At 37.9% G+C, this 112,283-nt stretch overlaps 5 protein-coding genes, 3 long non-coding RNA genes, 1 other non-coding gene and 2 pseudogenes across 10 annotated transcripts; 5 read left to right on the top strand and 6 right to left on the bottom strand.

Annotated features, from left to right (window-relative positions):
* Nucleotides 1-3,698: 3,698 nt before the first annotated feature.
* LOC112201883 (probable WRKY transcription factor 14) lies at nucleotides 3,699-7,167 on the bottom strand. The gene is made up of 3 exons (XM_024342809.2): nucleotides 6,120-7,167; nucleotides 5,264-5,404; nucleotides 3,699-4,626 (listed from the first exon to the last, which is right to left on the bottom strand). Exons 1-3 carry the CDS (start codon nucleotides 6,782-6,784, stop codon nucleotides 3,942-3,944), a joined length of 1,491 nt encoding a protein of 496 aa, XP_024198577.1. The 5' UTR covers nucleotides 6,785-7,167; the 3' UTR covers nucleotides 3,699-3,941.
* Nucleotides 7,168-19,766: 12,599 nt separating this feature from the next.
* LOC112165057 (serine/threonine-protein kinase tricornered) lies at nucleotides 19,767-24,974 on the bottom strand. 2 transcript variants are annotated; one of them, XM_024301450.2, is made up of 14 exons: nucleotides 24,857-24,974; nucleotides 24,469-24,718; nucleotides 24,184-24,358; nucleotides 23,988-24,071; nucleotides 23,521-23,762; nucleotides 22,785-23,031; nucleotides 22,359-22,438; nucleotides 22,196-22,280; nucleotides 21,859-21,990; nucleotides 21,659-21,772; nucleotides 21,011-21,058; nucleotides 20,810-20,894; nucleotides 20,605-20,661; nucleotides 19,767-20,502 (listed from the first exon to the last, which is right to left on the bottom strand). In XM_024301450.2, the coding sequence occupies exons 2-14, from the start codon at nucleotides 24,672-24,674 to the stop codon at nucleotides 20,360-20,362; spliced, it is 1,698 nt and encodes a 565-aa protein (XP_024157218.1). In that variant the 5' UTR covers nucleotides 24,675-24,718; nucleotides 24,857-24,974; the 3' UTR covers nucleotides 19,767-20,359. The 2 variants fall into 2 exon arrangements, with proteins under 2 accessions (XP_024157218.1, XP_024157219.1); XM_024301451.2 differs by having other exon boundaries at nucleotides 24,827-24,969.
* Nucleotides 24,975-25,454: 480 nt separating this feature from the next.
* On the bottom strand, nucleotides 25,455-25,525 carry TRNAG-GCC. The gene has a single exon. It is a non-coding gene; the product is annotated as a tRNA-Gly (tRNA).
* A 9,946-nt stretch (nucleotides 25,526-35,471) lies between these two features.
* LOC112168259 (protein LIGHT-DEPENDENT SHORT HYPOCOTYLS 4) lies at nucleotides 35,472-36,589 on the bottom strand. The gene has a single exon (XM_024305383.2). It carries the CDS (start codon nucleotides 36,372-36,374, stop codon nucleotides 35,631-35,633), a length of 744 nt encoding a protein of 247 aa, XP_024161151.1. The 5' UTR covers nucleotides 36,375-36,589; the 3' UTR covers nucleotides 35,472-35,630.
* Nucleotides 36,590-45,291: 8,702 nt separating this feature from the next.
* LOC112202127 lies at nucleotides 45,292-47,649 on the top strand. Its single transcript, XR_002937127.2, has 3 exons — nucleotides 45,292-45,462; nucleotides 45,599-45,770; nucleotides 47,422-47,649. It is a non-coding gene; the product is annotated as an uncharacterized LOC112202127 (long non-coding RNA).
* A 512-nt stretch (nucleotides 47,650-48,161) lies between these two features.
* LOC112202126 (protein CHUP1, chloroplastic) lies at nucleotides 48,162-51,828 on the bottom strand. Its single transcript, XM_024343044.2, has 7 exons — nucleotides 50,830-51,828; nucleotides 49,821-50,729; nucleotides 49,419-49,550; nucleotides 48,985-49,166; nucleotides 48,789-48,900; nucleotides 48,565-48,708; nucleotides 48,162-48,460 (listed from the first exon to the last, which is right to left on the bottom strand). Exons 1-7 carry the CDS (start codon nucleotides 51,610-51,612, stop codon nucleotides 48,380-48,382), a joined length of 2,343 nt encoding a protein of 780 aa, XP_024198812.1. The 5' UTR covers nucleotides 51,613-51,828; the 3' UTR covers nucleotides 48,162-48,379.
* Nucleotides 51,829-57,620: 5,792 nt separating this feature from the next.
* On the top strand, nucleotides 57,621-59,469 carry LOC112165825 (berberine bridge enzyme-like 17). Its single transcript, XM_024302495.2, has one exon. It carries the CDS (start codon nucleotides 57,675-57,677, stop codon nucleotides 59,271-59,273), a length of 1,599 nt encoding a protein of 532 aa, XP_024158263.1. The 5' UTR covers nucleotides 57,621-57,674; the 3' UTR covers nucleotides 59,274-59,469.
* Nucleotides 59,470-63,161: 3,692 nt separating this feature from the next.
* LOC112165826 lies at nucleotides 63,162-64,806 on the bottom strand. The gene is made up of 5 exons (XR_002922981.2): nucleotides 64,594-64,806; nucleotides 64,428-64,473; nucleotides 63,646-63,988; nucleotides 63,498-63,559; nucleotides 63,162-63,350 (listed from the first exon to the last, which is right to left on the bottom strand). It is a non-coding gene; the product is annotated as an uncharacterized LOC112165826 (long non-coding RNA).
* A 14,661-nt stretch (nucleotides 64,807-79,467) lies between these two features.
* Nucleotides 79,468-103,125, top strand: LOC121049148 (annotated as a pseudogene).
* LOC112166739 lies at nucleotides 85,966-97,636 on the top strand. The gene is made up of 7 exons (XR_002923393.2): nucleotides 85,966-86,038; nucleotides 93,571-93,692; nucleotides 93,814-93,948; nucleotides 95,626-95,677; nucleotides 96,527-96,802; nucleotides 97,411-97,488; nucleotides 97,568-97,636. It is a non-coding gene; the product is annotated as an uncharacterized LOC112166739 (long non-coding RNA).
* Nucleotides 103,126-107,835: 4,710 nt separating the features above from the next.
* Nucleotides 107,836-109,766, top strand: LOC112166183 (annotated as a pseudogene).
* The last annotated feature ends 2,517 nt before the right edge of the window (nucleotides 109,767-112,283 follow it).

Below are 112,283 nucleotides of genomic sequence, written 5' to 3'. Positions count from 1 at the left end.
AAATTTAGACTTTTGATTATATTCATTTTCTTCAATTTTATGTGTCAAATGCGAGAAAAAAACTAAGAATATTACTTGATTCAAGTATTACAAAGCATCCATATTTTTTTTAAAGAGAGCAAAGAAATGTGAACATTGTACATAGTTTTACTAATTTGATTATGAGAGATTATATTTTATCATGGGGAATTTTAAATTCTTCAACGAATTATTTGTTATTGCGAATAGGACTTAACCAAACATTTATGAAAACATCGAATGGTCTGTCATGTAAATATGATTGAGTTCAGGATTTTCCAGATTGAAAAGCTCTCAAAGTGCATTCAAGAGTTACCAAACATTTCGATGAAGAGGAGTAAAATGGTCATATGAAACTTTATGTATGCCCCATCAATTACAACTCCAATTCTTTCTTTTCAAAATCATGATCACAGTCACTCCCATTAACCCAATTGCATCCAATTTTATTGCTTCACATACATAATGCCACTTAACCCATCCATCAAGACCGTGAAACCATTCAAGTTCAAGAACTTTTTGGACTGTTGTTCTTTTGTATTAAAGTTGATGGATTTGACGGAACTTGGTGTCACTATTTCTCAATAAGTTGGGTGAATAAGGTTTGCTTCCATTACCAATGGGGACACAATTAATGCTTTTAGATGCATGCAAGGGTAAATCATGACATGTGTTAAAACTTCAAAAAAAACAAAGCATATGCTTATATTAAGATAAGATAAATAGATAATGTTATAGGAAACTTAAGCATAACATTATATCGCAATTTTGAGAAATACTAGCAATCTTCCCCACCAACTTATTCATTTCTACATTTCTCATTCATTATATGTCATGTATATTCCACTTTTTAAAAAATTCAAATAATTAATACAATTAAAAGACAAGTTTTCACTTCCCCTCTTTACCCTTATTTAATTTCACATGCATTTAATTAAGTAATTAATTTTAGCTTTTCAACTTTTTTTTTCTTTTGTGAATCCTTTTTATTTGCAATTTATATTCTCTTGTGGGCTTACACACGTAAATACGTACATATTGCAAATATGTACATATATATTTAAGAACATACTTCAAATTTTTTCCTAAAAAGAAAAAAGACAGAATTGAAACAAAAAAAATAGCCAAACGTTTGCTTTACTTATATACATATATCAAAGAGAATCTTTAAAAAAAAAATTGCAGCTGCCATGTCAGTGAGCTTTATCATCTTATTTTTTGTTTTTTTCTTTTTCTTTTTGGCTTTTGTGGGTTTTATATAAAAAAAAATATGTTAAAAAAGTCTCAGTATTATGGAACATGACCAAATAAATAAAAGAAAAATTTTCATTGAAGAATTTACGAAATATAAGAAATGAAAAAAATGTTAGAAAAACAAAAGGGTCAAGAGCTTTTTATTTTTTATTTTTTTATTATTCATATTATTAGAGAGCATTTAATAAGGTCACACATAAATAAGGGTAAAACATGGAATGAAATTAGTTGTTTTTTCAAGGTAGTAAATACATAGATTGTAATCATAAATGAATCCACATGGCATGCAGTGAATGGGGAAGGTAGAAAGGAAAAGGTTGGAGGGGAAGGTTGCTAGCATTCCTCCGCAATTTTTATGCAATGTACGCTGCATTTGGATAGGTTTGTTGTTTTCATTGACAAATCCATTCATTCTCAAACCCCATTTTTTTGTTTTCACTTGGTTAGTAAGATGTCAACAATATAGTCATTGCCTACTTAAGGGAAGAAAACAAAAATAAAATGCATTGTTCGTTATGATATGTGTCAGCGCTTAAATATAAGATCAAAGGATATTACAACCCTATTGAGGTCTTCCTATGCCTAAATAATATGATTATATTTCGTACTATATTTTCCAATTCAATGTGATATATTTAAATTTCAAATAAGTGGTGGAACAAAGCCATACAATGCAATGGTTTAAAGTAAAGATAGACCCATATGGAGGAGCCACATTTTCTCGATATCATGTAATCATCATTATAATTTAAAATAAATCCTAAAATAATTGCGTTACAAAAATAAGAAGTATAAACACAATAAGAAGATTGATTGAATAGTCTTAACAAAAGCAACCCTTCACTTTTTCAACAAGATGATCATTATATACGTGGCTTTTATCTTCAATACACCACATGTTGAACATCCGACTACAAAATAACGTACTTATAATCCAATTCTAGTTGCAACCCGCTAAACAAAATTCTAACAATACGATCGGAATACCAATTTGGTTGGTAAATATCAAGCATTCAAGGCATGACACCCTAGTTCACTTCTTTTCTTCTTATTTTTTCCGGCAATCAAGCCTAGCTAGTTTATATCAAACTCAAAAAATAAAAGGAAAGCTCTTGTGAAAACTTGGTATAACTTAGATATCACCTGCTTCTTTCTTCGTTTGATTTAGAGACTACCTGCTGGCCTATTCTTTGACCCCAAAAAAAAATGACAAAAAAATAAGAAGAAGATGTACTGTACTACCTGCCTATATATGATACTTTCGTTACTATTCTAAAATCACTGGCACACAAGCAGTCGGGATAACTATTAACTCTTTTTATTTTTATTTTTTAACGTGCATGCTTGATGCCAACAAGACCGGAAGTACTAGGGTAGTTAAATGACTATTTGACATGCAAAATGATAAATTTCTAAGCTCGATCTGCTGGACCTTATGCAATATATAAAAGTGCCCTATTTATTTTATGCATGATCGATATGATAAGACTCACCCATAGTAATTTGTAGCTTTCTGAAAAGAGAATCTTGCGTGGGGCAGCCGCACAGACATGTGGTGGGTGGACCAATCACTGCTTAACAGGGAGATGTTTTGTGTATTGCACTTTAGAGAGCAGGGGCAGTTTCAGAAAAGATGAAAATTTTCATTTCTTCTAATTAGATGGTCCTAAAACCACATGATGGGGAAACCCCTACCTAAGAATTTCTCAACAATCTATTCAAAAAGTAATACACTTTTGAGTAAACATCCTAAGTTCCTAACACAACAACTTGGATCGATGGATAATACACGAAAAAAAGTAAGGAAAACAAAGCATACGTTTTATTTTCTTTTTAAAAACCCTCTCAAATTACACATCAGACTAGACTGATAAGATAGGTCAAGCTTTTCATGCGGTAATTCTTTCGTTCCTAGATTCTTTTGTCATCTTTCATTGTTTTCTGGCTTTTGTCCTCCAAATCTCACCAGCAAAGCAAAGCAGTCAAGAGGGTTTTACTTAAAAGCTTCTTTTTTTTTTTTTTTAAACACCCACCCACATGACCGAAGGTTGCGGTTGAATTATTTTTCCCACTTTGAAAGATGAAGCCCAAGTCCCATCTTCTTCTCATCAATCTCATCCTCTCACTATTGAGAGTACTGAGCTCTACCTGTCAATGTCTCTGATGGATGATACTTGTTTTTACTGTAGAAACCTTCTGTTCCTAAGCTTTCTGTCCCATCCTCTAAAAATTCCAAAAGGAATGTGGGACTCTTAGGTCTGCTCCCAATCAACCAGCACTCTCTCTCTTCTTTACGTGATCTCGCATTCTCGCTTCCCTAATCCCTGACTAATTCTGGTAGATAACTAGAAAGTAATAAAAAGGTAAATATAGAAATCTCCCCGTAAAATTCAACAATAATATTAAAATTTAAAGTAACTACATTTTTAGACCACATTAGTAAATTACATTATATATCAAATAATGTGTCGCATAATAATTAATGTAACAATTCATTTATCGTAACAAAATTATCTAATGTGGTTTTAAAATGTGGTTTATCTCGCCTTACTCAATACACACCAGAAGATCCATATCAAAACATTACCACAAAAACTAACTTAAAAAAAGGTTGTCTTAACTCTTGTTTTAGTCGGGGGAATGTTAAGTTGTTTCCAGGGTTGCCCTTGTTATAAATGCCTCTTGGCTTCATGACCAAATGAAGGATTGTTGTTGGGGGTGTTGGTGTTTTGATCTCCAGACCAATCAAAGAGATTGAATGGATCCAAGGCAGCCTTGTTTCCACCCTTTTGCTGTTCATCTGCTGTGAAACACTGTGAGAACAAGAGGTTTAGTGGGTCAGCTTCAATTTCTCCTAAATCAGCGAAGAAATCCTCTGATTGGTTGTTGGACTGTTCAGGCATTGATGGTCTATAAGGAAAAACTTGATCATGATTACTGAACTGGTGATGATCACTATCATGCTGATGATGGGGATCATGATGATCAAGCTCCAATTGCAGCTTCTCAATGTCCTCAAACTCTTCTTTAACTGTTGAACTACTTCCAACAGTTGCATTAACTGGAGACAGTACATGATTATTCTCGTTCATGCTGTCAGCTGCAGCCTTTTGTTCTTCCTTTGCTGGGCTATCTGGTTTTTGGTGATGAGCAGTATTAGGAGAGGTCTTTGAACCGGCACCGGCTTTTGATGGCTGGGATCGGGTTGAGCCGGCGAGAGCATTTCTCTGGGTTGGCCAGGGATGGTTGTGCTCGGAAGTGTAGGTGATGACCAACATGTTTGGATCAGTCCGGCTACGCTCTACTTGTTTCCTTGCTGAGCAACCCTTTGAGCTGCTGCATCTATAGTAACCTCTGCACATATTTGTTAATTAATCAGCTCAAAAATCAAAACCCTTATTGTCTTTTCTTTCATCATATCCCACTTGTAACAGTTTAATAAATGAATTGAGTTTCAGAAATGCTAGGGCTAACTATTTTTGTGTATTAAATGATGTAGCATGCAAATCACTAATTATCTAAGTTACACCATCGGTCATTCTATTCAAATATTGCTATAACAGTAACGATTTTGGAAGAGAAAAAGATCTAAGTTATGAACTCCAAATCTTATGTCACCATTTATTTTGTTTAATACATGTAATCATTTGAATAAAATAATACACATGGATAATATGTATGAGATATGCATACGAAATCAGTTTTTAAATTTCTACAAAATCCCATTAATTTGAAGTAAATACTATACCCGTACTAATTTTGATAAAAATAACATCATTAATTGCACCTATATTAACCGATTTGTATCAATATTGCATTCAATGCTGAAAGTATAATATATGATTAAGCAAAAGGGACACAACATGCACTTCCATGTTTGTCAGTGAAATATGCAAATGGCAGCCTTAGCCTTAGTTCTAGGAACTTTCTGTATATCATTGAAAATGACGATGACAAGAGCGTAGTAAGTAAGAGACTGACTGAAACTAACCTTGGATAAGGTGAACCTTTGATGGGTTTCTGACCGTACTTTCTCCATGCCCACAGATCAGATGGAACTACTTCTCCAGTTGGCCTACTGTTTGCTGCTGCTGGCGCTGGAATACATACCACCTTCTTCGCCTGGCTCTTCCTGCTCATATAATATAATCATTACTATTCATTACTTGATTAATTAATGATGATTATTAGCGTGCTTATGGTTCGAACTAATTAACTCGATATTAGATTAGTGGAGGGAAGGAAATGTCTTGATTCCTCACCACTTTCTGTTACAAATGAAATATTTGGATTGGTACGTTGCTTGGTTCAGTATATTCATGAAAACAGCGATGTTTCGATGATCAGGTGGCTTTGGAAAGAAAAGATAAAGGATGAAAGCTAAGTGTGTGATTGCTATTGTGACACAAACAATGCCCCCCTTACCTTTTGCAACTCGCAAAGATATACGTACATCATGTGTTTTGGGTAGTACTAATGTTGACAGTACTTAACAATGAATCTCACCTGAAAAACAATCCCAGCTCTGCTAGCTTAGACCTCTTCAAGAATCAAGAAGACCCTACAATCAACCTATGGGAGATGATAACAACTCAAAAGATCTATACTTTATGAGAGTCTATAACAAACCCTATTCTTAGATTGAACCAAAACCCAAGTTGCAGAAAAGGTCCGTAAGGTTGCTAATCTATGCTAACTATAGCTACTAATCTTGGGTTAATTAATAAGTATGAATAATTGAGTCCTATAGTTGTTAACAAGGGTTTAATTAATTCATGGAATCATGCATCGATCAAGAAATATTAAATGTTCTCTCTCTATTTCTTAAATCTCTACTCTCTCTTTACCTTCGCTTGATACCCGGATTCCGTGGAGATGAGATCTGCACCCCAACTCCGGTGTTCTCGAGCAAGCAACCTTTTGAGCTGTTTGCATTAATCATGTCGCTTCCAACCATAACACCACCAGGCCCAGCCTTGATTCCTCCTCCTCCTCCTCCCCCCCTCGGTGACCCCAACACCGCCACCGAATCACACCCCGCCACGTCGCCGCCTAGCTTCCCGGGGGAGATCTGAAGCATACGAGAGAATATGTTGTTGCAAGGCCTCTTAGTAACCTCACCTTGATGATGGTGACCAGGTACATGAGCACCAAACGGCGCAGCACGAGCTTCCATATCTACACTGATGTTCATTTCTGGAGTCGAATTTGGGCTGCTGAAAAAGCCGCCGGTGGATGTGGACGACAGCTCGTGAAGAAGTGGATCGCGTATGTACGATGAAAACGGATCGCCGAAATTGTCCCTTGCGTCTTCTACTTCTTCCATGGCCATTGATGTCGAGAATTTCATAGAATAGTTATCATCGGATGAAAACTGCCAGCTGTCGGAATTCATTGTTTCGGAATGATAAGCCGATGATGAGGATGATCCTGTAGCAGCACCAGCTCGAAGTATGTCAGTTAAATCGCCTTGATAATTCTCCATCCCAATTGGCATAGACAAGCTGCACATGATACTACTAACTAGTATAGGAGATCAGCAAGAATAACTGTCATTTGAATCAACAACCCTAGCTGACGTAGAACAGCATATACACTATTAATTTTGGGTTTTGGGTTGAGTCTGATCAATCACTCTGATTCAGCAGAGATGGATAGGTAGCTGTGGAGCTGAAGAAAAGAGAGAGCGCAAAGGAAACGAGTTTTGGAGGTGATCGATGATGATGATGTTGTGGATTGTTATATGGTTATGTGCTTCTCAAAAACAAACAAAGTCATGAAAAAGAGAATGGTTTTGAAGAAAGAAAAGAGATCAGAGAGAGGTGGAGATCGGGAGCTGACTTTTCATACAAAACAGCTCTTCTCCATACGCAACAAAAAGAGAGAGAAAGAAGAGAGAAGAGAGGCTGAGATTTAATTAATGTCTGAAATTTGCCGAATTGCTAATAAACAATTTGTCATCTAACTGTAGCGCTTGTTTTTTTTTATTTTTATCTCTCTTCACTGTCAAAAAATTTGTATAGAAAGACCTTTATAATACAAAGTCATTTCTAGCTCTCTTTTTTTTTTTCTTTCTTTTTTGTTGGGCAAACAAGTGATAGGAAAGTAAAGAGGCGGCAAGTAGCCGCATTTCTCGGAGAAACGTTTAGAAAATGAGCGAGGCCACAAGGGTACCATTCCTTGTTTCTTTTTCAAAGCTTGCCACATTCAATGTTCATATATTATTTACCAGAACGTTTGGAATGAGGAATCAATATCTTTGTACGTAGTTTGCAGGCCAACCAAATAAAAGGGAAAAAATATCTGTGTTGTCTAAGATATATGAGGTGAAAATGAGTCCGAACCAAATCTATCTTATTAAGAAATAATGACTTCACAACGCAGTTATGATTAATGACTATACGTCTGTCTCTACCCAACTTGTATAACCGTGAATTGGAGTATTAATGTATGGGTGCATATGCAGTAAAATTGTGATCGAGACCCACAACCTGGGCTTGTTAGATAATCGCACTCCTTTTTCATGGGATTTATAGCTTGACAGTCTACGTAACCTAACTGGTGAGTTTATTCATCCTTCCACATTAGGTATTGGGAGAGAACTAAAGAGGCAAAATGGACATTTAATTTATTAATTTACCTACCCATTTTGGAAGTGTGAAAAGTGAATAAAGTCACCCTTCATTCACGTATGTCTAGTCACTCTAGTGCATGGCCCCTGGGACAATGGGTCTATGACAAGAGGTTGAATCTTGTTCTTACCTTGCCCCAAATCGAAAAGGGAAAGAGAAAACTATGCATGCCAATTTAATTCATAAAATAAGTCAGAACTATAATTGATCTAGTGTACGCACGTACTTGTCATAACGTACATAAACTCTTGATTAAAAGGGCATATAATTCAAGGGTTAGTCGGATCCTCTGTGAAATCCTAGGTTGCGGACAAAAATATATTAGGAGTTATATGGTTATATAGAACTATAGTTCACTTAGTGATTATTAGGGTCCGAATTTCTTACCCCTATCAGATCTCTAACATAAATTCTGAAGTAGACCAAGAGGTCCAATACTGAGTTCAATCTCCGTAGATTAATTAATGGGGAGTAGGGAAAAACTCACTAAGCTAGTTAGGGAGAGTTATATATGGAAGTGTTCATTTCATGTTAGATAACTACGATACTTTAAAACCCTAGCTAACATTTTAAGAAATAAAATGTATAACAAATTATATATAAGTTATTGACAAAAAATGACTTAACAAATACATCATTTAAAGATTGAATTAAACATATAAGGACTAAATCTTACTAAATAAGGACAATTTGCTCTCCACTTACCACATGTCATGAGTCAATTTACTTTTTTACCCTTAATTATTTCTTTTGTCTTTGAATCCCTTTATAAAGATTAAATCTTACAAATAATGACAATCTGCTCTCTACTTGCCACATGTCATGAGTTAATTTACTTTTTTACCCTTAACTACTTCTTTTGATTTCTAATCCCTTTATGTTACTTTTTTCTTCTTCTGATAATAATCTCTTTATGTTACTTTGTTGTCATGTGTCAATAAGACATTTACAATTTTAACATTGATGCATGGATAACTAAATCTTAATTATTTTCTTTAATCTAAACTCTTTTTTTTGTCATCGCCTAATCTTGCTACTGCACTCGTCCAATCCTGCTACAGCACTCGTACTCGTCCAGTTCTGCTACTACAATTGTACTCGTGTTCTGCTACTGCACTCGTCATCGCCTAATCTTGCTATTGCACTCGTCTAATCTTGCTACTGCACTCGTCCAATCCTGCTACTACACTTGATGTACTCATACTCAGTCCAGTTATACTACTGCACTCGTCATCTCCTAATCCTTCTATTGCACTCGCTGCACTCATACTCAGTCCAGTTCTGCCATTTGTACTCATGTTCTACTACTGCACTAGTGGAACCAGTTTTACTACTGCATATATACCCAAGTCTAAGCAGATTAAGTTTTCCCATCTATTTGAAGCTTTGCCAAACTAATATTCACATTTAGGTAAGATAGCTCAACATCTCCATATATCATTAAATCCGGCATGCAAGATGTATAAAATCAGCCAGTTTCATACCATGTTGGTGCACTTTCAATATGATCAACTTACTACACATGCATTTACATAATGAATACATAATCATGATTTCCTTCCCTATTACTGTGGACTAAAACCAACTGCATATATTAATTTAAAAATAAATAATTCATCACAATTACAATGTCATTTGTCTTTTTCTCTGTCATAATTACATACAGCTCTACAAAGTTAGTTGATCAATTTGAAAGTTGGTTGTCCAATTTAGTATTTAGCTGCTCATTTTAGCTTCTACTACCCTGAGAGTTAAGCAGAGAGAATAGAGAGCTACCTGATACGCAACACGAAGATGAGAACCCTCAGCAACTGAATTGGAGGCAAAAGTCGAAGACAAAGGTCCTTAATCAACAAATCCGAATAAAAAATGAACTCAATTTTCAATAAAATTACAGAAACAAGGATCTGAATCGGAGCAAAAGATTAGGTACTTGGAAGAGTGTGCAGGTCTTTGGATGCGTCGTCAATTCAAAGCTTCAGTGTGGTCACAACCACCACCACAAGCTAAGCAAATCAAATCTTCCAGTATCCGAATTCCAATACACAGAGAGAAAACAAAAACGAAACCACTAGTACTAGTACTACTACTTACGCGAACCCAAGAGTAGTGGAAATCGGTCTCCACCTCTTTATGTTCTCGCTCGCTCGATCCGAAGCAATTGGCGAATCCCCTTGATTTTGGGCCGGGCGGCGCTTGAAGGTCAATCGGAATGACGTCGGATTTGAAGTAGAGGTCGAAGTCGGAGAGCATGATGTGGTCGTCCTCGCGGAGGAGGACGTTCTCAGGTTTGAGGTCGGGGTAGACGTACTATCCCAAGCGTGGAGGATTACGTATTGGATATTGGGTCAGTGGATGACCGTAAATTGTGATGAAACTCGAGCATTTTGGTCATTTTTCATTAAAGTTGAGAGTCAGGCTTGCATCATTTAACTTTTGGGCTCAGGCTCATGTCCTTATTTGTATAAATATTTTTGAAAGCGAGTTTTCTGTGTTTACATCTTTGGTCATATGCTACTATGTAATTTTCAATAAAATGTATTTCTAGCAATACGTTTGATGCTTACATTAAAATTACAAATAACACCTTTTACTATATGGCACGGGACAATAAGGACAATTAAGGCAAGGCCAAATGAAATATCCACTTGGTCTAAAAGTATAAACAATTATAAGACTCCTTACCTAGTTTGGATCACTTATTAATTAAACTTATTTCTTTTCACTTAAAAATTGTCTCCCTTGTATTCTGCAATTTCATTAGTCAAGATTTGAGGGCAGCCGCACCAACCTCCTTTCAAAAAAAAAAAAGGTGAAACAAGAATTAGCTCATTCTAAAAAATTCAGACTGCTCTTTTGGTCTAGGGTTTGAGAAAGTTCTCTCATCTGGCGGTGCTTAGGGTCGGTGCTAATTTTCGCCTCGCCGATGATGGGCTACTGTCGGACTAGTTATGAGTGGTCTATTGCCTTTTGAACTATGAGATTGTTGGCCTGAGGTGTTGATGGTTTGGTTGGCATAGTTTTTCCAGATCGAAGCTCTAAGGCGGGGCAACCATGGACACTGGTTCAAGGGACGAGTTGGCGGAGCAGGGTGGGGACTACATCATGATCCAAATCTTCTCCAGGCTGCAGTGATGATGATATCGAGATTTGCTGCTGGCTGGGGGCGCTAGGGCTCTAATCTCGTTTGGAGTCGGGTCTGACTGGCACACTCATGTTCAGATGGTGTCTTTTCGGTGTGGCATCATGGTGGTGAAATAGGTCCTTGAGTCATGGCGGTGGTGGTGTGCTTACGGCGAGTTGTGGCGGTGGCAGTCGCTCGAGAGTGTGGACGGTCCTACACAAGAAGGTGATGGGGTGGGCTTGGCCAGTTGTTTGGGCCTAGGGTTGTAGTTGTCCTTTGGGCTGCTAATTAGTTATAATTTTCTAATTTTTTTAAGGAGCTGTACAATTTTTTTGAGTTTCTAGTGAATATTATAAAGTAGTACCAAATGAGGATTCAAGCTATTGTAATCTGTGAGCAATGTTCTATGAATGTCCTATTTCTATGTACCACTTGTGGTACTACCACATTTTCTTGTTCTATCGGTAGAATACAACGGAAAAGTATATAACAGCCATGCATGCTTGAGATGAATGAAAATTAGAGACTTTTTGATCTCTTAATTAAAAAAACTGGCGAAACTGAAAAAAAAAAAAAAAAACCGCCCTTAATCTCCAAAAAACAATATAAGCTAAATAAATAAATAAAAAGGAAGAGATGAATAAGAAAATTAATATTGAAATTTGCAGGAAGATACCTTGACGTTTCAAAACTTTCTTTTTTGGTACTTATCATTCTCATCTTCACTATCATCATCATCATGCGTTACCATTACTGATACTATTATTATTACAAAAATACTTGTCTTTCACCTCCGCACAGGGGCGGAGGGAGGCAGGGGCCTACTGGGTCCCGTGCCCCATTTTTGATTGTTAAAATGATATATACTATATTAAGTGAGCAAATACGATTTAGGTTGCCTAGCCTAGTTGGTAGCAAGCAAGACTTCCCACTATGGTGTTATGGGTTCGATCCCCACATGACTCTTTATAGATTCTTTTTTCACTCACAGATTTTCATTAAAAATATATACAATATTATATTATAGTATCTCTAATTTCCTTAATGATTTCTATTTCCTTTGTACTTACAGTTTTCAAGTCTAATACAAATCATTAAAAAAAATTATATTAGCACCAATAACAATTCTCAGCAAATTATTTTGTCAATTATATACATTTTTTTTAAATAGCTTATTGAAGTAATTTAAAGGTTTTTTATATAGACATAGAAATTTGATATTACGTTTTCGTTAGGACTCTATGAACTATTTTGTGCCCCAGTAAACTTAAATTTCTGGCTCCGCCACTGCCTCCGCATGTGGACTTCAAAAGGCACTTATATACTAGAACTAGAACTAGAACCGACGACTGTTTATTGCAATCTGCTCCTTTCTCTATTTTTCGTTTCAAATCATGAAATAAGAGTTATATATAAGCTGCATCAGAAGCTGATATCCGCACAGATGCAAAAGTACGGACGTCCATCCTCAGACCTTGATCAGGCGTCGTTGGCGGCACTATTGTTACCTGACGAAGACTCTGGACATCCCGGACGGTGTCGCCATCAAGGTGAAGGCTCAGGCGATCGGAGTCGAAGGTATGCGCGGCGAGCTCGCCTGAAACCATGGAAACACCATAAAGGTCGACTTCGAACTCTTCATTGACGAGTCCAGCAGCAAGAAGAGCCTCGATATCGAGACTTGATTCGGTGCCGGCAACAGCAGCGCCGCCAACGACCCCTGATCAAGGCCTGAGGATGGCTTCTGAACGGCTCCGTGTATACACACACATATATATGTATGACTCTCACGAATTGGGCCTGTGGCCCTACGTTTGTTAGACCTTTACTGAGAAATAACCTAATCCCTTATTTTACTTGAAACAAATTGATAAGAAGAAGGCGATTGTTTGATACTTTATCTCCTGCGATTACTTTATCAGCCACCAACCAACAATACGGTGAAGGAATGTTCCATATACATATATATTAGCATTATTTAGGAGTTGCGCTAGGTAGCAGCCAGTACAATATTAAGATGCTATATATTTTCTGGTGGTCGATGCTTATATGAGAGATGTTTAATTTCCTTAATGCTCTGGTATGATGTTGAAACATTTTGTTCAAAGTCAACATGCACCGGTAGACTTTGGCCATCACCATGTGGAACATCGATCGATCTCTGGCCATGCATACGATGTCTAATTGCTGTTCTAGTAATTGTTTGTGGGTTCCTTTGCATTTTTCAACTATTTCAGAAGCCATTCTAATTTTCCCGAAGTATTGAATTGTTTATGGTAACAACTTTTCTATCAGACTAATAAGAATATTTTTTGGGTGAACCACAAATTAATAATTAAAGATAATGCCGAGGCTTTCAATAGTTCAGCAGATGAACTTATCAAGGAATTTTTTAGTATGATTAATTAACTAATTAAGATTTTTTTTTTTTCAAGATAAAAAGGTTATAATTTATGAGTACGGAGTTAGAAGGGGGATTATGATTGTAACAAAAATAAAAGGTGATTGTGATGAAAGTGAGGCTTATAAACTGGGGTGAGATGCCACATGTTGGGATGATGGACAAGGGTTGGAGTTAGATTAATCTGAGTTCGTGATGGAGTATGTTACATAAGGTTTAATTAATTAGTTGGTAATTGTGTTTTTAGAGGTCAGATAAAATGCCTTCTGCTTTGGTCTAAAAGTTGGGTTCCTTTTTGGAGTCTAATGTTCAGTCATGACTAGTTCAAAGATCAGAGATGGTGCTAAACAAGTAACATCATCATCAACATAGATCATAATAATTAACATCATGTAATTTGATAGGACAATTTATGGCTTTCATATCTAAGTCGGGGAATTCTTTGATTTTAAGAAACAAATTCTCCAGACGTCTCTCTCTATCGTTGTGTATACATAATTTTGAAATAGAAAATTAAGTAGTGTTTTGAGGATGATACTGTGGGGAAGAGAAGGTGGCTTTTGATTAGAATTTTGAAAGTATATGTATAATGGGCCAATAATGATTGAGGGAATCACCGTCCTCATACATTATAGTTTGATGAGACATATTGAGAATCTCTACCACTAGTCTCTCTCATTCCCTCTCCAAGGGCACTTCAAGACTTCAAGAGTTTTGGCTTTGAAGTTTCTTCAGAAGACCAGTGTTTCCATCGATCCTTGTCTCCTCACTAGCTATTTTCTTATTATTTTCTATCTATTTGTGAAGCACATGCTCATACTGTATCACTCACTAAACAATAGGTGAAAAATGAGAACTTGAAAATTACCAGCTATATTTTTAGTCCGAGAAATTCTAATTAATTTTTTGAAAAGAAAATTCTATTAATTTGCACAAACAAGATTCAAAATGATTAAATGAACGATAGTCTACTAATAGAGTATATGTTTAGACTCCAATCAATCATCGACATCTATATGCAAAATTGTACGAGTGCAACTAACTACTAACATGATGAAAACCATTTAGGCGACGGTCAAAGGTCATTTATGCATGCATGAATTAAACTTGCATTGCACAATTAAATTTACAGAACTCTACATGAAATAGGAATTAATTGAAAAATCAAGGTGCTGATAAGTAATGATTAAGAGCAACTCCAACAGCTTCCCTATAATTTTTATATTATAGAGAAGCAAAAGTCAAATCTTTAGCCTATTTTTCTTCTCCAACTCCAACAGATTCTCTAGTTTACAGTAATCTATAAAATTTCCATATTATTCTTTAAAATTTTAGAGTTTGCTGTAAATATAGGGAATTTAGTTTTCTCTCTCCTCACTTTCCCTAAAATAAAGATAATTATAGGGAATCTGTTGGAGCAAAAGAGGCTTATTTTTCCCTAAAGTAGAGAAAAATCAAAATATATGGAATCAGTTAGAGTTGCTCTAAGTGCTACTAGCAATAGTGCTGTAATTTTATACAAACAAACAGCTAGCTAGATAGCTATAGATAATGACCCAATTTACATTTTAGACAAGTTGCTCATGTGGTATTTAGTTTCTTCTGTTTTAACATCTTTAAAAAACCAGATAATTATATAACATCTTCACTGACTTCTCCGGAGTTTGGACCAGTTCTATAATATTGGGGGACTTCTTAACAAGAAGGTCCTAAGCTTTTGAGTGGTCCCTTCCCTAAAACAAAAAATTCATTTTATAGTTTAGTTTGCTAGATCGACCATTATTGATGGACTGGCTTTGATGAGATCAGACTATCAGAGCTAGATATATAGACAAACACTTGCCCCACGTTGTTGCATGACAAGCTTAATTAGTCTCTCTCACTCCAAAACAAAATTGAACTGGGATTCTCTGTGCAGTTCTCTCCAGGCCTTTTGTCTTCCCACAAGAATCCCTAGCTACCATCCTGCCATGTGAATTAGCAGACACATTATTATTATAACACCACCCCAATTATTAATTAACAGAAAATTAAAAACTAAATTAACTATAAGTCCATGACTCATCGGGGGTCTTTAAAATTCCAACTTTCCAACCCTTGGTAGATGCTTACGAATGCTCGTCGAATTAAACTATGAGGAAATGAGGTGTCTGTAGTATTAATTCGCTTTAATTTTATAAACTCTTCCAGTCCTGGTTATGATAAAAGGCTGTTGATTTGCACGCATGACGGTATGACACTTCGCTTATAAACTTGCCACACCTCTCAACGTCACCACTCGATCCTCCAACCGGCGACGTTACCGGTAAGCCTGACCTGAATCTGACTGACTGGGTGGTTTTGTTCACACATAGATAATGCCCAACCATTATCGTCTACTTGGACGGCTATGATTCACTCGCCATGCACCAGCTGTCTTTTGTCACTTGCCCTAGTTTGCTAGCTTCCTATGAGGTATTATATTCCAATGTCTCTGCAGGCCCCATATTAGCTAGGTCAAAGTAGGGGTCCACATTAAGCTGCCATTAGCCCTAACCCTAGCATTTCTTCTCTTCGATAATGATCTTAATTTCGAGGTTTTGAGTTTAATCATGAAAACTTCGAATATATTTTCAACCCAATTCACGACATGTACTCCATTTTCTAGTAGTAATGAATTAGTAATAAATTTACAAAGATAGTGTGAAAATCACACATATTTTCATTTACTTCAACAGAAGCATGTATATAAGTATTATAAATTTACCGTTCTTTTGATTATTCGTTTTTAAACTAGGTATACATGTAGAAATAACTATAATCAGATATACAGAATTATGATACAGAACTAAAAACTAGGTATACATGTAGAAATAGCCATAATCGGATATATGGATCCTTAGTCTTGACGTAGTGCCTAAACTGATATAGTATTCATGAATTTGCATTAAATTAAGTAAATAACTTTGGCAAACCAATAACAAAATGACAAGTTAAATTCCACTTTCAAGGTTAGCTAGTAATCTCATTGCTTGGCAATTAAGCAATGAGTACATGGTTTCTAAGAATTTTGGAGGGCCTATCACGGAGGTGGCGACGTTCACCACCAACCACAATGCCGATTGTTTAGGCTTTAGCTATCCGTGAAAAATAGAAAGGAAAAAGGGAAAATGATAAGTGGTTTACTCTTGTAGACTATAGCTATGTATTTTGTGTTTTGATTTCAACAAAGGTTGGTCCATAATATATGAGGAAGTGCACCTTAATAATGTATGAAACAAGGGAGCTAGGCTAGTTTCTTCCATTGGTAATCCAAAACTTCTCTTTTTTGGGGGAACCATGAAAACATGAGAATGATATTGTAATCTAACATATCCCATACGTGGGGAACTGCAACACTGTCATCTTAATTTAATGTACAAGATTAAACTAATTAAAGGGTAGCTAAGGATAATAATTAATCCCTTGAATTGAGTACCACGTGGCCCTTTCCCATGTGAATAGGTGATGATAAAGACTCTACTTCCAGCGAGAAGAAGTTAAGAAAAGCATTTGGTCTTCTATTCTGGGGATAATCTAGAGTGGGAGGCTGAAAGCAGTGTAACCCCTTTAAGTGAATTTCAAGTTGAAGCGGAAAACCGCGGTGATCTTGCTTAGATGCCTTGAACAGTCACCTTCTTTCTCACATGGAAAATATAATCAATCAAGCTAAGATATCTCTAATCATTAAATGGGTTTGAGCAAACAAACAAAGGGCATGGCCGCATTGCACTAATGCAGCACTTTGCAGTTGTTATGAGACTGCATTTACAGCAGTAAATTAATAAGATGCTTTCCTCACTGTTGTTCTTGTTGTTGTTTAATCAGTGTAGTGTTGCAATTTTATGGGGTTTTTACAAAATGGGAATGAGATTAATAATGAGTCGGAGAGAGAGAGAAGCAATGTTAGCTACGAAAATGTTCACTTGATCAGTTATTGACCAAGAAAATAATGCTCAACCACCATTGGATGTAAATCCAATGACAGAGAGAATTATTATTAAGTTGAAGTGTTTTATTTTCCACCCTTAGATGTAAATCTAAGGGTTATTGAGCATAAATTCTTTGGTCAGTAACTGACCAGGTGAACACTACTGATGTCCGCTATTAGTTCATGAATTTGTAAAAGAGAGATTACCCCACAAATTAAGGCCATGTTTGGTTCATGGATTTGAGGCATCAGGAAAGGAAAGTCTTTCATTTCTTTTGTTTGGTAACCACAAACTCTGGAAGTACTTTCCTAACAGAGGGGAAAATAGGGGGAAAAGTCATTCCACTCAAGACCCATGGGATTGATTTTCCCCTCTTCTTTCCCAGCATTTATGACGAAAATTTTGAACAATAATAACCCTGCTCAAATATATAATTGCCAAATTTACCCATTGAATCTCCTCGCAATCTATGCCTCTATCATCAGTTCCAAAGTCATGCCACATGCATTCACGCGTCTATTTGGCGCATTTTTCATCACTTACAAAGTCACACAGACACATTCCAAAAGACTAGATATTTTGAACTTTTATAAAAGACTAGTCTATTTTGAACTTCTTATCAATGTAAGGCTATTATCTATTTTGAACTTTATACCATGGTATTGACTAGATATGGATGAAGTTTTGAATCAAGGTTTTATGACTCGCTAATGTTTTTGAAAAGAGGATTATTGTAGACACGATGGTAAAAAACAAGTACACCAGATGAGTATGTATGCTAATGCCTTGCCAAGTGCTTGTGTGTGTACGAAGGCTTCACTCTATGATCAAAGAGCAGGTACACCAGATGAATATGTATCTGTGAGGTTCGAATTTGAGATTAGTGACAAAACGTCTCATTCTGCTGAAGTATCATGGATGATTGATTATGCATAAAAAAATTGGTGTGCTTTTAAATTTATATGATGTTGTTTTTATTTCAAAATACAAGGGTATTATTGAAACTTAGATATTTTTTTACTTTCCTTTCCTTTATCAACCAAACACATGAAAGGAAATCAAATGGTATTTCCTGCATACTTTTCCTACTTTACCAAACACAGGAAATGAAACCTGACAGGAATTTTGATTTCCCACCCCCATAGGAAAGACAAATGAATTGATTTCCCTTCCGTGAACCAAATGAGACCTAATAGTAATCTTCCTTCTATTGATTCTCGAGAAACACATACGCATTATTAAAGAGGACAGTGAAGGTACTGCGAATAAAAAGTCATTCTCGAGCAAGTCTTCTTCTTCCTTGGGCAAATCTCCCTCGAACTAGCTTCCCCCTAGTTTCGTTGAATGAAAACTTGGATATTGCAACAATTGATATGGAGACGGGAGGAGGTACCTGCAAAAAATTCTATGATGCCTACGTCAGTGTTTGCAGTAGTCGAGTGTAATTAACTTCAAACTAATGCCTTGCCTCGTCGACATTGGGTCTCCTGTTTATACTTGAGCTTACTTGGAAATGTTGGTGGTTAAGCCTGGGCCACAAGTTATTTGCCAAAAGATTTGGAGCCAGCCGCTCAAGGCCGTTACTTGAAACGCATAACTCAGGGAATTGGTTACCCCCTCGAGGCTACATTTGCTCAAGGTTATGTCTCCTCGAGGCTACATCTGCTAAATATAAGTTTTATAAAATAACCTAAAATAAATATTATATAACAAGATGAATGTATTCCAATTAAATTTTTATTATTATTTCATTAATTTTCTTATTTCTTTTATAATTAAGAACCAACGTAATTAAGGTTTGAAGGACAGCAGCACCAACCTCAAACTATGTAAAACCCAATATAGAAAGTCAAATTCATAAGGTACATAACAATAGAACTATCTCTAAAAAATAAGTACAATATCAACTATTAAATAAGAGAAGAGCATTGAAAAATTGGGGTCGAATTTAGGAATTTCAATTCTTCTCTTCCGTTTATGATAAGTTTTCTTCTTTAGAGGGCTTTTCAAATGGGTTTCGTCGGTCAAGTTGTGTTTGGTTTTACAGAAGGCTTTCGCCTAATTGATTGGCATAAGTGTATCCCTTACATGCGAAGTTTTAATCACTCGGGCAAAAATATATCCAGTTTTATTTTAATTATATGCATGGGGGCTGTGGCTTGTGAATAATTAATAGAGTGGAACTAAATTAGGAGTTTTCCAATCTCGCATTAGTAATAGCTTTTCGACTTGAATATACGGACGGCTGATAGTTTTGTTGTTCTGACCTCAGAAAGGTTAATGTTTTGGGGGTCCGTGCCTCTCGTCCCCTAAAAATACAGAAATAGAAAAGAACATTACATTTTGGACATTGATTCACAGCACATTCATGTATCTCGTCGTTGAAATTTTTCAAATTCTACATTTGGATCCTAAACATGGATTTCCACAACTCATCTCCAATGATGAAAACTCTTTACAACAAGTGAAAAGAAGTGGCTCTACAAGCCATATATGATCGTAGCCTCCATACATGAAATGCTCCTGTTTGCACACAGCTTATAATAACAATTATAATGAAATAATTAAAAGAATTTACATGCCTCCTTCGGTAGGGAGAAAAAAGTACGTAGCACTTCACTCACTTCATCACTAAATCTCTATATGAACAGAACATCGAGGCAAAGCTCACTACAAGTTTGGAAGTTGACAAGAATTTTGATGGAATTTACTATATCACCTACGAACCTATGAATAAATCATCTAAATCATTGATCAGACCCTAAAATATGAAGCTCGGCCTCTTTTTGACTAATCTAGGTGATTATATGGTGAATGAACATCACTACTGTAATACACTAGAGGATTACAAATGAACGCATTTAAAACTAAGACTTACAGTATTTAGATACCAATTTCCTATCTTTCCCTTCACCGTTTTGTGAACTTCTCTTTAAATTTCCTTCAGCTGGATAACAACTTGTAAACTTAACTTTGCTTGCTATCTTCTTGGAGGTTTGTGTGGATATTGTGGGGGTCTAGTAGATTGCCTAGATGGCTCAGAGCCTTCCGAGACAGTAGGCAGAGTGGACATTTGGTTGAGAGAAGTTCCATGTGTTGGGGGGTCTGGAGGATCAGGTGTGTCTGGAAAGAAACAACCAAGTGGAGTTTAGAGACTGAATAATGCAAATAAAATCTAGAGTGACCACATGATATTTAGGAACACTGAATGCAAGGAGCGCATACCGAATAAGGCCTTAACAGAAGGTCTCTTTGGCTTATTAGTCTTTTTCTTCAACTCAGCTGCATTAAAGTTTCCATGCATGGGTCAAAAAGGAAAGGAAGGAAACCTTAATTTGATGGAGATTCAAAAATAATCATGCTACTAATTCAGATACATTGATATTGTCAACCTTTGCGCTATAGTCTATGAATACTGGTTAATACTTACCAATGCCAGGCATATGATGCTCATTGACAATTTCATAATTCTTGTATGTATAACCAACAAAATTTGTATCCATGGACGAAAGCATCTGAAATAAATGAAAGTACATGATTCATCAGTGAACAGACTATACCAAAAAAGGCCACATGCAAACAAAAAAACAAACAAATTTTTTTTTTTGTTGTAATTTATTTAGTTACTTGCCTTTCTCCATGGACCGGATTTTGATGGAGTTTCTACCTGAGGCCCCAACTGCAACCATGGAAAAGAGAACATAAGCACAAATGCCATATGAAAGCATCAACAAACAAGGGGAGAAAACAAAGATAGCACATATGCTTGAACTAGATTGGAGAGAAAAGTTTTATACAAGCACAAAACAAAATAATGTTTTTATTCAACTATCCAGAATATCTAATCTTTCTTTAAAAAACCACAATGACAAAATTGAAAACCAGGGATAACAGTTTCTATTATCATCTTATTAACGACTTGCTAGGAATATGAGCAAGTATTCATTGTATTGTTTGAGTGGAATGCATGCAGTTTATCCGAAGCAGGAAAGGGGAGAAGATTTCAGCTCCTTTAATACATCTAAAATGCCCAGGACACTTTATAATAGATGTATATTCAAAACAGAAAGCAAATTTTTTCTTTATTCCAGATCGGCCCTTTCTAAACAGAGATGAGGGTTACCCAATTCAAGCAGCTATAGATAATAGTTCAGAAAGTTTAATATTTGCTACCTTCCAAGCATAATCAAAGTTATATAACTGAATAATGCCAGGTGTGATAACAAAAGGATGGAAAAGAGTATTACAGCAACCACATCGAAAAGATATAACTCCTCACCTCTTCAAACTTCTCAAAATTTTGAGTATCCAACTCGTTGTTAACCTCTGGTAGAAAGGCAGCTTCCATCTGATATAATCTATCCCATTGTAACCCTTTAAACCATGGGTGTGCCTAAATAAGAGGACAAGTATCAACTAATAAGTATCAACTAATATATAAAATTGTGGAGAGAGAGAGAGAGAGAGAGAGAGACGAACTTTTATTTCACAAGCTCCTTTCGTCCCAAGCCTTTGCTCAACATTGCAGAGGAGCTTGCAAATGAGATCTTTAGCCTCGGCAGAGAGTTTTGCTTCCTCTGGGAATTTCAGATGAGTTTTCCAGTTTACAATCTGCAGGGAAAAACTAATCGTTTATTTGATATCATCATAAAAACAATACATCAGCAGGAGATTCCTTGATTAACAATGATTAATATATTAAGTACTTAATAAGGATTTATGATGATTCAATTTCTAAAATTTGTGTGGCAAAACCCAATCAGAATTATGAATAGACATTAGAAATTGTAAGGCAGGAAGTCAACACTCTATGTACCTTTCTACATGTGGACATGGGTTCTTCGGAATAGAAAGGTGGAAAGCCCACAAGCATCTCGTACATGATTGCACCAAGAGACCACCTGACAGAAATATCTTGTAAGAAACATATCACTATCTCATGCAATTAGGTGATACATGTGCAGACAAGTTCAACTAACCAGTCGCATTCCATTCCATATCCTTTCTTCAGCAGTACTTCTGGAGCAATGTAGTCTGGAGTCCCAACCGTTGAATAAGCCTAAATGGCATATGACAGGTATATTTATATGTAAAGAAACAAAAGCATATCCTAATTAATGCACAGAAGGAATTTAGGAGAAAGTCCATTTGTATTATAAATACAAACAGCACTTAAATACTTTTTCCCTGAAGGTAACATATTATGATCTTGATGGCATGTATATGATATATCTATGGCTTTAAACACCAATAACCATTCTATGCTGGCATGTACTTGTTCCTCAAAGCTCAGCAGCAATATATAGAGTTCATCTGCCATAGTTATAGCAACAACCCGACCAAAGTTCTGATACATGTCCCATACCAAGCAAAGATTCCCAAAGTCGAAAACAACAAAAACATACCAACATTCGTCTGTTCTTTTGCCAGTGCAATAACTGTTCCTGCTGGGTTCTTTTTGGTGTAGGAGGGTTAGAATGCTGGTTAGAATGTTGGTTACTCTGCGAAGGGGATTTTAAATTCCTTCCGACTGCTGAGTCATTCTCACTAAGATCCGGAAAGCTATTAGTGCCTAAAGGCTTACACAACCCAAAATCTGAAAGCTTCATGTGGCCATAGCGGTCGAGCAGTAAATTATCAGGCTTAATATCCCTATCAAACAATACCAAAAAGAACAAAAAATCATGACCACATGACACTTGGAAGTAAAAATCTCAGAAGTAAATAACACACACAGGTACACAATAAACTAAAGCGAACAGATTGAAACCCTACTTATAATTTCTAATGACAGGACTGCATGGATACTTGGCCAAAGGTTTGCATCTTATAATCAAAGAATTGACAGGATTTATAGTAAGTTAATTACTTTCGTCACTTCCGTAACCAGTATTAAAACAATGAGATCATGCTAAATTTAGAATAAAAGTAATTGGGAAATCTATTGGGCATAACTAAAGACAGGTCTAAATACTTTGAAGGCAAAATATTTGAAATTGGTATTTCTTTTTGGATAATAGTAAAGGGCTCCTATAAAGTGCTGCCTACAGTAGTATTGTGGGGACAGCATAATTGTATTCCTAGTCCAATCAATGGTATTTGTGATCCAACTCAGCAATGAACAAAGAATTGAGGTAAAACCTGTGAATGTAGTTGTGCTTGTGAATAGACTCAATGGCAAGGACAGTCTCTCCTACATAAAACCTTGCTTCATCTTCAGTCAAGATATCTTTGCGCATTAGTAATGTCATCATGTCACCTCCCGGAAGATATTCCATTATAAGATACAAAAATTCATCATCTTGAAAGGAGCAATAGAGCTTGACAATGTAAGCACTATCAACCTCAGCAAGAAGATTTCTTTCCGCTTTAACATGCTCCACCTTCCAGAGAGAAATGGAAAAAGTATTAAGTATTAAGAATCATGAACAAGACGAAACTCACACTGCATTACTGATGCGCAGAGCAAAGAAACAAGTGCACTTAACACAATTACGATGAAAATCATAGTTCTTCAGTAAGATTTTACAGACATAAGACATAGTTCTTCATATGAGAGTATGAAATAGCATTTTGTGCTTATAAAAGGTACACTGGTCATGCAGTACCTGGCCTCTTCGGAGCATCTCCGATTTCTTGAGCTTTTTCATGGCATACACCTGGCCAGTAGACTTCTCCCTGCAAATTCTCACCTGCATTTTCACACACACACACACACACCATAAAGGCAATGCATTTGATATAAATAACAACTCCATTGACAACAACATAACGAAATTGCGAAACAAGGCAAGAAGATCACACCTCTCCAAATGCACCCCTTCCTATAATCGTCAAAAGCTGAAAGTCATCAACCCCCATTTTATGCCTCTGAAGATGCATATACTCCGTCTCCTTCTGCTCCAAATACTTCAGCACATTCATCTGATCCTCCTGCGAAACTTCGGCATCCGCCAGCCGCCTCTCCAGCATCCACCGCCTGCAATTAGGGCACACACAAAAAAAAAAAAAAAAAAATCAATCGCCAAACACAGCCTTATCCTTATCTCCAATCCAAATACAAAATCAACAGAGTTCACTTCACTCTACCTCTCCTTCCTATCCTGCAAGCACTTCATTTGCGCCTTGTAGTGATTCTCGATATACTGCTTCGCCGCCTCAACCTTCTGCTTGGTCGCATCCGACGGCGCCTCGTCGTCCAAAGAACCCGCCGGCCTTTCATCTCTAGCATTTTCCGTGCCCTTCTTCTTCGCTCTCGGCTGAAACTTCTGAAACCAACTCCGAGCAGAATCCATAGCCGGAACAACAAACCGAGAGAGCTTCTCAGTCAATTGCGGCTCTGCGATTTTCCGGTCCAATCCAAGTCAAATTTTTCAATCGGTGATATTATATTCAACGAAATCTCAACCGAAAAAAAAAATGGAGGATCAGAAACGATAAGGATTACAAGCGAAAGGAGATCGCATCGGAAGCTCACGTGGAAACTGTGGCGACTGTATCAAACCAGAGCAGGGGAAGCAGTTTCCTCTACTCCTTCCTTTTTTCTTTTTTTTTTACTTCACGGAGACTCAAGGAAAGAAGGAAAGGATAATAAATTTCATTTAATTTAATTTCGTTAAAATTGACAGGCTTGTTGAACTGACGTATTTGCCCTTCAGACTTGTCTAGTTTGGGGGAGGTGGTGGGGCGTAGTCTGGGGAAAGTGGTGCGTTTGACGGTGATTTTTAGGCGTGCCGTCGCGGGAAGGGGGTTTGTTTGGGTGACCGGTGCTGAGGGGAGGAGATGACCGGAAGTTGGGGGAGTTTAGGGACCGACACGTGGCGGCGAACGTGATTGCACGAAAAAAGGGGGAAGGTGCGGCCACGTCGGATGGGCGTAAAGGCGCGCAAACTTGGAAGTAACGTGTAACTGAATCGTGGCCGTGAATTTTGGGTAACCGGGGTTGTGGGATGCTTGCGTTTGAAAACGCGTGGGAAGCTTAACCATGGTTAGGGAAAAGGCGAAGTTTCAAAGGGTAGGTGAGAGAGGCGGTGTGACTTGGAGAAAAAGAGCAGGCAATAATATGAAAAAAGAAATGCACCAGCCGGGAATCGAACCCGGGTCTGTACCGTGGCAGGGTACTATTCTACCACTAGACCACTGGTGCCATGTTGTGACATGTTCCTCTCAGAATCATTATCTTTACCTTACAGTAAGCCTTTTATAGTTTTATTCCTTGAAACAAAAAGGATCCTGGGAATGTGGTGCAATAAGGAAAATGTGAATTTAAGCTCATTCTTATTATATTTAACATTCTGTACGTGTAATTATACTGAAGGAAATCAGACTTTAATTTTGGTCCAATCGAATATGCATGGTCTAAATCGGTGTTAACAAGTTCAAAATGTATTTCATAACATTGCCAATAAACATAATTAATCTCGCCATTAGTTTAAATTTCCTTTAAATTACTACGCAAAATAGTGGAGCGATCAAAGAAGTGAATAAGGAAAAATAAATTGAAGAATAGAGCGAAGAGTTCCAAACATCAGAGATTGGATGATTGCCTCTTGATTACTACATTACTAGTTTACAGTTTACTACCTTTTTTTTTTTTTTTTTTTTTTTTCTGAATAAAGGGCTGGTGCGGCTGCCCTCAAGCCTTGATTGATGAAACTGTCGAATATAAGGGGAGGATATTGAGCCTAAACCCCTGATTACAATAATAAGCATCTAGAGAACATCCTGAAATACTATCATAAGTCTCTACCAAATAATTGTATTCAACATTGCACCAACTAGCAAAGTGCGCTCTACTGGCGACTCTATTTGCTTTGAAATAGAGGTGACATAATGGAAAAATAACGGGTTACATATCGAGATTACAACGTAGCATAATTACCATACGCACAGCTTTCCCACTATGATGCCGCCAGAGGATAAATCCGACGACACTTAGTCTCACTCTGCCACTAGGAGATAGCGACCATTTGACAAAGCAATGAACTCGCCGCCTACCTAGAGCAGACAAGGCACTTTGAGTGCACACACAGGCAAAAGGCCCGACTAGCCCTACACAACATATGCAGGGACTTATTACTCACAAAACGCGCAATAAAACTAAAAAACATAAAATAATAAAAACTATAAAGAAAATAGTAACCTGGTTTAAGCCCAAGTAGTGGGCCCAAGCCCAAGCCCTAGAAGCAAGGAGAGCCCAGCCAACGTGCCAGGCCCAACCCAGCTCTGGTACATCCCTACCGACAAGCCGCATAACCTGTCGCAGCGTCACCTGCAAAGTCGCCACCTGCCGCCGTGTGTCAACCCGGTCACCACCAGCCTAGCCATCCTCCATCTCTAGATCGGATCTAGAAACAACGATAATGCCAACCCAGATCCGCCAAGCACCCTTCGACACCGCCCTCGCAGCAACCTAAAACACGACCCAATCGGTGACAAAACCCAGCGACGGCGTCCTCAGCAACCAACCACTCCGACCAGAACTGGATCTTCGCCCAACAGTGACCATGATCTCCTCCTCCACCTTTCTCAATTCGCGGCGACCCAGGTCGAACCCCTTGCAATTGAGGACACCACCACCTCCATCGACATAGGCGGAACAACATAGCCCGTCCGAAGACAGAGCCCCTAGGGCACGCCGCCGGACTGAGAAGGGGGACTTTTTATGGAAACCCTAGAGAGAGACAAGAGAAACGAACACCCTACGATTTATTTACTACCACATTATGTTGAAATATATTTTGATGATCTTCAGCAAAATTTTGTTTATTTCTATTTTTTATATCAAAACATTCAATATGCATTAATAAATACACTAAATCCCCGATCTGTTACAATGGACATGTTAAAATTGACTTGCTCCAAATGAAGCTAAAATTTGTTAGTACATATATACTGACTAATTATATGTACAATATTCATTGGCCATAGGGAACATAAAAAGATTGCCCATTTTTCAATCTCCCTAAAATTGATGTTGGAGTTAAGTTGGATGTTATCTAATTTCTCTTCTAATTTTAAATTCTATTGTCGATAAGCTGCACTCACTCTAATATCCTAATCTCGCACCAACAATGATCTAATTACAATATTATAAAATTTTAATTTACACCAATATCTTAAAAAATATAAATCAAATAATATTTTGTTAGGAATGATACAAAATCCCACCATATTGCTCATATCCGCAAGTGGCTTTTAAGATGTTGCAAGGTCAAGATATAGCGGGATTATGATCAATACTATTTGCAGCTCCATCAATCAACATGTGAGAACGATGAGACTAGAAGATCGTGATTTAGTTAGGTGACTGAAAAACGTGCGGGTAAAAACTAAAATACATTCTACTTCTTTGTTACAAGCACTGAGCGTGGCAACAAGTGCAAGTAATGACTCTGCAGGAATCCGACATGCACGTGTACATCCTAACAAACAAATTATCATTTTTAGAGAGAGAAAATATTTCAAACAGTACCCGAACTTAGGCCGACTCTTAACTTCAGTACCCGACTATGCAAAACTATCACTTTAGTACCTGAAGTTTGAAGCACGACCCAATAATGGTACACGCCGACATGGATGACGTTAACTAACAATCCATGTGCTATATTTAGAGGGGTATTTTAGTCATTTCGTTACCCAAACTTTCTCTTCTGCAGATCCCTCATTCTCCTCCTCGTCTCCTTCTTCTGGGTTCTGCAGATCCCTCCTTCTACTCACTTACTCACCTATCCTCCAATTTCTTCACCTCCGATTAATTTGAAACAATTTGGATTGAAGAGGCTTAGCTCTACTTGAACTTGAACAGTGAACCACGGTGGTTCAGTAACTCCAAAATTCCAATTTCTGCTAACCACGGTGAGTTCTAACCAAACATCGCCGGAAAACATGAAAATTCACCGCAAAACCAAACATCTTCTCCTCTTTGATTATCTCTCCCAAGTTGACAGATGGACAAGAAGGTACAATAGGCTTCTTCACCTTGCCAAGACGGAGCTATCGCCACCGATCTCGCTTGTAGCAGTGACTGGTGTCGAAAAATATGCAGGAAAACCAGAGAAGCTTTCGGGCTTCGTCCTGCCATCGTCGCTGCTAGTTCGAAGAAGGGAGGACTGGGCTTTGCTTATTGCAGCCTCGAGGAAGCTAATGGCGCCGGTGATCGGAGAGTGAAGAAATCGTCGATTCCCCATCGGAACGAAAACGGGTCGATGTCAGAGTCGGTTTGGGTTTGCAATTTGATGCATCTCGAGCTAATCCAATACCTATTAACCAATTCAACATTCAATCTTCCTCTCCCTGCTTCCTTCAATATGATCACACAAACAAGAAGCAATTATGGGGGAGAGGATATCTCACCTGTTGCACAGGGAAGGGGGGAGAGAGAGAGAGAGAACAATGAGGGAGAGAAATCAAGTTGGTATGAATAAAAAAAAAAATATATGGGTTAACACATCGAATGACCAAAATACCCCTCATGGTTTGCCACGTGGCTTGAGACTTAACACCGTTATTGACGGTGGGTACCATTCTTGGGTCGGGCTTCAAACTTGGGGTACCAAAATGATAGTTTTACATAGTCGGGTACTAAAGTTAAGAGTCGGCCTAAGTTCGGGTACTGTTTGAAATATTTTCTCTTTTAGAGAACACATCTTCTCGTGTAAAAAATAAAATAATGTACTAAGGTACCCTTTAAATATTTAAAAATTTTCAAAACGGTTAGAAATTAGGGTTCATAATGTAAAATTAAAATTATATGTATACAAAGAAATAAATAATTCACACATTGGTTAACGTACTGTCCACTATTCTCATATTTCAACCAACTACTAACATCTATCGGCTATCTATCATGTCAAGTTTATAATAACAACATGTTTTTTTACATAGTAATATCATTTTTTTATTACATTAACAAGTGAAAATTACAGTAACTAGTATTTCGTGAGTCAAACTCATCACGATCTCTTATTTACGAGTGTGAGACTTATATTACAAAATGATACTGACATCAGCTAATAGATTTTGTTTTTGTAGGAACTTGTAAAAAAAATTGTAAACTTTTTTTATATGTTCTCTGAAGTTTCATGTTCAATGCAAACAACAAAAACTCCACCTCCATTGTCACCACACTCATACCAGCTTTCGAACCTCTCCAACATGCGGAGAAGCCAAAGACCTTAACCACGTACAGCGCTCAGAGAAAGCTGGTTGTAAAATGACATATGACTTACATGCCCCCGACTTTATGTAGTAAACTAATTACTTGAGGAAACGAGCCTCTTACATCACTTGCCGTTGATTGCAAATTTGCAAGCAATGATTTCATCACATGCTAGAACAAAATTGATTGACCATCTTGCAAGAAATATACAAAAAAATGATACTGAATCCACATGCTTGATAAAGTGTCTCAGCACTGTCCCAAAAATGAGGAGAAAATCGAAATGATTTTTACCCAAATATGTAGTTACAAGTCTCTTCCACGTACCTCATGGTATTAAATCATGAGCCATTTTTGTGCGGGAAACATTCACCAGTGCTCATGGTTTTCATTCAATGTGTTCTAAACAAACCGTAATTAACAAAATGGGAGAGGCAGCTAGCTAGCTGATATCTTCGATTAAACATTACAACATAAAGAGAATAATAGTCCATACCTCGATCTAGCATTTGATTGGCTCTGGGTCAATAGTATGATTAGTTCTGGAGACCTTAGCCTAAGGCAGTAGGTAGCTAGCTAAGAACTTTCTAAACCCACCACCTTCTGTTGCTTAAAGTTGGGACAACACCCATTTATCCATATAATTCCCTGGACCTAATCTCCTTATCCTACCGGAACCATTTGTAACTTTGGGTCCTAATCAGAATCATTGCCTTTAGCTAGGGTTTGCCATATCCATTAATAATATATTATCTGCATGGAACACAGCAAATTAGAGAAGTATTATAAATTCTTTAGTCTGGAACACCGTTATCCCTATAATATTTACTTTTGATTGATTCTAATAATATAGACAGTTTAAGTTCTTGATCGCACTTATCGATTATCTTGTAAAGTATGTGTTTGAACCCAAAAGCATGAATGTGGGGGAGCATTCAATCTAACCATCATGATTTCATTAGTGTTTCATGATTTCATTAGTGCTCCATCATTATTTGTTTAAAGCCAACCATTTTGGCTCGGCAGCCTATATATAGAGGCTACGACGAAATAACAAGACACACACAATTCATCAATTAATCTCTACGATTATCCAAGCCTCTCCAGAGCAACCCCTCTCTTTCTCTTACCGGTGACCACACTCCAGTCCTAGAAACCTCAGGAGTCGACTGTCAGTGCCACCAAACCCTCTGTCAACGTGCTTCGGTCCTAGTCTCTTCGGGAGCCGACTGTACGTAGTACCGCGATCAATTAATCTCTACGATTATCCAAGCCTCTCCAGAGCAACCTCTCTCTTTCTCTTACCGGTGACCACACTCCAGTCCCAGAATCCTCAGGAGCCGACTGTTAGTGCCACCAAACCCTCTGTCAACGTGCTTCGGTTCTAGTCTCCTCGAGAGCCGACTGTAGTATCGCGACCACAACGATTACGGAACCAACCAAGCAAGGGTAACGCCCTCGCAAACCAGCCAAGCTAAAGTCATGCTTTAGCAGGTTCTCCTCACTTCCCAGTGATTTTCGCTCTGCTCAATCTACGACGTCGAGTATCGATTGTGTGATTTTGAAGAAACTTAGCAAAAGTCCTCACCACGAGGCACAAAGAATCCCGCGATGAGGTTGGTGCTCTCCTCGTCCACAATCGCTCGAAAGAAGTCAGGTCAAGGGAATGTTTGGCTCCAGTTTTGTTGCAGCTGGTCAACAATCTCTTTTCTGCGCGGGCGTGCCAGCACTGTTCTGGTGCGGTCGTCGGGGGTGTCATTTGACCTGACTTCTTTCGAGCGATTGTGGACGAGGAGAGCACCAACCTCGTCGCAAGATTCTTTGTGCCTCGTGGTGAGGACTTTTGCTAAGCTTCTTCAAAATCACACAATCAATACTCAACGTCGTAGATCGAGCAGAGCGAAAATCACTGGGAAGTTGGGAGAACTTATTAAAGCGTGACTTTGGCTTGGCTGGTTTGCGAGGGCGTTACCCTTGTTTGGCTGGTTCCGTTACCGTCGTGGTCGCGGTACTACAGTCGGCTCTCGAGGAGACTAGGACCGATGCACTTTGACAGAGGGTTTGGTGGCACTGACAGTCTGCTCCTGAGGATTCTAGGACTGGAGTGTGGTCACCGGTAAGAGAAAGAGAGGGGTTGCTCTGGAGAGGCTTGGATAATCGTAGAGATTAATTGATGAATTGTGTGTGTCTTGTTACTTCGTCGTAGCCTCTATATATAGGCTGCCGGGCCAAAGTGGTTGGCCTTAAACAAATCATGATGGAGCACTAATAGAATTATGGAGCACTAATGGAATCATGATGGTTAGATTGAATGCTTCCCCACGTTCATGCTTTTAGGTTTAAACATTCATGAGGGGCAATAAAGTTGGCAAAGAAAGCGTCAGTTCATGACAAAGGCAATTCAGATTGTGGCATTCAAGTTTTATGGCCTATTTAGAGGCCTATATGGAATCAATCAAGAAATTTCAGTCCAGCCAATAAAAGTGGCTTTGGAGCAACAACATTATAAGAACAGCGCTGATTCAAGACCTCTTCAGTCAAGATGAAGACCTTTGACTTCGAGGTTTGGGGGGCAATGTTTGAACCCAAAAACATGAACGTGGGGAAGCATTCATTCTAACCATCATGATTCCATTAGTGCTCCATCATGATTTGTTTAAGGCCAACCACTTTGGCCCGGCAGCCTATATATAGAGGCTATGACGAAGTAACAAGACACACACAATGCATCAATTAATCTCTATGATTATCCAAGCATCTCCAGAGCAACCCCTCTATTTCTCTTACCGGTGACTACACTCCAGTCCCATAATCCTCAGGAGCCGACTGTCAGTGCCACCAAACCCTCTATCAACGTGCTTCGATCCTAGTCTCCTCTGGAGCCGATTGTAGTACCGCAACCACAACGGTTACGGAACCAGCCAAGCAAGGGTAATTTCCTCGCAAACCAGCTAAGCTAAAGTCACGCTTTAGCAAGTTCTCCCCACTTCCCAGTGATTTTCGCTCTGCTCGATCTACGACGTCGAGTATCGATTGTGTGATTTTAAAGAAGCTTAGCAAAAGTCCTCACTACGAGGCACAAAGAATCCCCCGACAAGGTTGGTGCTCTCCTCGTCCATAATTGCTCGAAAGAAGTCAGGTCAAGGGACACCCTCGACGACCGCACCAGAACGGTGCTGGCATGCTCGTGCAGAAAAGAGACTGTTGACCAGCTGCAACAAAATTGGAGCCAAACAGTATGCATATGTACAGAGGTTTCACGTTCATAGTTCATAAGCTAAATTTTCAAACCTAAATTTCAAGCTAAATTAATCCCTAATCCCTAGAACCATAAACTATATAGAATTATGGGTTTAAATCTTTTTTTTTTTAAATGATTATGGGTTTAAATCAAATGGCAGCATAAATTTAAAATCAACGTGATCTCAGTCTCCACTTACAGATCCTTGGTGTTGTGATTTGCAAGCTCCGGTAACAGAAAGACAACGAGAAAGACATGAAAAAGCAATGCTACTGATGATGAAATCGCATAACACTGTTGACTCGTAATTCATTTTGTAATATGACTAGAGTTGGTACATGGAATAATATTCCTTTGGAAAAAGAATGTGCAACACACGTGAATTAGGTAGCCTTTCTCGACCACTAGCAACAATTTCTGAAGATAGGAAATGAGAGGTCAGAGGTGTCGAGATGAGATCTTAATCTTTCCTAATGAGAGTAGTAATGTAATAGTATGCGTTAGGAACACCGTGAGGGAAAAAAAAAATCTAATTGCGACTAGATCAATCCACTCCAGGCACCACTAATGCAAAATCCATATGAATCACAACCACTGTCACTAACGAAGCCGATGTATATTAGTATTGGTGTCTCAATTTTCTCCATTCTCCACATTTAGTAGGTGTGCGGATTCAAGAAAATTGTTTGTATTTAATCCCTTAAATTATTATTTTTATAATTTTTATGAAAAATAATTGAGATGCTCAATGTTGATGTATATTGTGACTCGATATTTTTATTTGAGTAGTCTCATTTAGTAGAGTGTTATACAGTATATATTTTTCACATCCTAATAATTGAAGTCTTGCTCATTGTCGTCCTTGTTAATTTCATTGCATTGCCGAAGTTAGAAAACTACTCAGTAATTTTTAAGATGAAAAATTATGATTCAAGTCTCAGAGCTTTGAAGAAATAATACCTATTTCAATTTTTAAGGGAGGTCTACTTCAGGAGAGAAGAAAAAGTACTGAAAAACAATAATGATTTTGTCCCGACTCATAACACCCTAATGCCCCGGGGATTGATTAATTTATTATCATTTTTTTTAAACCAAATTCGATCATTCATTGTGACCGCTTGAAGAACTATTTGGCTATCATGTGCCACAACATTGAATTCGGTTCTAGTCAATTTGTCCTTGTCTTATTGTTTAACTATACCTTTCAGAGACTAGTCTTGTTTTTTTCATGGTCTGTCACTAAAGTCTCTTATGTGCGCCAAAAATTAGAATTCTCATTCAGTTGATTTTTCCTCGTCTAATTTCTAAACATTTTCAGTATGTTTGTCTTTAACCCAGAAGTTCACTTATTGTTGATCTGTAACACATTTTGTTCCATTAGTTATGACTTATGAACTTGTGATTTCAATTCGAGAGGAAATGCTAGCTAGTCAAGTAGAGTCTTCATTTAATTTATATATGATTTATTTTTCATGTATTATTAGATGATTTCTAAAGCTGCCGGCGCTAGTATCTTAGATTTATGGGTACAATTCTTGCCAAGTAAATTTATGAGTGAAGATGCGAGCCTACCCTTCTCGAGCTATGTACTTTAAAAACCTGTATAGCGTTTGTATATAGCGTAAAACTCAAAAACGTGTACAAGCTCATCTCCTACAAATAAACAACACCGAATTATTCAACTCTCTAAAAGATTTACAGAGGAAGCCTCCCAGTCTATAGGCAGGGTTTAGAACACTCCACCTCAAAGCCCAAACTTTATAGGCAACTCCATCACGATTAAAAGACGACTAAATCAATCGATAACTTTAAAATGTGACAACTTTTAATTCAAAAGTTTATTAATAAGAAATAAAAAGTTTATTAATAATATTCTTTAAAAAAAAAAGTTTATTAATAAGAAATAAAAATAAAATGTGATAACTTTTACCATATTTCAGATGCTTTAGATTTTTTCAATTATTAATTATATATATTATTCATCTCATCTGATATGATCCGCCGCTCACAATAAATTCTCGTTGTAATATAATGATTCGTTCTTATGTAAAATTATAATGGTCAGGATCATTTTTATAGGGTTTCGAATGCCCCGTGCAAATAATATTGGCTTGCACTTTGGTTTGGTTTTAGGATCATACAGTTCATACTCGTGCACATACTTTCTCCAGGAAGAAACTTTTCTTCGGTTTCCATAGCTTAAGCTTTCGATACATGGTAGGTTAAACTGAATGTTGATAGTTTGTACGCCAACAATGGAACACCTGGAATTTCGGTATTGTTTTCTGTGATTCGGATGGTTGCTTCATTTCCAGCCATGTTGTCTAGATCCGTGCCGCCGATTTCATCTCCAAAGCATGCCAGTTCCATGCCCTGCAGGAGACTTCTCTTGGCCATGACCATGGCCTAGTGCCTTTCTCTTCTTAATTTCTGGTGACGGACATTGTAAGGCAAAAGGCTTCTCTATTTTGCCAGACAGGCTTCATCCCTTTTGCTAAAGAGGTAGCTCATTTACTTGCTCGGAAAGGCTACTGCTACAATGCATCAGAATTTGGTCCCTTTCGAGTTTCAACTAGCTAGCTCTCTCCACTGTTCAACAAGTTCTATTTTCTTGGAACAAATTAATTATCTACTTCTTAGAAATAAGAATTGCTTGGAGATTAAATAGAGCTTCTGCATACATATTAGCGATGACAATGCTTTTCACGTTCAACTGATCATTAAGAGTCGGTTAAGAAAAAACTACATGGACACGAGCTAATTAAAGATCTAATATTAATTCTCTGCGAAGAATTTAAAGGCTAACAACAATATATCAAGGTCTCGCATTCATACATATTACTAAGCAGCTTAGCAGTTCAACACTGATAGCGGCATCATGGATCCTCTCGCAGCAGTAGACGAAGCTCCACCGAGCATAACCCCATTTGGCTGAGCTGAGCCACCACCAACTCCAACCCCAGCACCACCGTAACCAGAAACAAAATTGCCATGTTGCCCTTGCTCCTCGTGCTGCTGCAGCAGTTGTGTCGTCCTTTGTGGTGGCGTTGGCTTCTTTCGCTTCTTCTTCTCATAAGCAATCCCTCTAGCTTTGGCCTGCGTGTCCCTCACTTCCCTCAGGTACAGCCTCACGGCGCGTGCGCCGAAAGGGTTTGTCTCTGGCAGCCCGCCATTCTCCTCGAACGCTGCCCTCAGCCGCCCAATGAGCGCGTCCAGGCTGCCCCAGGCCTGCCGCAGCGGGCAGGGACACGGCGCTGGCGGGTGGGGGTGGCCGTAGAAAGGGCAGGCACTCCCGTGGACCTTGGTCTTCCCGAACTGGTCCAAGTACCTCAGAAACTCCAGCACATGGGCTCCGCTGCACCGTGACAGAGTCAGCGGCGGGCGATGGTTCTTCAGATACTGACCAAAAGTGATCCAGTCCCTCCTCTTCTGCGACTCGTAACGGCTGAGCTGAGGCGCCACAGGCAGCGACGGTGCCATGAACGATTGGTGATGGTGGAGGTGGTGGTAGGTCTCCGCGCTCGAGCTGCTGTTGCTGGAGCTCGAACGGCTCACCGCCACTGCAGCAGCTGCCGCGGCCGCCGCTGCTGACATGTTAAAAGAAAAACTAGGTATGTAGGATCGCCGGTGTTATACCAAGTGTTGGATGAAATATCTCGGAGAAGGAAATGGCTTTGATTTTGGAGATTGGGGTTTTGGATTAGCTAGCCAGATATGAAGAGAACGATGAGTTACTGATGGAGGAGAGATATATAGACGTGTAAGAATATATAAAGTAGGGGCCGAGCAAGGAGAAAAGGAGACATTATTTCAGAGAGAGAGGAATGAAGGAGGACGGTAGAGAGGGCCATGAAGGAAGGAGACAGGGGAAGGGAGGGCCCGACGCAAGGTGATGACAGTTTGAATCTCATCACTTCCCAAAACGTCAAATCTCTCATGTACGAAACCAGGACCTTTAATTTTTGCTTCTTTTGTGAATAGTAAGCACTAGAGGAAACTTGATCATAATATCTGTAAGTCTGATTACGCTGGACGTGACTTGGTGGTGTAGACTTTTGTGACCTAATTTTGCCATTTTGGTGTGGCAATTTGAAGCTTTTCGGCCTTCTCCACCTCCCTAGACTATTGCACAGTACATTCTTTGTTCCAAAGAAAAGAGTTTTGACTGTTTAAGGTTTTATTAGGCAGATGTTTTATTAGGCAGATGAGATAGGAGTCAAGAAACAGTTTAGCAGAGTGTGGATATATATGTTTATAAAGAACCAATTAAACGAATACAGCCGAAGTTAATGATGCTAGATGAATATACGTACAGGGTAAGATGATGATTCCAAATGTTACTCAGGGGCATGCCCAAGTCCTGTGAAGTCAGTAATTTGAGTTATATGTATCCGTAAAATTGTCTTTTAAAGTGAAAATTTCAAGTTATAATAATTTTAAACGTATGATTTTTGTATATCTAGGTGTTTAAATCGGTAGATTATTTCTTATAAGTAGCCAACATTAATAGTTTTTACAGCTTAGTATGGAACCTTCTTGTATTAAAAAAATGTTCAATTGTTTAAGGTTTACTAAGCAAAATTGTGCAAAAAAAAATGGTGAAGAGTTTCTATTGTGGTTTAAATCTTAAATGTGTTCCCGTTAATCTTATGTGCATGTTTTTCTAGGTTTTTGATTATTTGAGCTACCAAATTTATATATTTTAAACTTTTTGTATATTTAAGTATTTGTATCGGTATATCATTATTTTAAGAGACAACATTGACCATTATATGTAGGTTTACATGATCTTACAAGATTTTTAAAATAAAATGATATCATAAAGTTATAACTTTACAGTTGCGTATTGTTAAAATCTCTTTTATTTCGCCATCACTTGATGGAATTTTGATTTTGAAACACTATCAATAATATGGTGCTCATCATTCGAGTGGAATTATCAACTTTTACGACTTTTATTATCAAATAAGTAACATTATGAATCACTCCACAGTAGAAAGATTTTGTACCTTTTAGCTAGAACAAAGTAAAGAAAGGGTAGAAGGAAAAAAATGGGCACGTAGAGAATCCTCAAAAGAAGCATTTGTGGAGGTAAAGGTAATCAAAACCCCAACATGATTAGAGTACACGGATCACTCATATTGATTGACAGTGCAGTGGCAACCCCTGCCCAAAGACTTTTGTTGCTTCCTGCTTTGCATCTTATTTATTGTAGAGCACTGAAAATGAATGAGTTGGGTAGAATAGAGTTGAGGAGGAGAAGGTGGGGGCAATGTTCCATCTTGTCAAACCTGTCAAATCCGATGAGACTAGGGTACTTGATTTTTCGTCCTCTTTTTCTTTTCTCCCTCTCTTATTTTCTTTCTGTCCACTGGTTCTGGTTTTTCCGATTGAATGAATCAATCACAGATCAGAAAAGACTCTAACCGTAGTCCCACTTTTCATTGTTGCTTGCCAGATTTGGCTACCCAGCACTGGACTTTTTCACGTGGGTCACCAAGATCTCAGCTGCAAATCCCTTATTTTGGTCTAGGGTTTTGCTTCTATTTCAAAAGCCGGAACAGTGAACAGTAAATAGTAAATAGTGCACAGTAAACAGTCTTGGTGTATGCCTAGAAGGGTTTCATCCTCATGTGCTTTTGAGACCTGTAAACGATGGATGTGGTTTAAAGAAACGGCCCTGGATGAGTGATTGTTCTTTGCACAAAGGTTTTCAATTTGGTGCAAGAACTATAGGGGTAGATAGCTAGACAAATTAAGCTGTCTCTGTCACACCCAATTAATTAAGAAGACGCATTTTGTTGTGACACTCACGTCAATCATAACTTTTGAATTTTGAAACGGATTAAAATGAACTGGAAAAATATGATATCGTAACATTAATCATTAATGACTTGCAAAAAAAAAAAAACATTAAGAGCAAGTTCACTCGTAGTCAAAAAATGTTAAGGTCGAAAAGTCAAAAAATCGACCAGTCAAGTAACTATTCACTACCACTGGACATGAGTTTCCACCCGTTTTTTTCTTGACCGGTCAAGACTGTTCATTGATTTTTTTCATTGTTTCACTGTTCAATTTTTTACTGTTACCTATATAATCATACATATTAATTATATACCATTAGATATTCACATCAATTGCAACCAACGGCCAAGATTAATTGACCGTTAGTTTTAAAATTCCAAAAGCCCAACAGATGACTGCCACGTCCTTGCATCTGTCCCTCCCGCGCTAGGCGACAAAAAAAGGCTCCTTCACGCGCGTCTGCACCATTCAGCCTCTCCCCTCCTTCGGCTGACATCACCCATGTTCACACTTGGGCCAAGCTGGCAGCTTCTTCGACTGGGCAAGAATTATGTCAACCCATTGCCCTTTTTCTTGAACTGGATCAAGAAAAGCTAAATCTTGGCTGGTCAAGGACAAACCGGTGGAAGCCACAATTTCAACTTTGATGACTGCCACCTCACCAAATTCATGTTTTGCCCAGTCAAAGAAGAACCGCTGAACTTGCTCTAATTACACATACGTTGTATCCCTGTGTGTACACATGTATGAAAACTACTTAATGTGACCTGACCTTGCCACACCAAAATGATGTCCGATAGAAGAGGTAATGTGTTGGTAACTGATTCCGAGTTTCAGACCGAGCAATATTTTAGCAGGAACGGATATGAATGATTGTAATTGGGAAGGATTAAGAAACAAGGCTCAGAAACAAATATCTTAAACCCTAACACAGATTATCATTACAGAGCTATTTTGGTGAGAAACAGTCGAGATGTTGAATTAGGACAACAATTTCTGGTACATGGATAAAGTTGTTTGGGGATTATAACAAGATCATGCAAAACATCGTCATCACTAAACTTGTCTACTTTAGTGACATTTTGATGTAGTACGTTTTAAACTTTTCATATAGGACTGCTATTTATTCTAAAAAAAAAGTATCATTGTATATGAAAAGTTTTATATTATTAATTTTCTTTAATATTTCATTTCGATTGCAATACAAATTGTGAACCAAATTTTTTTTAGGTGATAGTCAGGTTAATTGGGACTTATAGAGTCAGTAACAACTATATTAGTGCAGTTGTCTAATTTTTTCAGTAATGCAAAAAGATATTAGGTTCAATTTGGACCGAGTGATTTCAAATTTAGAGATTTTATTCAAGTATGTAAGGTCCATTGCTTGAGTATAATTGTATACTGTTGCGATCTACCGTTATCAAGGTATGAGTTGGAAGATGAATAAGAATACATATAGATTTCAAGGTCTGAGTTGGAGCCTTGGGGAGATTAGGGAGTCGTGGGCGATAAGAGAGAGCACCAACAAAACGGAAGAGGACTAGGGTTGGAGAGAGTAATGGGAATTCTTTAGCTTATCCAGCGGCTCCCCTGCATCGACCGTGGCTCTCTACCTCACCGAAGAGAGGCGGGTGCTGCCGAACGGGATCTTGAGGTCACAAGGGTCCTGCTCTGTGATTGGTTTTGTTGGTTTAGGCTGAGTATGATTCTTCGCTTCTATCAGGCGGCGGTGTCGGTGTGGAAGATAGATGTTGGGCGATTGGCATGGAGGAAGGAGCTAGAGGCCAGATCATGGCAGCGGTATGCCTTGGATCATATGGTGCTAACTTCTACTCTACAATGGGTTGTTAGACGAAGGCGGCAACTGTGGTGGATTTGGGTTCTCAAGCTGGTGGGCATGGCGGTGGCAAGGTACAATATTTTTTTCACCAGTTTCTCGGTGATAGAATTGGTGTGGTTTGCTGCATGGTATCATCGACTTGGGGAGGCATGGATTTGAGGTGGTGGCCTGTCAGTTGGGTACCTGATGGCAAGGAAGAGGAGTACTGTGGCAACGTCTCTTTATTTTTGGTTAGTCTTGTTTTTAGTTAGGTAGGTTAGAGTCTTGTTTTTGTTGGCTAGGTTCTTTTGGTCAATAGTTGGTCCCTACTTTGTTGAGGTAAGGTTGGGTCAAATTGATATGCCATAGAGGTGGTATCTTTCCTGGGGACGAGTTGTTTTATTTTTGATTTTATCTTATGGTCAATGTGCTGACAAGTTATCCTTGTACGTGGTCTGGCTTCATTGGGATGCGGTGTGGAAGAGGGCGTTGGTTTTTCTAGCAGTTGTGTGTCGTCCCGAACCCGAATTCACCGGGTTACTAGTCATTTGGACGGTAAACAACTTTTACTTTCACTTTTACTGTCGTTTCAATGCTTTTAGGGGGCCCTAAAAGTTGACTTTTTGTTCGGGTCAAAATTTGAGAAAATTTCCTTCATGAAAGTTGTAGAGGACGTTAAACCGAGCGCGTGCATATGTGGTGCGTAAAAATTGGACTTAGTATGTGAGAGTTATGGCCAAAAATGTAGAATTTACTGTTCATGGTAAGTTGTATATATATGGAAATTACTGTTGGTAGATTTCCATTTTTGGAAAATCTACCTAGCCCCCGGTAACTTTCTCTTCTCTCTCCCCGACCCTTCCTCCCTTTCGGCCCGATCTCTTCCCCCTCCGATTTCTTCCTCCTCCGGCCGACCCAGAAAGTAATCCGGCCACCCCCAAGCTCGGTTTCTTCCCCTTATCACATCTGTGGAGGTATATTACGGTGATTTGGCCGGAGAAGCTCGATTTGGAGCGGAGGAAGCTTCGGTGGCAGTTAGCCATTTTTGCCGATTTCCGGCGATTCCGGCCACCTCTGGTCACCATTTTGCCGTCGAAGGTTTGGTTTTCCACGGAGATCATTTCGCCCCTAGCCTCGAATCAAGATTTGAAGTGTAGAGGCAGAATTGAAAATCTAGGGTTCTTGATTTTCTGGGTTTTCTTCACCGGTTGAATTCGACTGTTTAAAGGTAAAATTGGGATGTGTTGTAGTTGAGAAAATTGATCAGTGTGTTGTGTAGGTGCTGCTGTCAAAATATGGTGGCCATCGGAGGTGGTTGCCGCCTGCGCGTGGGTCCCACGCGCCGCCACTGTGGGTGGCGCGTGGAGGCGTGTTGGGCTGTGTTTTAATTCCAGTTTTTAGCCCATTAAATCCTATAAATATTGTAGAGCTTATATATGAAATTTGGTGAATTTTGGAGAAGCTTGGAATTAATTATGAATTTTTGAAGTTTAGGGTTTCGATTATCGAATTACGAGAATCCGGCCGTCGGATATCTCTCGGTTCTGCCTTGGAACCTTTAAATTAACGAAATGGTATTAGTGGTATAATTTGGGTTGCATCCGAGGAGAAGTGGAGATGTAATTATGAGGATTTGATTTTGAGAATCGTATTTAATTGTTGAATAGTTATTCATGGAATATAATTGTGTACAGGGCGATGTACCGAGCTATTGCTCGACGAAGGAACTCGTATGCATGGTCGCCTAAATAGTACTGTGAGTGGACATTTGTTTTTAAATTAATTCCGCATGCAGTATTATTATTATTTTCTTCCAATTGAGATTTAATTATGTTTTGAATATTTGAGATTTAGTTTATCGAGATTGATTTATGGATTACGAGATTAGTATTGAAATTCCTTCCCGAGGGCTTTTAGTAGATTTTTGAGATAGTCATTCATGAGTTATTGAATTGAGGAATGATTTTCGGGAAGTGACTGATTCAGAAAATATTATGAGAATTTTGGATTTCGAATATCGGTTTTTATGAGGATTCACGAGTACGAATGTTTCATCGAATATTTGAGCATGATTGATTTATCGAGATTTATTGAGCTTTGAGCTCCGTACTTATCAGCTTTGAAGTTAGATTGAGTTTTCTTCCGAAAGCATTTATTGATTTACAGAGTATTTGATTTTATGCTTTCGAGGATTTATTGAGATATTGAGGTTTGATTTAGTGAGTTAATCCTGAGTTATGCTTTCGGTGAATTATTATTGATTTATTGAAGTAATACCGAGTTTCTTTCCGAAAGCAAGTAATTGAAAGAGGTTATTTTCAGTTTCTTGAGGAGGCTATTCAGTTTATTAAGGAGGCCAGTTTTGGCGCATGCGTATCTTACCTAGTTGGCAGTCCCTTCTAGGTAATGGTCTGGTTGGCAGTCCCTTCCAGACTACAGCTCGGTTGGCAGTCCCATCCGATGCGTCACCTGGTTGGCAGTTCCTTCCAGATGACATGAGGTAGTTGGTCGGCAGTCCCGTCTACTACATGTGGCTAGTTGGCAGTCCCATCTATCCACCGCCTCCTATTCCGGTTGGCAGTCCCTTCCGATGGGTCATCTGGGTGGCAATCCCTCCTAGATGGCATGAGATGACTAGACAGCAGTCCTTTCTAGTCATCAAACGAGCCTCATGAAAATGATGTTTTTATAAGGATTGAGGATGAGATTTTAAGAGACTTCAAGATGTTCTTATTACGTGATTGAGATTTCAGTAAAGAGGATGATTAAGAGTGTGTTCAAGATTGTTACTGCATGCGAGGTTTTAGAGAATAACTTGGGAAAGCATTAAGTTTTACTTATTCATTTGAAATTACTTATTTTTCGTCCACTCACTCTAACGGATTTTAAATGTTTTCCCCTGGGCCATTCGGTTTTAAATGCCCAGTTTGCAGGCCAGTTTAGCTTGAGGTCGAGCGTACTTGGGGTTGAGGCATAGCTGTCATAGCTTCCGCATTATAAAAGTATTGGTCGTTTATCTTGTATTCTACCTTCTTGTATGCTTGAGAAATAGATTGCTCTGATATCTCTTGAGATTAATATTCTTAAGTTTCAGAATTGTTTTGTGATATGAGAGATGTTGTGATATAGGGAGCAGGGTGGCTCCAGGAGAATAAGGATGGATGATTTAGAAGTGTAATTGTTTGTTTACAGGTTTTGGGTTGTCCATTTTTAGGGGAAGTTCTGTCAAATTTTTTGGTAGAATTTCTTCTAAGGTGGGCCCCGCAGGGCCTTTTCGGATTTCAGGGTGAAATCCGGGGCGGGTCCTGTCAAGTTGTCTATGAGGTGTTATCGAGATTCTCAGGATTATTTGTAGCTTGTGAGGTTGGGCAACCAAGTTTGTTAGGAGTTGGGCTCTTTTTTCTTATAGAAGTCATTCTTAATGACGGACCCGTAACTAATTCGGTCTTTAGGGAAGAGAGTGAGGAGTTCATGTCCACTACCGGTCATTCCCATATTATGTAATCTTTGATTATTTTCAATAAAGGATTCTTATTTTTTTAATTTTTTCATTTAAAAAAAACAGGTCAAAGTTGGAAGACGAAAAAGAAAACATATAGATTTCAAATAACTACTTGCACGTATATAATTATTTAAATCCAATTCAAATGTAGTGTATACACTCATTATATATGCAGTTATTCTATATACATTCCATTTAATTTTCTTTTACCTTGAAATTTGTAGTCTCTAATCACACTGAAATTATGCGTTAGTTTTTCCTTTCAAAATAAAATTCATGCTAAATAACCGTGGTATAATTGACAATTTGACATGAAATCTGGTAGGGTATTAAGGTTTTTTTTTTATTCTCTTCCCCTATCAAGCTCATACTTGGAGTCACTCTTTTCACCTCTCGCCTTCGTATCTTTTGTTTTTTGATAACTTGAAAGTTGGTTGTATTAGAGGAATTTTTTTTGTAATTTTATTCTGTTTTTTGAAAAATAAAATAAAAACCTATTAAGATTCTTCTAATTTTTTTTTCGATGAAAGATTCTTCTAATTGTTTGCATGCATGTGGCAGCTGCAACCTGCAGGCTATGCTAAATTGAGTAGAAAAATATAAATTTATTCATTGTTAAATTTTGGGTAACATGATCTTTCTTTTTACCATGTGTGTATTTTGGTGAAAGAATAACAAAAGTGGACCGAGTCTCATGTGAATCACCAACTTTCATATGTTAAAAATCTCTGGGCGATCGACAGAGTGTTTTAAAAACAACTGTGAGTACACAATAATTAGTAGTTTGTAAGTCGAACTCTTGTTACTTATAAAATAAAAACTAATATCATTAAATAAAATAGAAACTAAGCTTAAGAAACTGAGTCATTCACGTACAAAACTTAAATCAATATAACAATCATACTTGAACATGATCTAATATATATCCATATTCTATTAGAAATATCCAAAATGCGATGTACATAGAAAGTAAGTTTTTAAAAGAATAAATGTAGCAAGCGAACTTATCGATGACTTGAACCCATGACCCCGCTCTTATCACTTATATGAGAGAGAAGGACCTTATCGATGTCGATAGATAAATAAATCAAAATGATATATCATGGAAAAACACATCATATGGTCTATAAATAATGAACCCACACTCTCATCGTCTCTAAGTCTTACACTTTCCCTTCCAAAAAAAAAAAAAATCTTCCACTTTAATCTTCTAATCAAGGCACATGTAACACAAGGGACTTCTAGCATGTTTATGAGTTTATCATATCTTCAAAATTAAAAAAAGAATCCGAAGCTCACGAGGATAACTTATCATATAAACAAAAAGACCGGATCCGGAACCCAGTCGTTGGGCTTGATTAAGCAATTTGGGCCATTCTCATTGGCTCCGAGCCTCCTCGTCCACAGTTCAGTTGTCAAAAACCTCTCCCAACTCTTGACTCTATTCTCTTCTCCCAAGTCCCAACACTCCTCCCTGCATTGTTTCCATCAACCTTTGGCTTCTCATCAAAATCATATCAAAGACCAAACCTTTAATCCATCCCACGTTTTTTGACGTAAGTATATTGCTTCCCAAGTCTTTTGTATGATCGATCGCGCTTAGATTTTGTTAAAGTTTGAATCTTTTTTCCTTCCCAAAGTCAATCTATCTACTGCTTTAGTGTATTTACATGTAGAATCTTGATGACCCAGATGTGAATGGCTCAAGGTGATGTCCTGAAATTGGTGTTTGCGGTTGGAGTTTGGTGTGCTGCTTACGTCACCGTTGCTGTTCTTGCTTCGTTTCGTGTTTTAAGCTACGTCTGCAGCTGCGCGCTATGAATCTGGTGCTGAATGTCAAGTGGGTCGCGGAGTATCTGCAATGGTGATTCGCAAAGCTTTAATCTTGATTTTGTGTTTCTTACATTCATAGCTACTGTATTGCTTTACTGTCTTGCAATAGTTCATATTGTATAGTATTTGTTCATTAAATCTGTTTTCGGATTGATTTGGTGCTGGGTTGTGAATTGCATTGTCATTGATGAAAGAATGTTTAATTGAAAGTTGCCCACTCTTTCTCCAACTTGTGAACTTGAACCCATGATTTCTGCTTATTTTAGTTTTTACAATATGGGGCGGCTTCATTGGTTTATTTTGTTGTAAATTGGACGGGCGAGTTTCGTTGGTAGAGTTAAATTGATGCATTACTACTCCGTTTGCAAAGCTTCATGATTGAATTGGTGAGCTCTTCTCTCACTTCTTTGTCTAGACTGTGATAGGTTCTGTTGTGCGACTGGATACTCATCTTGGATTAGTGTCTAATTTTCCATTTGGATTAAGTCAAAATGAATATGAATTTTGTTTGGCCTTAATAGACCAAAAGGAAGTGTTCGCGGAACATGAATTTTTATGGGAAGCTTGGAAATGGACCTGAAACCATTAGGCTATTAGAGAAATGCGTGACAGGAGTTTCTGAATGAGATGTGGGGTGTAGGTAGGGAGCATTGGGGAAGCAAGAGGTGATTTGAAATAAGAGGCTTTCATGGCCCTAGTTTAGGGTGTCATTTTTGGTCCTTATATTAGGCAGATTAGTTCAAGTGCTTGTTTTTCTTTGTATCTGTGCAGCAGTCACCTGAATAACTAAAGATATTAGATTTCTAGTGTATTTGTGCCGATTTGAGGCAGTTCTCATACTGCTACCCTGTGAGGCATTAGACGTCTATGAAGCCAGAAACTAAGTTTTCATTTTGGGCTGACTAAAGATGATTGATGCTACCAGTAACGATGAATAAGAGATTCTGAATTTAAATAGGTCAAATGCAGGTACTCTTTATTTTTTATTTTTGTTTAGTTGATAGTTTCAAGAATCATCTATTATTTTTATGAGCATCTTATGGGATGTATCATGAGTTAGTCATGTAATGGCTGTCTAATAGGACCTTAAACCACTAAATTCAATTCATCATGGATTAGCTTCAAACTAAATCCAGTTTTTCTACTCCTATGATCTGTCCACTTATTCAGCTAAAAAGTATAGTTTGTACACCGGCCAGAGGTTACTGTTTTATTTGGTTATTACAAAAGGGAGTTGTTCTGGGTATTGGCCTATGTGATTCCAACATTAGATTCTGAAACTCCTTAGTAGATCCACCATATCCTGTGCTACCGGCAGTAATACTTGTGTTAGATCTATCAATTGTTTTTAAATTTTATGTGGTTGTACCGGTGACAGTTAAGAAGCCTACTTACATGAGAACTGTAGTTGAGTGTAGAATTGATTAGATCTACTTTTGAGCTTTGATATGATAAACCTATGGGAGTTGTAGGAAAGGTTGTATCAATTGACATAATCTAGTTAGTCTGTTGGCTGGCTTTTCTCAGTGTAAATGGCTTCAAAAAAAGTAGTTTTCTGCAAGCCAGATCTTTCTTAACTAGTATCTTTCTAAAGCCATTTTACACTCTGAGGAAACCCAGCCAACAAGATGGATTTTGATTTATATCACATGTGGTTAACTTTGATGTTTTTGCTTCTGCAGCTTACAGTTATTCTTGGCCCGACTGGTTACACTATTGAGAAGAGCCAGGAGAAGATTCAACTAGGCATTAAAGGGCTTGAGAATATCACAGTTGTGGAAAGTTTCATTTGTAAAATTATACGGAGTCAGACAATAAGTTAATTCTAAATCAGGCATTTATGCGAGTGTGAATAGTTAACTGAAAATGAGTAATGAGTTTGTTTAAGCAATTCTCCCAATTTTCTTTAACTGGATACTTGGTTATTTCTTCTTTTTGCATATATCTTTGGTTTTTGGGATCAAAATTTGTTATGTCTGCCAGAAATACGGCCGAGTCTATACGGTCAAAACAATCTAGAAGTCTAGAACCCTACAAACACAAGAATTAGTATTGCTGCACTACTTTTTGCATATATATATATATATTGGAGACTTGGTTATCAGATTTACCTTGAATGCTACTTAAAGTGTGTAACTTGCTTTCAATGTTCTGTACTTTTTAAGTGTCAAAGTAATCGGCCGCTGCTATATCAACCACTGCTTTGCTGTCTGCCACATCCACCACTATGATACCTCAACCGCATTTGTCACAATCTCTGAGTAGTTGCTTGTCCAAATGACCCTACGTCCACCCACCATTTCCAAAATATAGCATTTCAGTGACCTCTGTTTGATATTGGATTAGAACCGCGTGTGTTGGATGTGGCACTCTAATGAACTTGCACAAGAATTTATACGCCAAGTTTTCATCAAGGTCTTTCTTAAATTTTCACTTATGGTAATTTTTGAATCATTAAACAGATTCTCTTTATATTTTTCACAGAACACAGAACTACACCAAGACGTTGCTTCTTACTATGGAAGATATAAATATTTCCCAATGAAGCTTACTGAGATGGTAAGCCAAAAACTGTTCCCATCCAATGCACTACTGCAGATTGTAAGCCAAAAATTGTTCCCATAAAAAAGTCTTCTACTTTTACTTTTTGTTAAGAAGATGGGCAAGGTAGCGAAGTTCCTCAAATGCATGCATTGTGTCTGCATCAAATCCTCCTGCAAACTGCATATCGAGCAAGAAATATATCTCAATCTTCTACATTTCTAAAAAGAAACCCAAAATTCAAAATAATAAGCGCTGAGGACTTTCTTCTTATGCTAACAAACCTGATGAATTCTGAAGGCAAATCTCACTCCCTGAAGCAGCATATAGTCCATTGCAGGGTCTTTCTCTGTTGCCGCCTTTGACTGTAGTTCCATAGCCACCCTCTTCATATACATCTTTGCTAGCTTGACTGAGCCAAACTTTATCTACATTGACTTTCAATTAGGCGTTATGCAAAGGCGAGAAAGGCGTTCAATTTTCTATTAAAGACAATAATAAAGTGTACCTTGCTTAAAATGCCATTGTCAAGCATCCAGTCTGTTGGTATTTGGTAATCCCTACAATGACGCATCAAGGACTCCCTTGTTCGGAGAATATTGTAAACTGTACGCTCCATCCTGCAAGAGGTAACAAAACACTGATAAGTTTATGTAGATACCACGTATTGCTTACAAGAAAAAACACTAAAGATCGCTGCTTACTTCTCAGACAAGGCAACCATTTTCTTGAGTGCAATATCACAGGGCAATCGAGTATCATCTTTGAAAGAAGACACTTCAAGGTCCAGTTTCTTCAGATCTCTATAGCCAAATGCTGCTTCTCGCAGTGTGTCTGCTTTCTTTTCTGGCCAATCAAAGTGCTTTAGGACTGCTCTTTCGTCCACCTTTAACATAAGCAAAGCATAATAACAAGGAGTCAGCAGATCCTACAGATGGTAATGTTGAAAAATATGCAGATCTTTTACTAACTGGACATCAAGTTCCTTTATGAATGACATTCATATTTGCCTAATTCATGCTTAGTATCTCATTGCCATCTGAACACTTCCACCTTTATACTACACTAGGCAAAATATATTGCAGACACAACTTAAATTAGTTTTTCTGGCCATGATTCATAACAAAGATCAACTTACAAGAAAGCAAAGTTCATCATCGAGCCACTTCACAAAAGCCATAACATCTTCAATGCTATGATATACAGCATTGTTCACCTCTCTTATCAGTGAATTTACAAATTCTCCTTGAGTCTCAACATCTGCCTTTATCTGCATTAGAAATTGGTGATCACGATCAGTAAGGACTCGCACTTACTGTAAGTTTGGTTCTACACTATCTCATTGTTGTGAAAAATAGGAGCTAGAACAAATATTTGCTGGTTATATATTTTAAAAGGGTAGCATTCACCAGTTTGATAGAGTTTAATTGGCAAAGAATCAGCTTGGAAGTTGAACAAGTTATGAAAGGAAAAAGATAGCTTGAGCAGAAACCGCACTTCGAACAGACAGAATCAAACAATCAGGTATGCGAGCACTTACAGCAAGCAAATGTGATGATCGGTTCTCAATTTCTCCAATCATATTACTACGAACGTTGGCAACATTCGGTGCATCACAAATTCCTCCAGTTGAAGAATCCTTCCTGGAATCTCTTTTCATGAGTGAATGATAAAACTCAACTACTTGTGGGGCTCTTTGCACCGTTCCTGCAGTACTAGTCCTCACTGCGAACTTAGGAGGAGGTGGAGGGGGCGGAGGCGGTGGTGGTGGAACTTTCATAGAGTCATCCGCTTTGGTTCCACTAGAAATAGAACACGAAGGCCTGGGAGGGGGATTCGGAATGCGCAATGCCCTTTTCTCAACATCAAACGAAGCCGGAATTTTATGGATTTCATGGCATTGAAGCATACCCAAGTCATATTTTTGAGAAGCCACTGGCTCTATATCCTTCTCAATTTCTGGGGGACACATAAAACCATCAGATTGCCTTCTCTTATTAGTCAGCACCAACTCTTCTGCAAAGCATTTGGATCCGCTTATCGAGTGTCTTCTTCTAGGACTTCTTCCTTCATCTGAATCAACCCAACTTTTATCCAATAGCTCATCTGGGGATGATTCCATGTTAGGCAAATCCTCATTAGCAATAGGCCATTTTTTCAGCTTCTTTAACAAATTCAATCTCTTCACGCCCTTGTATTCCAAGTACTCATTGCTCCTACTTGACAAATCTCCCGCTGATTTACTACTCCTATCAATCGAATTCGGGCTTTGCAGCTTATCAGAGTTCTGCAACTCATTTCTTAAACACGAATTGACCCACCTAAGGTAAGCTAGCTCCTCAACCTCATTCAACCTATTCATCTGTAAGCCTTCAACTTGTTTACACAAATCTTGATTTGTATGCCTTAAAATAGACGCCTCGGCTTTGATTTTCTCAACAATGTCACTCTGATAATAACCAATACAGATTTCAATAACCAAAAACAAATCAACCTAAACAGAACCAATCACAGAATTTAAGTAATCAATGAAATTAAAAAGTAAGTACCTCAGAAGCTTTTGCTAGAGAAGCCAATTGGGCTGTCAAAGCGGAAAGTTTACAAGCAAGGTTTCTCTTCTGAAGCTGTAGCTCCTTGTTTAATCTTCTCAACTCTAAAACCTCCATCTCCACACTCCCTGACGCCGAAACCACCGTACATTCTTGGTCTTCTCTCTTCAACACCTCTTCGCTCCTCTCGGAAATCGATGCTAATTGCTCAGCTAGACTAGCCTTCTCCTCTTCCAGCACCTCAACTTTCCTCATCACACCATCAACCTCTCTCCTTTTCTCCTCCAGCTCCCTCTCTAGCTCCAAAACCCTCGGATTTCTCCTACATTCCGAAAGCTCTGCCTGCAACTGAAACTCCCGCTCTTTCGAATCCTGGAGCAGGTTCCTCAAGTGATCAAGCTCGAGAAACAAGTCCCGCGACGACTGTCTCCGGTGGGTCTGGTACATCTGAGGGTGAATCTGATTAGCATTGTTGACTGAGCAAGATAAGTCTCCGATCAGCGAACGCTTGACCCGTGAGTGAGCAGGGGCTAATGGCAATTGGGTCTTCGGATTCGCCAAATCGCAACCCATTAGCGGCGGTTTCTTGCTTGTAACTGCGTTTAGCACCTTGGTCTTCTTGTCTCCTCCAAACCCTTTGACTATATGAGATCCCCATGAAGACGCAGACTTCAACTTTGAGGAGTTGCTGTTGCCCTTTGGGTTTTGAGGCCTTGGTGCCTGGTTTTGGTCAGAAAACTTGGTTGCTCTTGCTCTGGTTTCAGATGGGTTCTCTTCTCTCATTGTGAAAATCCAAACTTTCTACACAAATGGATTAAATTTTGGAATATTGGAATTGAAGCATGGGTTGGTCTTGAAACACAGTGAGCTATGAGACGGGTGAGGAATCAAGTTCAAATTGTTTGGGGTGAAAGGTTGGAACTTTTGAAGTATAAAGCTTGAAATGGAGCTTTCCTTGCTGGGTTGTAGACTTGTTTTATTGCAAGCTCCGATTCCAAGGTTCTGGCGAGAAAAGTGGCAGCTTTGCTTTATTACTCACTCCAGACTCCAGTGTTTGAAATTTTGAAATTTGAATGTCTCTTGGTACGAGGGTGCCTATGCAACGGTCGTGCTCTGTGCCTAGACCCCACATCCATTGGGTCATTGTGATTTAGTGACGAGGGCGTTAACTATTTTTTATTTTTCTGTTCTATTTCTAGTTAAATTTTAAATAAACTTATACTCGATTGCCGGATGTGGGTGGTGGCTCTAGTGGCAGTGGTAGCTAAGATGGTGATGGATGTTATCGGAGGTGACAGATTAAGGTGGGTAGATGTAACGGCCTAATTTATACCTCTTTAAATTGGTTACGTTACAGTGCCGCAATCGTTTAAAAACACAAGCTGAGAAGGCTTAACACATATCCAAATTGAGTACTAAAGGTGTAATGTTATAAATAGTCCATGTCGTTCACTAATCTTGGCCTTTTGGTTTCAAAATGTCTAATGTTGCTCTTGTGGTTTGCAAAATTGATTAATATTAATTCAACTGTTAATTTTTGACAAATCAGAATGTGTGTGCAAATCATGTGCAAGGATAAACTCGTTATTTCAATCATTCAAACATTTTAGAAATAAATATACAAAAGAAAAAAAAAGAAAAAAGATTTGAAAAAAAAACAAAAACAAAATACATTATCAATGTCAGTCCAATTGATAATTTTTTAATAATTTTTTTTTTCTTTATTTTCAGCTAATTACGATATTACAAAAAGTTTTTGTCCTTTTACCCCATTTTTAGAGATTCTTTTCCTACTTACCCCATTAAGTTTTTTTTATTCCCTCTTACTCAAAACACTCTAAGGAGGTCTTCCCTAATACCCCATTAAGATTTTTTTTTGTTTTTAAATTTTTTTTAATACCATTTTACCCTCACCCCTTTGTTACTTAGAGAGAGAGAGAAAAAAAAAATGGAAGAGAGAGAAACTATAGGAGACTTCGCCGAAGTCCGGTCACCGGCCGCCGGATTCCGGTCACCGGTCACCGACAGCCGGATTCCGGTCACCGGTCACAGGCTGCCTCCCACCTGAATTTGCTGAAAATCTCACCGGAAAGGTTTTTTTTGACCCCAATAGACATCTATTGCCCCATAATAGAGAGGTAATAGAGGTCTATTGCCCCAATAGTCTATTGTCTCCCAATAGATGTCTATTGTCCCCCAATAGACGACTATTAGCCATGTATTTTCCCCCAATAGACGATTATCAGTCATGTATTGCCCTCCAATAGACGTCTATTGCTCCCTAATAGGACTTTCAGTCACCAGAATAGGAACTAATCTCCCTAATTTTAGACAAATAAAACTTTGATTACAGAAAAAAAAACTAGGAGATTATATCAATTCAATATGTATATTGCCCCCCAATAGCCGTCTATTGGGAGACAATAAAACATTTTTTTTTAATTTTTTCTTTCCTTTTAGGCCTTCTATTCTGCTATCGAAGTAGAACAATTTACCAAAAAAAAAAAAAAACTCATTCACTAATAGAGAAGCAGTGGCAAATGAAATTACCCATTACTAATGAACTCTCAAGAATTCAACCAATTACCAATGAAAAAGTAGAAGCAGAAAGAGCTTAACCAAACCAAAGCAAGCAAGAACCAACCCAGAAAGCCAAAATCTCAATTTCACATCCACAACCAAATTCCAAATCACCATCCCCAAAAAATCCCCACCTGTGTAACAAACCACCTAAACTGATAAGCAGCCACAACGGCAAACCCTACGGGCACTCTGGCAGACGCTGCCGAGATCTATCATCCCTGTCCGCCGTTTTATCAATCGAGCTCTCGTTGCTCCTCTCCGTCAGCAACTAGATCACCTTAGGCATCAATTCCACCACCAAAACATCTCCAGATTTCTCGCTGTAATCGTAATGAGCATCTGAGATTCTAGAAACGCCAGGTCGGCGGCGGCGGAGAGGTGAGCTTCGCTGATGTTAGATTAAGGTTTCGAGGGAGAGGCTCCAGTAAGGCTTTGATGAAGACGTTGCTGCTCTGTGACGACGGGCACCGGCAGTTGTCCCTTCGAAACTCCTGTCTCCGACATGCTGCAGCGTCGCCGGAGCTTCAGGTCTCTGAAAGACTCGCTCCGGCGAGGATGGGAATTTGAGGAACCGGACGTGGTGTTTGCAGAGAGATAGAAGAGAGAGAGAGCGATCTGAAATCGGGGGGGGGGGGGGAAGAGAGAGAGAGAGAGAGAGAGAGAGAGAGAGAGAGAGAGAGAGATCTGAAATTGGAGAGAGATGAGAGAGAGGAGAGAGCGCGATCTGAAAGAGGAGAGAGATGAGGGAATAAACAATTTGGTTAAGGGTAAATTTGTTATTTTGCTTGAAATTGGGTAAGTGAGAATAAAAATTTGTTGCTGGGGTAAGTGAGACACTTTTAGCTTATTTTGGTGCTTTGGGTCGAGAACCCTATTACAAATTTATCCTCACACATGACCTGCACATGCATTTTGATTAGCCAAAAATGACATTTAGTCAATTTTACAAATGATCACAACGACGATATTAAATATTTTATACCACATGGTCAAGATTAACATTAACCTAAAACCACAAGAACCATGTAAAACTTTTATCCAATTTTAAACAAATGGATTACCGGAAGTGAGTGGTAGCACCAGTGTCCGTGGTAAGATGTCGATGGATGTTAGCAGAGGTGGTAGATTGAGGTGGGCAAAGGTGATATTGGACGGTGTAAAATAAGGGGTTGTATTTGGCTCCAAAACCAGTTCGGGTAGCAAACTGTCTCTTTTGAGTGTGCGAGCGTGCCAACACCTTGCGATGTAGTCGTCGGGGCATCTCTTGACCTGACTTCTTCTCAAGCATTATGGACGATGAGAGCACCAATCTCCTCACAAGGCACTTTCTTCTGCCATTCGGAAAAAGACTTTCGCCTTACGGATAAGGACTTGTGGTGTGATATCTTGTGTTCACCGAATCAATACTTAACGTTATAGGTTAAGTAGAGCAATCACTGGACAGTAGGAGAAAACACGGGTTTTGCTAAAGCGTGACTTTAGCTTCGCTGGGTTGCGAGAGAGTTACCCTTGCTTCGTTGGTTTCAACTAGGTTGAAAGTAGGTTTGCTCCAGAGAGACTTTGATAATCTGAGAGATTAGTTGATTGAAGAGTTGTTCTTTTGTTGTCCCTTAAAACTTGGTATTTATATTAAGGTTTCGACTATTCCTTGCCATAGAAGGATTATTGATTGAAGATTCCTAATCAGTCTTTGCTACCCGAATTCTATAAAGGCTCGTTTTCCTTATGGACTTCGGAATGGGCGAAGCTATAACCCAATACCAAGTAGGCTTATTTTTTGGCCGCAAGTATCGGCCCACTGTGCTCAACCCTCTTAAAAGATATTGCCAAAAATTACTTTTGAGTTCAAGTTGAAACATAAAAAAGAAGTACTGAACTGATAAATATGTAGAGGTGTATGAAACATATAAAAAGAGTCTTCTAGAATGTCTCATTCAAAATGTATTAACTCTCACGTGTAGGAAAATTAATCAACTCACAATCACATTGAGTTGAATCATTTGAATTTGATCACATGACAAAGTCAAATTTTCAATTCCACAAATGTAAGTAATCTACTAATTGGGTCTCTCATGATGACTAGCTAGCATGGTTAATTTACTTAATCATACGCACGTATAACCTACATCAGAAGAATAGTCATCTTCCTTGATAGATGTTAATTTGCAAAACCATATAGCAAATTAAACCAAGATTTCCACATGTAGGAAATGTAATTCTAGAAATTAATTCTTCTAGACCACTTCGCATATTATGTGTGACAAGTACGTATACTTGAAGTTTTTCAATATGGACAATTGAACATTCATTTTTTCTTTATTATTGAACATTCATTTTTTCTTTATTATTGAACAATGATATTCATATTCATGTGTTTAGCAATTAGTTAAGAAAATTATAATTCTTCTAGACCACTTCGCATATTATGTGTGGTGTGACAAGTACGTATACTTGAAGTTTTTCAATTCAACATTCATTTTTTCTTTATTATTGAACAATGATATTCATATTCATGTGTTTAGCAATTAATTAAGAAAATTATAATTTTTCTAGACCACTTCGCATATTATGTGTGGTGTGACAAGTACGTATACTTGAAGTTTTTCAATTCAACATTCATTTTTTCTTTATTATTGAACAATGATATTCATATTCATGTGTTTAGCAATTAATTAAGAAAATTATAATTATGGTAGAGAAAATAATGCAATGTTTGAATTATTTTATATTTTTAATTTTATTTTATTCTAAAGGTGATTCACCATGAAAAACTAATATAAACATACAAGTCTATAAAAATCGAGAATAAAGAGGAGCATGGTCAGCATCTCCAATGACATAAATTTCTTAATTTTTAGTTAAATTTAACTGAAATACTGTGATATAGCTATTAATTTAACAATTTTGCTCCAATAATAGTAGCTATTTGTAAATGATATCATATGTTTTATTGAATCGTAAATTGACATGTTGACAAAAAGAGGAGAAATGAATATAACTTTTTCTAGTTGGACCTCTAAATTTGATATTTAGACCTCCAACTTTTTTCAATTATTAATAGACTTTGTCAAGTCATATGAAAAGACAAATAAGAACAAAGAGAAAAAAATGGAAAAAAGAAAAAGAAATACTCTTCTTACCTCCCTAAATATAACATTCAATTAAATTAATTAATTTTTTTTTCCAAAGTTTCCTTATATTGACATATAGTTTTAAAATTTACCTAAAATAATTAAGTAAAAATAATAATTTCTATACATGACACATAATTTAATATAAAAATAAATTCAAAACAATCTGATTTGAAATTTTCTTAAACTAAATTCATTGAGTATTATAATATAGTTAATACTAGATCTTCCAACCAAAAACCCTTGAAATTCATTCTTTTAACAAATTCAAAACGATTCTAGCAATATATCAAGATCGAGAATCTCTGATTAATTTTGGTGGAAGAGAGACCTACTTATAATAGAGCAATATCATGTGATTTTGATTCATTATTCTTCTCATGATTGAAGATAGAGATCAAAAGTAGAGTAACCGATTGTTGTATCTCATGTTCAAAGGTGTTTGGTAAAAATAAAGAGATATTCTTAGGTTTTCAAGTATTCTAAAAAGTAAATTGGAGGTAAACTAAGTATGAGAGGTCCAAATAACAAATTTGGAGGTCCAACTAGAATCACCCCTAGCTAAATAAAGCTAGTCATTTCAGTAAAAGTTCTTTTTTTTTTTTTTTTAAGAATTAGTTAAAGTTAAATTTAACTCAAGTATAACTATTCAGTTTATATAGTTAAAAATCAAATTTAGTTGCTCTATTAGAGATTTGGAGATGCGTCATGGAGGTGAGAAAATGAATTTGGACTAAACTTCTATTGTGAATGTCAAATGTTTCAAAATCATCGGGGCAGAAAATGAATTTGGACTAAACTTCTACTTATGCTTATCAAGTTATCGAAAGAAAGGATATCAAATGGATCTTCCGTAGACGAATTGGGTGGAAAACCAAAGTCCGCAAGAAACCCAACCATGTATACGTCTCTTATCTCTGCTAATCGACAAACCCAGAAGTTTGACAATATCTAGCTATTAGGCAGAAAATGCGATAACGTATCGACATTGGGTAGTTCTAATTATCCAGGCATCTCCTAATAAGGACTCGATCTAAAAGAGGAGAAGATATGGATGATGAACTCTTCATAGTTCATACTATAAATATGGCCTACAGGAGCCAAGCCATAAACCAGCACTACTAGAAAGAAATGAAACAAACACTAATGAAGTTGCCGAGTTCTTTAGCAGTCGTTCTCTTCATTCTCTCAACCCTTTGGCTCTCAACTACTTCAAATCCCATTCTCGAAAACTTCCTCAAATGCCTTCCAGAACAAACTCACTCCAACTACTCCATCTCTGAAGCCATTTACACCAGCCAAAATGCCACTTTTGAATCCGTTCTGCTGTCATACATCAGAAACGGCAGATATTTAACCCCTACCACTCCGAAACCATTGGCTATTGTAACAGCCAAGCATGAATCCCACGTGCAAGCAACTGTGATCTGTGCAAAGCGGCACGGTTTGCAGATTCGAATCCGAAGTGGAGGCCACGATTACGAGGGTCTATCTTACGTGTCACATGTCCCCTTTGTTATTCTTGACATGTTTCATCTCCGCGCCATTCATGTTGATGTCGCGGATGAGAGTGCTTGGGTTGAGTCTGGGGCTATTGTTGGTGAGCTTTACTACGAAATCGCAAAGAACAGTAAAGTTCATGGGTTTTCAGCTGCAGCTGGTCCAACTGTCGGTGTTGGTGGTCACTTTAGTGGCGGTGGGTATGGTGTCATGATGAGAAAATATGGGCTCACCGTGGATAACATTGAAGATGCTAAACTAGTTAATGTGAATGGTACTGTTCTTGATAGAAAGTCTATGGGAGAAGATCTTTTTTGGGCCATTAGAGGTGGTGGTGGAGCAAGCTTTGGAGTCATTTTGTCATGGAAAATAAAGCTGCTTCCAGTGCCAGCCAAAGTGACTGTATTCAACGTCGGAAGGACCCTTGAGCAAGGCGCTACAGATGTTCTTTACCGGTGGCAACACGTCGCACCTAAGCTACCTAAAGAAATCTTCATCAGAGCAATGCCTCAAGTGTTGAATACTAGTTTGGGTAACAAGACTGTGGAAGTGTCATTCATTGGTTTCTTCTTGGGACAAAGTGATGAGCTTCTTTCATTGATAAATAGGAGTCTTCCTGAATTGGGTTTGCAGAAAACAGATTGCAATGAAATGAGTTGGGTAGAATCTACGGTATTTTGGGCTAATTACACAGTTGGAACTTCCATAGACGTTCTACTTGAAAGGCCCAAGGGGCCAACAGACAGCTTCAAAGGCAAGTCTGACTACGTGAAAGAACCAATTCCAAAACAAGACATAGAATTCATATTGAAGGAGCTACTTAAGATGGAAAACTTGTGGATGCAATGGAACCCTTATGGTGGAAGAATGAGTGAGATTTCTGAGTCGGAAACTCCCTTCCCTCACAGAGCCGGAAACCTGTTTTTGATTCAATACTCTTCGTCGTGGGAGGAAGAAGGGATTGAGGCCACCAACAAGTACCTTAGCTTATCTAGAAAATTTTACAAAATAATGACTCCATTTGTATCCAAGAGACCAAGAGAGGCCTTCCAAAACTACAGGGATCTTGACATTGGGGCCAATTTGGATAATCAGACCATCTTTAATATTGCTAGAGTCTATGGAAGCAAATACTTTGAAGGTAATTTTGAAAGGCTGGTAAATGTGAAGACCGAGGTTGATCCCCAAAACTTTTTCAAGCATGAACAAAGTATTCCACCTCTTGCCTAGTATCATTTAGTTTAATGTATTAGGGGGTGTAAGTGGAAGGTCCTGTATTCGACCCACGGAATAATTAGTGTACATTAGCGTTTATTAATTAGTGTGTACTGTAATATGTATTACCCAGAAGTGAATAAAGGAGTCGAAAGTTTAAATGTAGTTATTTCTAGTAAATAAAGAAATTGACTACCATTGATTTTTTCAATTTGTATTTAATCAAAGATTTTTGAATTGAATTCTATCTTCATAAATATAGCAAATATGTGCAGATCTCTAAGCTTACACGTTCAATAACACGTGTGTTGGAATTTTTCTTGTTGACACATAGCAAATGTTGCCCTGGTTAACCTCCTAGCCTTGTTGTTAAGGGCAAGGAGAAAAAATTAGTTCATTTTCTTTTGAACTATGCCTATTTACTTGTCTTCGGTAACATATATAGTTTATAGGCTTCCTTGAATAAGTGAGTATGGATACCGTCAAATGATCGGACCTAATTTAGGTATTGCTGTGGTTTACCACAAACTCTTTATCTACCCATAGGTGGTAGATGAATGATATGTAATGGTCATTTCTGGCCCAAGTATTAATATATCAACATGATAGTATTTAAAAAAAAATGTTACGCCTTAATTTACCCGTTTATAAGTTATTAGGATAGTAAATGACAATTATTTTCACTTTAAACTTTGTTTTTGATACTTTTAGAGGGGCACCAAGTTGACTTTTGGTTTCTTTTGTTTAAAAAAATAAAAAAATTTCATTCACAAATGTTGGAGAGGACGTTAAATTGAGTCTGTAGACATATGGCATGTTCAAATCAAAGTTTGAACGAAAAAGTTATGGTTTAAAAACCTCGAGTTACCATTTTCAAACCTTAATATGAATAGGAAAAGTTTCCACTTACGGTAAGTTCATTTTTCATTTTCACCTTAACCCTAATTTCAGAAATTCAATTCTTTCTCGTCGACTCAACTATCCGACCTGACCCGACGGGATGTGTTCTCAGCCGTTTGGTAGTACTAGGTCGCCACACCAGCGTCGTTAGAGGCGCCTCTTCATCCTCGTTTGTTTTCCGGCCTACTTTTTCATAAATTCTTGCCCAAAGAGACACATCAAAGCCTTGAAGCTTGTGGCTGACCCATTTTACGTTTCCGGTATGTTCTTGATTTTTTGGCTATCTTAGGCCGCGCCACCACCTGGGTCTTGAACATGCCACCATCCTCTTTCCAACCTTACAAGTTTCTTGCATCGAATTGAAGTGTGGAGAAGGAATCGAAAGGATTTGAATTTTGGATTCCCGAAGTGTTCGAGGTAATTTCCGGCTCTCTTGATTGAAATTGGATACTATGGTAGTTGTAAAAGTTGTTGCGGATGTTGTAAGAATTTATGGCACAACTATTGTGACCTAAATTGGAGTCAAAAATCGGCGGCGTGTAGGATCGCTTCTAGCCTTTTGCCTTGGCTTTAAGATAGAGCTTAGCGAAATGAACGTGTCGACATGATTTCTTGTGTGATTGGTGAACTTTTAAAATCGATCAAAAATTTCCGTGTTTCGGATTTTCGGGTTGCAATTCAAGGAAAATCGGACCGTTGGATCGTCTTCGTTTTTCGAGAGCTCTGCCTGCAACTGAAACTCCCTCTCTTTCGAATCCTGAAGCAGGTTCCTCAGGTGATCAAGCTCGAGAAACAAGTCCCGCGAAGACTGTCTCCAGTGGGTCTGGTACATCTGAGGGTGAATCTAATTAGCATTGTTGACTGAGAAAGATAAGTCTCCTATCAGCGAACGCTTGACCCATGAGTGAGCAGGGGCTAATGGTAATTGGGTCTTCGGATTTGCCAAATCGCAACCCATTAGCGGAGGCTTCTTGCTTGTAATTGCATTTAGCACCTTGGTCTTCTTGTCTCCTCCAAACCCTTTGACTATATGAGATACCCATGAAGAAGCAGACTTCAACTTTGAGGAGTTGCTGTTGCCCTTTGGGTTTTGAGGCCTTGGTGCCTGGTTTTGGTCAGAAAACTTGGTTGCTCTTGCTCTGGTTTCAGATGGGTTCTCTTCTCTCATTGTGAAAATCCAAACTTTCTACACAAATGGATTAAATTTTGGAATATTGAAATTGAAGCATGGTTTGGTCTTGAAACACAGTGAGCTACGAGATGGGTGAGGAATCAAGTTCAAATTGTTTGGGGTGAAAGGTTGGAACTTTTGAAGTATAAAGCTTGAAGTGGAGCTTTCCTTGCTGGGTTGCAGACTTGTTTTATTGGAAGTTCCGATTCCAAGGTTATAGCGAGAAAAGTGGCAGCTTTGCTTTATTAGTGTCCAGACTCTCACTCCAGAGTTTGAAATTTTGAAATTTGAATGTCTCTTGGTACGAGGGTGCCTATGCAAGGTTGTGCTCTGTGCCTAGGCACCACATCCATTGGGTTACATTGTGATTTAGTGACGAGGGCATTAACTATTTTTTATTTTTCTGTTTGATTTCTAGTTAAATTTTAAATAAACTTGCTGCTTCTTACTCGATTGCCAGAAGTGGGTGGTGGCACTAGTGGTGGTGGTAGTTAAGATGATGATGGATGTTACTGGAGGTGATGGATTGAGGTGGGTAGATGTAACGGCCCAATTTACACCTCTTCAAATTGGTTACGTTACAGTGCAGCAATCGAATAGAAGCACATGTTGAGAAGGCTTAAACTCTTATTCAAACTGGTTACATTACTTTTTTTCTCATCTATTCTATTTCTAGTTAAATTTTAGAGGTAAGAAGTGTGTTTTTTGTTTTTGTTTCCCGAAGGGAAGGACGACTAAATTATATTAACCAATCAATGGGTACAATGAGAAGCTACAAAGTTTCTAATATCTAGAGGGACATGCCCACTCCATGAGAGATTAAAACATGAATGTAAAGCAAGTTTAGCTAAATTGTGAGTAGCCATATTGGATTCACGATAAAAATACCTCAAAGAAAAACCAACTAGCACCTTTAAGAAAGAGTTGGGGATCAACTAAAACTCTTTTATTTTTGAATGCGCTCCACGCGCGTCTCTCTAAAAACTAGGTTTTCGTGTGCTCCTTTGTGCTTGTCCAACGGCTCACTGAGTTGAGGCAGGCTTCTGGCCTCTTCAGAGGGTGGTGAGTGCAGCCAGACGGGTTGTCTGTTGATGTGATGACGGTTTGTCACAGGGTTGGGTCCGGCTTGGTTCAAGGGTTGAAGACAAGGTCTAACGAACGAGAGGGGGAGGCGACTGGTAAGGGTTAGGGGTTTAAAGGCAGATCGCTGAGGATTGTTGTCGGATCCGGTGGTTGGCATAACCGATCATATCAGATCGGAGGGTGGGTTAAGGATGGGGAGACCGGGTTGTGGGATCGCGTTCTTCCCAAGTTTTGGTGGGGTGGCCGGATGCCGGAGACGAAGGTGTAGCCGGTTTGTTAGGAGGTGAATGGGGAGCGATCTGGTCTGGCAGCACATTTTTAGTGGAGCGACTGTGGTAGACCACTGGAGGTGATTCGGCAAGGGTGTCGCTGCGGTGACGGGGAGGCTGGGCATGATGGGCTTCTGCAACCTTCATTTGTCTTGACTTTGGGCTTAGATCCAGTTGGGCCTAGGGGTGGGTTTAGTTCAATTCGGTTCAGTTTTAGGCCAAAACCGAGAACCGAACAGCACAAAACTTCAATTCGGTTCGGTTTTACATTTTTCAAAGTTCAACACCGAAAACCGAACCAGACGGGTCGATTCAGTTCAGTTCTGCCTAAATCGATTTATTTTCTCAAATAAAAATTATTTAATACAAATGTTTTTTTTTTCAAAGGTCCATTTAACGGTTCTTTTTATATTTTAACCAGCCTTTTACGCTCCTTGCTCAACGATATACTTACATAAATTACACTAGAGACCAGGAAACTAAAAATCAAGGCTATTGGAGCCTTTTCAAAATGGCCATTGGAGCCCTTCCAATATAGAAAAAATCAAGGCCATTGGAGCCTTTTCGATATGGAGAAAAAAAGGAGAAGCTAAAAAAACGTTATCTAGAAATATATCCTCCAAAACAGCTGGAGAAGGAATATAAGTTTTGATAATTGGTTCTTGTTGCCTGCAAAGTGAGACAAAAATGCTTCAGCCCACTTACATTAGACAAAAAAGAAATTGATACTGACATACTTTAAGAGCTATAAGGGCTTGGTAGAAATTTGCTTCTTGAAAACCCATAACACAAATAATTAAATGAGGGAAACATTACCTCAGAAACTTTATGATTGGGATGGTTCAAATCTACATCATCAGAGCCAGATAGACATGCTCCTGCAATAGAAGAACTAAAGAAGTCAAAATAAAAAACTAAAGAAAAAGCTAAGCAGCAACCAGCAAATACACAAGTGAAGACTTACAGTTTTCCAACCATCTCGGTCTAGAAAAAGCTGAGCAGCAAGCACTTCTGTATACATCATCAGTTTCAAAAGCAATTTGGGATTTTTTTTTGCATACAACACAACCATACAAATTAGTTTAGTCCCCAATTCTTAGCACAATCCTGTTAGATTCTAAATTAAAACAGAGTCTTCTTGACTAGCTTTATCATTCAACCAACTAACAGACAAGTTTCTTAGGAGAGTTTGAAACCAGTTTAGCTCATCATCATCATAAACTTTGCTAAATAGACTATGAACTAGATTAGGATGTACCAGCTGTTGTGCAATGATATTCAATCCTTGAGGTCACTGGATCCAAGTCCTGCAGATAAACATAACCAAAAGAATGCAAATTATCGATCAAATCTAGACAACTAGTCTACACAACCAAATAGCAAAACTACTTCCTCCTGACAAAATTTAAGGAAAAATATAAGAAAGAAACTCAGAAAAATCATACTATGGACATATAATTGATTTCCAGAGATGCATATAATTTGATGATTTATATAGAGGTTGGCAACTAAAGAAAATAAAGCTCAACCAAATAACAAAGTTACTGGATCTTGTAAACATCCTCCAATTATTTATGTTATATAGTTCCACCATTACATATAGCTTTCCCTCATTCCAATCGTCCAGCCTTGTCCACGTACTTGTACAATAGCCACAAAATTAAGATAAAATAAACCCAAATAAAAACCCAGCATCAAGAATTCAAGAGCAGAGAGATTTGAAACTAAAAAAGCTTGAAATCATACCAGCAACTGAAATATCATGACATCACCCATATCGATTCCATTTTCTCTAATCACAACAACATACACAAATAATCAGTGACAAATAAACCCAAAGCAGATCTAAACATTGATATGATTGAAAAAGATGACAAGGCGGAGAGAATCTGAGATAAGAAGTCAAACATACAGATCAGTAGGCACAAAGCGAGGCTGAAGCTAGGTCACGATGTCGAGATCGGAGCAACGTAGGGATGCCCATGGCTGCTTAGAATGGTAGAGAGAACGACTAGAATGAGAGGGTTCACATAATTAGGGTTTGGGTAGAAGTTAATCTCAGTTTGAGATATTTAACACTATGCGAGCAATGTGAGAGAGGCTGAAAAGAACCTCGAGAGAGAGAGAGACTGACGATTGACCGAGGGATTTAGCTTTATATATGGCGGCCACTTGGGTTTCTGAGTTAAATGAAAAAACGGCGTCGTTTAGGCTGACTTCGGTTCGGTTCGGTTTTCTGCGGTTTTTGACACCCATAAACCAAAAACCGAACCGAACTGAACCGTTCAGTTTTTTTTTTTTTTTTTTTTCATTTTGGTGCGGTTTTTGTTCGGTTCGGCATTTTTAGGTGGCGGTTCGACTTTCAGCTCGGTTTTTTTTCGGTTTTCGGTTACGCGAACCTACCCCTAGGCCTGGGTTGTGCTTTTGTTATTTATTTGTTTTAGTTCAAGTTTATGTTTATCTTTTATCTCATGGTTTTTTACCATTAATAAGTCGCTACTATTTTTTGGTAGAACGAAGTGGGTTTGGTCTAGGTATATGCACTCTGCATGCCTTGTCTGCTCTAAGAAGATGACGAGTTCCTTATATTGGCAAATGGTCGCAGTCTCTTAGTGGCAGTAATGTGTCTGCTCTAGGTAGGCGGCGAGTTCCTTGTTTGGTCAAATGGTCGCAGCCTCCTAGTGGCAGGGTGAAACTAAGTATCATCGGAATTATCCTCCGGCAGGAACATAGTGGGAAAGCTGTATGTATGGTAATTATGCTACCTTGTAATCAGGTTACATATCGAGTTATCTTTCTGTTATGTCACCACTATATCAAAGCAAATAGAGTCGCTAGAAGAGCGCTCTTTGCTAGTTGGTGCCTAGTTGAATACAGTTATTTGGTAGAGATTCATGATAGTATTTCAAAATGTTCTCTAAATGGTTATTGTAATTAGGGGTTTAGGCTCAATGTCCCCCCTTGTATTCGACAGTATCATTAATGAAGGCTAGAGGGCAGCTATACCAGCCCTTTATTCAAAAAAGAAAGAAAGAAAGAGTTGATGTCCTCAATAACTTGACCAAAGGTGAGGTCTCCTGTCATGTCCCAAATCCGGTGTAGGTGAGATTAGGTACCTGACACTGAATTAGAGGTGTAAATGTAAAACGTAAAGAAAAATTAAAATAACACCAAATACATTTTCAGAAATCGGTGAAAATAAAACATTTGAAATAACAAAGAAACTTTATAAAGAGAAATAACTAACGCCCTGCGATTTATCTACTCTAATTTTCTGAAATCCTTTTTCGAGTCTTATAAACATAAGCAACGTCCACTTAGTCCTCTCGATAAATGTGTCGTACCTCGTAACGCACATGCACAAGAATCTATAAGGGTGAGCTTTCGCTCAGTAGGTTCATTTTTACGTCATTCTTAACTATGTAAAATAATCAAGTTATCAACCAATACTTTATAAATGATAACAATTTGATGCATGTATGCCAAATGAACTTCACTTAATTACCTGTTAGTCTATATATCAAAACAAGAGAGCCTACATGTCCATACCGTGTATTTTACCAATTGGGGGTGACGCTTGATGTTAATATATGATCTAACACCAGTAACAATTAAATCCACATACCCCTTTTGTTAGTCATCATGTTTACTCAAGGTTTTAAGTTCCTTTGTTCTACTTGACTTGGTATCAGAGCCGGGATCCATTCGGACTCGGTTTGTTCTTTCCATTGCGAATATAGGATTCTTTTGATTCGGTCCTTTTTGATTTGGTTGAATTGGTTCTTTTGGTCGATTGATTCTCTTGCCTTGGTTCTTCTTGTCGAATTGGTTCTTTTGCTTCTGCAAGTTGTGAATTGGTTATTTTGCTTCTACAAGTTGATTTCATCATTTGTCCATCAGTTCATCCCTTTTGTTCTTGTGTCCATCAGCATCATTCCTGGTTCTTTGGTATTCTTTTTGTTATAATTTGTAGGGTCTGAAGAAAAAAAGAAAGAAAAAAAAGGAGAAGGATGGTGGATTTGAAGATTACCGATGGGATGGATGGAGAGTCTCAGGGTTCATCTGGAGAAAAGAGTCATATGGCCCGAGAGATTGTTGTTGTTCAGAATGTTACAGACAACTCTAGTTTTGGTGTCAAGTTGGATGGTACTAATTATTAGCTATGGCAGAGACTTATGAAGATCCATATTCAGGGGATTGGAAAGTGGAGCTATGTTACTAGCAGTGCAGCTAGACCTGCTGCAGGACCAAAAGCTGATGAATGGGATACGGCAAATACTAATGTGATGGGAATTCTTCTCAAGGCTATGACTTCAGAAGTAATGAGATTATTTGCTAACTATGATTCTCCCAAAGCAATTTGGGATTCTGTTGCTGCTACATATTATGATGGAGTGACTTTGCTCGTGTTCATGAATTGAATGTCAAACCTTTCAAAATAACTTAGCGTGGATAGCTTGTTGCAACCTTTTATGCGAATTTGAAGAAAATTTGGCAGGAGCTTGATTATCGAAACCCTAATCCTATGACTTGTGAAGCTAATATTAATTCCTATCGGACTGAGCAAGACAAGATGCGTGTCCATATTTTTCTTGCTGGCCTGGATCCTCACTTTGAAGGGGCAAAGAATGAGTTATTGGGTCTTGCAACTCCACCTACATTGGAACAAGCGTTTGCCTATATCCGAAGAGATGAAGGTAATAAGGCTGCCGCTCAGAACTTTCATACTGAAATTTCTGGTTTAGCAATCCATGCTACAGATCCAGCTCAGCCTCAGATTGGGAATTCTAACCTAGTTCCATCTCAGAGTCAGTATCAACCATGGAATCAAGGATATTAGCAGAATCAGAATTATAACCAAATGACTTGTAACTATTGCAAGGAAGTTGGCCATTTTAAGAATCAATGTCTTAAGCTACGAAGGTTTAATTACAACAACTCTAGTTGGAGAGGAGGCGATAATACTGGAGGATACGTGGTGGTGGTCAAAGAGGCAAAGCAACAGTCCAATTGGTGCCAAAACCTGGCTTCTAAGGCATTGTGGGGCAGGATCCCTCAAAGGGTAATGTTTCCTTAACTCGAGGTAAAATTGGTGTTGCTGTACATGTTTCTGACTTTACTGGTAGTGATATATGGATAATTGATTCTGGTACACCTGACCATATGACCTATGATAAGTCATTCTTTATGTCAATGTCATCTCCTTCTATATCCCATGTTAATGCAAATAGTGCGTCTTTTCTGGTCTTAGGTATTGGGTATGTTCAAGTTACACCATCCATTGTATTGCATGATGTGTTTTTTGTACCCTAATTGTCTCATCATCTTTTTTCTGTATCCTAGTTGGGGTCACAAAATAAGTGTTTTGTAACTTTTTATCCAATGTATGTTATTTTTCAGAATCTGTGCACCAAGGTGATTATGGGCAAGGGAGACGGTTTCACTTGGATTGCATGTACGTAGAGCCAACACAAGCACCAGAACAGCCTTGGGCCCTGACATTGAATTCTGACAAATTGAGTGAGCTATGGTTGTGGCACAGGTGTTTGGGTAATCCATATTTTGAAGTTATGAAAAAGTCCATGCCTTCGTTGTTTCTAGGAGTTAGTGAGTCTAGCCTGCATTGTGAAACATGTACTTTGGCTAAGAGTCATAGGTCTAGTTATCCTTCGAGTTTTCATTCTAGTACTATGCCTTTTGAGTTAATTCATTTAGATGTATGGGGTCCTTCTAAACAGTCTACCCTTTCTGGAATGCGATATTTTGTGTCATTCATTGATGACTTTACTCGATTATCTTGGGTGGTTTTACTTAAGTCCAAAGATTCTGTATTCTCTGCTTTTACAGCATTCCATAAGCTTGTTCGTACTCAATATGATGCTCGTGTTAAGATCTTTCGTTCCGATAATGGTGGTGAGTTTGTCAATCATTCTTTTCATGAATATTTCCAGCACCATGGCATAATACATCAAACTTCATGTCCACAGACACCTGAGCAAAATGGGGTTCTGAACGGAAAAATCGTCATCTTCTAGATATGGCTCAGTCTCTTCTACTTAGTGCTAACATGCCTAAGTATCTTTGGGGAGAGGCCGTTTTGTGTGCTTCTCATCTAATCAATCGTCTTCTGGCTGCCCCTCTTCAAAGTCGTGTCCCACTTGAGGTCCTGCCTAACTACGTTTCTATTCCATCTTCTAATACCCTTCCTGCTCTTGTCTTTGGTTGTATTTCTTATGTTCATCTGTATAAGAATCAGAGGTCAAAGTTGGATGCTAGTGCCCTTAAGTGTGTTTTTGTGTTGAGAATCAGTCAATATGTGAAGTCGAAAACACAAATAGGCACAGCATACCAAGAGAAACAACCACAAAGATACGAGCACAAGAACACAGATATAAGGTGGTTCAGCAAAACTTTTGCCTACGTCCACCGGGCAGAAAAACAACCTTCCACTATATTTGTAATGGATACAACCAGAAAGAATAAGAAAACAAGGACTCTCTCTTTTCTTCCAATCTCTCTCTTCTTTGCCCTATCTCACTCTCTAACTCCTAGAATGGAATACACTTTGCTCTCTGTCTCTGTGATAAAAAAACCAAGAGCAGAACCCCTCCTTATATAGCCATAAGGATATCAGCTTTCTTCACCATCTAGGAAACCTATTCCTATTGGTGGTAGACAATTATGCCTTCTGCTTCTCTGTAATCAACAAAGATTACAGGTAATCCTACATCAATAAGGATTTTCCTTCCTTATTGGAACTCCATTCATAAGTAGGAATCCAAAACCTATTGGGTAAACAATTCTCATACTCTAAGACAATTGTCTTAGGAAATACTCATAGGCCGAAACCCAACAATCTCCCCCTCCAGACCATGAAGGAGGAATACCAGCATGACTCCATTACTGGGAGTTCGCCCGAGCTGACTTGATGCAGAACTTCATGTTTGGAGCATGTAGCTCAACCTGATCAGGCTCCCCCTGATTGAATAACCCATCACTATGTCCCTCCTGGTGGAACAACTCTTAACCATCTTCTCCCTGGTTAGAAAAATCATCATTGGAAAAGGAAATTAGGGACTTTTTTTCCAGATTACCTTTCTTCCTTATATGGCCTTCGTTGTGGCACTATATGTGTGAAGAAGTATCACCCATTGTACTCAAGTCATCTTTGCATACCAAGCTATGTGTCTTGTACAGGGAATGACAAAGCTCTCCTTTAGCAATATCCAACGACCTGTTTGTAAGCTTCCACTTTCCATCACCAATATATTGGTGGAAACCTTGTCTATCAAGAGCACTTGAAGACAATATGTTGACACGCAAATCATAAACGTGTCTCACATCCTTCAATGTCATTTGGTAACCAAGATTAGTCTCGATGCAAATATCTCCCATTCCTGAAATCTTGGAGTAGCTTGTATTGCCCATCTTTAACATCCCAAAGTCGCCTGCTTTGTATGCAGAAAAAAGCTCCAAGTTGGAAGTAACATGACAACTTGCACTGGTATCCACGAACCAATTGTGACCCTTGTCACCAACATACAGACATTCTTGAATAGTAAGAAGCTCACCAACATACAGACATTCTTGAATAGCCGTAATGCCATCATCACCATCATTTTGGTAGTTGCTTTTCTTTTTGCCCTGTTTCCACTTTCGACACATCCGCTTCATGTGGCCCGTATTGCCATAATAGTGAGACTTGCCACTAAACCCTCGACCTGAATTCTTGTCTTTACTCATTATGACAAGGAGCTTTCCTTGTCCATTGTCTGTGCCCACAACTTTCCTTCTTGTTTCTTCATTAAGCATGTTATCCTTAACGGTATCCATAGACAGTACACCATCAGACGCAGATACTTACGGTCACCATGAAAGTTTCCCAACTTTCCTTCATTCTTGGCGTCCATGTCACCCAATTTGAGTGGGTGAGTTTGATCATTGTGCTATTTGTTCCTTCCATTCTGACAACATCGAACCTGCCAATTCAAACCTTGAATTTTCCAGAAAAGCTTGAGCTCTGATACCACTTGTTGAGAATCGGTTAATATGTGAAGTCGAAAACACAAATAGGCACAGCACACAAGAGAACAACCACAAAGATACGAGCACAAGAACACAAATTTAAGGTGGTTCAGTAAAACTTTTGCCTATGTCCACCGGGCAGAAAAACAACCTTCCACTATATTTATAATGGGTACAACCAGAAAGAAAAAGAAAACAAGGACCCTCTATTCTCTTCCTATTCTCTCTTCTTTGTCCTCTCTCACTCTCTAACTCCGAGAATGGAATACACTTTGCTCTCTGTCTCTATGATGAAAAACTAAGAGCAGAACCCCTCCTTATATAGCCATAAGGATATCAGCTTTCTTCACCATCTAGGAAACCTATTCCTATTGGTGGTAGGCAATTATGCATTCTCCTTCTCTGTAATCAGCAAGGATTACAGGTAATCTACATCAATAAGGATTTTGCTTCTTCATTGAAACTCCATTCATTGGTAGGAATCCAAAACCTACTGGGTAAACAATTCTCATACTCTAAGACAATTGTCTTAGGAAATACTCATGGGCTGGAAACCCAACAGTTTGTAGAGTATGGTTCTAATCAGAAAGGTTACAAATGTTATCATCCTCAATCCCAGAAGTTTTATGTCACTATGGATGTTACGTTCAGTGAAGATGCATGTTATTTTTTGCCTCCTGTGACTCCTCGTTAGGGGGAGAAGTCTTGTTATTATGAAGATTTGTTTGGTGGGCAAGATGTAAGACTGGCATCCGAGTTCTCAAGGCTGGAGTGTTTGGGAACGGAACTTGAAAAAGAGGACAGCAGTCCTTCGACCGGAGAAGAGAATTTGGGCAGTCAGCTAGTAACCAGTCGACCGGATCAGTCCGACTGGTCGGTCGGAGAGGAAATTCCTGATTCTGTTTCCGATAAAATTCCCAATGCCTCAAATGCCGTTTTGATAAGTTCTTTTGTCTCTCCCTCTTCTTCAGCGGTCTCACCTGCTCAATCATCACCGAGGTATGTTCTAATCCTTCTTTATCTAATACTCATTCTGTGTCAGCTAGTATTCCTTCTTCTGTGTCAGATATTGTTCCCACCAAAACTCTGCCTAGTCATTCCACCGGTGGTCAGCCTCTGAAACACTATGAACCTACTCTAAGTGCAAAAGTTAAATACCCCGTTGCTAGTTATATGTCGACCCATAGGCTGTCTAATCCGTATGTAGCCTTTGTAAATCAATTATATTTTATGTCTCTCCATAGTAAAGTGCAGGATGCAATGAGGGATGAGAAGTGGATGCAAGAAATGACAGTCAAAATGGATGCTCTTGAGAAGAATTGTACATGGGAGTTAATATTATTACCACCGGGGAAGAAGACAGTTGGTTGTCACTGGGTGTATACCGTGAAACATAATTCGGATGGATCGGTGGACAGGTATAAGGCAAGACTAGTGGCTAAAGGCTATACTCAGAAGTATGGAGTGGATTATAATGAGACATTTGCACCAGTGGCCAAAATTAACACAATTCGGGTACTTCTTTCGTTAGCTGCTAATCTTGATTGGCCGTTACAACAGTTTGATGTTAAAAATGCATTCTTGCACCTTTTCAAAAAAAGAAAAGAAAAAAAAGAAGGCATTCTTGCATGGTGATCTGCATGAAGAGGTTTATATGGATTTGCCTCATGGATATGGTACTTCTACTAGAGAGCAGGTGGTTTGCAAATTGAAAAAATCTCTTTATGGTTTGAAGCAGTCTCCCAGAGCTTGATTTGGCAGGTTCACCAAGTTCATGAAGAAAATTGAGTACCGGCAGAGCAATTTAGATCACACCTTATTCCTTAAACATCAGTGTGGTAAAGTGACTGCCTTGATTATTTATGTTGATGACATGGTTGTGGCAGGTGATGACTTTGAGGAGATTCAAAGGTTACAAGGTTAGTTATCTTCTGAATTTGAGATGAAAGATTTGGGTAATTTGAAATATTTCTTGGGAATTGAAGTTCCTTATTGGAAGGATTGTATTGTGTTGAGTTATAGGAAGTATGTTCTCTACTTGCCAACAGAAACATGTATGCTTGACTGTCAACCTGTTGATATTCCTATTGAGCAGAACCATTGGTTAGCAAAGTATTTGGATCAAGTACCTATGAATAAAGTAAGATACCAGAGGTTAGTTGGTTGGTTGATTTATTTATCCCACACTAGACCAGATTTAGCCTATGTAGTTAGTGTGGTAAGTCAATTTATGCAATCCCAGTAAGACTCATATGGATGCTGTATTTCGTATTTTGTGGTATTTAAAGCACAGTCACTTGGATGTTTTTGGGTACACATACACAGATTGGGCATGCAATATTACAAATCGCAGGTCTACTTCAGGCTACTTCACGTTTGTGGATGGTAACTTGGTTACTTGGAAGAGCAAGAAACAGAAGGAGGTGGCTCGTTTCTAGTGCAGAAGCAGAGTATAGAGGAATGGCCCGAGGACTGTATGAGATGTTGTGGTTGAGAAATTTGTTGAAGGATTTGGGGTTTAGGCAGAAAAAGGCTATAACGCTTATTATGATAATAAGGCTGCAATTGAAATTGCTCACAATCCTGTTCAACATGATTGCACGAAGCATGTGGAGGTAGATTAACACTTCATTAAAGAGAAGATGGATGGACAAATCATTATGTTTCCCTTCGTTCCTACTAATTACTAAAGAATAGTTGGCGGATATTCTGACAAAGGCTCTCTCAAGTAAAGCCTTCTATGACTCACTTGACAAGTTGGACATCTGTGATCTATATGCACTAACTTGAGGGGAAGTGTTGGCGTGAGTCATGCCATGTAATTAGGATTGTGAATATTGTGTATTATTAGGAGTATTATATTGTAATTAGTTTCCTAATAGGTCTTGATGTATCTTGTATATATACTCCTATATACTCCGTTCTTGGAGAAGGTAAATAATATATAAGAAAATCCCAAATTAATCTCTTGTTCCTTTTTCTACTTGACTAGTTTGTCGTCGATGATTGCTTAGATAGCCGGAAAACACATAATATTAGCTGGAGAATCTGTGAGCTTTGGATGTTCGATTCTCCCTCATAACTTGTTATATCGATAAAAAAAAAGGGAAAAAAAATCTGTTTAGTCCCTGTACTATGACTCTGTTATTGTTTTAGTCTCTGACATTTCAATTTCATCCAAAAACTCCATGATTTCTCAATTTCCCTCCAATAGGTCCATTCCGTTAATTCTCCATCCACAAACTCCATTAAGTTGTTGACGTGGCAATCTCTTCCACGCCAACATAGCTCAATAATGGTGAAATGTCCAATATACCCTTCTGATTTTTCTCCCTTCCTTTTTTTTTTTAGATTTCTTTTATTCCTTTTTTTTTTCTTTCTTTTCTTCCTACCTTCTTCTTCTTCTTCTTCACACCCAAACCACCATAACCACTGCCGAGCTTTCTCTCCAAGCTCTCTCTCTTGGCACGAAGTCCTCTAAAATCCCTAAATCCCACATTTCCCATTTCAAAATGGCAAAAAAGAAAGCAACCCATCAACCCCAAGACACCAATAATCAAGAAGAAGAAGCAACCCAGCCTAGACCCACAACCACAACACCACCCAGAAGCCCACCGCTGCCTCCATGGAAGATGAGTAGTCGGAGAAGGTCGCCAACCATAAGTTGCTGAACTCTCTGCTCCTGAAGGAGACCCACGATCAAAGGCAACAAGTGGAGGCTTTGGTCAAGGCCAAGAAGGGTTTGGAATCTAAGCTGAGTAAGTTGGGAATGGAGAATTTCAGGTCTTATTCATCTCATCCAAACATAGCTTGAGATTATTGTCAATTTCTTTTTCCTCTTCCTACCAACTGAACCCAAAGTTTCAAGCTTGATATTTTATATACTGATTTGTGTAACACCCATTAAAATATTTCTTTACCTTTTCTGTGTTGGTGGAGACTGGTGCCTGCAATTTTTTCAGAAAATGCCACACCGTCTCTCCTCGGTTGTTGTTTTGGTTTTAAAGTAAAGTAATTTGCTTTCTCACCCAAGATTACATTTTGGGTAGTTTTGAGGCTATCATTAGCTCCTCCTTTGCTTCTTTGCTTTGCTAAAAAAGGTCTCTTTCTACTATTTCTTCACTCATACATTTATACCCAGAAGCTCGAAAATACAGGATTCCACCATGCTTAAAGCAAATTCTGAGCAAATTTCGTTGCATGACAAAATCAGAGTTACTAGATTCCACTGGGAGTGATTCTGGCAACAATAGTCCCAATTTGGGCAGCGGTTTCCAATGTACAATTGGTGGGAGTTGATTCCGTTGAGAATTTGGGTTTTCAAATTCGATGTTTCAATGCTTGGGTTTTTATTTTTGTTTTTGGGTAGTTAGATTTTGAAGTTGTTAGGATTGAATTGAAGGTAAGGAGGAAGAAGAAGATGAATAGGCAGCTCGGTAGTGGTTTATGGGTGATTGGGATTGGGTAATCTGCTGTGGTGGTGGTGGAGAGCACGGTGGTGGTTGATTTGGGCGTAAAGAAAAGAAAAGGAAAAGAAGAGAATGAAAGAAATTAAAAGGAAAAAAGAGAAAGGAAATTGAACAGGGGTATAGTGGACATTTTACCATCCACCTAGCTTACATAGCGCTGATGTGGCGTCTAATTGTGTGCCACATCAGCTAGTTAATGAAACATTTGGATGGTAAGGACCTATTGGACGAAAATTGTGATCTAAGGGACTTTTCAGATTAAATTAGAATGTCAGGAACTGAAACGATGACAGAGTCATAGTATAGGGACTAAACAATTTTTTTCCCAAAAAAAAAAAAACTCCTTAGAATGGTTGCTGATGTCGAGAGAAAACTTCGGCTACCAGTGAGACTCCGAGAAAAGGCCAAAATTAGAAAATTTGCCCACAAACCCAAGAACCTTTTAGGCTTCCTCCTGCTCGATGGCTGTTCGGAGAAGAAACGATCAGGCTCCACATCGTGCCACATTGACAAGTCGAACCAGACTGGTTCGTCATCCGAGCATGACCAGAAGACGGAGAACCCATTGGTCTCCCGTCGCTGCAAAATGAATCGGGAAGAGGTTCGGTCTGCGTTTGTGATCTGATGCTTCTCATGGTAATCAAACTTATATATACTGAAATTCGACGGTCTGGATCGAACAGTGATTAAAATGAACCTTCCAGATCAAGGCACCTCATAATTTCTATTTTTTAAATAATTTTTGGATAATACCAACTTCCAAAAATCATTAAAAATAGATCGGGTGTTTGAAAATCCTCCGAAAATTAATACGAACTCGTAACAACCTCTAGTTTAATCATGGGCTCGAAAGAAAAAATTTGACAAACCAAAAATTTCAATAATTTTTGAAAGTTATAAAGAGTTTGAAACTAATAGAAATTCAACTATAAATTGCTCAAATTTTTTTTTTTTCAAAAATGGGAAACCAATTTTCCAAGATCTCACATCTCCTCACCTCCAACCTCAACAGTTGAGGCTGAGCGCTGACAATCTATGTCAAAAATAATAGAAGAAAGATGAAATTGCACTGCCAAGGAACATGCAGCTCTACAAGCCATAGCCTTACAGATTTCAGAGATGAAACCGAACTAATTTTCATGCACACTCTAGAGGTAAAAAGTTATAAATAGTCCATGTAGTTTATGGTTAATGTTAATCTTGACCTTTTGGTTTCAAAATGTCTAATGTCACCCTTATGACTTGCAAAATTGATTAATGTTAATTCAATCGTAAATTTTGGAATCAGAATACATGTGCATTGTGCAGATCATGTGCAAGGATAAACTCATTATTTTAATCATTTAAACATTTTAGGAATAAATATGCAAAAGAAAAAAAAAACAAAAACATGTTAGTCCAACTACTAATTTTATTTTATTTCAATTTTACTTTTCTTTCAATTTTTTTATTTGTTTTCAACTAATTACGATATTACAAATTTATCCTCACACATGGCTGGCCCATCCATTTTGATTTGCCAAAAATAACATTTAAACTAAGATTGATCAATTTTACAAACCACAATGATGATATTAAACATTTATACAACAGTCCCTTAACTCTTGTGAACCGGCCAGTAAGCATGGGATTGGTTCGGATTTTGTTAAAAAACCGAGACCAAAATTTTTGCTGTGAAATCGTTTTGGATCTAAGGGTATAATTTTAGGAACCGATGTAGAACCAAACCGAGTCCAATCAGTTCAATGTTTGCCGTTTTATAGTTCCTATATCCAATCCCACAGATAGTGCTCGGACAAGAAATCTAGGCTTACTCTGGCACTTCTATCAACTTGTACTCACTGTTTTTGCTGTATGTATGCGCATCCATTTGCAAAGCAAACCTAGAATCCTCAATGGAGCAAACCCATCAATTTACAAACCAAATGAGTACTACTGATACAGAGAAGAATCAAATCATATAGCCTACAAAATTGAGAAGAATTAGAGAGGGATTTAGGGGTTTTAATTTAGGGTTAACAGGGGGGGGGGGGAGAGGGGGGGGAGGGAGGGAGGGAGGGAGCGAGAGAGAGAGAGAGAGAGAGAGAGAGAGAGAGAGAGAGAGAGAGAGAGAGAGAGAGAGAGAGAGAGAGAGAGAGAGAGAGAGAGAGAGAGAGAGAGAGAGAGAGATGAATTGGGGATGTTTGAATTGATAGAATGGATGAGAAATGAGAGATAAATTTGCGTTTGAGTCTTTCAGTATTGAGAGGATTTTCTAGGGTTATGAACTTTTGATCGAAGGGAAAGGGATGAGAAACAGAGAAGAAGAGATCTAGTCGCATTTTTTTTAAATAAAATAGTCCTGGGATCTCCTATGGCCGAGTTTATTTCAGGGAAAAAAGCTCGGTCAAACATCCAATCATACAAGGACATTGGGGATGTTTGAATTGATAGAATGGATGAGAAATGAGAGATAAATTTGCGTTTGAGTCTTTCAGTATTGAGAGATGAGTTTGAGAGGATTTTCTAGGGTTATGAACTTTTGATCGAAGGGAAAGGGATGAGAAACAGAGAAGAAGAGATCTAGTCGCATTTTTTTTTAAATAAAATAGTCCTGGGATCTCCTATGGCCGAGTTTATTTCAGGGAAAAAAGCTCGGTCAAACATCCAATCATACAAGGACATATGTCCTTCAGTTCCGAGAAAAAAAAAAAAAAAAAAGGTGAACGGGATCTGAACTGGTCTTGCTTCTTCCAGAACCGAACAGGAAAAACTTAGGCAAATATATTGGAGAATCAAACTGAACCGGATTTTTACACCTAGTTCGGTGCGGTTTGGCCGGTTTTACAGTTTTAAGTCCCAGGCCTACCGACTAGTTTGATATCCAGACTCACAAAGCTATTAATGTGATACATAAAGTCTTATATTGCTATCAACGACATACTTCTGTCAAAAGTTTTATCCAGTTTTAAACAAACTTGCTGTTTCTTACTCGGTGGCTGGAAGTGGGTGGTGGCACCAGTGGCGATGGTAAGATGGCGATGGATGTTAAGTACGTAGAAATTGAAACATAAAATGTAGTAAACCGGTATATGCAGAGGTGTATGAAACAGATAAAAACTAAAACGGGTCTTATAGATTAACACATTTTTACTCTCACGTGTAGGAAACTTAATCAATTCACATTCACATTGAAAATTTGATCGTTTGAATTTGGTCACATGACTCAAATTTTCAATTCCACAAATGCAAGTAATCTACTTAATTGGGCCTCTCATGCATGATGACTAACATGGTTAATTAACTTAATTATACGTATAACTTACATTACGTATTCTTCTCGTCATCTTCCTTGATAGACATATGCAAAACCATATAGCAAATTAAACCAAGATTTTCACATGTAGGACATGTAAGTTTAGAAATTAATTCTTCTAGACCACTTCACATATTATTTGTGGTGTGACAAGTACATATACTTGAAGTTTTTCAATATGGACAATTCGACATTTATTTTTACTTTAATATTGAACAATGATATTCATGTATTCAACAATTAATTAAGAAAATGATTAAATTCTGCTTACTACCTTGTACTTTCAAGGGTTCATCAATTCAGTCTCTGCACTTCTAATTTAATAAGAAAAGACCTTGCACTCTCCAATTTCATCAAATCGATCCAATCCGTCACTATTCCGTCAATTTTCACTGTTAAAATGCTAACGTGGGACCTTCTCATAGGGAAAATTCCCAAACTACCCATCGCTATGCAACCTGCCGATGCGTCAGTGTTGTGAATGTAGATGGGTAGTTTGAAAATTTTTCCCGAAAATTGATGAAGTGGTGACGGATTGGATCGATTTGATGAAATTGGAGAGTGCAAAAACTTTTCTGATTAATTAAATTAGAAGTGCAGAGACTGAACTGGTGAACCCTTGAAAGTACAGGGTAGTAAGCAGAATTTAGTCATTAAGAAAATTATAATTATTTGGAGGTAGAAGAATCCAATGTTTGAATTGTTTTATAATTTTAATTGTATTTAGTTCTAAAGGTACCACGAAAAAAGCAAAGTCTACAAAAACCGAGCATGAAGGTGAGAAAATGAATTAGGACTAAACTTCTTTTGTGAATGTCAAATGTTTCAAAATCATCGGGAAGAATTTTCCACTTATGCTGAACAAGTTATCAAAAGAAAGGATATCAAATGGATCATCCTTACACGAAATGGGTTTTAGAAGACAAAATGAAAGATGGAAAACCAAAGTCGGCAAGAAACCCAACCATACGTCTTTTATTTCTGCAAATCGATCGATAAATCCAGAAGTTTGACAATACCTAGCTATTATATAAGCAGAAAATGCGATAACGAAGATACGTACGGCAATGGGTAGTTCTAAGTCTAACTATCCATATCTTTTGGACTCGACGTAGAAGAGAGGAGAAGATATGGATGATGAACTCTTCATACAATAAATAGGGCCTACGATAGTACGTAGAGGAGCCAAAAAAACCAGCACTACTAGAAAGAAATGAAACAAACACTAATGAAGTTACCGAGTTCTTTAGCAGTCGTTCTCTTCATTCTCTCAACCCTTTGGCTCTCAACTACTTCAAATCCCATTCTCGAAAACTTCCTCAAATGCCTTCCAGAACAAACTCACTCCAACTACTCCATCTCTGAAGCCATTTACACCAGCCAAAATGCCACTTTTGAATCCGTTCTGCTGTCATACATCAGAAACGGCAGATATTTAACCCCTACAACTCCGAAACCATTGGCTATTGTAACAGCCAAGCATGAATCCCACGTGCAAGCAACTGTGATCTGTGCAAAGAGCCATGGCTTGCAGATTAGAATCCGAAGTGGAGGCCACGATTACGAGTGTCTATCTTACGTGTCACATGTCCCCTTTGTTATTCTTGACATGTTTCATCTCCGCGCCATTCATGTTGCGATGTCGCGGATGAGAGTGCTTGGGTTGAGTCTGTGGCTATTGTTGGTGAACTTTACTATGAAATCGCAAAGAACAGTAAAGTTCATGGGTTTTCAGCTGCAGCTGGTCCAACTGTCGGTGTTGGTGGTCACTTTAGTGGCGGTGGGTATGGTGTCATGATGAGAAAATATGGGCTCACCGTGGATACGGGATAACATTGAAGATGCTAAACTAGTTAATGTGAATGGTACAGTTCTTGATAGAAAGTCTATGGGAGAAGATCTTTTTTGGGCCATTAGAGGTGGTGGTGAAGCAAGCTTTGGAGTCATTTTGTCATGGAAAATAAAGCTGCTAGCTTCCAGGGACAGCTAAAGTGACTGTATTCAACATCGGAAGGACCCTTGAGCAAGGCGCTAGAGATGTTCTTTACCGGTGGCAACACGTTGTTAGAATCAAATGGACTTGCCACATATTATTATAATGTATATGATGATTAGCTTAATATCAATCCTAGTTTAACATGGATACAAACTGTAAATCAATACTAGTAACTTAATGAAGCAGTGTATCAATTCATTAAGGATAGTAATCCATTGCTTAGTCTACAAGAAATGCTACAAGATTGTGATACATTAGGATTCTAATTAGGAGACTTGTCCCTTAAGAATTACCTTAATGGAAGGAATTTAAGGGTTAACTATCCTATATAAATAGAAGAACTTGGTCCCTGTTACCACCACGTTTTGCATATTGATCTGTCCATTGAGAAGTAAGTTGGTAAGTAACAGAAGACCATCTTCAAGTGATCATTGTTGTGTAGCTGCAGAGATGGAATCCATGCCAGTAATTGCTGAAGGTAAGTCTTGATTCTTGTGTGATTGTTGTCGAGCTTATATGCATATGATTGTGAGCATGAATATGGTTTTACAATTGGTATCAGAGCGTAGGCTCACAAATATGATTTTTAGTTTTTGCTTGACATGAAATCGATTTAAGGGTTTCGCAAAACAATCAAAAAAAAAAAAAAAATTTCTTTGCTTTACTGGTTAACAGGCCGACTATAGGCCCAGTCATAGCACGTGGACTAGCCAAGCCCAAACTCGACCAAAACATGAAGAACAGGTGACCGTTGTATTACAACGGTTAGTTATGATCAAGAACGAGGTGTGGGACTGGATTTGGAAACGCGCGAGATGTTTTCATCTCGAGAAGGGATTCAAAACCCCAACTGCTGTGAATCAAGAAGCCAATAGAGTCGATTGCTGCATCTGGATATCGAATTCATGCTTCCGCTGAGATTTTTTGCAGCAAATTGAGAAAAAAGAGAAATCAGGTTTTTCTGTGAAATTGATTTCGATTCATAGCATGATTATTGAGTTTTTGATTGTGTTCAAGAACCCTAGTTGCATTCCCAGCGTGTGTTAGGTTAGAGTAGATGGTGACCGGATGAAATTTACAATTTCTTGATTGTTCTGTGGTTTCTTGGAATTGAAACAATTGTCTGTGCTTGAATGTGTATGTTTAGATATGCATGTTGAATTGATTAATGATATGGTATTGTATCTGTGATCGTGTAACAATGTATAAAGAATAAAAATCTCCCAGAAATTGTTTCCATATTGTTAAAATTGACAGATGCAAGAGCTTATTTTCTTACAAGGATGAATCTGGATAGAATATAAAGTTAAGAGCTCATATGTTCTGTGGTTTTCTGTTGGCATAAGTGATTATGATGCACAAAGCATCCTTCATTGATGTTGACAGAAAACATATGATATAACAAAACTAAAATTGTTTTTTGTGTTTTAAAATAATGCTTCAATTTTATTTTCCAAAGAAGTGGTCAAGTGTGGTTTTAGAATACAAAACAGCAATATGCATGCATGATGAAAATAAATCCAGATACTTAGAGATTTTTCTTCTGTCTAAAGATGTGGATAAATTTCTTTGGATAATTTATTTTCATTAAACATGGCATATTGATAAAGAACTTAAGGATGTTATGCTTCTGCTCAAAAGTGTTGCTTAACATTGTTTTTGGTTATGGACTGACAAGAATGCAAGTATGGAATGATTAGGTTTTCTGTATGAACTCTTCTTGTTTTGGTTGCTTAAAGTTCTTAAAAGATACAGAAAACTTAAAGTAACTTCTTTACAAACTGAGAACTCACATGAATTTTATTTTGCTCCCTAGGTAACTCCTACATGAACTTGAACAATGTCTTGATGCTAACTGGAACCAACTATAGAGCTTGGCTAGACTCTGTAGAGAATTATATGGGAATGCATGAAAACATAGACTATTGCTTTACTGAGGATAAGCCTATAGAGTTGAATGAAAAAGCACCAAGAAAGAGACTGATCTTTATAAGAAGTGGCATAGATCCAATAGAATGGCTAAGAACCTCATTTGTACATCTATGTCTAAGACTGTTAGGGGAAGTATAGAGGAGCCTGAGCTAGCATCAGATTTTTTGGAACTTATAGGTGCAAAGTTTAAAGAAAGTGAAAAAGCAGAAGCAGCTAGGCTAACTAAGGAGTTTCATGATTTGAAGTACATGGGTTCAGGGGGAGTTAGAGAGCATATTATGAAGATGATCAATATAAATGGCAGACTCAGGGAGCTCTTGATGGGGGTTAGGGATGAGCAGGTAGTGCATTATGCACTGCATTCCCTACCTAACAGTTTTAGTCATCTTAGGACCAGTTATAACTCACAAAAGGGCAACTGGACTCTAGATGAACTTATATCCATTTGTGTGGTTGAGGAAGCTAGGATCAAGGAAGAAAAAGAACCTGCTACAGCCATAAACCTCATAGAAAAGCCTAACAGGAAAAAGCCCCAGAAAAAGTTGAAGCCTATCAAAGCCATAACTAAGAGTTCAACAGCTGCAGTGGCCAAGGAAAACAGGCCATTTGGGTTCAAGTGCTACTTTTGCAAAAGAGTAGGACACATGAAAAAAGACTGCATTGGCTACAAGAACTGGTTAGCCAAAAAGGGTAAGATTTTTTCTAATACAGTTTTTTCATTAGAAATTAATCTTATAAATGTTGAACCACAGTCTTGGTGGATAGATTCAGGCTCACCTATTCATATTACTAATTCTTTGCAGGGATTCATAAGGAGGAGAATCCCAAAAAGTGATGAAGTGAACTTGTGTGTGGGCAATGGCATGAGAGTGGTAGTCAAGGCTATTGGCACCTTAAAGCTTGATCTAGGATTAGGAAAATTGTTAGTTTTGGACAATGTTTTTTATGTACCCTCCATGAGAAGGAATTTGGTTTTAGTTTCTCTTTTAGTAAAATATGGTTGTAGACTTGTTATTGATAGTAATGGAATTCTTATTTCTTAAAATTATGTTCAAATTGGTGATCTGGTGTTATTATGAACGATTATTTACAGTTAAATTGTTCAATGGCTCAACAAGAAATTTTACTTGTTGAAAATAACACAAACAGTACTAGCACTTTAACAGGTGTTAAAAGAACCAAACTAAATGAAAAGTCTGCATTTTTATGGCATAGAAGACTCGGCCATGTTTCAAAAGAGAGACTGAAAATTTTGGTGAAAAACAAAATCTTAAATGAACTAGATTTTTCTGATCTAACAGACTGTGTGGAATGCTTTAAGGGAAAAATAACCAATACTAGAAAGAAGACTGCATATAGAAGCCAAAATTTACTAGAACTCATACATACTGATATATGTGGTCCACTTAGGCATCAAACTATCTGTGGGAATGTGTATTTCATCACATTCATTGATGATTTTTCTAGATACAGTTATGTTTATCTACTTTCAGAAAAAGCACAAGCATTGAAAGCTTTTCAAATCTTTAAGTCTGAGGTAGAGAATCAACTAGAAAAGAAAATCAAAACAGTGAGATCAAATAGAGGTGGTCAGTTCTATGACAAGTACACTGAATCTGGCCAACAAAAGGGTCCATTTGCCTTGTTTTTGCAAGACAATGGAATTAAAGCTCAATATACAACACCCTATAACCCACAACAGAATGGTGTTGCAGAGAGAAAGAATAGGACTCTTTTGAACATGGTTAAATGCATGATGTGTTTGCCTAAATTTCTGTGGGGTGAGGCTTTAAAGAATGCAAATTATATGTGCAACAGGACACCTAGCAAAGCTATAGAAAAGACTGCTTTTGATCTTTGGCGTGGCAGGAAACCTAGTCTTCATCACTGCCATGTTTGGGATGCCATGCAGAAGCTAGGATTTATAATCCAAGCTTGATTAAACTTGATCCCAAAACTGTTAGTTGCTATTTTATAGGTTATCCAGATAAATCTAAAGGTTATAAATTATATTCTGCTCATCATTCACTTAGAATTTTTGAAACACATCAAGTAAAGTTTCTGTAGATACCTCTACTAGCATGACTAGTTTACTATCTCACCAAGCATAAGTAACACCCTCTTTGGGACACCCACAAGCCATGGTGAGGCCCAACCACTACTTGCATCTTGTAGCCCTATGTTCAAGCTACGCCACGGTATCCGGAAGTCGCAAATCCGTCGCCGGGAAGCCACCTTTCCGGCCTTGCCAAGTTGCCCTCACAAATATGCTTTTTACACTAGAATAGTTATCTTTGCTTGTCCCACATCGAAAACCATGTAAAGGAGATGGCTTCCTTCACTTATAAAAGGAATGCCTCCTCCCACAACTAAAGGGATCCCATTACATCTCTTGTAATCTTGTTAGGCCACAAGGCTCGACACACTAGTGCACATTCAAGTGGACGTAGTTTCCCGCTAAGGCGGGAAACGAACCACTATACATCTTGTGTCAATCTCTCTCCCTCTCTCTCTCTTTACTTATCGTTAATTAGATCCCCACGGATCCAAGCATTAACAGTTTCTAAGTGAAAAAGTTCACAATACAAATTTTCACTAGGCCAATAACCTCAATATACAACACTTTTTACACAACGAAAAAAAAAAATTGTTGTGTGATGATGGAAAGTCAATCACACAACATGACTAAGAACCATACGTTGTATAAGGCCATAAAAATTTTGATGTTTTCATGGAGAAGGTGATTGCACAACACTGGCAGGAATATTTTGTTGTGTGAATGATTAAAAAAAGAGTGGCAGATTTCCCGCCTAGCTTGACACAAATTTGGGTCCAAATATGTACTACATTGCACAACATCATGGTTATACCTGTTGTGTGATACTAGGTTGCAATTTATCATACAACAGTTTTAGACTTGTGTTGTATGATTAAATTATATATTATTGACAATTCTGGATGTGCCCCCAAATGCTACTCCTTCTACCCCAAAACGTACAATTTTGGAGAACTTATATAGGTCATGGTTTGAGGATCCTACAACGTAAAAACCTTATTTCTGTTGTCTGAATGAAACTTGTTTATCGTATCACCAAAACCATTGTACATAGCGCGGCAGCGCGGGAACTTTCCCTCCTTGGAACCTAAGTTGAAATTTAAGTTGTAGACGATCAGACAACATATTGGGATGTGTTTGTTGTGTGATGCAATAATAAAAAATAAAAGGAGTGTTGGGTTTTGACTTGGGTAAATGAATAACACACCCTTTTCTGACACAGAGAGAAATAACTTCTACCAAAACCAAGAACTCACAATCTCTACCAAAACCAAAAACTCACAATCTCTCACTAGCCCCGCAAGCTCTCACCGTAAACTGTCACCATTTTCAACTCACCACCGTATTCTCTCATCGAAACACCATCACTGGCATCCTGCAACCTCTCCTCAGTTTGCGTATGGACGGTTCGATTCTACTCATTGGTTTGGGTTCGATTTGGGTTCGATTATCCTCAGTTTGATTAGAGTTCAGCTTAGTTTGTATTGGGAAGAAGGTGGAGGAGAAAGGAGTTTTGATTAGGGTTCTTCATTTTGGGGATTTCTGAGCAACTCGATTTAGGGCTTTCTCGAAGCAATCGATTTGGTATGTTGGTTTTCGCCTTCTTCAGTTAAGGTTATTTGTACTTTATATCTTGGGATACCTCTGAGTTATTGAATATTAGGTTTGATAATAGATTTCGTCAGTTGTTCAGAAGGTGAGAAGAAGAACCGAAACCCTTTATGATTTCTGTAATTACCGGATGGAACAAAATTGATAGAGTTTGAGTAATGACAGTTATTCAAACAAGCAACAACACAAATAAAAGAACACAAGAATTGCTGACGCAGTGTAAACCTCTCCACTGAGGAAACTTCACTGCGTGGCTTTTAACGTAGCCAACACGAGAATCAAATCCAATATGAATCAAATCGTTACAGATCACAAGTAGTGGTATTCAACACAACCACATTGACTAGCAACAATGCTAATTTGCTCACAACTGTAAAAGACCTATTCTAAACAACTATGAAGCAATCTGTATAGATGAAGAAATCTGGACACGCCTTCAAATTCAATCTTGCCTTGAAGCCTCACTGATCTCAATCACATATGCAAGTGATGAATGCAGTGAACAAGCAGTATGATCAATCAATCAAACAAACAATGAGAGTTTTGTAAAACAGTTAGTGCAGACTATGCAGCACAATTAAAATTCTCAATCAGAAAACTCTTCATCTCATAATGCAGTTTCAAAACCTTTTATAGAAGATAAAGACTCCCCCTCAATCCAATCACATTAAACACCGATTGAGATAAACATGGAAAGGTTTTTCAAAACAATATGCAATCACAATCTTTTATCTTATATGTATTCAAAACAATTCTAAATGCAGATAAGATTTCCTAAACTCCTTTCCTTAAACACTATTTGAATTGGAGAGTTTAGACCCACAATATATGCATCAATCACATGCAAATTGATATGATATGCAAATTAAAAGCTCTCTAAATCTAGACCATATTTTCAGAATTATATGGAGAAAGAATCGTGTACAATCAATGCGTCTAACCCTAATTGATTCCTATTAGGAAAGATCTTTATAACAAAAGATTGCCAATTAAAATAAACAGACCTAAATCAATTAGGTCTTCAATGGGACGATTTTAACTGGTGAAAAAAATCTTTGCATAATAAAATTTAAGAATAGAAAGATACTTTCCAAAAACAAACTTCCTAAAACCTAGGACTGACTCAAGGATTGCAACACATATTGCAATCCCAATGCATATGCTGACTCATGAGATGCATTTACCTGTAACGTATTTGAGATCAGTATTAGGCCCTTTTCCAGCTTCTTCAGTGATGAATTGTCATGATATACTTCACTAGCTTTATATGGGAATGCCAACAAATAACATGTACAAAATCTTGTACTTACAATCTCCCCCTTTGGCATTCCTATACAAAACACATCTAATTAATACAAACTCCCCCTCAACAAGTACTTGAGGATCCTCACTTGGGAAGAAGCCTGCAATTCATGTAACACTTATCACACACACCTTGTAAAAAGCAAGTTAAAGATAAGGCATAGGAATGTCAACGCAATTTCAAGATCAATATCAAAAGATTTAAACAATCAAAGCACAAGTTGATCAAATTCACCAATATTCTCCCCCTTTTTGTCTAGGAATGACAAAGGCAACCTTCAGCTTGTAGTTAATGAACAAGTGAGAGCACAACATAATAAAACCGAACATGTAGACACAGCTTGTGAATGAACCCAAGAATACCAGCTCTTGTGCTGCTCGTACTTGAGTGAATAAGTAGAGGAGCATGCAACAAGGAACAAAAGCACATACTTCAAATATTTCATTCCGATATCATCATATTCCTTTGTCTTATTCCCTGCATGGGACTCAGAACCTCAACATTGGTATCTTCCCACTTCTATCAATCTCTATGTGCATGGCCTTCCCAATTTTCCAAAATTTAATGCAGCAGCCAACTCCAGAGCTTGCAAGAACCATCCATGAATTCATTGTCAAGTAGATAGAGGAAGATAACGAACTAGCTTATGAAGCACACAAAAACTGAATATCGTTTTTTTTTTTTATATATATATATTTTTTAATTTTTATATATATATCGAAAACGCAAAACTAACAACCTAAAAATAGCAAAAAGGTTTCAATTTTCTTCCCCCCACACTTAAACCAAATATTGTCCTCAATGTTTGACAAATAATCACATGTAATGAAAAGATTTAAGTATAGAAAGAGAGAGAAAAGAAAACAACAAAAACAAGTATAGTTAAGAAAAGTAGAGAATGCTCCCTCTTGTAGACCTCCCAATGCACACAACCTTTGGAGACGAACTAAAGACACAAACCTCAAGGCTAATTAAGCCTTGACTTCCTAACATAAGTTCCATGCCAAACATGCTCCAAAGGTACTCCAATAATGCTCAAAGACAATAGGAAACATCACTTGTCACAAACTGATTTCAGCTAAAACCTTGCAGCAGTCCTACTTCCGAGGCTTATAGCTCATCCATTCAGAATCGGAATCCAAAGATCCTACTTGGAGATGAAAGTTCATATTCAGGGCTTTCCGTACATATGTGGCGCAAATTCTAAGTCCAAGGGATGTGAAAACTAGAGACCTGCAAAGTTAGCAAAAAAATACAGAAAACTGTCAGAATGCTGACAGAATGTCCTTTGTCCATTCAAACCTGAATACCGGAAGCTACAGGGGTCACATTCAGAAACCCTTTGGTATGAATGAAGTAGACATCTGGGGCTTCAAATACATATAAGGCTTGTCTCATTTGGACCCCGGGAATTATCCCCTGTTTTGCGCTTTATGTGGCTCAGCTGCCCAGTTTTCTGGTTTTCTGCCCTGACCTTTCTGTACTCAACTGGAGACTGCAGACTCATTAGAACTCAGAATTTCTATCTGTCAACTCCATTGGAAAATAGACTCCTGGGGCTTTTGATCCATGTATGGCACGTCTTCTGATTCCAAGTGAGCTGTGAACCCTAGCCGTTCAAAATGAACTGATCCGCGAGCCAGAAAAACTGTTTCGGTCAACAGTGATCTTCTTCTATCTTTCCTCAACTATATGACCTGCACACACACTAAAAACATAAAAAGGAACCAGAAAAGAAGAAATGAAATTGAAAAGAAGATTCAGGTAAACTATAACACCCTTTTAACATAAAAGTTTCCTATGCCGTTGCCATCTCCTCATCCATTCATTGGATTGCCTCCCAATTAGTGCTTGGTTTCATGTCATACAAGCGCACTTTCATTTGCAAATTCATTGAACTTCTCATGTTCAGTAATCAGTGACCTATTCAATGACCTAATCGGTGACCTGATCGGCTTCACCACTGAAACCAAAATCATTTACATGGTTTTTGTCCACGGGATAGACCCATCTCTGGTATATGTACATCAGAAATATGATATCATCACGGAACACACAAAAAAGCGATGCAGCATTGACATTTTTATGACAAATGCAACTTATGTAGCGGAAGCTATGTAGAAGGAGGATCACCAGTAGATGTTTCGCAATAGACACTAGCCCAAGAAGAATCAATCAGAGAAAGATAGCCCAAGTATCAATACTCCCCCTAAGTGTGATCATGTGATGAGAGATGCAAGGATGAAATGCAAACACACAATGAGTGGGTTGTATCCAAATGCTAAGAACATATTTAATTCGCATAGCTTTTCCAACAAGAGCAATACCACTTAATCATAAACAAGAGTGCAACAAAATAAGTTCACACGAGTGAATTGATTCCGACAATCACAAGGTAAGATAGAGGGTGATCGAGTATTCTATACCTCTTGTTGTGAAGAGTGAACATATCTCAAGATGGGGTGTGTAATATTTGTGGAAACCTGAAAACCAAGCCTCACATACGAAACAAATTTAAGCATGTAAACTATATTCCCCCTTATAACACCGTGAGGGCATGATTTTGAATTTTTCTTTTGGCCTTTCACACAAAGTAACATTTTTGCTCAAGAAGACTACGACCCATGTAATGAGTATTAAGCTAGCAGCTCCCAAGTCAGATGACTTTAGGGTACTAGATGTAACAAGGACATCCCAAAGAGCACATCTACTCGAGTCAATAGTCTCATAATCCACCGGGGTGACCAAACCATTCCCGTTTCTTCCCAATCCTCATATCGTTCGTCACGACCGAGGGCTGTTTACTTTGGCAATAGCCTGGCCATGCTCCATATAAAACATTTTTTTTTTTTTTTTTTTTCAAGGAGCAGCAAAAATAAGGAAATATTCCGTACAAGAGTATTGAGAACAGGCCAACCAACAAATATGACTTACCACCTCTTAGAGTATGTGTGCATGTGAGGATTCAAGGTGATAGAGAATATGTTGTTCAAGCTCACAATTACAGAGTGATGCAGGAACAAATTCAAAACATGCTAAGCAGCTCATTGCACACAGATTTAAGAAAAGGAGTAGAGCCCTCATCAATCTAAGTTCAAATTAATCTGTCAGACACTTAGGGATACAAATCACAATCTTGAATTTCCAGAAACTGATCCTAACAATGCAGAAACGTAAATAATAATGCACCTATACTACCATGAAGACATACAACATGAATGCATGCAAAATGGATCAAGCGAAGTGAGAGTATCAATACTTAGAGCATCCACCAACGGTGCTTCTAAGTGATTCAAATTGAGTTCTGTCTAAAGGCCTAGTAAACGAATTAGACAATTTGTGTTCAGTACGTAGGAACGAAAGCAAGCTCAAGCATATTATCAAGATTATTCATATGAGCAGAAAAATAATTATTTGAACCTTTTTTAATCCAGATTTGCTTCTGCTTCAAATTCTGCTCTTTGGGGATTGCAATCCTGCTAATCAACTTCAGATGCTCTTTCAGCTCTGCTTGCAGCGATGTAGTTGAGCCTATTTTTGATGCTTTCCTCTGATTTTGAGTGACCCTGCGGAGCATATTACATCTAGGACGTATGTGTCCCAATTTTTCGCAGAAATGACAAGTGGGAGTGAAACTTTTTGAGTTATGAACATACCTAGGCTGACGCACAGAGATGTGACTGTCAGAACTTACCTGAGTTCTCCTTTGATGAGGTGGAGGTGCTGAATCAAATTTAGGCTTTTGAGGAAGAGTTGGGGGATGAGTTTCTTGGTTATTTGATGAGCTTGAGTGCACACTTGAGCTCACACCTTTCACAAAGTTAGAACGATTGATTTTTGCACCTTTATGCCGCAACCTTTTCTTGTTGGTGTGTGGTTTTCCAATTCCAATCATTTTGGAAACCAAATCTGACCCTATTGAGAATTTGTTGAACTTTTCTTGAGACTCTTCAAGCTTGACCTGCAAACTCTCAATTTTAGAGGTTAGTGAGATATTCAGATTTGATTGGGCTTTAACTTCAACCTGAAGGGTTTTAATCCTGTCAATCAACTCAATACGCTCCACCTCCCAATTTTGGGAATTCATCTTATCCTGCAAAATATCAAGTTTGTCAGTGTAAGCAAAGAGTTCACCTTCCCATTTTTCTTTGCATGATTCAAGATTTAACTCGGCCTTGATCTTTGCTTTTCTGATTTGCTCAATCTCGTTCTCAAGTTTAAGATTTCTTTTGAACATCACTCTTGAAGCTTTATACAGTTCCCTGCACTTATCATTAGTCACATCATCTGATATATCAAAAATCTTACCTTTACTGTTGGAATCGTCAGATGCCTCATGATAAGGTGAGGAGATGAAAGCAATATTCTCTTCTTCATTCTCAGTTTGAGAATTTTCCTCACTGTCGCTCCAAGTTGACTTAAGAGCCTTGTTATTTTGTGAGCTATATTTTCTATTTCCACAATCAGAAGAGATATGACCAATACCACCACATTCATAACGTATAGGTTTTTCAACAACGCTTTTCTCTTTATCAAAATTATTGACTTTTGGGTTTTTGTCAAATCGTTTTTCAGATAATTGCCCCCTTTTTGATTCAGATATACTTTTTGAAGTACTACCATAAGAGTTTTTATTTTTCAGAAATTTTTTAAACTCTTTGGTTAGTAAAGCTAAATCCACAGAATCACTATCATCCACATCTTTCATTTTAACAGAAGAGATAGCAAAATTTTGTACCTTTTTCTTAGGCTTGAACCTCATCATGATCTTCCATTGCGAGTAATCTTCACCATCAAAATATGGGGGACACTTTATCGAACTAGCAGCTCTGTCACATTCATGTTCCATCATGTCCTCGGATCTACTAAAAAGCTTTAGAACCAGCTCTGATGCCAATTGTAATTACCGGATGGAACAAAATTGATAGAGTTTGAGTAATGACAGTTATTCAAACAAGCAACAACACAAATAAAAGAACACAAGAATTGCTGACGCAGTGTAAACCTCTCCACTGAGGAAACTTCACTGCGTGGCTTTTAACGTAGCCAACACGAGAATCAAATCCAATATGAATCAAATCGTTACAGATCACAAGTAGTGGTATTCAACACAACCACATTGACTAGCAACAATGCTAACTTGCTCACAACTGTAAAAGACCTATTCTAAACAACTATGAAGCAATCTGTATAGATGAAGAAATCTGGACACGCCTTCAAATTCAATCTTGCCTTGAAGCCTCACTGATCTCAATCACATATGCAAGTGATGAATGCAGTGAACAAGCAGTATGATCAATCAATCAAACAAACAATGAGAGTTTTGTAAAACAGTTAGTGCAGACTATGCAGCACAATTAAAATTCTCAATCAGAAAACTCTTCATCTCATAATGCAGTTTCAAAACCTTTTATAGAAGATAAAGACTCCCCTCAATCCAATCACATTAAACACCGATTGAGATAAAAATGGAAAGGTTTTTCAAAACAATATGCAATCACAATCTTTTATCTTATATGTATTCAAAACAATTCTAAATGCAGATAAGATTTCCTAAACTCCTTTCCTTAAACACTATTTGAATTGGAGAGTTTAGACCCACAATATATGCATCAATCACATGCAAATTGATATGATATGCAAATTAAAAGCTCTCTAAATCTAGACCATATTTTCAGAATTATATGGAGAAAGAATCGTGTACAATCAATGCGTCTAACCCTAATTGATTCCTATTAGGAAAGATCTTTATAACAAAAGATTGCCAATTAAAATAAACAGACCTAAATCAATTAGGTCTTCAATGGGACGATTTTAACTGGTGAAAAAAATCTTTGCATAATAAAATTTAAGAATAGAAAGATACTTTCCAAAAACAAACTTCCTAAAACCTAGGACTGACTCAAGGATTGCAACACATATTGCAATCCCAATGCATATGCTGACTCATGAGATGCATTTACCTGTAACGTATTTGAGATCAGTATTAGGCCCTTTTCCAGCTTCTTCAGTGATGAATTGTCATGATATACTTCACTAGCTTTATATGGGAATGCCAACAAATAACATGTACAAAATCTTGTACTTACAATTTCATCAATCCATAAATGATATAGTAATTAAGTTGGTTTTTGTGTTTTTGTTTTTGATGAAACTGGGTTACATTGCTATAAGAAATTGACCCTCTTTGTGTTTTTTGCAGTGTTCTATTAATGCTTTTTGTCGAATTGGAATGATGCTGGGTTACACAATTTTCTCAGTCTTCTTCTCTCCCCGAAATATGAAGTCCATGGCTCCACGCCAACCTCCGCATCCCACTCACAAGTAAATCTGCTATCCATTCAAACTATCTAAGCTCCCATCTCCTAGCCCAAGCCAGATCCGCCGCCTCCAAGTCCTCCCTTGCCAAGTAAAGGAAAATTCTTAAAGGTTGTATCTTGTGCAGGTTTAGCTTTGGAGTTTTAAAGAGAGTAGTGACTGACCCATTTGGTGGTTTGTCGAATTGGAATGATGAAGACGGAGATATTGACCCTTGCTCTTGGTTTGGGGTTGAATGCTTAGATGGAAAAATTGTGGTCTTGTAAGTACTCGATCTCTTTGCTTCTTCTTTCATTTAATAATTTCATTGGGGCTGATCAAAATTGTGTCTTGGTTGGAAGATTCAAATCAGCCCACCATCAAAGTGTGAGCTCAGCAAGACAGTAAGCTTGTATGTATAATTTTATCATTGATTTTGTTCTTCCATATGAGTGTTATTGTGAGACCTATATGTGTTAAAATTTTTGTCCATCTGTTCAAAGTTGTTATGGAATACACTTTTGACCATTACTTAGCTTTGGTAACTCCATTAGAATGCTTAGAACTGAAATAGATTAAGGTTCAAATATTGCACACCATGTGTTTGATAGTATGCCTCAAAGACAACCACCAAGCTGAACTAGTGGGTTGTTCTGTTGTTTTCGAAAAACCTGTACTTCTTCTTTTAATCTCAGTTTTTGGTATCTTAAATAAGATTCTTCAATGATCGTTTTAAACTTGGTTTCACGCAAAATGAACTTGAAATGAGATACTTATGATATTTTGAAGTTAACACAGTGTTTCAGGATTTCTGCAGAAATCAACATTTTCTATCAATTTGGATCTCTGTTTGACCATTCATTTGAATTCCGAATAACTTGAAATTTTCTGAAATTGTGCCTTTACATGTCTAGTTCAAATCTGGAGAGTTGTGCTTGAAAGCACCACAAGGACGATTGTTGGTGAATTTTTCTTTTTTGCTACCAGTTTTCTGAAAATTTCTGAAACTTGCTATTTGGTAAGGTCCTATTTGCCTATGTAATTGTATAGTTGCTATATGCTATATCATTGTATATTGGAATTCAAAACAAGGTGCTGTCTCTGATAAGATGATAGTTAGTCATTTGCTTATATCTCATTGTACTGTACATTTAGAATATGGGCACTTGCATCGATGGTTATTAGATTGTTTTGTTTTTGGCTTGCATAAGAACATGGAGATGAGCGTTATAATTATGAAACTGAGTTTCAGAATTTCTGAAAGATTTATGCTTGGATGGGTGAATATGTAAAGCAATTATGAAACTGAGGACTTCATTATATTTCTATTAGTTGTTAGTTCAGTTACAAAGAAAGCCATGGATAATTGAAAATAAGCTGTTTTGTCACAAAAAGAAATTTCTTTCTTCAGCATCAGCCTCTGTGCACAACTATATATTGAAGACCTTTGTCATGGAAAGATGTCAAAAAAAGAAGCAATTAGGCTTTCAAATATATTTCTGCTCACCTCATTAGAGATGCCAGTTTCAAGAATAAGTCTGAAATAAATTCGGTGATTGAGGTAATTAATCAATAGTAGTAATTATTTACTTTTTTGGTTTTCTATTCAAACGTGCCTTCTTTCTCTTTATCTCTTATGTCAGTTATGTGTAGATCTCCCTTGCAGCTCTATTTTCAAGTTGAGCAGGAACTGGTGATTCAGTCCACCAGATTGAAAACATTGATAAGAGATTTTAGATGAAATTGTAGAGGAACAGGAGAAATGAACACCAACGCTACTTTAGTATATAGTAAATATATAACTAGAAATGACACCCGCGCATTGCTGCGGGATTTGTTGTTGTTATCAACTTTGTATCCCAAAAACGAAATAGTAATTAAGTTAGTTTTTGGATTTTTGTTTTTGATGAAACTGGGTTACATTGCTATAAGAAATTGATCCTCTTTGTGATTTTTGCAGTGTTATATTAATGCTCTTTGGTGCTTGGACAAGCTGAGCTTTTGCAAAGGAGGTGAAGAATTTCTATCTCTATTTTGGTTTTGCTTCTGATTTGGGTTCATAAACAATGCTTATGTAATAGAACCGAAACCCTTTTATGTTCATTGTTGGTGATGCTACATATGCTATTCTTTGATTAAAGTTGCTTTCAACTAAATGCATAGTTCTATGCATAATTCTCAGAATATATGTGCCATGAAATCTGATACATTTATAAAACATGACAAGTCTTGCTGTGATGTGATGGATTTTGGGTTTAAGTTGATGTACTGTTGTACTTTTGTAATGGTAATCTGTTTCCTTGGGAACTCATGATGATTGTACTAGAACTTTGGGGAGAGTATTTTAGCTTTTTTGGCCTAGTGTGTGGCAAAGTTTGTGGTGGTATTAGCTGGAGTCTGAATGATTGCAATTATGATATTGCACCTGTGGGAATTATATTATAGGTAGTGGACAACTTATTGATTTTAATGAGAATTATGTCTTTTAGTAAAAAAGGTTGTGGTTTTTCAAGAAGTTTATTGCCTAAATAGAAACAGAATTCAGTCGGAAAAGCTATTTATTTATTGTTATTTTTTTAATTCTGTTTAGGGTGTTGATCTATAATTTTGTCTGAAACCCCTCTACAAATGAGCAACAATGAATCTCAAGGAATGGTCTCACAGTAATTGGCCGTTTGCGTTTCTCTTCCTGTTTGGTGTAAATCTGCATTCTAAAGATTTCATAGATAACTGCAACTCACTGGTGGTTATTACAGAGACAATATCATGTATTTGCACGGAAATTTGTCTTGGATTTTATCATCAATAGTGTCTTTGGTCATCTCTACCCTTATGGCCCAATTGTGGCTTTTGCTTTGCAGGTGAAGTTCAAGAGGATACTGAACATGGCGTGAAAGACTTCAGAAATGGAAGGAGATCCTCCAAAAAGAAAAGTTAGCGGAACAGTTGGACTCTGCAAATTCCAAGTATGTAGTTGAATTTGACATGAAAGAGGTTGAAAACAGTCTTCGCAAGGATGTAGTGGAGAAGGTAACAGAGACACAAGGAAAAGGGCGTTATGGATAGCTAAAAGATGGTGGCTTTGTCGTCCCAAACTTCCTTATACATACTTTCTTCAAAAGCTTGACAGCTCTGAGGTAACCTGTTGCTCTCCTATGTTTTTATCTTTGTTATACACCTTGTTCCTTGTTGAATGGTGTTGCACTAATTATGAGTTGGTGTTGAACTAAATATGAGATGGTGTTGCATTAATTATGAGTAATCTCATGCATATACTGCTTTCCATGCAAGAGTTTGTAACATTTGGGCTTCTCTTGTACTTCAGCGAGTGTGTTTAAGCAGCACAAGACCTTTCATATTCCATAGTATAGAAGACTAAACATTTTTTTTTCTGGACTAAAATAGTTAAAAATAGTACTGTATGGTGTAGATTTATGAAATGGGATGTGATCATGGCACCTTGCCATATCGCTCAGTAGTAGTTAATACTAGTAGACAAATAAATATGGTACTGTACAAGGAGGCTGAGTAAACTGAGAGACGTGAACTCATTTCCCAACTGCCTGTGAACTTTGTGTATTTTATGCCTCGCTTGGTGGTTCATTGGATGCTGCCATGTCAATTGTCCACATGTCCAAATGAAACAGGAAGCATCATGCATCTAAGACGATTTTTTCTCCATTGTTGGCTAAAAGTGCAAAGGTTTATGTTGGCAGTATCTGATGTTGTGGTTTGTCTTGGACAGGTTGCTGCTGTTGTATTTACAGAAGACCTAAAAAGAATATATGTTACTATGAAAGAAGGTTTTCCATTAGAATATGTTGTAAGTTTCCTCAACTTTTTGACAGACCTGATTCTTATGTCTGACTCATGGATGCTTAATGTCTCTCTGTATATGGTAGGTTGATATCCCCCTACACCCGTATTTGTTTGAGAATATCTCAAGTTCTGGAGCTGAAGTTGATCTTCTTTTCCCTTAGTTTTTCATTTAAATATACCTGGTTGATATTTGGTGTTGGTTGCAGTACATCGAAGAAACAGAAGAACTTGCGACAGAAGAACTTGCGATGAATGGTTTGAGAAACAACAGGCACATTCTGGACATGATTACTGAGGAACTACTAGAGAAGGATTACTAGGTTGGTAAGTTATAAAACGTACTTGTAGGGCATTATCACTATGATATTGATTCTAAAGCAATTACTTTCATATCTCTTGAAATTCTTGCACTGGACTTGTTAGATCTGTAAACTCACAATCTGCGGTTCCCAATTATAGGAGGTTATAGAGATTAGAGAAAATGAAGGACCTTTCTCCAGTCATGTTCGAGGATGTGAGCTATGGAGCTGAATTTGTTCATGTTCCTGACTCTATACTGATCATTCAAACAGCCAAAAAATGACTCCAACTGATGAACCATTAAAAGGGATTTCACAGTTTGTTGGAGCTTCAACAGGAACTTGGATTCTTAAAATCCCTGTTAAATATGTTTAAACAGTTATGTTGCCTCCTTTTGTTTTCCTTAAGTCTTCATTTTTCTTGTTCTGAACTTCTGGTGTAGTGCATTCTGTATGTTTAATGTTGGATTACTAATTTAATGGTTTGCAATGTGTTTTCTTTCCAATTAATCATTGTTCATTAGGTAAAATGGAGCTATATATGCACAAAATATAGCAAATGAAATTGATCATACAACAGGTTTATAGTGTGGCAATCCAACGTTGTCTGAATACATAAAAATTGACCATTCAGTGAATGCATTCTTTACATATCACACAATGGTTTTAAAAAAAAATGTCTTCTCATTTACAATCACACAACGATAAAAACTAAACTAATGTTGTCCAAAACCAATTCACACAACAAACAGACAATAAAACTGAAGTGTGATAGTATATCAGACGACGATGACATTAAAGAACACGTTGTCTGACTAGGCTTCCCAACAATCACACAATGGTTTTAAAAAAAAAATGTCTTCTCATTTTACAATCACACAACAAACAGACAATAAAACTGAAGTGTGATAGTATATCAGACAACGATGACATTACAGAACACGTTGTCTGACTAGGCTTTCCAACAACAGTTTGAAAACAAGTTCTGTTGTATGAATGATGCATCTGCCTACCATCTGCCGAGAGAAGACACAACGGTGATAACGAAAATCTGTCGACTGATTGCATATCATACAACGGTGTTGCACCGTTGTGCAAATTTTAAACACACAACGCTCCGATACACAACGGTGGGCATCCAAATCAGACAACGAATTTTACCCGTTGTCTGTTTCATTTTTTGGTGTAGTGTTTGAGGATTTAACCTCAGATTTTGAGAAAATTGTGTCAGATGAGAATATAAGTGTAGCATTGCCTTTAGAACAAGATGCAACTGATCAAGTACCTGATCAAGTAGCTGTACCTGGTCAAGTACCTGAACCAATCCTTGATGAAGAACCTCAAAATCCTCAAGTAGCTCAATCTAATCCTAAAAATCCTCAGCCTAGAAGATCACATAGAGCAAGAAAACCAACTTATCGGGGGGAGGGGGGGGGGGGGGAAGAGAGCGACTACATTGTTTATCTGCAAGAAGCAGAAATTGAAATGGACTGTGCAGAGGACAATGATCCAACTACATTTAATCAGGCCATTGAAAGTAGTGAATCTCATCAATGGCAGCTAGCAATGGAAGCATAAATTGATTCCATGAGTCAAAATGCAGTTTGGGAATTAGTTGAACTTGACCTCAAACAGAAGCCTATAGGTTGTAAATGGGTTTTCAAAACCAAAAGAGATGCAAATGGCAATGTAGAGAGACATAAAGCAAGATTAGTTGCCAAAAGTTTTACACAGAAGGAGGGCATTGACTTTACTGAGACTTTTTCTCCAGTTTCTACAAAAGACTCGTTTAGGATAATCATGGCTTTAGTGGCTCATTTTGATATGGAGCTGCACCAAATGGATGTTAAAACAACTTTCTTGAATGGTGAACTAGATGAAGTGATTTATATGAGGCAGCCAGAAGGATTTGTACAAGTTGGAAGTGAAAATTTAGTGTGTAAGTTAAGAAAATCAATTTATGGCCTAAAACAAGCTTCTAGACAATGGTACAAGAAATTTGATTATGTGATTTCTACTTTTGGATTTACAAAAAATTTGGTGGATGAGCGTGTTTATTTGAAGATAGTTGGGAACAATTTTATTTTTCTGGTACTCTATGTGGATGATATACTTTTGGCTAGCAGTAACATTAAACTGCTTAAAGACACTAAGAATTTTCTGTCAAAGAATTTTGACATGAAAGACTTAGGAGAAGCATCCTATGTACTAGGCATTGAGATTAAAAGAGATAGAGCACAGAGAATACTTGGTTTGTCTCAACAGAATTATATTACCAAAGTCTTGAAGAGATTTGGTATGGAGAAGAGTGCAGCTGGAGAAGTTCCCATGTCTAAAGGAGATAAGCTAACTAAGAAGCAGAGTCCCAAAAGTGATGTTGAGAAGGAAAATATGGAGTCAAAGTCTTATGCCAGACTTGTAGGAAGTCTCATGTATGCACAAGTCTACACTAGGCCAGACTTGTCTTTTGCACTAGGAATTTTATCAAGGTTTCAATCCAATCCAGGCCATGAGCATTGGGTAGCTAGGAAGAAGGTTTTAAGGTACCTGTAGAGAACCAAGAATTACATGCTAGTGTATAGGCAAGTGGAGGATCTGAAACTTGTTGGATTCTCAGATTCTGATTTTGCAGGGAACTATCTAGACTCCAAGAAGTCAACTTGTGGATATGTATTCATGCTTGCAGGAGGTGCAGTTGCTTGGAAGACCATGAAGCAAACTCTTGTTTCAACTTCTACTATGCAAGATGAATTTATTGCAGTATATGAAACTGTGTGTGAAGGATTTTGGATTAGGAATTTTCTCATGCAGACCAAAGTATTGAGTCAAATTGTGGCTGGCACACTTGTGATTTATTGTGACAATGAGGCTGTAGTTTTCTTTAGCAAGAACAGTAAAAGATCAAATAATTCCAAGCATATTAATTTAAAGTATTACAGTGTTAGAGAAAGGGAAAAATATAGTGAAATAGCTGTTTTGAGCATTGACACGAATTCACAGCTAGCAGACCCCTTCACCAAGGCCTTGTCAGTAGCAGCATTCTAGAAGCACACAGCAAGCATTGGAGTTTTAGCTATTCTAGATGCTTAGGTTCAGTAGAGAGTTAGTCCAGTTGGAGCAATTTAAATTTCTAAGGTTTCTGAGTTCTTGTATTTCCTTGAGTTGTGGATTTCCAGTTTATCTATCACAACTTGGTTGTAAAGACAATTTATTATTATCAATAAAATTTCTTGAGGTATTTTCAGATTTTGGTTATTGCTGCAGCTTTTATTGAATGTTCTGAAAATTGTCGATTTTGTACTTAAAAGTTATACTTGCTGATGGCTTAAATCATGTATAGCATGATGTTAAGGTTCAAGTAATAATTTTAAGCCATCAGTGTTTAGTAAATTTTGCTTGAGTTTCTGGTTTAAGAAACATAAAGTAGGACCTAATATATGTTTACTTGTTGATACACATTAGCATATTTTGTATCACTTCTGATTGGACATATGTCGATTGCAGAAGCTTGTGTTAGTGGTTTTGAAACTCTGCATTTTGTTAAAATGTATACTGTTTCTTGCTCTGCATAAGTAACTGTGATCTGATCATGTTGGAATGGATTTTTGATTCAAGTTTGTTATCTGGCGCGCACTTTGGTAAGTTAAATTAGTTTTGATATTTTCTGGTGCAAATCATCAAGTATAGTATGTGTCAGTCCAAGGGGGAGATTGTTAGAATCAAATGGACTAGTCACATATTATTATAATGTATATGATGATTAGCTTAATATCAAACCTAGTTTAACATGGATACAAACTATAAATCAATACTAGTAACTTAATGAAATAGTGTATCAATTCATTAAGGATAGTAATCCATTGCTTAGTCTACAAGAAAGGCTACAAGATTTTGATACATTAGGATTCTAATTAGGAGACTTGTCCCTTAAGAATTACCTTAATGGAAGGAATCTAAGGGTTAACTATCCTATATAAATAGAAGAACTTGGTCCTTGTTACCACCACGTTTTGCATATTGTTCTGTCCATTGAGAAGCAAGTTGGTAAGTAACAGAAGGTCATCTTCAAGTGATCATTGTTGTGTAGCTGCAGAGATGGAATCCATACCAGTAATTGCTGAAGGTAAGTCTTGATTCTTGTGTGATTGTTGTTGGGCTTATATGCATATGATTGTGAGCATGAATATGGTTTTACACACGTCGCACCTAAGCTACCTAAAGAAATCTTCATCAGAGCAATGCCTCAAGTGTTGAATACTAGTTTGGGTAACAAGACTGTGGAAGTGTCATTCATTGGTTTCTTCTTGGGACAAAGTGATGAGCTTCTTTCTTTGATAAATAGGAGTCTTCCTGAATTGGGTTTACAGAAAATGGATTGCTATGAAATGAGTTGGGTAGAATCTACGGTATTTTGGGCTAATAATTACCCAGTTGGAACTTCCATAGACGTTCTACTTGAAAGGCCCAAGGGGCCAACAGATAACTTCAAAGGCAAGTCTGACTACGTGAAAGAACCAATTCCAAAACAAGACATAGAATTCATATTGAAGGAGCTACTTAAGATAGAAAACTTGTGGATGGAATGAAACCCTTAAGGTGGAAGAATGAGTGAGATTTCTGAGTCGGAAACTCCCTTCCCTCACAGAGCCGGAAACCTGTTCATGATTCAATATTATATGTCGTGGGAGGAAGAAGGGATTGAGGCCACCAACAGGTACCTTAGCATATCTAGAAAATTTTACAAAATAATGACTCCATTTGTATCCAAGAGACCAAGAGAGGCCTTCCAAAACTATAGAGATCTTGACATTGGGGCCAATTTGGATAATTATGTTGAGAATATATGTCATCCCACATGGGAAAAATGGGACCTTGCCTATGTGTTTATAAGGGTTTGGGCCGCTCCATCCATTGCCAATTGATTTTGGATGTGAACCCCATATTACTTTATCATGGTATCAGAGCGGGTTACCCACATGTGCATGCCTAACGGCCACACGGGCTCCACATCACCCAAAGTTGTCCACGTGTATGGCTTGAAAATTCACCACACGTGCGGGGGCGTGTTGAGAATATATGTCATCCCACATGGGAAAAGTGGGACCTTGCCTATGGATTTATAAGAGTTTGGGCCACTCCATCCATTACCAATTGGTTTTGGATGTGAACCCCATATTACTTTATCAAATCAGACAATCTTTAATATTGCTAGAGTCTATGGAAGCAAATACTTTGAAGGTAATTTTGAAAGGTTGGTACATGTGAAGACCGATGTTGATCCCCAAAACTTTTTCAAGCATGAACAAAGTATTCCACCTCTTGCCCAGTATCATTTAGTTTAATGTATTAGGGGTGTAAATGTAAGGTCCTAAATTCGACTCACGGAACAATTATTGTACGTTAGCATTTAATAGTGTGTATTGTAATATGTGGTATCCAGAAGTGAATAAAAGAGTCGAAAGTTTTTTTTTTTTGTGAGTAATAGTCAACCACTTTATTAATAATAATTATACAAAAAATTACAACTTATAGATGTAGAAACTACATCAACATATGAAAATCAATACTAGATGCAATAAAGCATCAGAAATAAAACCTAATAAGGGTAATAAGGGATGCAATTAAGCATTTGATGAAGCACTGGATAGAATCCGGGTTATGTAAACCGGTACCAATAGTATGGTCAACTATACTTCCGCGCAAAGATATACGCCGAATAGAGGGTAACCTTCTATTAAGGTGACCGACGGTAGTGTGACCAACCTTGCCTACTCTATGCAAAAAAATATGCCGAATAGAGAGCAATTTTCTACTTGAGTAGCCAAAGAAGCAGATCTAAAATGCAGAAAAATTTAGGGCCCATAAAACGTCTCCCGGATCCCAGATGCGAACTGTAACAACAACGGGCTCATACATCGGTTGCAAAGCCCCAAGAAGGAAGGCCCAACCAAAAACCTTACAGTAGTCTAACGAAACTGAGGCCTAGGCCAACAGATTCCTCCTCTGGGCACCCAAAAACTCTTTGGGCACCTAGACCTTCCCTGTCCTTGGCTCTGACTGTTGCTCCACCTCCCTTGATTGGAGCAGGATCATCTCAACCTCACCAACTCGACGCCAGCCGTCACCACCAAATCCACCAGTCGTGACGAAAGTCCCGCCCAGAATCCAAACCCTGTGTCGCGCAACCTCTGCTGCCGGATCACCCCCTCGATCTAGGGCACAACGAAACCCATTGATTCCAGTCAATCGCCTCACCACCGCACCAGAAAGCTTGGTGAAACAACAACCCCTCTTGATTCGTTCACTCAACCATCCCGCCACTAGACAAACCCGATCCAATCCAGGTCCAGTCGAATCCATTAAACGCCCTGGATCCCAAATCTTCCAAACACCAACAGTCACCAGTTCAGTTGGCAGCCGAACAGAGCTCAGCCTCAAACCCTGATGTGAATCAAGTTGAGAGGGAGAAAAAGCCCCCGATCTCGACTTCAAGGAGAGAAACGAAAAGACAGGAAAGAAGGACAGAACCGTACTCGATAGCTGCGACCTAAGGGAAGGGCCAGAATTTTTCTCCATCGAAGATAGAGGCAGGTACAGAGGCGCTTTGCCATGGCCGATGCTCTCTCAAACCCTAGCAAAGAGGGTTCTTCCGATAATTAGAGTCGAAAGTTTAAATGTGGTTATTTTCAGTAAATAAAGAAATTGACTACTATTGATTTTTTCAATTTGTATTTATTCAAAATTTTTTGAATTGAATTCTATCTTCATAAATATAGCAAATATGTGCAGACCTCTAAGCTTACATGTTCAATAACACGTGTGTTGGAATTTTTCTTGTTGACACATAGCAAATGTTGCCTGGTAAACCTCCTAACCCTAGTGTTAAGGGCAAGGAGATAATTTAGTTTATTTTCTTTTGAACTATGCCTATTTAATTACTTGTCTTTGGTAACATAGTTTATAGGTTTTCTTGAATAAGTGAGCATGAATACCGTTTAATGATCAAACCTAATTTAGGTATCACTGTGGTTTACCACAAACTCTTTATCTACCCATAGATGGTAGAAGAAGGATATGTAATGGTCATTTCTGGCCTGAGTATTAATATATCAACATGATATTATTTCAAAAAAGATATTACGCCCCGTGCCTTAATTTACCCATTTACAAGTTATTAGGATAGTAAATGACAATTATTTTCACTTTTAATTTCATTTTCGATACTTTTAGAGGAGCACCAAGTTGACTTTTGGTTTCTTTTGTTTAAAAAAAATAAAAAAATTGCATTCACAAATGTTGTAGAAGACGTTAAATTGAGTCCGTAGACACAGGACATGCTCAAATCGAAGTTCCAATGAAGAAGTTATGGTTTAAAAACCTCGAGATACCAATTTAAAATAATTTGAGATTGATATTATTTGAGACTGTATATATAACCTGAACATCTCATACCTCTATATATACATATATTTGTGTGTGTGTTCGCATTGAATCAAGTTGATATATTTGGGTTAAAAACATCCATCCACATGATTTCACTTGATGACCAATTTATCATATGCTGACTTTACACTCTTCATCTAAATGGTAATGGAGAATAACAATGCAACATTTCTTTTTCATGTTCCCTGAGAATCAAACTTGATATATTAGCAATCATTTTCAGGTTCCAACAGGTTATCATCACTAATCGTCAACTTTTAGTGATGATAACTTTCTTATGTTTTTATTTTAATTGACTTCAAGTCAGTAGCTCTCTATAACTGTTATAATGGCTTCTCAACTCAGTGATAGTAGTTTCTTATCCTTATGTTAGTATCTTTTCACACTGATGTCCGTAGCTTTTATTGTTTTCATTTTAATTGACTTCAAGCCAGCAGCTTTCTATAACTGTTATAGTGGCTTTTCAACACAGGGATAGTGACTTTCTATCTCTATGTTAGTATCTTTTAATCTGATGTCAGTAACTTTTTTGTTTTCATTTTGATTGATTTCAAGTGGCGGTTTTTTGTCAATAGCTTATCAAACTGAAAAACATGATTTTGGATGAAATTCCATTTTATTTTTGTTGTGATTTCGTATCTCTAACATTTCTTGTCTAAGATTTGTGTTACTCTACCAACATGGATAATTAGCTAGTTTTGTGTAATCAGTATCTATATTAGTAGCTTTTTATTACTGATCTAATAGCTTTGTACATGTGTCATTGTAGCTTTCTGTGTCTATGTTAGTAGATTTTTAGATTGCTTGTTTTTGATTATATAGTTGATAAAAAGTACCACTTTTGCAATGTAGCGACACGCTACTGTTTGTTTTTTGCATTTTAAATACTAGTATTTTGTTTTATCATTGTTCTTGTAGAATTCTTTTCCTTTCCATTTGCAGTGGTAGATTCCGAAGATTATGTAAATTTGAGTAGTGCCTCCATTGACCAAGAGATCATTCTGTCAATCAAGAAATGTAGAAATGAAGTCTCATGCTGAGGTGGCAAAATTATGCCTATGGGTTTAGAGCTTCATCATTGAAAAATGATAGTAGCATTACCACATTGACAGTAGCTTCATACAACTATTGTAATAGATTTTCATAACTATAGTAGTGGCTTTTTACAACTACGGAAGTAGTTTTTACATAGTTATATCATTGTTGAACCCTGCATACTTTTTGTATCATTAAATATGATTTTTTATTTATTGCAGTAGCATTTTTATCTCGGTTGTATCCTTTATATTTCCATAGCTTTGTTAGTATCTGAGAATAGCTTTCGTAGTCTTTAGTAATAGCTTTTGTTCTACTTGGTAGTAATTTTTGTTTTGCTTGGTTATTGCTTATGGCGTTAATGAGAGTAGTCTTTGTTACTTTTGAGAGTAGCTTTCTAGTATTGTGATCCGTAGCGTTTATTGTAGGTGAGGTAACTTTTGGTATTAGTGAAAGTAACTTTTGTTGGTGGGGATATTAGCTTTTTGTTTTGGGGAGCGTAACTTTTGTTGGTGACAGTATCTTTTGTTTCTGGTGACAGTAGTTTTTGTGACCTCGCCGGAGAAAGCCGAAAATCTCACCAGAGTAGCTTTTGGTGTTAGAGACCGTAGCTTGTCGCCGGAGTTCGCCAGAAGTTGGCTGGAGGTCGACCACAGTTTGTTGGAGGTCAGCCGGAGACTCGCTGAAGTTGACCGGAGACCTCGCCGGAGAGGAGAGAGAGAATGAATGTTGATTTTGTACTCTAGTGACATTTATATAAATATATTGGTATTTAATATCCAAAATATAACATCTTTTTTAATCTAGTAACCTTATGAATGAAAAAAAACTAGTTGGTGACCTTATGACTTAAAAAACACTCTAAGATGCACTTATATGTAATTAACTTTATTTTTTAGCTCTTCTTCTTCTCCGCAAGTGGTAGAAAAGTTTGTATTTCGTCAAATTCTCAATCTCTTTTCGTTCTTCTCGCTTCCAGATGTCGTCGCTCCTCTTTGTTTTTTTATATATTTTATATTCAGTAGACTTGAAGTTCTTCTTGGCTAGTTTTGGTCCTTGGGCGTGGGGATCCGTCACTTGATCCAGATCAGATCTGGGTGGCCACCCAGACCAAGCCGCGCCTTCACCGGAGCATCACGATGCCAAGTCGTTGACCAACCACCAACAATCTCCAGAAGTCACTTGAGGTCAACAACTCTCAACCTAACTGGATGTAGAAGAGAACTAGAGTGCCCAATTGGCCAACCCAACCCACCCCAAAAGAAGAGGATCTGGGTTCTTCTCCTTGATACTTTAGACAGAAATTGTGAAACAGTGGCCCCGCATATCTCCTTATTTATTTTGATTTGAATATGTTAATGAGGTAATCATTAGACTAAATTTTGCCTGGTAGCTAAATCAGAAGTTCAAAACAAACTATCAAAACTAACTGTCTAACTAAATCACATCTAACTATCACAATAGTAATACAACGGCTGGGTCCGTCAGTGCATTTGGTGAGTTATAGAGTTGTCTACTAATTATTGACTTACAGTCCATCAAAGTCTGTTAACTTCGATAAATATGTCTGAGCTCTTGTACACTATAATCAAGGAAGGAGCAATACAACCATGCTTCTAAAACACAAAAAGCCCCCTGTTTCTTCTTGTCCAAACCACCTTACCTAAATACCTTCTTACACACCTTGTCCTAAACACTAGACTCCTTTACCTTGTAGAATCTATCAAAAACCAGCACTAGCAACTAGAAAGAAATGAAAAAAACACTAATGAAGTTACCAAGTTCTGTAGCAGTAGTACTCTTCGTTCTCTCAACCCTTTGGTCGTTCTCAGAATCATGGGCAACTACTTCAAATCCCATTCTCGAAAACTTCCTCAAATGCCTTCCAGAACAATCTCACTCCAACTACTCCATCTCTGAAGCCATTTACACTAGCCAAAAATGCTACTTTTGAATCCGTTCTGCTGGCATACATCAGAAACAGCAGATATTACACCCCTACAACTCCGAAACCATGGGTTATTGTAACAGCCAAGCATGAATCCCATGTGCAAGCAACTGTGATCTGCGCAAAGTGGCATGGTTTGCAGATTAGAATCCGAAGTGGTGGCCATGATTACGAGGGTCTATCGTACGTGTCATATGTCCCCTTTGTTATTCTTGACATGTTTAACCTCCGCACCATTCATATTGATGTCGCGGATGAGAGTGCTTGGGTTGAGTCTGGGGCTATTGTAGGTGAACTTTACTATGAAATTGCAAAGAAAAGTAAAGTTCATGGCTTTTCAGCTGCAACTGGTCCAACTGTTGGTGTTGGTGGTCATTTTAGTGGTGCAGGGTATGGTGTCATGCTGAGAAAATATGGGCTCACAGTGGATAACATTGAAGATGCTAAACTAGTTAATGTGAATGGTACAATTCTTGACAGAAAGTCTATGGGAGAAGATCTTTTTTGGGCCATTAGAGGAGGTGGTGGAGCAAGCTTTGGAGTCATTTTGTCATGGAAAATAAAGCTACTTCCAGTGCCAGCCAAGGTGACTGTATTCAACATCGGAAGGACCCTTGAACAAGGCGCTTCAGATGTTCTTTACCGGTGGCAACATGTGGCGCCTAATCTACCTAAAGAAGTCTTCATCAGAGCAATGCCTCAAGTGTTGAGTACTAGTTTGCGTAACAATACTTTGGAAGTGTCATTCATTGGTTTCTTCTTGGGACAAAGTGATGAGCTTCTTTCACTGATAAATGGGAGTCTTCCTGAATTGGGTTTGCAGAAAACAGATTGCTTTGAAATGAGTTGGGTAGAATCTACGGTATTTTGGGATGATCACCCACTTGGAACTTCCATAGATGTTCTACTCGAAAGGCCCAGGGGGCCAGACCACAGCATGAAAGGTAAGTCTGACTATGTGAAAGAACCAATTCCAAAACAAGACATAGAATACATATTGAAGGAGCTACTTAAGATGGAGAGCGGTTGGATGCAATGGAGCCCTTACGGTGGAAGAATGAGTGAGATTTCCGAGTGGGCAACTCCCTTCCCACACCGAGCCGGAAACCTGTTCATGATTCAATATTCTTGGTCGTGGGAAGAAGAAGGGATTGAGGCCACAAACAAGTACCTTAGCTTATCTAGAAATTTTCACAAAATAATGACTCCATTTGTGTCCAAGCGACCAAGAGAGGCCTTCCAAAACTATAGGGATCTTGACATTGGGGCCAATTTGGATAATCAGACCATCTTTAACATTGCTAGAGTCTATGGAAGCAAATACTTTGAAGGTAATTTTGAAAGGCTGGTGCGTGTGAAGACCGAGGTTGATCCCCAAAACTTTTTCAAGCATGAACAAAGTATCCCACCTCTTCCTCAGTATTATTTGGTCCAATGGTATTAATGTTTATTTAGTAAGTAGAAGGTCCTGAATTCAACTCGCGGAATAATTATTGTACGTTAGCGTTTATTAGCATCTATTGTAATATGAATAAAAGAGTCGAAATTAAGTTTAAATATAGTTATATCCAGTAGATAAAGAAATTGACTAGTTGGAGGTCCCCAAAGAGGTCGTTGGAGATCTCATAGATCATCGGACAGGTTTATTGCCTCCTCCCCCAATAAACCTTTATTCCCCCCTAATAGACGTTTATTTGCCCCCAATAGACCTTTATTAGGGGGTAATTAAAGTTTATGAAACCTCTTTGGAGGCCCTCAAAGAGGTCAGAGATCTCATAGGGGGACGACCGGAGAGGTTTATTGCCCCCAAATAGAACTTTATGGCTCCCTAATAGAACTTTCAGTCTCCGAAATGGAAACTAATCTCCCTAAAATTAGAAAAATAAAACTTTGATTAAGGGAAAAAAAAAAGGAGATTACAACAATTCAAAACATTTATTGCCCCCAATAGACGTTTATTACCCCCCAATAGACCTTTAACAGACCCCTATTGCCCCCCGATAAAACTTTTTTTTTTCTTTCCTTCTGGGCCTTCTGCCCCTATTTTACCAAAGTAAGAAGAAAAAAAGAACAGATTGTATAATGAAAACAAAACCAAATTACATGATGGAATTCTTTTCAAAGCTTTGCATGTATAAAACAAGACAAAATTGTATAATTTTTTTGTTTTGTTTTTCTTTCATTCTCGGAGCCCACAATTTACTAAAAAAAAAAAAACATGATTTGGCCACCCAGAAAATGCTTTGGGCACCAAATCAAAGCTAACCATAAAGCCTCCTGCTCGGAAGAGGACCATCATGGCTCAAACACTTCAATATTGCTTCGTACTATGCGGATCAAAAAATTTCATCTCTGACAAGGAGAGAGTAGCTGGTGCTGATTTTGGTGTTAATGCAACTTAAGTGTTTTATGATGAAATAAGGATCGATGGTCAAGGCCCGCCATGCTTTGCACACTCACCGGAATTGGAGCAGATATTTGGTAGGTAGCCGTGAGAGGTGTCATCAGTGAGAGGATGTCTGCAATGACACAATCTAAATCAAGAGACTCGGAGCTAGGTGCGGTATTGGAGAGAACTACTTCGAATTCCATACTGGATCGGTGACGGCGGTGACTCGAAAGGAGTTCACGAACGAAGGTGAGAACTGCTGCCCTGCGCAGCTGCCATTGTTAAGACTGCCCTGAGGTTCTAGTCGGCTGCGCCACTTCGAATTTCGATGTTGGACGTCGGAGTCTAGAACTAGATTTTGGAGGGGAGAGAGAGAGAGAGAGAGAGAGAGAGAGAGAGAGAGAGAGAGAGAGAGAGAGAGAGAGAGAGAGAGAGAGAGAGAGAGAGAGAGAGAGAGAGAGAGAGAGAGAAAGAGAGAGATTATTAACGAATTAGACCTATTAGATCAAAATTGAAAGTGCAGGGGTGTTTTGGATGAAATTAGAAGTTCAGGGACTGAATTGATTTTGGACCTAAACCACAGGGTACTAACTAGTATTTAGCCCTAAAAATTAACTGACACACTACTGTGTGTGTGTGCGCATATTTTGGAGAAGTCTTGTAATTTTACCATATGTGATTTATGGACACTTTTGACATGACACTAATGAAATCCAAGTGTTGTGTATACCAAGCTTATGCTAACGATCAATAATGTTAATTCCACTGAAAAAGATGTAAACTATTGTAAATGATAATGACTATTCATGCAATAGGTATTGCTTAATGCATGCGATTGACAGACTCGTAATGCATGCGATTGACAGACTCGTAATGCATGCGATTGACATACTTGTAATGTGCGATTGATTAGTATAGCTATTATGTATTGCCTTTTGTATACATGGTATAATCGTATATAAACCTCATGGTGAGATGAATACAATACAATTATCCAATTCTCTACAACACGTTATCAGCACGATACTTTAACCCAAGCCCTAGCTAGAAAAAAAACCTAACACCCGAAATTTCTTTTACCAAAAACTACCGCAAGCTCCTAGCCCTTGCTAGCCATACTGTGGGCTGCTCCTATAGCCCTTGAGCACCCATGTGCCACCTACTGCCCCTGCAACATCGTTGCACGCTTGCTGTCCCTGCAGCACAGCAGCACGCTCGTTCCTGTGCAGATCAGCCTGTTTGCACCCCCGAAACTTCTTGATTGGGACCTCAGATCAAAATCCTTCCTTCATCAAAGTTGTTCATCTCTGCCTCTTCTATCTGAATTCCAAATTTCAGACCTATTGGAGTCGTTTTGAGATCTGTACACCATTCAAAGTAGGAGCTGTTCAGAAGCAAATTTGCTCCGAATTTCAACAAGTAAGTTTTAAAGATTAAAGTTCCTGTTTTCTTGTCTTTTAGATTCCTTTATTTTCTGCAGGATTTTCAATATACAAACATGAGTTCAATTATTTAATAAAGCGGAATTGTGGAGATTCACACTTAACGAACTAAGAGTGTTCATAATGCTCGGACTAAGAGCGTTCGTAAGTATCAAATTGTGACCATATTAAAACATTATTGTTTGGTCTAATCCAAAAGAGATTCTTGGAAATTGTTTTCTTTATAGCATAGCTCCGAAATCT

Source organism: Rosa chinensis, chromosome 5 (assembly GCF_002994745.2).
Source record: "Rosa chinensis cultivar Old Blush chromosome 5, RchiOBHm-V2, whole genome shotgun sequence".
Lineage (NCBI taxonomy): Eukaryota > Viridiplantae > Streptophyta > Magnoliopsida > Rosales > Rosaceae > Rosa > Rosa chinensis.
The sequence above is the reverse complement of the archived record's forward strand: the minus strand, read 5'-3'. Positions and strand labels throughout refer to the sequence as shown.

What these genes read in the sequence shown, in the direction of transcription:
- LOC112165057 (XM_024301450.2), bottom strand. Translation starts at nt 24,674, where the DNA reads ATGGATTCTGCTCGGAGTTGGTTTCAGAAGTTTCAGCCGAGAGCGAAG. An exon ending in TATGGAATGGAATGCGACTG is followed by an intron (nt 22,281 to 22,358) that starts GTTAGTTGAACT and finishes TATTTCTGTCAG; the next exon opens with GTGGTCTCTTGGTGCAATCA. An exon ending in TTCTGTTAAGGCCTTATTCG is followed by an intron (nt 20,503 to 20,604) that starts GTATGCGCTCCT and finishes GTTTCTTTCCAG; the next exon opens with ACACACCTGATCCTCCAGAC.
- LOC112168259 (XM_024305383.2), bottom strand. Translation starts at nt 36,374, where the DNA reads ATGTCAGCAGCGGCGGCCGCGGCAGCTGCTGCAGTGGCGGTGAGCCGT.
- LOC112202126 (XM_024343044.2), bottom strand. Translation starts at nt 51,612, where the DNA reads ATGAGAGAAGAGAACCCATCTGAAACCAGAGCAAGAGCAACCAAGTTT. An exon ending in CTCTAGCAAAAGCTTCTGAG is followed by an intron (nt 50,730 to 50,829) that starts GTACTTACTTTT and finishes GGTTATTATCAG; the next exon opens with AGTGACATTGTTGAGAAAAT. An exon ending in TTGCCTTCAGAATTCATCAG is followed by an intron (nt 48,461 to 48,564) that starts GTTTGTTAGCAT and finishes CTCGATATGCAG; the next exon opens with TTTGCAGGAGGATTTGATGC.
- LOC112165825 (XM_024302495.2), top strand. Translation starts at nt 57,675, where the DNA reads ATGAAACAAACACTAATGAAGTTGCCGAGTTCTTTAGCAGTCGTTCTC.
- LOC112201883 (XM_024342809.2), bottom strand. Translation starts at nt 6,784, where the DNA reads ATGTGCAGCTTGTCTATGCCAATTGGGATGGAGAATTATCAAGGCGAT. An exon ending in AATCCGGGTATCAAGCGAAG is followed by an intron (nt 5,405 to 6,119) that starts GTAAAGAGAGAG and finishes TTATATGAGCAG; the next exon opens with GAAGAGCCAGGCGAAGAAGG. An exon ending in AAAGGTTCACCTTATCCAAG is followed by an intron (nt 4,627 to 5,263) that starts GTTAGTTTCAGT and finishes AAATATGTGCAG; the next exon opens with AGGTTACTATAGATGCAGCA.